Raw genomic sequence first — 122,952 nt, forward strand, 5'->3', positions numbered from 1 at the left:
GGAAAGAATGAATGGGGCCATGTATTGTGAGATTTTGAGTGAAAACCTCCTTCCATCAGCAAGGGCATTGAAGATGAAACATGGCTGAGTCTTTCAGCATGACAATGATCCCAAACACACCACCCGGGCAATGAAGGAGTGGCTTCGTAAGAAGCATTTCAAGGTCCTGGAGTGGCCTAGCCAGTCACCAGATCTCAACCCCATAGAAAATCTTTGAAGGGAGTTGAAAGTCCGTGTTGCCCAGCAACAGCCCCAAAACATCACTGCTCTAGAGGAGATCTGCATGGAGGAATGGGCCAAAATACCAGCAACAGTGTGTGAAAACCTCGTGAAGAGTTACAGAAAACGTTTGACATTTGTCATTGCCAACAAAGGGTATATAACAAAGTATTGAGATAAACTTTTGTTATTGACCAAATACTTATTTTCCACCATAATTTGCAAATAAATTCATTAAAAATCCTACAATGTGATTTTCTGGATTTTTTAAAATAATTTTGTCTGTTATAGTTGAAGTGTACCTATGATGAAAATGACAGGCCTCTCTCATCTTTTTAAGTGGGAGAACTTGCACAATTGGTGGCTGACTAAATACTTTTTTGCCCCACTGTATGTTTGTAAACTTACCATTAAGAATTACCATGATAATTGAGCAGGAATGGGATGATTTGATTAACCAACATCTAGTCCTAGCTGATGGAGCTCGTATACCTCTCTTTCCCCCAACATCCACACATGCTGGTCCCAGTTATGACAAAAGGAGCACCTCTGTGCAGTCAGACCGTTTGATTATTCTGTGCCGCCAGGGTCACAATAATATTCACCCTCTCTGATTGTCTGAGTGTGACTCACTCCCCATGGGTTATTGCAGAGTATCGCCAGCACTGCCACTACCTGGGTGAGGTACTCTACCGAAATCCCTACCGGCTAGGTAGGAGGTCTTCAAGGGTCTCATTAGCAGCTTTGAGAAAATCCTTGTATATTATGCTCACCCATTTGGGGGCTTTGACTTTTGGACCAATCCTGGCAGGCAGGCTCTATGTATATCCCATATCTTCGCAAAAGTGAAGACTCGCTCTGTCACAACTCCTGCTCGCAGACACACATGGGCTCTGGCATTTGTAACCATTTGCCTTACTGTTTTGATAATGTTACTTATTAACTGTACTGTGTCACTGACACTCCATCCCACCCATTTGTATCTTGGAATACAAAAATAGTTTTGTTATTCAGCTTATTTGTACATATCTCATTGTTCTCTCATTCCTGCATGCCTTTTCTTGTTGGTATTCCTCCTCGGGTTGCTGGTGAGTTGGCAATCTAGTCAGAGCCTGACACCACAGCCTATCTCTTCAGACTCCGGGGCCAAGTGGAACAGAGAAAGCTGCACATACATCAAGAGTACAGCAGGACGGGGATTAAACTCCTAAGCAGGCAACCTTGCACCAGGTAGAGCAATGTATTCACTCAGCTGGAGGGAGACTGGCCTTATTTCTGACACCTGTTTCTTCTTAAGTCCAAGTAGCGCAGTGAACAATATGTCCTCTCCACATACTCCATACTGGGAAGAGCACTAACTCTTGCACTAAATTTCTTTGATAAGTGTAACGTTAATGTTTTACCGTCAATCCCTGAACATAGGGTAAAGGTGACTGGAAATACCAACTTCTCATCGCACTGGTCTTTGCTTTTCTACATCATAAATCTCATGCTACAGGTGGATTTACACCTCACAAAAACAGCTAAATTATAGCCTGTTTCAGGTAGTAGTGTCTCGCTATTGTAAGGCCGCTATAGCTAACTATTAGTACTGGTAGCAGCAGTGAGACAGTGGTTTCAGTCTGATCTGGGATCTGTGCTGCTGATCCTCTCCAGCCTTCTCTCCTCAGCCAGTCGCTAACGAGCCACATGTGTGAGGATCTGTAAATTGGTCTGGAATGCCGTGCTGTACCTCCTATCCACCCCCCAACTCCACTGCTACAGATAAGGGAGCTAGCAACAGCTGGGGATGTCTCCCCCAGTAGATCCCTTCTGCAGATATGCAGGTTAGATTTTTCCCTCTCCTTCGCTCTCATCTCATCTCTCTCATCTCATCTCTCTCTTCCCCCCTCTCTTTCTCTCTCTCACTCACTCAATTCCCACCCTCTGAGTTCCTTACTTGCATTTCTTCACATCTGTCTGTGTGCCTTCCCCATCAGTTTTCCTTACTCTTCTCTAATTCACCTTTTACTTACATGTAACTCAAGCTGCATCACAAGTCTTCCATTGATATTGATGCATGGTTTACCTTGACTTCCTCAAGTTTCAATTCTGCCCTCAATCCTCAATCGTGTGTTATAGAAAGACCAGAAACATAGCCTAGTGGCTACTATGTTCAATCTGGACATGTGAGTGGTTGGGGTAAACAGAATTATTTAAAGATATTTTATTTATTTTAAATAAATATTTTATTTTAAAGATAATATTGCTAATTTCGGAGAGAACACATGCGTAGTTGGTTGCGGTGAACCTCCTTAGTGTGTCACTCAAACCATATTTGACATAAAGCCACACTATCAGATGTGCATACCATAAAGAGGAGTACCTTTTGTTTTGACACCGTATTGCTCCATAGGCAACAGTAAGGCTGTGTAACTAATTGGAACTAGATTAACCATTTCTGAGTGGTTGCACAATGGTGTGAAGAGAAAGTGTTCAGCTTGACAAGGTTCAAGGCCTTTGGAACTAAGGGGATGCTCTTATGAAGTTATTTACACACTCGGAAAAAGCTGGATTTTACATAGTGAAGATTTACGGAGAGTAAAAAATGTGTGTGGAATGTAGGAAGTAGCCCATAAAGACCTGGCTCAGCACCTGAAGATGGCTCACAAACAGGAGTTACTGGTTTAGTTATTCTAGACAGCTATATGTTGATTTAGACAGGGTTACGGCGAGGTTTAAATGTTTCCTATCATTCAATCTAAAGTAGTACCCCCCTCCCCCCATCTTTCAAGTCATGACCATTGGACTCAAGAGTCCCTGAAAGCTATGAAGCACTCATCTTAGATGTACAATTTAATTGCTTATACAATATCCAGAAGATTAACAGATATGCATTTGTCTTTCGTGATAGAATATCACATTTTAATTTCATTTTCAAGACCGTCTACAGTTTATTTTAGGAACTTACGCTGTGGCCAGTTTATTAGGTTGACCACCCCATTCACGAAAATGGTTCGCTCCTACAGACAAGACAGTGAGTCACGTGGCGGTGGCTTGCTATATAAAGCAGGCAGACAGGCATCGAGGCATTCAGTTACTGTTTGGTTGAACGTTAGAATAGGCAAAATGAGTGACGTAAGCGACTTTGAGCGTGGTATGATCATCGGTGCCAGGCATGTCAGATCTAGTATCTCAGAAACTGCTGCCCTCCTGGGCTTTTCACACACGATAGTGTCTAGTATTACAGAGAATTGATGCTTTTTGTTTGTCGCACCAGTCAGCGGCAGTCCTGCGGGCTAAAACAGCTCTTTGATGAGAGCGGTCGAATGAGAATGGCAAGAATCATGCAAGGCAACAGGCGGAACACAAACAGATAAATAACGGCATGGTATAACAGTGGTGTGAAGAACGGCATCTCAGAACACAACTCGTCGGTCCTTGTCACAGATGGGCTATAGCAGCAGACGACCACATTGGGTTCTACTCCTATCAGCTAAAAACAAGAAGAAGCGGCTCCAGTGGGAATGTGATCACCAACACTGGACAATTGAAGAGTGAAAAACATCGCCTAGTCCAATGAATCCCAGTTCCTGTTGCGTCCTGCTGATGGCAGATTCAGGATTTGGTGTAAGCAGGATGAGTCCATGGACCCATCCTGCCTGGTGCCAACGTTTCAGGCTGGTGGCGATGGTGTGGGGAATGTTCTCCTGGCACACGCTCGGTGACTTCATACCAATTGAGCAGCGTTTGAATGCCACAGCGCGTCTGAACATTTTTGCTGACCAAACCCATCTATGAGATGAGATTGAACGGCTGTTGGCAGCATGAATGTACCACCGTCCAATCTGCAGCAACTGCGTGACGCCATCCCATCAGCATGGACCAACATCCATGTGGAATGTTTCCGACACCCTGTAGAATTGATGCCCCGAAGAATTCATGCTGTTCTCGGGGTCCGACCTGGTACAGTTTACCTAAGACATTGGCCACTGAATTGTGTGTGCAGCACATTTTTTGAGATCCTTCAGGTTGTAGGGAGTCACACAGTTTTCACACAAATTTTGACACACATAAACACACTCGCACAATGCCTGCATTCACAAGGCCCTTCTCTCCTGTTGGCCATTCCTCTGCAGCATAAATCAGAGAGCTAAATGTGATCCTCTTGTTGCCATGACGCTGTTGAAACTTCACAGAATCTCTGGAAGATGTACAATCTGCCTTACAACCCTGAACTAAATCCTCCAAATGTAGGAAATTACCTCCGACTAAACAACCCAGTGATATATGAAAGAATCGCACCCTCTTTCCTGACTTGGACCTTTTGGTGTTTCACTCTCTCTGCCTCTTACCCTTGGCTTTTTGGGTGGAAATAGGGAAAGCATTCTTTCTCTCCTGCCCTGTGCCAGGTACAAAGCGTGTGAAAACACTCCAGATACACGGCGATACCGCTCACAGATTATGATTAACATACGCACGTTGAGGATGTGCAAACAGAGCATCGCTTCCTTCTCCTCAAAACAGCAAAAGATAAAAAAATTTGGAGCTAGATAAGGGGATCTGACTCCCACCCCACACGCACACACGCATGCATGCATGCACACTCAAACACACAGACACACACACACAAACCCCCCACTGCCAACACCTCATCCAGAAAAGGACCGTGGCAGTGAGGAGATATGCGTGAGTGACCACTCAGAGAGAACTTGGAAAGGAGGATATTTGTACAAGATATTAACAGTTTACTCCTTTGTATATTCCTCCCTATCCACCCACTGAGTACAGCCTAGTTACAGATTACTCTCACTGAACATTTCCTTGAATCATTGTGTTAAGCTGAAATAAGTTGAGGTGTGTGTGTGTGTGTGTGTGTGTGTGTGTGTGTGTGTGTGTGTGTGTGTGTGTGTGTGTGTGTGTGTGTGTGTGTGTGTGTGTGTGTGTGTGTGTGTGTGTGTGTGTGTGTGTGTGTGTGTGTGTGTGTGTGTGTGTGTGTGTGTGTGTGTAGGTTATGGAGTAGGTTCCCCTTTGCTGCTTTAACAGCCTCCACTCTTCTGGGAAAGCTTTACACTAGAGGTTGAAACATTGCTGCGGGGACTTGCTTCCATTCAGCCAAAAGAGGATTAGTGAGGTCGGACACTGATGTTAGGCCTGGTTCGCAGTCGGCGTTCCATTTCATTCCAAAGGTGTTCGATGGGGTTGAGGTCAGGGATCTGTGCAGGCCAGTCAAGTTTTACCACACTGATCTCAACAAACCATTTCTGTATGGACCTTGTTTTGTGCACAGGGGCATTTTCATGCTGAAACCGGTAAGGGCCTTCTCCAAACTGCTGCCACAGGTTGGAAGCACAGAATTGTCTAGAATGTCATTGTATGCTGTAGCATTAAGATTTCCTTCGCGGGAACTAAGGGGCCCATCTCAGAGCATGAAAAACAGCCCCAGACCATTATTCCTCCTCCCCAAAACTTTACAGTTGGCACTATACTTTCCTTGGGGCAGGTAGTGTTTTCCTGGCATCCGCCAAACCCAGATTTGTCTGCCAGATGGTGAAGCGTGATTCATCATTCCAGAGAACGCATTTCCACTGCTCCAGAGTCCAATGGCAGCGAGCTTTACACCACTCCAGCCGATGCTTGGCATTGTGCATGGTGATCTTAGGCTTGTGTGCAGCTGCTCGGCCATGGAAACCCATTTCCTGAAGCTCCCGGGGAACAGTTATTGTGCTGGCGTTTCTTCCAGAGGCAGTTTGGAACTCAGCACTGCTGTCCTGTGAGCTTGTGTGGCCTACTACTTCATGGCTGAGCCATTGTTGCTCCTAGATGTTTCCACTTCACAATAACAGCGCTTACGTTGACCAGGGCCGCTCTAGCAGGGCAGAAATTTGATGAAAGGTGCCATCCTATGACGGTGCCATGTTGAATGTCACTGAGCTCTTCAGTAAGGCCATTCTACTGTCAATGTTTGTTTATGGAGATTGCAGGGCTGTGTGCTCGATTTTATACACCTGTCAGCAACGGGTGTGGCTGACATAGTAGAACCCACTCATTTGAAGGGGTGTCCACATACTTTTATATATCTAGTGTATATTTTAAACCCAATACTTTTAGACTTTTAATCAAGTACTATTTTACTGGGTGACTTTTGCTTTTACCTGAGTCATTTTCTGTAAAGGTATCTTTACTTTTACTGTGTGTGTGTGTGTGTGTGTGTGTGTGTGTGTGTGTGTGTGTGTGTGTGTGTGTGTGTGTGTGTGTGTGTGTGTGTGTGTGTGTGTGTGTGTGTGTGTGTGTGTGTGTGTGTGTGTGTGTGTGTGTGTGTGTGTGTGTGTGTGTGTGTGTGTGTGTATGAGTTATGGACGGACTCTCAAACATCTGAAATAGCAGCAATATTTTCCAGTGAGTGCAGCTTGAAAGAAAATGGCCCTCAACTAATGTTTTTAATAAAAAATACATGCTGCTGAAAGGGAAATGTAATGGAACGTAGAATCAAAGGCATTGGGTTACGCTGCTCTCTGGGGAGGGGTTTCCCCTCTTTCACTCACATTTTTTTGCATGATCATTTCTGGTATCCAATAAGCCAGACATGTCCCGCCATTTATATTTTCCAGCTGTATAAGACGACTGAGATGGATAATTGGGGGTGACATTGAATATCTAATTTCTTAGTCATTGTACTCTTTCTTTTGAATTTCCTTTAAATGTTAAAACAATGATGTTACACACACCTGTGTGATACTACAAATGTATTTCATGCACAGTGTGACCTTGTTGGAATATAACTCAGTCTGAGAAATGTTACAGGGTGATTATAAACCATAAAACAAACAGTCTATGGTGGACAAATAGAGAGATGGACTGACATATTAGGAAAAGTTGTTGTTTGAAACACGGTGATAGAAGTTCCCCCAAGTGCCAGTCCTTCAACTTGTTTGTCCCTCTCTGACCCATTTAAACTAATGGAGGACCTGCATCATATCCTCCTACACACCATCCAGTTACCTATGGAGAGGTGTTGAGCTCCTGAGGGCTCTTGGCCCAATGCAGTGGAACACTTACAAAATGCAGTTAAGCGATGTCTCAGTTGATCCATTTTATTAGCCTCATAATTCTGCTGTTCAAATACCCTCACGTTTTAACGTTTCCTTGTCGGCAGATGTGAAGGTGTTATGGGTTACACTGTAGCTATAACATTCTCACACATATTCTCTTCCTCTTCCCCACTTTATCCTTATCCATTTTGTCATCAAGAATAATGAGAAGAATGTGTCTGCCTCTCGCTGCATGAGTGTATGTGTACTCTCTCCCTCTCTGTGAGACTAACCAGATCGGCAGTGGCGAGGCATCTGCACTGGTTGACAGTCTTTGAACTTCATCTTTTGTCCGTAAATAAGGTGATAGTACAAACTGTACTATGCACAGAAGAATTTGAATACGTGAATGAAATCCTTTAAATCTTGCAGTGAGAGGGACATTGTAGTGCGAAGTATATTCAAAGATGAAATGCTATGTTAGTTGTGGATGTTTTGTCATTTCTATGTTCAACTTGTGTTTTACTACGGAGCCTGTGACCACTGGTACCATGTGCAGTATCAACAGGAGACCAAGAGGGACTTTCCAAATGGAGACATCAGACTGTGTAGTCGAGGGATTCGTCACGCCTTAGTCCTGGACACAGGAAAGGAAGTGGCTGATATGATCGTTGAATGGATCCACGGCAATTTGCAAACATGGAGCTAGTTTCAAATACACTCTAGCCAAGTGGCATGACAGTGCGAATGTGATGTAATGAAATTGTAATCGAAATCTCAATTGGATAATGATATTATAGGTTTATGTTACCTAAATAAATTGAGTGACTACATCTGGATGTGAAATTAAAGCATTATGATATTTGTGCAAATCATTGTCAAAGCTCTTTCGTACTCACCAAACTAAACTAGTTCCCTATAACATGTGATTTTAACCACCACAGTACCATCACTGCCTTATAGTTACAGAGATATCAGGTAGGCCTCAACAACCAAGCTTTTATTTGGACATTGGGTTTATATCCCATTTCTATTTTAAGATGTGTTTGTATTTTAATATATAGCGAAGTGAAGTAAAATGAACAAAACTTTGATAAGATTATTAATCTAATTGTATTTATTTGTGTACCACCAATCATGTAAATATGTATTTGTTGGTGCCAAATTTTTTGGGGGGTTGGCAGGAAATTGTGATACTACACTTTGTAAAGTAATGGTATGTGTTTGTTTGCTGAAGAGGACCAAGCGAAATCAGCTGGAAACTATTGATACATTTGATTAGTTCAGACATTCTTAATTACACTGTAATGTAACATATGTCACTATAAAAACAGAACAGATCAAAAACAACATCCATTTTGCCATGGAAAAATGCACATTAGTGTCAAACAACCTCAAGGGCATATTAACTCAAACATGCTTTCCTGCTGCGTGGAGAGGAAAATGTTGTTTCTGAATTATCCCAGACTCCTGTAGAACATGTTTGATTGCACATGGCAAAATGTGTTGGCACTTCAACTCAGTTTTATTTTATTTAGACTTTTCTGTGTTCTGTCAACACAGTCTGATACAGATAGCTTGTTTCCATTTCCTGCCCTAAGGTGTAGTACCAGAACAATGTGTTTTTACAGCAGTGCATATTTATTGAATTCAGTCCTAAATCTGTGATGAAACAACGACAAGGCATGCTCATCATTCCAAAAGGTTAACTCCATCTAAAGTTGTATTTCCTATATTATGGAAATCTGAGAAACTCTATTTCTGACAGGAATCTGCAGACTTGGTGTTCATCTTTGACCTTCAACCTCTGGCAGAGTACTCCTTCCACTGTTGGCCACCAGCCACTGGTGATGTAACCATTTACAGGAAAGCTCTCTTCAAAAAGCCTTCCTTGGTATGTGTGTTTGACAGGGAGTCTCTAAACCTTGGTTTATTAGTTGGCTAGATATATTCCATATCTGCCATGTTGAACTGCAAATGAATATGGAAGGCTTAGTGTTATCTGAAGCTTAGGCTCCTGTTGAATACACACTGAGACTAATGTGTTTATACCATTGTGATGGATGAGGTCTGGGCTGAGAGGGTGAGAGAGTTACAGGCTTGGGTTTCGTTCATCCTTGTCATTTCAGAAACAGAGACTAAATTAGAATTCAGAAACAGAGACTAAATTAGAAATTCATTACACAAACCAATTGGTGGGGCAGTAAAGTTGTGTGTTTATTATACTGTTAATCCTCTACTGAACATATGTTTGCGAGTTGTGCTCGTGTAAATTTGGTTTTACATGACTTTTGATTATAAAAACTCAGCAAAAAAAGAAACATCCTCTCATTGTCAACTGTGTTTATTTTCAGCAAACTTAACATGTGTAACAATTTGTATGAACATAAGATTCAACAACTGAGACATAAACTGAACAAGTTCCACAGACATGTGACCAACAGAAATAGAATAACATATCCCTGAACAAAGGGGGGGGGGGATCAAAAGTAACAGTTAATATCTGGTGTGGCCACAAGCTGCATTAAGTACTGTAGTGCATCTCCTCCTCATGGACTGCACCAGATTTTCCAGTTGCTGTGAGATGTTACCCCATTCTTCCATCAAGGCACCTGCAAGGTCCCGGACATTTCTGGGGGGAATGGCCCTAGCCCTCACCCTCTGATCCAACAGGTCCCAGACGTGCTCAATGAGATTGAGATCCGTGCTCTTCACTGGCCATGGCAGAACACTGACATTCCTGTCTTGCAGGAAATCACTCCCAGACGAGCAGTATGGCTGGTGGCATTTTCATGCTGGAGGCTCATTTCAGGATGAGCCTGCAGGAAGGGTACCACATGAGGGAGGAGGATTGTGCCCATAGGCGACGTTGTTGCCGGTGATGTCTGGTGAGGACCTGCCTTACAACAGGCCTACAAGCCCTCAGTCCAGCCTCTCTCACCCTATTGCGGACTGATGGAGGAATTGTGCATTCTTGGTGTAACTCGGGCAGTTGTTGCAATCCTGTACCTGTCCCGCAGGTGTGATGTTTAGATGTACCGATCCTGTGCAGGTGTTGTTACACGTGGTCTGCCACTGCGAGGACGATCGACTCGTCCTCTTCAATCTCGTTAAATCCATTTCAATCAGTGTAGATGAAGGAGAGGAGAAAGGTTAAGGAATAATTTTTAAGCCTTGAGACATGGATTGTGTATGTGTGCCATTCAGAGGGTGAATGGGCAAGACAAAACATGTAAGTCCCTTTTGAACGGGGTATGGTAGTAGGTGCCAGGCACACCGGTTTGTTTCAAGAACTATAACGCTGCTGGGATTTTCACACTAGACAGTTTCCCGTGTGTATCAAGAATTGTCCACCACCCAAAGGACATCCAGCCAACTTGACACAACTGTGGGAAGCATTGGTGTCAACATGGGCCAGCATCCCTGTGGAACTCTCTCGACACCTTGTAGAGTCCATGCCCCAACGAATTGAGGATGTTCTAAGGGCAAAAGGGTGGGGTGCAACTCAATATTAGGAAGGTGTTCCTCATGTTTTGTACACTCGTTGTGTGTTCTTTCACATCCATTGACTTGCTTTGTGATTGCAGTCCCCTACCTCATTCACATTTCTCTTAACCCCCCCAAAATGGGGATCACTCCTAAGAAAGATTTTGTGTGACAAAAAAATGTATCATTGATGACAAACTATTGGGTTTTTAAATTCTATTTCCTACAAAGAAAAACAATGTAGTGTTGTCTGAGTTAATATTTTCTCTCATTCGCGCGTATCCATTTAAAGCAATGGCATGGTCCCTTTATCAAATTGCCCACAATTCAGAAAGTCCTGTGACTACTTTCCGTCTCTTTAGGAGGGGTTAAATAGTCTATTTCTTCCATAAAAGTACAACTAGATGGCAATAGAGACAGAAATATGCAGGCAAAACACACAAGAACTGATTCAGGACAATTATCACTATTCTAAAGATGTAGTGGCATTTCCCTCAGTTGGGTTGAACCGAGGCAGGGACCTAAAACAGACTCCAGGGCCCATATTCATAAAGAATCTGAGTGGGAGTTCTCATCTTGGATCAGTTTTGATTATATGGACAGGGGGGGCAGATCCTAGATCAGCACTCCTACTCATTTTAGTCAAAATATGAGCCAAAATACTTTGCAATTATTTCTGCCAGTGTATAAATGTCAAGCTGCCAGAATAGCAGTACATTAATTAATGTCATTTCTTTTTCAGAATCTGGCAAATTATTGGAATTCAACCATTTCTTGACCGCTTAAGTGAAGGTGATCTCTGTGTTTTGAATGCAATAACCAAGACTATTATTTGAGCAAAAAATGATATAATCTTAGAAGTAAGAGTTTGCTTTTGTCAGAGAAAGCATTTATAGCTTTAAGTTGTCAGCCCTTTTTGGGTCTGGAAGGATGTGTTGGGCTTGCTGGCAACTGCAGGATTGCAAATTCTAGGACTGTAAAAGGATAAGGTTCTTGAATTGCCTTTGGGCAAAGTAATCTAAGATAAAACATGTTTTTCGACAAGTTCCCATTTGGTTTTTGCTTGATTAAAATAAACTCAAGTTCAGGAATGACACCAGTGGATTAAACGAAACATTGAATTTAAGTCTTAACCACCCAGTCTTCAAACAGGTATTGGATTCACATTTCACCTCGCGGGCCTACATTTCAAACGGGCTGAGTGAAAATATGGATTCCAAGCCTGCCACTGGGGAAATGCAGTATCCCAAGTATATAATTTGTTGGCCAGTGGAAGGAGAAACTGACGTTAGTTATACAATACCGGCAACATTGTTATTCTGAGGACTACATCTTGGTTTAAGCATTGTCTACACATTGTTGCATGCTTCGTGGTCATAATGAATTTTTTTCTGTCAAGGAACTTGGTAGTGACCATGGACTGACAGCCGAGGCACCTGTGCATGCTCAAAGATCTGCTTCAGGTAAATATATCTTACCGTACCCAAACCCCAAGCTAGTTTTTACTTATGGAAAACAGAGGGAAACATGTCTGTAGAGAAAACCATCACCAGCTGCATTGTGGAGATATTGAAGGAAAGAATCCCTGTGTAAACCAAGCCTACTTTAATCTCCATTTTTGGCCCCCATTAAAGGGAATGACAAAAACCCTTAATTTGCTTATACTTGATTTAAACCATGAGACAATGGTATTTTGTGGAGGGAAATGTAGTAATCTTGCACTGGTGGATTGAATTGTGGCAAATCAAACAAGTATTACTGTTTAATGTCTCTTTAGTGGGGCAGGTCTCTTTCTGGTTCTTTCCTGTTCCACCATCGTCTGCAACAAATCAGAATTTTACCAAGACCCTATATTGTTTTCCTTTGTTATGTTTTGTTATGACATTAAGAGAGCTTATTTTCAGCCTCCCTCAAATTGTTATAATAAAATTACATCATGAAATATCCAAATCCCACAACATCAACTATGAGTTATTTTTGTCCCAAGGTCAAAAGCTCCTGTCTCCATTGATGTCTATGTTTCAAATGTAGCTAGTGCCATACAGGGAACACTGTGGTTATCACAGTTTGGCTCTTACCTGTATTACGAAGGCTCTCAATGGCACTTACAGTCAGGAGGACAGGAAGATTACACATTATTATCATCAATACAACATTTAATCAAATAATCTGTACAAAAAAAACAGATGAACAGAAAATGAGGATAAAGTGTGCTTACATATTATTTTTCAAATATATACTACTATAAGATATTTCCAAAAGAGAAAAGAGCTGTTTACAGTTAATTTACAATGACATTATTTACAGACCTTTATAACCCAGAGAATACATACATACACACAGTGCACTTTACATGAACACATGTAGAACTAATGGCCGTCTAACGGTTAAATCTCAAACATTTACCTTCTCAACAAAATAGCTTTTACTTGTACTATAATCCTCATACATGTCTTTCATACAATTTGTGAACTTCATATGGGTTTTTGCCAGAAAGCAAATGCTCTCTTGTTCAAAAAAATCCAAATCATAAATGTGGAAAGGAGGGGAAAGAAAGGGAAAGGCTACCTTTTTTTGAATTTAGGAGCAAAATGATGGGGAAGACTGCATATTTGAATAGATAGGAGCAAAATGATGGGGAAGACTGCATATTTGAATAGATAGGAGCAAAATGATGGGGAAGACTGCATATTTGAATAGATAGGAGCAAAATGATGGGGAAGACTGCATATTTGAATAGATAGGAGCAAAATGATGGGGAAATACACATTGCATAGACGTTAAGTACTGGGCATTTCATATCAGAATCTCACTTCAATAATGAATAAATGTGCTTACAAAGAAAAGATGTCAGTGTTAACAGATACTAACTTTAACATTGCTAGATCAAGCTGCAACTGATAATATGGTTAAATTAGAATTAAGCATGCAGATCTCGAGACAGAATGCAGTCATACATTCACAGCAACATGTTGTACTGATGAAGCATCCATGAGTCTCAAAAACAACCTCCACCCTAACCATTGCACAGCTTTTACCTTTTTTTTCCTTAGGCTTAGAGTCTGGGATTTTGAGGGATTTTCCCCCAAAGATTTCCACAACACTCCACACACTCAAAGCACATCCCAACATGTGTCATTTGTTCATGGCAAAATTGCTCAATCTTTGTCAAGTTGAATGGTGATCATTGATTTACAGCCACAGATTTTCAAGCAGATTAAAGTTTACTCAAAGTCACAAAATGTGCAACTATATGTGACAGTTGTGCAGGGTGTGAATACTATTTCAAGACAATGGACGTGCTAAGACAAGCTTGGTGAAGTAAACATGCAATGAAGTATGGAACAATCCAATCACTGCCTTGTCCTGACATTTTTATGAAAATGTGTTTGGCATGATGATTCACAAAGAAACAGACAAAAGCAATTGTACAAAGTAGTTGTAATAGGACACGGATACAAGCAAAGCAGACACATAGAAATGTTTCTGATATCAAGGCACTGCATACTAGAGGAGCTACTCTCTGGACTACATTAGCTTTGGGGATTTCTTTTCTGCCTGACACTTTTGTTTAATTATCCTTTGCCATATTTATGTCATTTTTAATCAAGAATCTTCTATGGTAACTGTTTTCCACTGAGTTTCAACTGCAGTGACATTCTGCTATCTTCAAAAAGGAGAGTCAGTTTTTTTTGAAAATGTGAACTGTGACTATCCAACAGGACTATCAGCGAAAATAGTGACCACTTTTCTTAGAAAATGTGTACAATAGAGGAGTTTACAGGAAGTTATATCATTACGCCCCCTTTTTATTTGACTAATGTTTAAATTGTATTAAACATTTATAGAAATCATGGCAAATTGATGGGAACTTTGCTATTGTTCAATGTCTGTTAGGTGATATCAATTATGTTGGGGGAGCTGTATTATCTGCCTCCTGGAGATTCTGCCACTGAATTTCCTCTGCTGTTTGAAAATAAACCACAAGCAGAGATTTTCTTGGGGTCGGTTTGTTTTTGAGCATAGTCCTTAGTTCAAAATGCCAGTATAGTCATTTTAGATGGATTTTGTTTAATTCACAAAGAACCAAATCGGTTGAACATAATCGTGAAAGAAAACCGTAAAAAATAAACAATCTCTGGTTTGGATGAAAAAATGTAGAACAAAATGCAAGAAAGCTGCTTTGGATTTTGGTTAGAAAGTAAATTAAATATTTTAACAAACATCATTTCAAACAAAAGCAGCAAACGCTCAAATATGATATTAGTACAAAGTATCACCTATTTGCCGTTTGTGCAAAAAGATGGAAATATATCTACTTCAAGAAAATAATCTATATATCTCAATACACCAGCCTAGGGTCACGCAGAAGGGTTCGCTAATCTCAAATTCAATTCAAGAAATTGAGTTTAACTTGGAATGACAGGAAATATAATTCAATTTAAACTGAGACTCAGTGATATGACGTTACCACAAACAGCGTTGCAACCAAAGTGTTCACGAGAGTTTAGAGCAAAAGGCTTTTACCAATACTATGAAACATCTGCGCAAGAGTTCTTCTCTCTTGGGGACATCACATATGACCTGTGCCTAGTTTACTCATTGCAAGTAGTTTTGTTTCCTTTGTCTTGAATGTGCATATTTATTTACCTTGTGTTAATGTGATTCATCTGGGATTTGTGAAATAATACAGTGGGGAGTTTACTCGTAATTACCACGTTAGAAAAGCAGGTGTTAATTTACGTCTTGCGGTGATAACTACGTTTAGAATGACAATGAACAAACACGGCAGCGAAGAGTTGGCTAAAGCACAAACATATCTGGACCACCAGGCTAATATGCAAGTAGAGTGAACTGTAAAATAAAACGCAATAAGTGAAAATGACATCCAAAGACCAACACACGTTTGTTTCATCAATATTATTTTGCAAAATCATGTGATCTTATCATTCTTATAATTCAGTACCCGGAGTGCGAAAAAGTGAATTTCAATATTCCATTTCACTGACTAACAAGGAATTTCTATGGACATTATAGCCATTTTTTTCTGTGCAGTTTACAGGGAGTTGAATCGCAATTTCAATCTCAAGTGATCATGGGATCCTGAAAAAAATCTAACTTTTCTCAGTTGCAAGAAATAATAAATCAGTCTTCGTGCCATAAAAATATATTTCAAATTCTCCATATTGCCTGTTAAATATTCCATATCATATACCTCGGATCTTTGCATAGTAATGATCTATGTAATGACGTAGAATGCATATAAGCAAATGCATGGTGACACAGCTACTGATGGAAGTTAGCTGTGTAAATGGGACCCTTACCATACCCCTAACTAAAGATCACTGTTCCTTCGGCTGATAGACAGAGGTTTCCTACAGCAGATAACTGTTAGCTTATCTGTTAGCTGTTTCAACTCTCAAGAGACAGCAGGAGCGGTAGAGAGACTCTCAATGACCAGCTATGAAAAGCCAACTGACATTTACTCCTGAGGTGCTGACCTGTTGCACCCTCTACAACCACTGTGATAATTATTATTTGACCCTGCTGGTCATCTATGAACATTTGAACATCTTTGCCATGTTCTGTTATAATCTCCACCCGGCACAGCCAGAAGAGGACTGGCCACCCCTCATAGCCTGGTTCCTCTCTAGGTTTCTTCCTAGCCACCGTGCTTCTACAGCAAATCAAATCAAATGTTATTTCACCTGCATTGCTTGCTGTTTGTGGTTTTAGACTGGGTTTCTGTACAGCACTTTGAGATATCAGCTGATGTAAGAAGGGCTATATAAATAAATTTGATTTGATAACTCCAGAAAATGGGTGATGTTCTCTGTCCTGCTCAAAAAATTAATAATAATATCCAGATTGCTCACAACACCAAGCGCAGCATTTATCTAAAAAACTCTATTTTAACCATGCCCAAGAGATGACGGTAGTGTCTGAAGTAAGACGTGTGTAGGCTATGTGCTGCATTTGCAAACTGCAATATACAAAAGTCCTTTTTGATTGTGTCCTCCCATACATTTGAAATGTTGTTTTTTGGTGAGAGAAAGCACAATGGGAGCAGTTTATTGGACAGATATCTTGTGAGATGTAATAATTGACTTAATGTTATTTTGAGTTTTCCATATAGGCACACAAATGTACTCTAACACTGTTATCATAACACTATAAATCTGGGCTTATTTTATTCATTCCAACAAATTCTGTCTGCTGCTCAGTAAATTCAAAGCTAGGGCTGATGTTTTATACACTACTAAAGCAGTGTTCTAGAACCAAAGTCAGAAGCACAGCAGACATTTACTGAAGTTGACAGCATCGAACAACATGCAGAGCCATGGGGACAGAGAGAGAGAGACGAGAGAGAGCCAGAGCATGTTATGAGTAAAAAAAATGCTAAAGAGCTCATGAAATAAAATGGCAGCTCAATGACATGTTTTAATAAATTAAGCAGCAAATAAGATTATGTTCCCCTTAAGCAGAGGCAGATCAGTAATGAGCATACTTGTCTGTACTTTTTTCAACAAATCACAAAATACAGCTGTTTAGGGGGAAGAGATAGGGGGAGGCGAGTGTTAAGAAGCGCTTTAAACCACCAACATATTTTCCCAAAAAACATTCAAACTCCGCTCTTTGCAAGCCCCAGTCCAAAATTCCAGAATGACGAGACTAGCGCCACGCAAGACTAGCACCACCACCCCTCTCTGTTGCTATGCTACCTGCAGCCACAGCTCTCCACCACCATGTCCTCATACTGCTTGTAGACCACATTGTTGCCAGAGTCAATGTAGAGGATGCTGATGGGGCTGAGTTTGGAGGGGACACAGCAGCTGGGCGGGCTGGATTCAGGGTCCATAGAGTTCATAAGTGTCTGAATGATGGCGTGATTCGTTGGCTCCAGGTGTGAGCGCAGCGGAAAGTCACACACGCCCTCACAGTGGTGCGCCTCGTAATCCAGCGGTGCGATGATCCAGTCGTCCCAGCCCAACTCCTTGAAGTTGACATGGAGCGGCCTACGACTGCAGCGAGTCTTCCTGCGCCCCCCGCCTCCACCTCCCCTTCCTCCTCCTCCTCCTCCACCACCACCTCCCCCTCCTCCCCCACCAGCTCCGCCTATAGATTGGCCGGTGAGGGCAGTTCGGCGTTGGCGTTGCCTGGGTAGGTGACCAATCATATCACCAGAGAGGTCCGAAGGGTCCAGAAAACCCAAGTCTCTTCGCACTGCCTTCATCTGCTCCCTGATCTCCTTGAACAGGTTCTCTTTCCTGCGGGTGCGAGAAAAAGCCACCAGCAAGGCCCTCTCCTGGGGCTGCCGAGACCGGCGTCCCAGCCCTACTGTAAGAGGGTTGGCTGCCTCTTTGGTCAACTCCGAAACAACCAGCAGGTCAAAGCAGGCCACGAGGAGGTCATTGCCCGTTGCTGTCCTGTGGCTCCTCCGCCGAGCCTTCACGCTGGCCCACACGTCAAATACATCCCATTTGGGAGGCTCGCGGTCCAGAACGTCGACTGTCCTGGAGTCCAGCAGCTGTCTCCCAGAGTTCCCATTAGAGGAACATGTGTAGAGGAGGAGGCGATAAAGGTTCCTGCCCCACGTCAGCATAGGGAGGCGATCCAGCGGTGGCTTTCTCAGGATCCTCAGTTCTGCCTCCACGATCTCATCTGTCCTGGACAGACTGGAGAGGTCGAAGAGATAGCGCTGGCCACTTCCCCAGGAGGAGGGATCTGTAGGTGAAGAAAACACAGGCTAGTCATTTGAATCTCACACCAACACATACACAGTTATTAAAACACAGTTACTCAAAAAGAGCGTGGTAAACAAAATCAAGCACTGGACGTCAGCCGACTTAAATCTCTTTGAGTGTCTGTGACCATATGTAAACAAGTGTTCAACGTTTGGCAGAAACGCCCCTTTGGTCAATTGCAGTGGCTTTCTAAGGTGGACAGAAAGCATGCGGCCATGAAGCGCTGTCTGTGTGTGTCCCCCTCGGTGGGAATACTGTTTGGGCCTGAATCGCCTGAGTCCACGTGCAAGCAACAGAGCTGACGAAAGCCGCAGGAGCAGGCCAGGAGGAAAGCACTTGGCTGACCTCTAGTCAGGCCCAAGCCCTTGGCAGAATGCACTAATTACACTGATTGAGTGAGCGGAGGGCTTGGCGAGACACTGGAGAAATTTAAACTGAAGTGGCCTCAACTCCCTCTCTTCCTCTGTCCATAGTTATACATTTCAGAGGAGTCGTGGCTTTCGAGATTTTAACACACCAAAGTGATGGTAATGTAAGTTTAGTGTAATGTTTGGATTTCATAACGTTCTGGGTGCACATACAGCTGTAATCCACAAACAGATAGCGACCTGGCACTCACCTCCTGATGAGGTATCACATACATGAAAAGGAAAGACAGTAGAATCTTTAAATCATTTATATGCATCTCTAATGTGTTCGTCAAGTCCATGTCCTCCTCTCCACTGATAATTTAAATAGGCACGTAACAGCTATTCACCGTATGTCAACCATACATACCACAGTTGCAACCATGAGATGTGGCAGAGGGGAAAGCTTTATAAGAGGGAACAGACTGTTTCAAAAGTTTTGATGTTGACATCCAGCCCAAGCATGAGGTCCTGGGATACAGTGCAACCTGAGGACAAAACCACAGTTCCATGGTAAAACATGAAGGGACTTTCTTCTCCAGTACAGATGAGTACCATAAGAATCCAAGGCCAGATTGTGGCATCATGTCATTGATGCATTATTGAAGGGACCTCAAAATAAAACATAATTGTGCACAGTGAGGCTCCTGCTGGAAAAGAACACACAAGGCTTTGGTGAATGCAGAGGATCTGTAACCGTTGTCCCCCCGTGAGAAAGACCAGCCAGGCAGGCTTAAGTGGAATACCCAGACAATGAAAGGTGAAGGGAGCAGCACTATCCTAGCAAATATCCGCTTGCTAGACAAAACAATGACATAACCCAGACAATGCTGTAGTCTCAGTTTATAAAAGATGATAAAAGATTACCTGGATTCTTTTCATCCCTTCTGTGTTTACATGTACCTGAGGTGAACTTGCCCTCAGAGTTTTATTGGGTCAAGTGAATAAGAAAATCATTGCAATACATTCAAAATCACATGAAGGTGCACATTGCCCCCCTCCCCCAAAATGTAAATAAATAAATAGATGGAACTAAATGACATCAATAAAAAAACTATAATATTGTTGTAATACTAGCTGCTGACTCTGAAACCAAAATGCAAGAAATTACTCTTCAGGGATATAAAATTATAGTTATTGTATAATTGATGAATTTAAATTATATTGCATCAAGACAGAAAAGATATTCATGCCTTTTATGGAATCTACCTGCACTTTTACCTCCTAATTTTGTTTGAAAATTAAAACAAGTTTGGAATCCCCAAAAAGACAATGTAAATGACTGAACTCCTTTGAAAAGAATAACACATTACTTAACACACCGTATAACATGTTTTAGAGAAAGAATAGAGAAAGAGTAGAGAAAGAATGATTTGCCACAGGTCCCTACAAACAAAAATTCTAATAATCGTTGTTGTTGTTAGTATTATATTTTTCATTATTGTTGTTGTTATCATTTATAGGTTTAAATTATCCTAAAACATTGTTATTTATATTACATACAAATGTATTCCGAGTCCTGACTAACAAATTGCACAATGCAAAAATTCACAATAGCCCAATAGAAAACAATAGTTTTGGATATACTGTAGTTAAGGGATATGTGTGTTTTGGACATAGCTAGTTTAGTGACTTGTTCTTGCAATAAAATGTTATGGAATAGGCCTACTGAAAGAGTATATTTATTAAAACTAATATTCTGTGACAATCTTTGAACACCAGTTTTAAATTACAAGTATCTTTTTTATCAGCAACACCTGGACTGGGGGAAAGCAGGCCTTTTCGAAGTGTGTAGCTCAAGGTGCCCGTGAGGTTTATACATCGCAGATGTTGGAAATCGGAGACATTTGCCTACATATTTAGTTCGAAATATTTCGAGTATTTAACAAATAAATGTGAAACAAATGTACTATACTTTCCCAAATAATGTTTCATTCGTAGCCTACATTACTTTCGACTTTTCAATAAGTCATTGTTGTCGGAATGTGTAGGCCTATAGGGGCGCATTTAAAATTAATGCATTCATAAATAATGGATGCTGAAGAAGGAAATTGTCAAGCAATTCGCTGTTAGGTTTTTTTTTAAAGATATTGCAATTTATGTTTTTTTAATGATGAGTTGCGATTTTAATGAATTAATATGGAGAAAAAAAGTTAATCCTATGACAGACATTTTTGTAAATATACCCAAAGCACTTGTTGCATGTTGCCTTTGCAGTCTCGTATTTACCATATCCTTTTCCAACGTGGGCTAGTCCACATAGGCTGAGCTATAATACAGCAAATGGCACTGTAGATATTTGGATAACTGATTGATTATAGGCTAACCAATTAATCACATAACTTATTAAATGCAGTATAAACAGCTACATGAATAGCCTTCATACCCAGAATAAATGACAACCACCATGGTTAACAGTCTACCTCGAGTAATAATACTAAGCCTAGGCTACTGATATGACTTTCACCCACCTTTTCCTTGATCCACGAAACTGGTCACGGTGTTGGCATGTCTTGCGGAGCGAGGAACACTGCTGTTAAGACCTCTTCTCTCTATTTCAGAGAGTGTCCTGTATAGCGATACCATATAGTCATGGGGGACGATAGTATCATTTATCGGGGGGTCTTTCCTGGACACCGCGATCGGCTTTCTCCGATTCTGCTCAACCAGATGTGAAACAAGCCCGTTATCATCTGCGCTAGAGGGGTACTGCAATGATCCAAGTACCGCTGCCTCCAGAATATTCCCAAAGCACAGGGAAAACCATAGCAAAGGAGCAGCAGCCCTAATAGGATCCATTTTCAGTGGTCTATAGCTGTAAATGAGAAAGTTGGACGGGTTTGATTACTTTGGAAACTCCCCTTTGCTCTTTAGATTGTGTTAATATCATGGATTTGGCTGACACTGAGTGGCTACATTGTCTTCTCTATTGCACTGTGTTCAAACAGCGCCCCTAGCGAGGATCAGCAATTGTAAGCTACCTTTTAAATCAAGATGCTTGTGTCTCCCCCGTTCTTTCCACAAAGTGATGAGCTACTCATATTTGGTAACACTTTATATTAATACGGTAGGTAGGTCTAGGATTTATTGAATCTATAAACTGTTAATACATCGTGTATATAAGGTTTATTCATAGTTTATGAACCTGTAATAAACAGTTAAAATACATTGGTAGATGTGTGTTGTTGTTGCCAAATAGCAGTAGGCTAGTGTTAAGTACTTAAGTAAAAAATACTTTAATGTACTGCTTAAGTATTTTGGGGGGGTATTTTTTAAAAACTATTTATATTTTCGATAACTTTTACTTCACTACATGCCTGAAGACAATCATGTACTTCTTACTCCATACATTTTCCCTGACACCCAAAAGTCCTCGTTAAATTTTTAATGTATAGCAGGACTGAAATTCACGCACTAATCAAGAGAACATACCTGGTCATCCCTACTGACTCTGATCTGGCGGACTCACGGGCTCATGCGACACAAATGTTTCATTTGTAAATTATGTCTGAGTGTTTGAGTGTGCCTCTGGCTATCCCTAAATTAAATAGATTTGCTTAATATAAGGAATTTGAAACGATTTATACGTTTGATACATAAGTATATTTTAGCAATTACATTTACTTTTGATACTTCAGTACATTTAAAACCAAATACTTTTAGACTTTTACTTAGTATTTTACTTGGTGACTTTCACTTTTACTTGAGTCGTTTTCTATTAAGGTATCTTTACTTTTACTCAAGTATGACAATTGTGTACTTTTTCCTCAACTGCCAAATAGTGAGCTTATGAATGCACTGTAGCCTATTGATTAATAACCTGTTATTATTTCCAGTGCACACAGCTAATGAACATGTATTAGTTTATTTATAGATGTATAAATATATAGACTTAACTAATAATTCACCATTAGGTCTATAGGCCTATACTGAAACTATTTCACATAAGCCTAATTTCAATGTAAATAGTTACCAATTTTCAGTTATTTATAAATGCTGCCATATGTATTGGAGTGAAAAATTACCCAAAAATATTCTGATATATTTTGCGCGAAATTCAGTAGGCATGTTAATAGAAATAGCTGCAGTTGACATACACAACAAATTACAACTTTGTAGGCCTTGTTACTGCCTTAGTTTTTACACATACAGTGCATTCTGGAAAGTATTCAGACCCCTTCCCTTTTTCAATATTTTGTTATATTACAGCCTTATTAAAACATTTATTATATTAATTTTGTTCTTCATTAATCTACACACAATACCCCGGAAACAGGTTTTAGAAATGTTTGCAAATGTATTAAAAATAAAAACAGAAATACCTTATTTACATAAGTATTCAGACCCTTTGCTATGAGATTCGAAATTGAGCTCAGGTACATCCTGTTGCCATTGATCATCCTTGAGCTGTTTCTACAACTTGATTGCAGTCCACCTGTGGTAAATTCAATTGATTGGACATGATTTGGAAAGGAATACACCTTTCTATATAAGGTCCCACAGTCGACAGTGCATGTCAGAGCAAAAACCAAGCCAGGAGGTCGAAGGAATTGTCCATAGAGCTCTGAGACAGGATTGTGTCGAGGTACAGATCTGGAGAAGGGTACCAAAACATTTCTGCAGCTTTGAAGGTCCCCAAGAACACAGTGACCTCCATCATTCTTAAATGAAAGAAGTGTGGAACCACCAAGACTCTTCTTAGAGCTGAGGAGTGGCTTCCATCTGGCCACTCCGCCATAAAGGCCTGATTGGTAGAGTGCTTCAGAGACGGTTGTCTTTCTGGAAGGTTCTCCCATCTCCACAGAGTGACCATCAGGTTCTTGGTCACCTCCCTGACCAAGGCCCTTCTCCCCCGATTGCTCAGAAACATGCGTGAATTGCACCATTTTTTAAACTGAGCAATTGAGGGAGAAGGGCCTTGGTCGGGGAGGTGACCAAGAACCCAATGGTCACTCTGACAGAGCTCTAGAGTTCCTCTGTGGAGATGGGAGAATCTTCCAGAAGGACAATCATCTCTGCAGCAATCCACCATTCAGGCCTTAATGGTAGAGTGGCCAGACGAAAGCCACTCCTCAGTAAAAGGCACATGACATGACTTGAAGTTTGGCAAAAGACCCCTAAAGGACTCTCAGACCATGAGAAACAAGATTCTCTGGTCTGATGAAACCAAGATTGAACTCTTTGGCCTGAATGCCAAGTGTCAAGTCTGGAGGAAACCTGACACCATCCCTACAGTGAAGCATGGTGGTGGCAGCATCATGCTGTGGGGATGTTTTTAAGCGGCAGAGATTGGGAGACTAGTCAGGATTAATCTATAAGTCTTTGCTAGGTATAGCTCCGCCTTATCTCAGCTCACTGGTCACCGACCCGTAGCACACGCTCCAGCAGGTATATTTCACTGGTCATCCCCAAAGCCAACACCTACTTTGGCTAACTTTCCTTCCAGTTCTCTGCTGCTAATGACTGGAACAAATTGCAAAAATCCAGCAAAAATCCAGTGAGACTTATATCTCCCTCACTAACTTTAAGCGTCAGCTGTCAGAGCAGTTTACCAATCACTGCAGCTGTACACAGCCCATCTGTAAATAGCACCACGCCCATCCAACCAACCAACTACCTACCTCATCCCCATATTTGTTTTTGTTTTTCTGCTCTTTTGCACACCAGTATTTCTACTTGCACATCCTCATCTGCACATATATCACTCCAGTGTAAATTGCTAAATTGTAATTATTTTGCCACTATTGGCCTATTTATTGCCTCACCTCCTTACTTCATTTGCACCCACTGTATACAGATTTTTCGATTGTGTTATTGACTGTAGGTTTGTTTGTCCCCTGTGTAACTCTGTGTTGTTGTTCTTGTCGCACTGCTTTGCTTTATCTTGGCCAGGTCGCAGTTGTAAATGAGAACTTGTTCTCAACTGGCCAACCTGGTTAAATAAAGGTGAAATAAAAAAAAATAATAATAAAAAGGATTGAGGGAAAGATGAACGGAGCAAATTACAGAGAGATCCTTGATGAGAACCTGCTCCGGAGCGCTCAGGACCTCAGACTGGGGCGAAGGTTCACCTTCCAACAGGACAACGACCCTAAGCACATAGCCAAGGCAACGCAGGAGTGGCTTTGGGACAAGTCTCTGAATGTCCTTGTGTGGTCCAGCCAGAGACCGGACTTGACGGTGCATCAACAAAGTACTGAGTAAAGGGTCTGAATACTTATGTAAATGTGATATTTCCATTTTTTATTTTTAATACACTTGCACAAATCAATAAACCTGTTTTTGCCCTGTCATTATGGGGTATTGTGTGTAGATTGATGAGGGGGGATTTAAAAAAAAAACAGTTTTAGAATAAGGCTGCAACATATCAAAATGTGGAAAAAGTGAAGTGATCTGAATACTTTCCGAATGCACTGTACATGTGCATACGATGCCATCTGCTGTTTCATTTAGGGTTTGCATTTCAGAACAATATTTTAACTTGCACTCAAGACATCTCTTTTTCAACATAGCCAACATAACAATTTCACCATGTCTTGCCCATATAAGTAGCTATATGCTTTTGCCTTTTTGTTTTCTTACACTTTTTTTCTGTGTTTTGTTGTGTTTATGTATGTTATGTACATCGTATTATTAGTAGGCTAGTATTAATAGGCGTAATTAGAATTAGTAGTATTGTTATAGGCTTGTATTAGTCATGTATTAGTCATGCTAATATTATTATTACTATTGAGTATTATTGTTAGGTTGTTATTCATATTATACAAAGGCATTATAACAGGTGTATGAGCCGACCTTATATGTTCAGGTTGACTACAAAATGCTCAGTGGACAGTGTGACTTCAGCATACCGACAGGGTCATGTTCCTCAATCTGAGTGAGGGAGAATTCAAACACTATTCTAAATAGATTGATTCTCTTGCAAGTTGCCGCTGGCATAAATGTTTTCTTGTTTGCGACATTTTTATCACAGCTCAGAATGGGTCATTTATTGGTCTGTTACCTGCATGTTTTGTTCGATGAAATGTTTGCCAGCAGATCTCTCGGCTGCTGCCTTGATGGGGTATAAAGGCTATGATTAGCAAATAAATCAAGATATTTGTGTGCAAATTAACAAAGGACACTGGATAGATACAAGCGACTATCTCAACGTCGGAGCAAGCTATTTAAGCGCAATTCGCAACTCCACGCCCTACTGCTAATCGGTACCACAATGTCCCCTCCAGCCTCCGCTGCGGCAGCGAGTGAGAGCAGTACAACCACCGTTTTCGAGGAAGACACCAGAGAAGAGGTACCACTCTCATATCATATTATGTTGCCATAAAATTGCCAGAAGCCTTGCTATAATAAAACATGTTCATAACCTCAGGCATAAAGCACCCAACCCCTTCCATGTTTTTGGCTGAATGTCACAGATGTTGCATAGCCGACATTATTTGATATTCATGACTATCGATCAGGGGGTATGACAATTATTTAGATCATTTGATGTTGGTTAATAGTATTTGCAAGATAAATAGCTATTTACCAAGTATTTTCCTATTAAGAGTTGGTAGGCTATATGTTTCAATTGCCTATAGGTTTAGACTGATTAATGTAAGAGCTGAGCTACCTTGCTGTGCATCAAATAGGAGCTTCATAGAAGAAGGGGGGGAAACATATAGTTAACAAAACGTCAGAAGCCCCCAAAGGAATCAAATGTTGAATGGTTAGAATTTTGTAATGATGTGTCCGTTTACATTAACCAACACTGTATCCACTCTTTTTTGCATGCTTTGAATTAACAGCAGAGGCCCTTGAAGCAATCCCTGAGCAAGTCCCTGTGTAGAGAGAGCTTCTGGAAATGCCTGCTGCTCTCAATGCTCATGTACGGCTGCATGGGAGCCATGGTGTGGTGTCATGTCACCAAGGTGACTCGCCTCACCTTTGACAGTGCCTTCAAAGGGAAGTCCATGATGTACCATGACAGCCCCTGTTCTGACGGATACATCTACATCCCTCTGGCCTTCCTGCTCATGCTCTACCTGGTCTACTTGGTGGAGTGCTGGCACTGCAATGCCAAGAGTGATCTGCAGCATAAAATGGATGTAGAGGGCATTTATGAACGTATCCAAAGGATGCAGCAAGCAAAACCCTGTATCTGGTGGAAGGCCATTAGCTACCATTATGTTAGACGGACTCGGCAGGTCACACGCTATCGTAATGGGGACGCCTACACCAGCACACAGGTCTACCACGAACGAGTCAACACCCACGTGGCTGAGGCTGATTATGACTATGGTCACTGTGGGATGAAGGACATCTCAAAACAACTGCTTGGTCTGGAGAAGGCCCCACTCACCAAACTGAGGTTCACCAAGTGCTTTAGTTTTGCTAATGTGGAGTCTGAGAACTCCTACCTCACCCAAAGAGCAAGGTTCTTCACTGACAATGAGGGGCTTGATGACTATATGGAGGCACGGGAGGGGATGCACCTGAAGGACATTAACTTAAAGGAGTGTGTGATTGTGTTTTCTGAACCTGACCACCACCCATGGTATGTGTCTCATCATGTGTTCTGGGCAGCATCCTTCCTCACCTTATCGTGGCCCCTGAGGGTTTTCACAGAGTACCGCACTGCCTACGTCCATTACCGTGTGGAGAAACTCTTTGGGGCGGATTACGTCCCTGTGACGCCTCTCGATGAACGCCCTTACAGCCACCGGATCCCCCGGGTCAACACCATCGACAGCACAGAGCTGGAGTGGCACATCCGTTCTAACCAGCAGTTAGTGCCTAGCTACTCTGAGGCCGGACTCATGGAACTGGCCCAGTGCTCTTCTGGTGGCTTTGGCGGTTTAAGACAGAACTGCGAGCGCTGTCACCGGGCAATGAGCAGCTCCTCTGTTTTCTCCAGGAGTGCCCTCAGCATATGTACCGGCAGTAGCCCGCGGGTCGGCCGGGTGCCCTACAGTAGCAGCCGCTTCTCCTTGGGCCGGCGCTACGGATCGCGACGCAGCTGTTTCTGGAGGAGTAGAAGCAGTTTGGATGAGCAATTGAGTCCCAGTGAGAACACCCGCTGCCTTTCCGGGCGCCTAACCACTGACGACGAGGACCCCCCAGATTACCAAGATGCTCTCTGCTTCCCAGTGCTAATTTTTCACTGTAGTGAGAACTGCCACAATCACAGGTCCTTTCATAGGAATGGCTCCTGTGTGGAGACCTCTCTATGACAATCCAATGTATTCACAGATAGCATGACTTTGCGTGTGAACAAAGATGTTTGCCCCGTGTGACACTAACAACTACAGAAAACCTCATGGCATAAGATTGTTAATGGGATTGGATAGATGTAAATCTTAGGTGCATATTCCCTCAATACCTTTTAACTAGTGATCACTAGGGGTTACATTTAGGCAGTGACAACACTAAAATATGGAGATGTTACCAAAAAAGAAATGTACACATTCAATGCAGTCAAGTAATTTTTTTTGTAAACTTTAGGCATAAACCAAGGCCGGTGGGGATGAATGCTGGAGTCTATGTTCTATATACGTTAATAAGTGTATTGAGTATAATTGTATTTGCATTCATTTCATAAATACTTTCATAAAGTCTTCCTCTTAATTATGAAATAACAATACACATTTATTCAACACATCAGTTGAGAGAAGTTTTTAAAATGAAAGTAATCTGGAAAAAATGACTTCGCCATTCTCTCATAATTGGAACCAACATGTTGAGATAACTGCCAAATGAAAACAAACATCAATGGCCCCGTTTCTATGACTTCCTTTTGTGTGTATCAGTTCTATTTGAACACTATATGATAGTCACATAGGATATTGAAATGTAACATTGCTTACTTAATCTGCAAGTGGTGCCCCAACACCTTTTTAACAAAGGCAAGTTATACAACTACACTTTTCAGAGGGGTTTTGGTTTCCCCATTGGTTTAATAATATGAAGCACATGAGACATACTTTCATATAAGAGTTAGAACATGGCTCAAATTCTTTCCAACAACTCACAAATATCTGTTAATAATCACTTAAGGTCACACTAGACATGATGAATTGTAGCTGTAAATGTTGAATTGTATATGAATGTTAATGTATATTTATTCTCAAACTTTGTAGCAAGTATGTGTTTAAATTGACAAATATGTATATTAACATGTCTGGAAAATAGATAAAATATGACAGTGATGGGAAAAGTAATTCCATAGTCTTGTGCAATGCAAATGAGATATTGCAACAAAATAATCACAAATAATAAATACACTGTCAACAGTTTGTAAGGCACATTGTATCCTTTGAATGATTGAAAAAATAAACCTCCCACTGGGCACAGACATCAATTCAATATCTATTCCACGTTGGTTACACGTCATTTCATGGAGATGACTTGGAAACAACGTTGATTCAACCAGTGTGTGCCCAGTGGGGTACTGATCACAAACCAACATTTAGGTTAAAAAATATATATATATATATATTTAAAAAAAGAGCATGAACAAATACTGATTAAAGTTTTTGATTGAAATATTGGAAAATATTCATTTAAATGTTATGGAAAAAACAAGAATGTCGCCCATACGCCTCTGATTTATTTGTGTAGTTTTCATGAGGTGTAAATACACCTGTACTAGGCTACACTCTCTTTCCAATAAAAAGCAACATACTGATACTCTTGCTTGTGCATATTGTATGTGCTTGATAATTGGTAGGATATGATGATAATGGTGCACATTTTCCATATTTTTTTGTCTTCACATTCATTTTCACCGTTTACAGGTCAGACTTTTAATTTGAAGGATCATCAAACTTGACGCGGAAGTGATTTGACTGTTGCGAGCATAACACGGGTCAAGTCGGAGATACTTTTGAGGAAATTGGCACTCCACTGAAAACGCCCATAGTCAATGTTACCCATGCGTGGTCAATGGGCACGGTGCATTCTGGGCTGGGCTATTCTGGACAAGGAAAACTCTCTTTTAAGGAGTGAATGGGAGACAACTGAGTGCGAGCTCAAAAACCGAAATTAGCATGATTTCGTGAACAAGAATATCTTCAGATATGTGAGATAATTAACTTGTTCACTGTAATATCGTATAGCTTAGAAATAGACACATTACGTACTTTCGAGGAAAATAGGCAGGTTTCTCGACCCATACCCTGACTTTGAGAAGGGATTGCGTGATGGCTGATGAAGAGCGAGGCCCAACTCTGCGGGAAATCTGTCTCCCTCCAGCAGGTGGCGTTTTTTCGTTGTTTTGCCCACCAAATTTTTATATGGACGTCAATGTGTATCGAATTTGGTCAACAACAAAACATTTATGGCTTATTTGCTACGTGAGGTTTATATAATCGAATATATGTTTCGTAATGCTCAAGGTGTCTGGAGTGTTATGATATAATTAGGATATGTGAAATGTCGGCAACTTTTAGAAAAAAACACTATTGGAGTTGTCTCGATAATGCCTATGGATATTCATAATAGTAGGATAGCCTCTCCCTCTCCATTGAATACAGGTGGTTGCCTTCAACAACCCTCATAGAATATTCAAAAAGGATTACAATAATGAGATGTATCCACCAATATAAAATAAAATAAAAAGGATAGGGGGGAGCTAGACAGCCAGTCATGACGCTTTGTGGACAATGACTCCTATTTCTAGGGCGGAGAGATGTATCTTGTCAGTACATCCATAATCTTTGGTGACGATTAGTTCAGCAACAGCGTGACGCAGCATGACAACACGATTGGTCGACAGACTGCTGGGTGGGGCCATTCATTAGCCAGTTAACGTGCTCTCATGGCCACACCCCCACTGTAATGTGAGCTCCATTAGCATTACCATAGAGTGGACCACCAACATAACTGTTAACAATGTTTCCCATCTATGACATTACATGTATATAGTTCTTGATTTCCCAAAGGCTTGTTCTACCAGAAAATCACAATCGACTGCCATTTGTAACTTTATTGTGTTGTAAATGTCTACTTTTTCAAAGAGCTACAGCATGCAGGGATTGTTTGTACAGGCACTTGCCCTGAGACAGTTGCTAAGGTGGAGTACCCACAAGCTGCTGAACCCTGGACACAGACTTTTACTGGACACTACACACTCGCCAGCTGTGTTCCTCCATGACCATTGGGACACACAAGCTCCCTACACGCTGGAGTTCAGCTAAGACCTGGTCAGGTCTTCATCAAGTGAGGTTCAAAAGCGGCAAAAAAGGAGGCGCCAAGGCTGTACAGGATGAGGAGGAAGATGATGAAAAGGATCCTGAGCACAGTGACTATGAGGATGAACGTGAGGATGACTCCCCAGTGTACCCAAAGACTACAAAGACATGGAGAAATATGTGCAGTCCTTTCATTATGTTATCATGAAAGTTGTCATTGATATAGCACCCAAGTGAGTGGTTACAGAGTTATGTCTAGATGTTCAATGGGATGCACTCAAGGAGAAAAACAATGGGTAATGGTATCAGTATTTGGCATCAATATCTGCAACAATTTGAGGGGATCCATATGGGTCGAATTTGAGCACCTCTCCTTAAAGCTTGGTCATTCAGGTCTTGAAATCACATTTATACAATTTCGCTCACGGGTGAATGAAGAGATGAGGTCAAATGAATTGATTGATATGGAATAGAATTGCCCTACTATTTAAAAGGCTCTAGGACTACCTGCAGTGGGTAACTGATTTTTTTTGTCTTTATTTCTGCAAAGTGGAGGATGAATTCTATGGCAACAAGCTTCGGCTAAATGGACAGAAACTCATCAACAAAAGTAAATTGGGGAGTTACTTTTGTGCCTAGTAATGACTTATATAATAGACATATTTCTGCCAACCTTCAACATCTTACAAGACTGTAAGGACCCAAATCCATCCCCCGTGCACTGAAGTGGTAGAGCAGTCCAATCAACACCCCACCATGCTCAAGTCTTAAGTTTCCTTCACTGTACTGATCTTTGGTTCTCTTTTCAGGTTAAAGTTGTAGACACATTGGACCTGGTATTGTCAGAGAAAGAAACGGACACTGTCACACTTTTGAGAGTCATCATTAATAAGGAATTGGGCAAATCCAAGGGTGGAGACCAGTACAACGTTGTTCTGAGGCCCTGGAAAAACTCAACTTCCAAAGCAGGATGCCTTCAAACAATGAGTTTTCAGCGGACAATACTGACTATACTTCTTGCCATTGACAAGGGAATTTTAATATCTACATTTTTGCATGATGTTACATCAAAGTGAATGGTTCAGTTTTTACAGTAGTCCTCTTGGTACAGTTGAAGTTGGAAGTTTACATACACCTTAGCCAAATACATTTAAACTCCGTTTTTCACAGTTCCTGACATTTAATTCAGCTTTAATTTATTTTATCACATTCCCAGTGGATCAGAAGTTTACATACACTCAATTAGTATTTAGTAGCATTGCCTTTAAAATGGTTTAACTTGGGTCAAACCTAGCCTTCCACAAGCTTCCCACAATAAGTTGGGTGAATTTTGGCCCATTCCTCCTGACCAGAGCTGGTGTAACTGAGTCAGGTTTGTTGGCCTTAATCACACATGCTTTTTCAGTTCTGCCCACAAATTTTCTATAGGATTGAGATCAGGGCTTTGTGATGGCCACTCCAATATCTTGACTTTGTTGTTCTTAAAGCTTGGTTACAAATGGGTTTTCCAAATGGACAATGACCACAAGGATACTTCCAAAGTTGTGGCAAAATGGCTTAACTTCCTGACTGCTGTCTTGAGATGTTGCTTCAATATATCCACATAATTTCCTTCTTCATGATACCATCTATTTTGTGAAGTGCACCAGTCCCTCCTGCAGCAAAGCACCCTCACGACATGATGCTGCCACCCCCGTGCTTCACGGTTGGGATGGTGTTCTTCGGCTTGCAAGCCTCCCTTTTTCCGCCAAACATAACGATGGTCATTATGGCCAAACAGTTGTATTTTTGTTTCATCAGACCAGAGGACATTTCTCCAGAAAGTATGATCTTTGTCCCCATGCACAGTTGCAAACCGTAGTCTTGACTTTTTTTATGGTGGTTTTGGAACAGTGGCTTGTTCCTTGCTGAGCGGCCTTTCAGGTTGTCGATATAGGACTCGTTTTACTGTGGATATAGATACTTTTGTACCTGTTTCCTCCAGCATCTTCACAAGGTCCTTTGCTGTTGATCTGGGATTGATTTGTAGTTTTCACACCAAAGTACGTTCATCTCTAGGAGACAGAATGTGTCTCCTTCCTGAACGCTATGACGGCTGCGTGGTCTCACGGTGTTTATACTTGCGTGCTATTGTTTGTACAGATGAATGTGGTACCTTCATGCATTTGGAAATTGTTCCCATGGATGAACCAGACTTTTTAGATTTTTTTTCCTGAGGTCTTGGCTGATTTCTTTTGATTTTCCCATGATGAGTTTTAATGGCTTGAACCTAAGTGTATGTAAACTTCCGACTTCAACTGACACTTGTCATCAATGGCTTATCTGGTTTCAAATGGCCGTGACACTATTTTGAATGAACTGTCTCCAAGTCATTCTACATAATTAAGCAATGGATAGTCATGGCTTGAATCAGATGCAAAGAAAATGTGTGGGATAAGTATTTAATTAGCTAAATGCTAATAAAGTGAAATGCTAAATTCAACAGATTTTATTACAAATGGGTTAACATGACCTGTTGCTATAGTTTAATACAGATTTATAGTACAAACTTCTATAAGAAGGTATAACATAACATTTTATAAAAGACCAGTGGAGCCATACTGCTACAACATGTGCGATGGAACAAAATAATATCACAATTTCTATCCATATTTGACTGATCTACTGTCTTTGTACTATATACATGTTTATTGTTTTTAAGGCTACAACAGCTTATCTACAGGGTAAGTTAGATGAGCTATTACAGTATTGTTTTTGTACATGGAAACAGTCTATCATCATGATATCGTCTATGAAAAATGACTAATGCTGTAGTTCAATATTACAAATACATCCATTAAGTACTAATGAAAAGCCTTTAAGAGTTGGCCTTATCCTACACAGGACTGTGTGCAAAGGCTTCACTATGCTATTCAGCTTATGTACTTGTGTAAATATTTAGAATTAAAAAATTAAGTGTTGCTTTCAGCTTTGACTAGGACACAGTATTTGATCTCTTGGCCTTCTTCAGTATGTCACACTTCTTACGGTTGGGCCGCCGGCATCGCTCATCTATGCTTGGCACGCATTCGTAATGCCAGACCTCCTCCATCTTCTCAACTGGGTACACGGCCTCTACATAGTGGCGGATGAGCCTGAGACGCACAGGATCCAGCTGCTTCTTATTACAGGCGCCTGAGTGGTTATACTGAAGTCGCAGGTTCTCCTGAGTAAAGAGCTCAGGGAAGAGGCGCACCAGTAGACGGGCAGAAAAGTTTCCAACAGAAAGGCTCTGCTGGACAATCTCTCGTACTTCAGCGTCGGAGAGCCAGTAGACCGAAGGCACCTGGAAGTCCGGGATCGACACCGTCAATTTCTCCAGGGGGATCTTGCAGAAGTCTTTACTACTTTTTTCAGGCGGTAGTGGAGGAATCTCGAAGTCCTTCAGGCGCTCTGTGTTGAGCTGGTTCACTTGGCAAGCAGCCACAAAGTCCACAGGCTCTTGCTCCAACTCAGGAGCATAGACTTTGCGTTGCTGCTGGTACGACCGCCGTTGTTCCGTGTCTCGTCGCCTGCACCGCTCGTCCAGTTTACCCACAAATTCTAGGGTCCACACTCTGTCATTCTTGGCCCGTGGATATAGGAGCTGTACGTAGTGGCGAATAAGGTCAACCCGCACAGGATCAAGCTGTTTCTTCCCGAGTGAGCCACTACAGTTGTAATGCTTCCGTGCGTTGTCGTAGGTGAAGAGCTCAGGGAACATAAGTACCAACAGGCGAGAGGCGAAGTTCCCAATTGACAAGCTACAGTCATAGTTGTTCCTCAGCTGCTCCCTGGAGAGCAGATACTCTTGAGGCACACTGAAATCCGGTGGGGGCATCTCAAGTTGTTCAAAATCGACTGGCACAAGCAAGGACTTTTTTGACCTACGACCTGGTCTCTCGTAGTCACACAAGTCACTGATCTTGATGATAGAGACATCGTCAGGGAGGCTTGTGGAGTCATAGCTTTCATCGTTCATGTTCTCAGGATCGCTTCCATTGCCGTTACTGTGAGAACCCTCTATTGCGTCTTCTATGCGCTGCACACACACCTGCAACCAACTATCCTCTGGGACATCAGGAAAATTAGCTTCCATGTATTTACGGATAATTTCTATCCTGTCAGAGTCCAGGATCATCTTTCCCACACTACCTTCTGGAAATCTCCCCTCCTCAAAAACCTCAGGGAAAAGTCGGTTTACAAGAAACATAAAGTCTTCAGGGGAAGAAAGCTCATCAAGATCCTCTCGGACCTCCTGAGTGTCAAACACAAGGTCTGGCACTACTTTGTTGTTGTTGGTGTGGTCACCATTGGAATCTAAGTCAAGGTACACTTCTTGCCCCTCCTCATTTATAAAATGGCAGGGCTGGTTCTGCTCAGCTTTGAAACCAAAGCTTGTAATAATCTGTTTCCCACATGACTGTTGCCCACTCTCCATATCCTTCTGGGCCCAGAAGCGGTTAAAGAAGTCATTCATCTGTAATAGGCATTCATCCTGCCAAATGTTGTTGTTCTTAACCAGAGGATAACACACCTCCACATAGTTGCGTATTAGCTGCAGATGTAAGGAATCCAACGTTCTCTTGTTGGCGATGCAACCACGAGTGCACTCCTTGGCTTTAAGAAGTTCTGGGAAGAGGTGTACCAGCAATCGACAACCCAACTCGCCAGCATTTGATGTCTGTTCCATCAGCTGACTCAGTTCCTCACTTGTCAACAGGTATTCTGGCGGAGGATGGAACTCAGTCGCCAGCTCAGATGGTTTGATCTGTTTCTTGATGCGAGTGACCTCTAGGGAAAGTAGATCAACCTTGCTGTGCAATTGGGTCATGCTTGAGTTGAGCGTATTGAGGATGAAAAACATCTTCTCAATGAGGGAGTATAGATTAGAGTCTGTTGAAGACATGGACCCTGCTGCCCCCAGGGCAGAGAGGGGTTCACTTCGGCTGTGCTCCCCTGTATTGACTAGTTGAGGAGATAAAAGGCTGCTGTAGCTTAGCCGCACTCCTCCCTCATGCTGAGCATGCTGGTCAAGGCTTGATGTGAGCTTCTTCTCTGTGATTCTGTGAGAGATGCTGTAGAGAGGCTTCCTGTAAGAGGCTATAGTATTCTCCTGGTCTCCAGATGTCAGGCAAAGGGGTTGAGGCCTCGTGGACTCTTCAGACAATCTCCTCAGTAAGCGTTGCCCGGCCTACACAGAGACAACAAAATTATTATCCATTTCTTATCTCAGGTGTATTTTCTAAGTCATATAAGAACTAGAATAAGCATGCTAAATAAATAGATGGACAAATGTCATCACATAGACAGGCCTATTTAGAAAGTTCAGTAAGACATGAGGTATACATTATGCCATTTCATTAATTTACCTCACTAGAGACCCTGACTCTCTTGCTGCTGGTAGACTGGCCCACTTCAGAATTGTGAGCGTCACAGCCCATGTCCATAACAGTACGTTTGCTGTTGGCCTCACTAGTTCCAAGAGACCATCTTCGTGGTCCCTCAGTTGTCTCACTAATAGCACAGTCATCCGTCTCCAACTTGATGTCTTGAATGGGTTCTCTCTCTGCAGAAAAACATTTAAAATCAATGTTATGTTATTTACAAGTTAATTTCATTTTCCCACTTTAGGTGTTGATCAATCCAAACCGTTTCAAAGTGGATAGTTGCATTATCACAGTGTAATTACATTTTTTATAGACTTACCTCGCTCAAGCTTTTCTCCATCCGAGTTTTCCCCATGGTCAGAGGAATTCATATCCTATAGTGAAAAAATATGATAAAAATAAATCAAACCTGTAACATCTGTTTATTCGTTTAAGAATTAAAATGTCACTGCACTGTTAAGTAATCTTAACTAAATAGACCCATTGCATTAATTCCATTGTCCAAATTGTGCTATATTGTTAGACTTAATCTTTCATAAGATATTTCAAAATTATTAAAAGTCCCATTCTATATTTAACAACATAACTGAGTGTTGTTCCATAGAAAGCAAAGCCTATGATGTTATTATTGTCGTAATCAAACAGGCCCTTGTTCACTTGCAAGTTCACTTTGTCTACTTCACCTGCTTGAACATGTTCATAGGCAATTAGGCCTATATGATGTCATACTGAACCCTGATCAGCTGCTTGGGAGCATGTTTACTAATCGAAAATGTTGGATTACATTCCAGCTACATTCATTTGACAAATAAATATAATACACTTGTGCTCTGCTGTTTAACTGCTAACAGTGGGTGACTTGTGTTCTCGTAGTGATGCAAGAGAGGACTCAACGTCTGTAACTAGAGGCTTTATGACTTCTCACTCGCCCCCTTTTACTTCTGTTTCTGTCCCATCCACTTCCTCATTCTTCCACTAGAAGCCCATGAACCAAAACATGAGTACACAGAGAGAGGAAGAGGCGAAACGAGAGGATGTACTCCGCCCAAGATCTGTCCACGTGAGATAAGCCCCTTTTTGTACGTCGGTCTTTGAGTGTTTAATAACGTGATGCTTATTGAATCGAATATAATGTTTAGGCTGTTACAAATACAATGATATAAGTGGATGCACGTGGCATTCGACAACTTTGAGAAAACGCACTTAGTTGTGCCTGACGTTCACACGCATATCTGCCCTCACACTGGCTAGAATGGACCCACCTGATCTCCCTTGCCTTCAATCATTAAGGACATGTTTTTCCATTGTTAGAGCGGTCACTCGGCTATCTTGCCAATATAATAGATACTCTTTGGACTACACACACACAGCTGTGTCATACTTTTCACGCTGTCAACTTGAGTCTTTCGTGGCAATTAAAAATGCAATGAGATTTATTTGAAAACACAGCAAATGTATATTTCTAGTTCGCATTAAAGCTAGCTAATCATTGTTTTTAGGGATTCTTCTTTAGTGACGAGGCAGTGTATATCCTCGGACGAGTTTTTCCCACTCGTCTTCGTGGAATTGTCTCAAAAACGCAGATGCTCGAGCTCACCTTTACGATTTCATGGAGTCCTTTGCAGTAATTGAAGGTTGGGTTAACATATTTGCCGAGAATGTCGTGGGAATTTCACACACGGATAACTGTTGTTCGTGTTTCTCCTCTTTTTTTTCTTCTCTGTGCCGTCTCGCGTGACGTGATTGGGCGCGCGCCTGCTGTGTCATTTCCGCACAGCTGTGGATGTGTTTTGTGTGACCGTGGGCCTTGTGCATGATGACCGATGATAAACGATGACCCAAATTTCACGAAAATGCAATGAATCGAAAGGTAAATTAGCTATATTATTTGTGGCTAATTTGCGAATCCCCATATGAGACTTGATAGCCTTGCAGGCTATTTCACGTGAGCTGGCCGACAGGCAGAATACGGCCCAACAGCAGATTTTCTCTGCATTTCAACAGGTAGCTGCAATTAATAGCGCTATCTGAAGATGTGCAGTACCTTCGCAGAGTGGGCCACGAACGAATAGTAAACCACGGAGAAAATTAATCCAGTGTCATTTTCACCTGCACAAAGTGAATTATAGTGTTCACTTACATTCCATGAGATTACATAGCCTACCTAAACATTTGTGATGGAAGACTTTATAAACAATGTATCCAATGACAATTAAAACATCGATCAAAGTGATTTATTAACCCCGTCCTTTAATTAATACACATTTCAATCAATTGACAACCCTTTTTAGCTCCACTTGTAACTTGAACATAAAAAGTTAAATTACTATGGTATATGTCTCCCTCCTGTGTTTTCATATGGAATTGCATTTACAACAGGGTGGCGGTGAATAAATGGCACTTTGGCCCACTATTATAAGTCCAAGTCAGATTCCCAGATAAAAACAAGTAAATCGTATTTCTCACAATTAAAACGCCTTCAATCCAACATCATCCCATTTTATCAGTGATGTAAAAAGTACTCAATTGTCATACTTGAGTAAAAGTAATACCTTAATAGAAAATGACAAGTAAAAGTGTCACCCAGTACAATACTACTTGAGTAAAAGTCTAAAAGTATTTGGTTTAAATATACTTAAGTATCAAAAGCACACTAGACATGCACACATAATTTACAAACAAAGCATTTGTGTTTAATGAGTCTGCCAGATCAGAGGCAGTAGGGATGACCAGGGATGTTCTCTTGATAAGTGTGTGAATTGGACCATTTTCCTGTCAAAATGTAACGAGTACTTTTGGGTGTCAGGGAAAATGTATGGAGTAAAAAGCACATTATTTTCTTCAGGAATGTAGTAAAAGTAAAAGTTGGCAAAAATGTAAATAGTAAAGTACAGATACCCCAAAAACTACTTAAGTAGTACTTGAAAGTAGTTTTACTTAAGTACTGCATTTGATGCAAAGAATGTCAGCATAAACACAAATCCAGTTTTGTAAGGGGTTAAATGCATGTGTGAGGATTAGAGGCTTTCTAAGATTTTATGTAGACAAAGGTATCTGCTATTCTACCCTTTTAAATGATTATATGCAGAATTCAATTAATCATATTTTTTTTATATGAATAAAGACTTGCTAAAGTGTCAAAATTCATCAATATGCCAATTCCCTCTGTGCCCCTCTCCAACTTCTAGGAAGATTTTAACCCACTTAACCCCAACATTTATCCACGTTTTAGGTATTTTGTGCAAGGTATTTTGTTGCTTTGACAGTCATTTCTGAAGAATACTCATTATTTAATGTGATTAGTGAGTCATTTACATATGTCCCTAAATTTAAGGTCAACCCTGTTATGTGGGTTGGACTGAATATGGTGAAACTATTACTAACTAAAATATGTTTTTCAAAAGAAACTGTCAAATCAGTCAAATAGTCCAATCATAATGTAAAGCATGAGAGCTGGTCCTACTCTTTTCTGGTGTTGTGGTGGAAAACAGAGGGTCTAGCATTATACATCAACCCTGTCAACCCATAGATAGGCAGACTAGAAATGTTTTAACAATTGCATTTGTTTTGTGAGGCTTGCATCCAATTGCCCCTCCCTGTTGCATGCAACAAGCTTCCATTCCCCCTGTCACAAGGATTTATGGCTGATTTAAGATGAAATCGTCAACCCTGTTTTGGTCAACTCTGCTGCTTTATTTGTATTTATTAGTGATCCCCATTAGCCACTGTCAAGACAGAAGCTACTCTTCCTGGAGTCCAAACACATTAAGGCACTTACATCACACATAAAACATCACTACATACAGTGCCTTGCGAAAGTATTCGGCCCCCTTGAACTTTGCGATCTTTTGCCACATTTCAGGCTTCAAACATAAATATATAAAACTGTATATTTTTGTGAAGAATCAACAACAAGTGGGACAATCATGAAGTGGAACGACATTTATTGGATATTTCAAACTTTTTTAACAAATGAAAAAACTGAAAAATTGGGCGTGCAAAATTATTCAGCCCCTTTACTTTCAGTCAAAGTCCAGACCTGAATCCAATCGAGAATCTGTGGAAAGAACTGAAAACTGCTGTTCACAAATGCTCTCCATCCAACCTCACTGAGCTCGAGCTGTTTTGCAAGGAGGAATGGGAAAAAATGTCAGTCTCTCGATGTGCAAAACTGATAGAGACATACCCCAAGCGACTTACAGCTGTAATCGCAGCAAAAGGTGGCGCTACAAAGTATTAACTTAAGGGGGCTGAATAATTTTGCACGCCCAATTTTTCAGTTTTTTCATTTGTTAAAAAAGTTTGAAATATCCAATAAATGTCGTTCCACTTCATGATTGTGTCCCACTTGTTGTTGATTCTTCACAAAAAAATACAGTTTTATATCTTTATGTTTGAAGCCTGAAATGTGGCAAAAGGTCGCAAAGTTCAAGGGGGCCGAATACTTTCGCAAGGCACTGTATCTACAATACAACATGTATAATACCACCAAACAACAATATTACAATGTGCATGTTGGTAGGTCCATCAGCTGTTATCTCAATATCAAATCATTTCTATGTAACAATTAAGTACCTTTTAAAATGATAAAAATTATACTTAGCAAAGGACAATTTCTCAAGCAAGAATTTTGCTGTCTGGAGTTGTCTGAGTCGGGAGGAACATTTTTAGAATTGGCTGTTATTGGCAGAGAGGTTTGGAACTCTCTTGCTTATTGGTCTTTTAACTAAAATGAACAAAAATATAAACGAAACATGCAACAATTTCAATATTTTAATGAGTTACAGTTCATACAAGGAAATCAGTCAATTGAAATAATTTCATTAGTCTCTAATCTATGGATTTCATATGACTGGACAGGGTCGCAGCCATAGGTGGGCATCGGCCCACCCACTTGGGAGCCAGACCCACCCATTGCAGAGCCAGGCCCACCCACTTGGGAGCCAGACCCACCCACTTGGGAGCCAGACCCACCCATTGCAGAGCCAGGCCCACCCACTTGGGAGCCAGACCCACCCATTGCAGAGCCAGGCCCACCCACTTGGGAGCCAAACCCACCCACTTGGGAGCCAGACCCACCCATTGCAGAGCCAGGCCCACCCACTTGGGAGCCAGACCCACCCATTGCAGAGCCAGGCCCACCCACTTGGGAGCCAGACCCACCCATTGCAGAGCCAGGCCAATCAGAGTATAAAAAAGCTGTCCTGCTAATCTCCTCGTTACCTAACCACCCCTCACAGTCCCTTCATTTTCCCTTAAGTCCCGTTAGTTTGGCTGCTCAGGCTAACTACAGTTGAAGTCAGAAATGTACATACACCTTAGCCAAATACATTTAAGGTCAGTTTTTCACAATTCCTGACATTTAATCCTAGTAAAAATTCCATGTCTTAGGTCAGTTAGGATCACCACTTTATTTTAAGAATGTGAAATGTCAGAATAATAGTAGAGAGAATTATTTATTTCAGCTTTTGGTAGCATTGCCTTTAAAAAGTTTCACTTGGGTCAAGCGTTTCAGGTAGCTTCCCACAATAAGTTGGGTGAATTTTGGCCCATTCCTCCTGACAGAGCTGGTGTAACTGAGTCATGTTTGTAGGCTTCCTTGCTCGCACACACTTTTCCAGTTCTGCCCACACATTTCCTATAGATTTGAGGTCAGGGCTTTGTGATGGCCACTCCAATACCTTGAATTTGTTGTCCTTAAGCCATTTTGCCAAATTTGGAAGTATGCTTGGAGTCATTGTCCATTTGGAAGACCCATTTGCGACCAAGCTTTAACTTCCCGCTTCAATATATCCACATCATTTTCCTTCCTCATGCTGCCATCTATTTTGGGAAGTGTTGTTGATATAGAACCCGTTTTACTGTGGATATAGATACTTTTGTACCCGTTTCCTCCAGCATCTTCACAAGGTACTATGCTCTTGTTCTGGGATTGATTTGCCCTTTTCGCACCAAAGTACGTTCATCTCTAGGAGACAGAACGCGTCTCCTTCCTGAGCGGTATGACTGCTGCGTGGTCCCATGGTGTTTATACTTGCGTACTATTGTTTATACAGATGAATGTGGTACCTTCTTGCGTTTGGGAATTGCTCCCAAGGATGAACCAGACTTGTGGAGGTCTACAATTTTTTTCTGAGGTCTTGGCTGATTTCTTTTGATTTTCCCATGATGTCAAGCAAAGAGGCACTGAGTTTGAAGGTAGGCCTTGAAATACATACACAGGTACACATCCAATTGAGTCAAATTATGTCAATTAGCCTATCAGAAGATTCTAAAGCCATGACATCATTTTCTGGAATTTTCCAAGCTGTTTAAAGGCACAGTCAACTTAATGTATGTAAACTTCTGACCCACTGGAATTGTGATACAGTTAATTATAAGTGAAATAATCTGTCTGTAAACAATTGTTGGAAAATTACTTTTGTCATGCACAAAGTAGATGTCCTAACCGACTTGCCAAAACTATAGTTTGTTAACAAGAAATTTGTGGAGTGGTTGAAAAACGAGTTTTAATGACTCCAACCTTAGTGTACGTAAACTTCCGACTTAAACTGTAAGTTATCCCTCACCCATCATAGCTCTGCCATTCCCAACGAATCAGAGAGCTTGGAAATGCGCATCTGGACACTATACCCGCCCATTCAGGTCGGAGTGTTATCGACATCCGAAGGGAGAAGACCCATGTTCCTAAGGAAGATGAGTTGCAAGGCCCTACACACCTCTCTCATCTAAGAGACTACCATCCCTGCTACATACAGGCCTCCTCAGTGGTCAGGGAGTGACCACACCCTCTGGGAGCTGATGAGAGAATATGAGTACCTGCATCACGAGCAGCAGGAGGGCATACTCTAGGCTCTCCCGGCCTGAGTCACCACCGCGGAGCACCAGCGCTACTCTCCTGACCACCACTGCTCTTGACCTCCCTGGCTAGAGCCATCATCGCCGCCACGGGAGCGATATCGCTGCCGGTCCTCCCAGATTCGGCCCGGCTACTCCCCTGAGAGACACTACTCCAGGCCCTCCCGACTTGAGTGTTCTCCACCTCCATGGGACCATTGGTCGTATTTGCCAGATTGTCGGGAGTGCCTCCAGCTGCTGTCTCGACCGATGTCCCTCTTGGCCTCCCCAACCAGAGGCACAGAATCGTCGGAACCGGCCTAGCTCCCAAGCAGATGAAGACAACTCCAGAGTGCACAGTCCATGACACTGAGGTCTGCACCCTCCTCAGCCAGCTCCTTGACCAGCCACAGTTAAGGAGACTCTTGCTCCAGTCGTGGAGCCACAGCCAGCCGCTGCCATGGGGCCTGTTCTGGTTGTGGAGTCGTCCTCTCCTCCCAATGGGGATCCGTGCTTCTACATCTGCATTGCTTACTGTTTGTGGTTTTAGCCTGGATTTCTGTATAGCACTTTGTGACATTGGCTGATGTAAAAAGGGCTTCATAAATACATTTGATTGATTGATCCCCTGATAGTTGAAGCAGACGCTCCGGTGACCACAACACACACACAGCTGTTTCCATTTGAAGATTCCAAGTCATTCAGATTACCAAAATCATATAAACATCTTCAAATGGAAACAGCTGTGTCTGCGTGTGTGTGTGTGTGCATGTAGTGGTGACCAAGTGTTCAGTATGGGCCTCAACATCATGTTCTAACCGCACAGCACTATAGACGACAGAACCAAACCAATCAGTTATAAGTATGTAGCGGGTGAAGGGCATTCATAGCCGACCGCTCAGACGGGTGAGGCATACCAGTCAACCGTTTTTACGTGGTCATTCTAGACAGATTTAGTGACCAATAGTTTACACAGAGTGAGTTTTTCCCCACAAAAGGGCTTTATTACAGACAGAAATACTCCTCAGTTTCATCAGCTGTCTGCGTGGCTGGTCACAGACGATCCCCGCAGGTGAAGAAGCCGGATGTGGAGGTCCTGGGCTGGCGTGGTTACACATGGTCTGCGGTTTTTAGTCCGGTTGGACGTAATGCCAAATTCTCTAAAACATTCAATTTTCTGGCAACTGCTCTGATGGACATTTCTGCAGTCAGCATTACAATTGCATGCTCCTTCAACTTGAAACATCTGTGGCATTGTGTTGTGTCACAAAACTACACTTTTTAGAGTAGCCTTTCATTGACCCTAGCATAAGGTGCACCTATGTAATTAATGATCATGCTGTTTAATCAGCTTCTTGATATGCAACACCTGTCAGGTGGATGGATTATCTTGGCAAAGGAGAAATGCTCACTAACAGGGATGTGCACAAAAATTGAGAGAAATATTTTTGTGCGTATGGAACATTTCTGGGATCTTTTATTTCAGCTCATGAAACGTGTTGCATTTATATTCTTGTTCAGTATAATTGTCACATGGAAGGCCAAAACTCCATCCCATTAAAACAGGTTGAAATATCAGGCTGTCTTTTCAAACAGCTCTTACACTAATAGGGCATTATCATAATTTTCACAATGTCACAGTATTATTTCAACCTCATATTGTGGAAATAAATATAACACAGGAAATTACGTTTTTGACTGCACTGGGCCTTTAATAGACACTTACTATAGTAAAACAAAAATTACCTCATGAGATGGGAAAACATTATGACAGAATTGTTTAATCATGTGAAATCATAAAGGCACCGAATTGGTGGGAGACCCATGAACTGCCCTTAAAAAGGCTATACAAAAAGAGGATATAATAACCTTTGGCTCCTGGATTGTTCTTTTGCCAAAAAGGGTCCCCTAAATAAACAGGAATAATTGTCCATAAATTACCATATTGGACAGGTTCCAAATCCCAGACCCAAATTCCATGGCATTACAAACGGATTCTGCAAATTAACAAAGATATTTCAGTGCCATCACAATGTAGGGAGCACAACTTGACCTTATTCTGTCGAGGACATACTGTATCATATCTAACATCCACGCACACCAGTTAGTACCCAATGTTCTAGCACTGACTGGTCACAAATGTGTCCATGTAGGGCTGATATAACAAGACAATGCACTGCAGCTGAGACGGTGCGACAGTCATTATTTGTGTAATGAGCTGTCTCAGTGGCAGTGTGTGGCGTGGCAGTCTGATCTGTCGAGACCTGTGCTGGAAAGTCGGAGGTCACTGAAGCAAAGGCTTGCACCAAAGGGGCTGGGATTCAGCACTTAACACTTTGAAGTGCTCGTTAAAATGTAATTTTTGGACAATATGCTCGTTTCTGTTGAAGAGAGAACAGCATATTGTTCCTAATGCACTGAGTGGTTTCATCCATCACGGTCAGCCATGTGATGGTATTAACAGGTGTTCGCGGAAAGGTAATTTGTGAAAAGACTAATTGAAACTCTATCATGGCACTATTATTGATTAGAGATCTTTCAAATTCACACAAGATACACTAAACACAAATATGAATGCAACATGTAAAGTGTTAGTCCCCTGTTTCATGAGATGAAATAAAAGATCCCAGAAATGTTCCATAGACCACAGAGTACTCACGTCTTCTTTTGAGTGTCATGTAGAGATTATGCCCTCTTAAAAAATCTTTAACTAGGCAGGTCAGTTAAGAACAAATTCTTATTTACAATGACGGCCTGCCCCTGAACGACAGATTTTTACCTTGTCAGCTGGAGGATTCGATCTAGCAACCTTTGGGTTACAGACCCAATGCTCTAACCACAAGGCTCCCTGCCGCCCCTTGAAGACACTCGTTGAAGTCTGAAGTCTCTGTTTGTGAACTTTGAAGTGGCATTGTCCTCTGTCTGTAAGAGCATGATGTGGGGATGCTGTAATGGAATCTGTTTTGCTGTGCTGGCTGGCTCTCCACTGCGCCCCATCTGTAATTACACCACACAGACACCCACTCACAGGGGGTAGCTGCTGCCTGCTGCCCCCTCCAATGTTATTTGTGTAAACTCAGCCATCTTGTCAACCTAGCAGTCTGGGTGCGACGGATAGCAAACCACAAAAATCATCTCTATGAGCAATAACAGTGTTGGGTTGCAGATGTATGATACTGTACATGGCGCGGTCACTCTGTATGGAGACTTCTAAACTGCAACCTTCCTTCCTCCCTCCCTGCCTTGAAGTGTAAGGACCGAATTCTAACTAGAGATCCACACCTGTAATTCTGGGCCTGTAGCAAGGATCTCAAGAAAGACCGGTAAATGTTCTCAGGAAAAAAAATCCCAGTTAAGAAAAACTTTTATTTTAGTTATTTTGAAGGCCCAAATCGGTTCCCCTCTAGTCTCCTCTTTATGTTTGGTCCCTTTAACTTCCTGTTTTTTTCCTCCTGTCTGCTCACGGCATGGATTAATATTACATCAATGGCCAGAGGCTTGCTCTTGTACACAATGTTCCTACTAAATGGAGGCAACACTGCAGCTAACCTAACAGAGCCAAAAACATAGGAGTGGACTCAAACTACTACCCACATCCCATCGACTGAGATGCACATTTTTATTTAAATGCCCTCTGCATTACTGGATCAGCCTTGCAGTCCTAGTCTTTTCCCCTTCCTCTGTACCACATGCCCTTCGGGCCAGGCCGCATGTAACAGACAGACACTGATGGTAGTGGTGACTCTTCTCCACCAATATTCCCTCTATTTTTTGGCACTGAGCAAATTTCAGATCTGTTGAGTGCAAACTTGAATTTACATTTAAGTCATTTAGCAGACGCTCTTATCCAGAGCGACTTACAAATCTTGTGAAATTTCTGCAACTTCCGGTGTGCGTTTATTGTACCCGCTTTAATTTACTGTTTTAGGCTACTGTGGCTATTTGATACTGTGGCTATTTGATACTGTGGCTATTTGATACTGTGGCTATTTGATACTGTGGCTATTTGATACTGTGGCTATTTGATACTGTGGCTATTTGATACTGTGGCTATTTAATGTAGGCCTACCAGTGGCCTATTATGAAAAAAACAATGGAGAAAATGCATCCCATAACATGGAAATAGCTGTTCTATCATTCAGCCTACAGCAGCAGCCAATGTGTGGTGTTCAATGAAGGCCTACACTCCATGAGACTTTTGACATAAACATGCAGGGCTTGACATTAACCTGTTCATCCACTTGTCCTTCAGACAAGGTGACTGAAAATTAGGTGTTTGATGCAAAACCCACTTTGTAAAAATAATACATTTTATTTTGTAGTCTCTCTACCATTATTACAGAGAATCAGACAAATGATGCTACCCTCTGCCTATTGGTTACTTAGCTTATTCAAGTCTGTCTCAAAATACAATAGTGCCCCTTTAGGACAAAAAAAGCTCTTTACCTGACTTGCTTTTCAAAGATGTCTAGAAATGTACAGGTTTTGTGCTCTTGTACGATGCAATCACTACCACATTGCTGACTACAAATTAAGTATAACTGGGCCAATAACTCACTAACTAGCAAAGAATATGAACAAATGTGCACACGTGGCTACATGCAGCTCTTGCTTTGATCTCAAAACAAGCGCATAATAATCCTTACCGCTCATGCTGTAAAACTTCAGTTCAAAGTGAATGGCACAAATCCATATGATAAATGGTCTGCTTTGCAATACTGCAGCTGTTTGTATAGTTTGTTTTGTTTTCGGTATGTTGCATTGAAAGTGGCTAATATTGTGTTGATTCGATCACAATTCCCACAGTAAAGGGAAATGTTGACAGTGTTAACTAACGGGGAAAACTCTAGAAAGTTGAGTGAAGTTCAATCTCATGCTTAGAGGGAACATTGTTCTCTACCCAGTTTCACACCTTGGCTATCCCCTGCCGAGTGCCAGGGAAACCACAGGCCACCACCCTGGCGCCAACCCACAGCGCACATCGCCCCAATCAATACCCTTGCATTTCCTGTCCATTTGCTGCAGGTCACGGGAATGGGACTCATTAATAATTACTGCTGGCGGAGCTTCAAGTGTGCTCCTCGTGGCACGGCCAACGAAAGTTGACATTTTCCCATCCTAGATTTTTGTTCTATGTTGCACAGTGACAGAGCAAAATCATAATAGCAGTAAAGTAGTAAACACAAAATAACTCAGATGACTGGATGTGAATTGTTTTAATAGCAAACAGTTAAATGGAGTTTTAAAGGTGTGATCTGTAGTTTCATTTCCAGTAAACGCCGGTCGGACTTAGGGGGTCGTGAGTATTCTGCTCACTGATTGGCTTAAATGGAACCAAGATTGTTTTTCTAGCATCGATTGATTGTGCACGTTGTCCTGAGGCCACAGGAGAGTAGGGGGGTCAGAACTTTGTGACAGCTCGAGCGATGTTCTCCAAGGCTGAACGTGCCTCAGAGGAAGGGAAACACTGGATGGACTCCAGAGCCTTGTTGCCGTGGTAACGGCACAGATCTATTGTCGAGGTGACACCTTTCTCCAATTTGGTCGTGGACCGCAGCTGTTACAGGAAGAGACCATAGGACATGACTTCAGCATTTTTTTATGTAAGCAAATGTTGAAATGAGCATCCTATTGTGAACACTGAGGATGGGAATGTGCAGTGGTCTATATAAAACTACATTGGTCATGAGACTCCCTCTTCCCCAGACACACTGAGTAGTCTTGGGTGTCTTTCCCCCCTTCTGCTCCGGCTCAGTCAGGAGATCTTTTTGCCTAGGGCGTTCTACCTAATGAATTCTGGGACTGAAAAGACCCTGTGGGCTTTCGCTTAAAAAACAGCAGGCAGGGAGCATTGCTCCACTGCACTAATGTGGGTGCACGCTCCTCAGTTTGGAAACGGGGACACAGCAAACTCCAAGTCTCCTCCACACTCCATTAGTCCCCAGAAAGTCCTGTCCATCACTTTCTCTTCTTATGTTGAACAACAGGTGGCCAAGATATCCAAAATATGGTCTGACTGAGACCATTTCCATGGTTGTTCAGACTGCATTACATTTAAGACTAACAGGAGCAGCGCACAGGGCACACCTAGTGTTTGACACAATATGTATTTCAGCGTAAAAGCCCAGGCAAGCAGGACACATGTATTATATTGTAAATACTAATCTATATGAAAATGATCGTAGCTACAATGACTGTGGTGCAGTTTGGAGGATACATTCTCCCCATATCCCCCTCGTGTCCTCATGAAGGAGATTCTCTGACAATGCAACTGTCTCGGTCTCTCTGTCTCCTCCACAAATAGTCTTGGGTACCTAATCCCCCACGATCTGGTTTCAGACGTGACCAGAGACCCCCCCCGTTGTCTCTTCCTGCACCCCCATCTGTCCCCTCCTTTCCTCTCTAACTGACTTTGGGAAGGAAATGTCAAACTTGAGATTGGTTACAGTGGATATCAACACTATCTAAGCATCTTTGACAGTCTTGCAACACACCTTGCTACCATACCACAATAAAAAACATCCACTGTATGTACATTCACCCTGCTGACCTTTGTATAGTCCATTTGTCTTCCAATAGTTTTTGCCTGTTTACAGAGAAAATGATGGGAAAGAAAATTCAAGAAGTATTCATATTTACCTTGTAGCTATATAAACAATTAAAATGTCAGAAAAAGTCATAGCACAGGATAAGTGGTTCAGTACCCGTTGCAGAGCTGATGACACCATCTCTCCTGCCCCACAATGGTGGAAAACCACAGGGGCCGAGTTAAAACTGAAGGTTACTGGGTCTGCTGAGCTGCTGCTCTTTACAAATAGCTGCAGGTCAGAATTCAACTAAAGAGGGGGGAATGACAGCATTAGTCTATAATCATGACAGCCTAATCACGATCCTTACATTTTACATTTCACCATCTCTCAGTATATTGCAAATACACGCTGTGTCCTTTTCACTCACATTTTCACATTTTTAGGAAAGACAAGGGAAGCAGCATGAATCTATACTTTTCAGCAAAGCCAATCTTTCAGATTTTGTGCAATACTTGCCTTGTGGCCCAATGATAGATGCTTGCCATATTTGTAAGGCAGTCCTTGTGCATCTTTGTCATGTTTGGCAAGCTCCATCGCTGCCTGACAGCTTTTTGCCAGCAAGACACCATGGGACAAGAATGTCTGCTCCTCCCACATGACCATGTTGATTTCATCAGTCAGGCTATTGTCCTGAGAAGAGCAGTTTACATTAAATGTTATGTATTCAGTTATGACTGTTTCCATTATGTAGAAGTACATTTTTTCCAAATATCTATATTTCCAATAACAGCTCCAACCATAGAATATATAGTACATAAGAGCATGGAAAAATATAAACTGTAGACTAAAACTATTTATTTTGTTATAAAATTGTGATTTATAAACACAGTATAAAGCTCCAAGGAGAGAAGAGCCCAGGTTGAAACTGGAACCTCCTCTGAGGTAGAACACAACACTGAGTTCTGCTGGGAAAGCTCTTCTTCAAAGGGTGAGGTGTAAACCGTATCTCTCTACCCGCACAAATAATCAGGTACGTCCAGTAGCATCCAGTACATAATAATAGCAGATACCTGATAGAACAGTGTTATTCATTTAAACCCACTAAATAGTTTGTCCAATTTAATAATTTAGTAAAATGCATGTTTTAGTTTTTTTTTATATTTGAGTTATTATGACCATAACTGTATTAGGGGATGCCTTGACAGATTTTTTTAGGAATGTTCTCAGTTTGTATGATATCATGTAACTACAGGTAACTGCCAAAATAAAGGAAACACAAGTAAATAAGGGATACAAAATATATTGAAAGCATGTGCTTCCACACAGGTATGGTTTTCTGAGTTATTTAAGCAATTAACATCCCATCATGCTTAGGGTCATGTATTCAACAATGCCTAGTTACCCATTATTTTGGCTACCATGGCTAGAAGAGATCTCAGTGGCTTTGAAAGGGGGGTCTCAAAAGGAGCACAGGTGGTTTAAAAGGGTGTGTGTGTGTCTCAGTCATCAGATCTCAACCCAATTGAACACTTATGGGAGATTCTGGAGCAGCGTCTGAGACAGTGTTTTCTAGCACCATCAACAAAACACTAAATTAACTGAATATTTTATGGAAAGAAGGGTGTCACAACCCTCCTGTGGAGTTCAAGCCACCTGTAGAATCTGTGCCAAGGTGCATTGAGGTTGTTCCCTAACACTTTATGTTGGCGTTTCCTTTATTTTGGCAGTTACCTGTAACTTTAGCTGGCTAGGGTGACCCTGGTAGTGGTATTGTAATTGTCTTACCTCCAAACTGTTGTGGATCTCATGGTAGATTCCCTGCACCAAGTCACCAATGGCACTCGATATCAACTCCACAACCTGTCAAACGCAAAAGAAAAAAAGCTTTGCTTAACCACCATTGAAAGTATTTTACGTAGTATTGAAATTGCTCTAAAGAGAGATGGGGATGGGGTTTAGACTAAGAGGGTGTCTGGGTTGTAAATTGACCAGCTCTAACTCCTCACATTGCCAGCTCATTAGCAGACCAGTGTGGACTGACTGAGGACTGCCTGCTGTTTTTATTAAGCACACCCAGACTGAGCTTTATCAATTTGAATCTTATTTATAGCGATCCCCAGTTTAAACTGTATTATGAGGCTTTATCAGGTATCCAGTCTGAGAAGCTGAAAGGCAGATGGCAAGGCAGAAATCAGGAAATGTCATGAGGGCTGAGGGGTTGATGAGGCTCTGGAGCAGTGGTCTGACATCTGGTGCTGGGGCTCTTGTCATCAACAACCCAACTCAGAATTGATTATCAATTTGATACCTTCTTGTTTTTAGATATAACTTCACTCTGCTCAACAGGGTGTGGCTGGGCGGTATTGTATATTCATAATTTTTATTGATATGTTTTACACTAGCTCCCTTCCACGCCTTTGAGGAATTCTCACAAGTCTACAGAGTTTAAATAATCACAAACACGATGTTTATCAGGTTTGTCTTCTTTCACAATCAATTGCTCCTAAAGAACAGCGTATGGGCACACAGATTTACAGTTCTAGGTAGATAAGACAATCCATATGTTGTACTCTCTTACAGTCAAGAGGTTTTTTCATGATTTGAGAGCGTGTCTCTATCAGAGTCTTCATAGTGCGCTCGGGGTAACCAGATCCTTTAGGAAATATTAAAGAAACTCAAGCCTCACAAAAGGCCCAAAAGGACAATACCCCTACAGTGTTCCCAGATGTGCTGTCTTTGCTAGGCTGTGAATGAGGAAAATGAAGGGGGAGTCTTTTTTTGGAAAGTATCAGATAAGCCACGGCCTCCCCCTTACTCTACTCCCAAATCCAGACAGATCGTGTTTTGCCGACAGGTCTGTGAGGGAGAGAAACCGGAGCTGGGCTCCGAGATCACTTTACCATTTATACCGGCCTAGGATTCCTCTCAAGGCCGGAACACATAATCCAGATCAATTGCTCCCCTAAAAAAATTCCCTGGTTTATGTGAAATGCTTATACACCTCTAAGCGCTTATGCTACAACTGCTACTACAGTCATGTCTGTCTTGGTAACCCACAACAATCCTTGAAAAATGTAAAATATCAAGCAATTGGTGAGTGTGAACATTTTAGTGTGAACATTCATCTCTATCAAGTATTGAATAGGGGTCTCTATTTGTGACTGTCCGTTTATTTAAGAGACAGTGTCATGACCATAGTTTAGACATGCGAGTACTAGGCTGTTTCACAACTCTTGTGAACATTTTACTGTTAGGGGGAGAGTGGGGGGCACATGTATATATGTCCAACAGGGGGAGCTCTAGAATGTAATTACATTATTGAAAAGATGACAATATGAATTATACTGCAAAACAAATGAGTGTCATGATGTTCATGTAAGGTGTTAAAAATGCCTATGTATATCAATTTGACAATGCCCAAATTTAAAGAAACAGTTATCAGAATTGTCATTTTAAATGCCTGTTTGTCTGTCTGAGCATGAACAATCTGAGCTGAGGGGAGAATTTGGAAGATTGCAAAGCAGAGAGAAAATAGGTTATTATGATCCTCTTGTGCAGCCATATTCTGACCGTGGAGGTTGGTGACACATTCTGACAGTAGAGGTTGGTGACCACATTTTGACCGTAGAGGTTGCTGACACATTCTGACAGTTGGTGACACATTCTGACAGTTGGTGACACATTCTGACAGTTGGTGACACATTCTGACAGTTGAGGACACATTCTGACAGTTGAGTACACATTCTGACAGTTGAGGACACATTCTGACAGTTGAGGACACATTCTGACAGTTGAGGACACATTCTGACAGTTGAGGACACATTCTGACAGTTGGTGACACTTTCTGACAGTTGGTGACACATTCTGACAGTTGGTGACACATTCTGACAGTTGGTGACACATTCTGACAGTTGGTGACACATTCTGACAGTTGAGGTTGGTGACACATTCTGACAGTTGAGGTTGGTGACACATTCTGTCAGCAAAGGATTGCCAGTGTATGCACTGGAAGTGAACTGTGACCCCCATGCCCACACACGCACACTGCAGAAGTGCTTGGTAAGAATGAGTAGAAGAGCGTAAGAGAATGTAACCGGTGTAAATGGGGGTGCATTATTCCCACCCAAGCATATTTTGTGTGTGTGAGTATCAGTCTGCCTGCCAGTCGCCTAAGTGAGAAAATAGATTTGTTGATTCGATCAATCCACAACGGCCATGAAAACTTGACACAGCAAGCTGATGTAAGTGGTGTTTAAACTCTACTCGGCTTATACAGTTTGTATTCTCATCAATTTCCTTATCTGTATTGTAGTCATCTCAACATTGTCAAGTATCATCTTCATCTCACTGGCAATCTATTGAAACCTCAAAGGTAAAAGGCTGAAATCAGATTGCATTTTGGAAGACATTTAAAGGCAGAACGAAAAAGCTAGGCAAGAAATGTGTCCATCTCCAACAGAATGTTATATGATGACTATTTCATACCTTAGTATTGTTTAGCTGGGCCAGTCCAGTGCAAGCATTGGCAAGCAAGAAGTCCCCACTGAGAACGGACATCTTGTTTCCAAACTGCATATCCTTCAGGGGACCGTCAGAGTTGGTCCACTCCTTTAGGTTGATGATCCCACGATGCACCAGGAAGGCCGTGTGGATGAGCTCTGTGACTTCAGCCAGGTTCCTCTGACTACAGAGGAAATATATACATTGTCGAATTGTCATCAGTAAAGCATACACTGAACAAAAATATAAAATGCAACAATTCCAAAGATTTTATTGAGTTACAGTTCATTAGGAAATCAGTCAATTTAAATAAATAAATTAGGGCCAAATCTATGGATTATGCTGAAACATGAGGTGATTGCGGTGGATAAATATCACTTATTATTGATATCTACATAGCGCATTGATGTGAATCACACTGCTGCTCTCTCATTTAGCTATTTGTGCTTTGCGGAATGGGTTGTTGTGGATGGCTGTTCACAAATCTAAATCAAATCAAATCAAATGTTATTTGTCACATACACATGGTTAGCAGATGTTAATGCGAGTGTAGCGAAATGCTTGTGCTTCTAGTTCCGACAGTTTAGCCAACAAGTAATCTAACTAACAATTCCAAAACTACTGTCTTATACCCAGTGTAAGGGGATAAAGAATATGTACATAAGGATATATGAATGAGTGATGGTACAGAGCAGCATAGGCAAGATACAGTAGATGTTATCGAGTACAGTATATACAGTATATACATATGAGATGAGTATGTAAACAAAGTGGCATAGTTAAAGTGGCTAGTGATACATGTATTACATAAGGATGCAGTCGATGATATAGAGTACAGTATATACGTATGCATATCAGATGAATAATGTAGGGTAAGTAACATTATATAAGGTAGCATTGTTTAAAGTGGCTAGTGATATATTTACATCATTTCCCATCAATTCCCATTATTAAAGTGGCTGGAGTTGAGTCAGTGTCAGTGTCAGTGTGTTGGCAGCAGCCACTCAATGTTAGTGGTGGCTGTTTAACAGTCTGATGGCCTTGAGATAGAAGCTGCTTTTCAGTCTCTCGGTCCCAGCTTTGATGCACCTGTACTGACCTCGCCTTCTGGATGATAGCAGGGTGAACAGGCAGTGGCTCGGGTGGTTGATGTCCTTGATGATCTTTATGCCCTTCCTGTAACATCGGGTGGTGTAGGTGTCCTGGAGGGCAGGTAGTTTGCCCCCGGTGATGCGTTGTGCAGGCCTCACTACCCTCTGGAGAACCTTACGGTTGTGGGCGGAGCAGTTGCCGTACCAGGCGGTGATACAGCCCGACAGGATGCTCTCGATTGTGCATCTGTAGAAGTTTGTGAGTGCTTTTGGTGACAAGCCGGATTTCTTCAGCCTCCTCAGGTTGAAAAGGCGCTGCTGCGCCTTCTTCACGATGCTGTCTGTGTGAGTGGACCAATTCAGTTTGTCTGTGATGTGTATGCCGAGGAACTTAAAACTTGCTACCCTCTCCACTACTGTTCCATCGATGTGGATAGAGGGGTGTTCCCTCTGCTGTTTCCTGAAGTCTACAATCATCTCCTTAGTTTTGTTGACGTTGAGTGTGAGGTTATTTTCCTGACACCACACTCAGAGGGCCCTCACCTCCTCCCTGTAGGCCGTCTCATCGTTGTTGGTAATCAAGCCTACCATTGTTGTGTCGTCCGCAAACTTGATGATTGAGTTGGAGGCGTGCGTGGCTACGCAGTCGTGGGTGAACAGGGAGTACAGGAGAGGGCTCAGAACGCACCCTTGTGGGGCCCCAGTGTTGAGGATCAGCGGGGTGGAGATGTTGTTGCCCCTCACCCTCACCACCTGGGGGGTCGGCCCAGGGTCTCGAGGAAGTCCAGTACCCAGTTGCACAGGGCTGTAGTCGATGAACAGCATTCTCACAGACCCAGGGTGTAGTGTGGTTGAGATTGCATCGTCTGTGGACCTATTTGGGTGGTAAACAAATTGGAGTGGGTCTAGGGTGTCAGGTAGGGTGGAGGTGATATGGTCCTTGACTAGTCTCTCAAAGCACTTCATGATGACGGAAGTGAGTGCTACGGGGCGGTAGTCGTTTAGCTCAGTTACCTTAGCTTTCTTGGGAACGGGAATAATGGTGGCCCTCTTGAAGCATGTGGGAACAGCAGACTGGTATAGGGATTGATTGAATATGTCCGTAAACACACCGGCCAGCTGGTCTGCGCATGCTCTGAGGGCGCGGCTGGGGATGCCGTCTGGGCCTGCAGCCTTGAGAGGGTTAACACGTTTAAATGTCTTACTCACCTCGGCTGCAGTGAAGGAGAGTCCGCATGTTTTCGTTGCAGGCCGTGTCAGTGGCACTGTATTGTCCTCAAAGCGGGCAAAAAAGTTATTTAGTCTGCCTGGGAGCAAGACATCCTGGTCCGTGACTGGGCTGGATTTCTTCTTGTAGTCCGTGATTGACTGTCGACCCTGCCACATGCCTCTTGTGTCTGAGCCGTTGAATTGAGATTCTACTTTGTCTCTGTACTGACGCTTAGCTTGTTTGATAGCCTTGCGGAGGGAATAGCTGCACTGTTTGTATTCGGTCATGTTACCAGTCACCTTGCCCTGATTAAAAGCAGTGGTTCGCGCTTTCAGTTTCACGCGAATGCTGCCATCAATCCACGGTTTCTGGTTAGGGAATGTTTTAATCGTTGCTATGGGAACGACATCTTCAACGCACGTTCTAATGAACTCGCACACCGAATCAGCGTATTCGTCAATATTGTTATCTGACGCAATACGAAACATATCTCAGTCCACGTGATGGAAGCAGTCTTGGAGTGTGGAGTCAGCTTGGTCGGACCAGCGTTGGACAGACCTCAGCGTGGGAGCCTCTTGTTTTAGTTTCTGTCTGTAGGCAGGGATCAACAAAATCGAGTCGTGGTCAGCTTTTCCGAAAGGAGGGCGGGGCAGGGCCTTATATGCGTCGCGGAAATTAGAGTAACAATGATCCAAGGTTTTTCCACCCCTGGTTGCGCAATCAATATGCTGATCAAATTTAGGGAGTCTTGTTTTCAGATTAGCCTTGTTAAAATCCCCAGCTACAATGAATGCAGCCTCCGGATAAATGGATTCCAGTTTGCAAAGAGTCAAATAAAGTTTGTTCAGAGCCATCGATGTGTCTGCTTGGGGGGGGATATATACGGCTGTGATTATAATCGAAGAGAATTCTCTTGGTAGATAATGCGGTCTACATTTGATTGTGAGGAATTCTAAATCAGGTGAACAGAAGGATTTGAGTTCCTGTATGTTTCTTTCATCACACCATGTCTCGTTAGCCATGAGGCATACGCCCCCGCCCCTCTTCTTACCAGAAAGATGTTTGTTTCTGTCGGCGCGATGCGTGGAGAAACCCGCTGGCTGCACCGATTCCGATAGCGTCTCTCCAGTGAGCCATGTTTCCGTGAAGCAAAGAACGTTACAGTCTCTGATGTCCCTCTGGAATGCTACCCTTGCTCGGATTTCATCAACCTTGTTGTCAAGAGACTGGACATTGGCGAGAAGAATGCTAGGGAGTGGTGCACGATGTGCCCGTCTCCGGAGTCTGACCAGAAGACCGCCTCGTTTCCCTCTTTTTCGGAGTCGTTTTTTTGGGTCGCTGCATGGGATCCATTCCATTGTCCTGTTTGAAAGGCAGAACACAGGATCCGCGTCGCAGAAAAACATATTCTTGGTCGTACTGATGGTGAGTTGACGCTGATCTTATATTCAGTAGTTCTTTTCGACTGTATGTAATGAAACCTAAGATGACCTGGGGTACTAATGTAAGAAATGTGTATTTGAACCCAATAATGGTTGAATTCAAGAAGTTTAAGCTGCCTATCAATCATTGTTTTGGAAACCAGTGGACAGCCAGTGAAAAATGCGCTCTTGCAAATGCTGCGAAGTGCATCCATTGGCCTAATGGACACATGCTCAAACTCGCACACTTTTGATAAGACTTACAGGGGCAATCTGTAGTTGCTACAACCATTTTTTCAAAGGTTTGGACACACCTTTTTACTATTTTCTACATTGTAGAATAATAGTGAAGACATCAAAACTATGAAATAACAGATATGCAATCATGTAGTAACCAACAACAAAAAAGTGCATATTTTAAATATATTTTACATTCTTCAAAGTAGCCATGCTTTGCCTTGATGACAGCTCTTGGCATTCTCTCATCCAGCTTCACCTGGAATGCTTTTCCAACAGTCTTGAAGGAGTTCCCACATATGCTGAGCACTTGTTGGCTGCTTTTCCTTCACTCTGTGGTCCAACTCATCCCAAGCCATCTCAATTGGATTGAGGTCGGGTGATTGTGGAGGCCAGGTCATCTGATGCAGCCCTCCTTCACTCTCCTTGGTCAAATAGCCCTTATACAGCCTGGAGGTGTGTTGGGTCATTGTCCTGTTGAAACCAGATGTGATGGCGTATCGCTGCAGAATGCTGTGGTAGCCATGCTGGTAAGGTGTGCCTCGAATTCTAAATAAATCACTGAGAGTGTCACCAGCAAAGCACCTCCCAACACCATCACACCTCCCCCTCCATGCTTCATGGTGGGAACCACACATGCAGAGATGATCTGTTCCCCTACTCTGTGTCTCACAAAGACATAGCGTTTGGAACCCAAAATCTCACATTTGGACTCATCAGATTAAAGGACATATTTCCACCAGTCTAATGTTCATTGCTCGTGTTTCTTGGCCCAAGCAAATCTGTTCTTCTTATTGGTGTCCTCTAGTAGTTGTTTCTTTGCAGCAATTCAACCAAACAGTTGATTTTGAGATGTGTCGGTTACTTGAACTCTGTGAAGCATTTATTTGGGCTGCAATTTTCGAGGATCTAATTCTAATGAACTTATCCTCTGCAGCAGAGGTAACTCTGGGTCTTCCTTTCCTGTGGATGTCCTCATGAGAGCTAGTTTCATCATAGCGCTTGATGGTTTTTGCGACTGCACTTGAAGACACTTTAAAAGTCCTTGAAATTTTCCAGATTGACTGACCTTCAGGTCTTAAAGTAATGATGGACTGTCATTTCGCTTTGCTTATTTGAGCTGTTCTTGCCATAAGATGGACTTGGTCTTTTACCAAATAGGGCTATCTTCTGTTTACCACCCCTATCTTGTCACAATACAACTGATTGGCTCAAACGCATTGAGAAGGAAAGAAATTCCACAAATGAACTTTTAACAAGGCTGTTGATTGAATAATTGAAATGCATTCCATGTGACTACCTCATGAAGCTGGTTGAGAGAATGCCAAGAGTGTGCAAAGCTGTCATCAAGGCAAAGGGTGGCTACTTTGAAGAATGTCAAATATATTTTCATTTGTTCAACTGGCAGCGTCATTAAACAGTACCCACAAAACACCAGTCTCAACGGTAACAGTGAAAAGGCGTCTCCGGCATGCTAGCCTTCTAGGCAGTGTTGCAAAGAAAAAGCCATATATCTCAGACTGGCCAAAAAATATATATTAAGATGGGCAAAAGAACACAGACACTGGACAGAGGAACTCTGCCTAGAAGGCCAGCATCCCAGAGTCGCCTCTTCACTGTTGACGTTGAGACTGGTGTTTTTTGGGTATTATTTAATGAATCTGCCAGTTGAGGACTTGTGAGGCGTCTGTTTCTCAAACTAGACACTAATGTACTTGTCCTCTTGCTCAGTTGTGCACCGGGGCCTCCCACTCCTCTTTCTATTCTGGTTAGTGCCGGTTTGCTCTGTTCTCTGAAGGCAGTGTGCACAGCGTTGTACAAGATCTTCAGTTTATTGGCAAATTCTCGCATGGAATAGCCTTCATTTCTCAGAGCAAGAATAGACTGATGAGTTATTTGTTTCTGGCCATTTTGAGCCTGTAATCGATCCCACAAATGCTGATGCTCCAGATACTCAACTAGTCTAAAGATAGACAGTTGTATTGCTTCTTTAATCAGAACAACAGTTTACAGCTGTGCTAACATAATTGCAAAAGGGTTTTCTAGCGATCAATTAGCTAATCCAAGTTGATCATTTTAAAAGGCTAACACAACGTGCCAAAATAAAAGATTGTTTTTCTCCAATGTTTGTAAACATTGTAAATTAACACTTCATAGATTCATAACATGGTTAAAACAATAATTTTGATATTGTGGATGGTCAGTCCTTGCATCCATAGCTCTGTCTATTAATCTGAGAGTGGTTACATTTCTCCAGGCACATCTCTCAGCTGTGGATTTGCCCTTTAAACAGCTGCATATTATCAAGATATCAAAGTGTCACCAACAAAAAGGTAAACAATAGTCCTATAGCAAATGCAGTATATGGTAGTATATGGTATACTTCTCAGTCGTGCTCCAAAGCATGTCATTCCATGAGCACAGCATTTATTTTTCAACTCGAATCAATGAGCCCAATCAGTCCTCCATGACAACAAAATCATAAACAGAGTAGGGCTGGCTAATAAATAAGTCCTTAGTTTTGAGGTTATGCTCAGGTAAAACACTTTTGCTAATCTATACTTCCATATTTCCAAGTCCTATTCTTGAAGATCAAGGGGTATAACATTTATTGGAATTACTGGAATTCTAATAGACTTTGGTTTTTAATGTAAAGTTATAATTGAATCATATTATTATATGTAGTAGAAAGTGATGGGTTAGAAGACACCTACATAACCAACCCATAAAGTAAAATGTAAAATCAATATATGCCAGCTATGTAAACTTTTACATTGATTTATCCTGCAATAGATGTTTTTCAATTGGTAAAATACATTTTTGTCTTATTCTAATGCCCCTTAAGGGGAATGTAATCTAAAAGTAACTGAATGTAATCAGATTACATTGCTGAGTTTGGGCAATCCAAAAGTTACATTACTGATTAGAATTTGACAGGTAACTAATAACGGATTACATTTAGAAAGTAACCTACCCAAACCCGCCCTTAAGCATGGTTGTGGCTAATTCCCATTGCTGTACAGACTAGTATGGTAAGCAATCTATTGTGATAATGTCATTTATACAATGGAAAAGTTATAACCTACTTTCAATATGTTTGCTTCGAATGACTTACTACTTCAAAGTCATGTTGTGATAATATATAGCCTTAGTGTCTACCTGATTAATGATGATCGCTGGCAATCAACTGCAATGATTTGATTTATCTCTAGAGAAACGGTGTGTTGGGCTCACTAAAATCAATCAATCAATCAAATTTTATGTATATAGCCCTTCGTACATCAGCTGATATCTCAAAGTGCTGTACAGAAACCCAGCCTAAAACCCCAAACAGCAAGCAATGCAGGTGTAGAAGCACGGTGGCTAGGAAAAACTCCCTAGAAAGGCCAAAACCTAGGAAGAAACCTAGAGAGGAACCAGGCTATGTGGGGTGGCGAGTCCTCTTCTGGCTGTGCCGGGTGGAGATTATGACAGAACATGGCCAAGATGTTCAAATGTTCATAAATGACCAGCATGGTCGAATAATAACAAGGCAGAACAGTTGAAACTGGAGCAGCAGCACAGTCAGGTGGACTGGGGACAGTAAGGAGTCATCATGTCAGGTTGTCCTGGGGCACGGTCCTTGGGCTCAGGTCCTCAGAGAGAGAGAGAGAAAGAAAGAGAGAATTAGAGAGAGCATATGTGGGGTGGCCAGTCCTCTTCTGGCTGTGCCGGGTAGAGATTATAACAGAACATGGCCAAGATGTTCAAATGTTCATAAATGACCAGCATGGTCAAATAATAGTAAGGCAGAACAGTTGAAACTGGAGCAGCAGCATGGCCAGGTGGACTGGGGACAGCAAGGAGTCATCATGTCAGGTAGTCCTGGGGCATGGTCCTAGGGCTCAGGTCCTCCGAGAGAGAGAAAGAAAGAAGGAGAGAATTAGAGAATAGGACAGGAGAAGTACTCCAGATATAACACGAACTAAAACTAACTAAATGGAATTCAAAATCGGTAATTTAGTTGATTAATAACCGAAAAAACACATACAATTCGGTTAATCGCTCAACACTATTCCAGAGAAATGGAGTCTTTTGAAAGAGAGAAATTAAACTACAACCGAGGTCTAACAGATCTAACTTCAAATTTTGAAACTTACTACTACAGGACATGAACGAGCGCGTATCTCGTGCACTAAATGATGCCAGGTAATAAGAATGTACTGGGATAGGACTGCAGATGGTTCATTATGCATGTATGAGCCATGCATTGACACGTCGAGTCCAAAACGGCAGGTTTAAAAAACAACGAGCTAATGTTCCATCTTCCTGAACGCATTTTTAAAATACATTTTTAAAATAAAAAGTTCTCCATTATTGAGGAAAAAGCAATAAGCCTTTACTAAATTCCATTATAGTCATTAGAAATAACAGCTATTCTTGATTACCAGAGAAAAGACATGCAAATTGTTTTTGAATGGAGCCTTTGTACATAGTCTGAGGGAGGCTATAATCAAACGTTGATTCAGTCTTTGCTGGGGGATAATTAAATCCCCTCTCCATATGGGCTGAGCCTGCCAGGGCAAGACAGACATACCGACCGGGGGGATCAGTCTGAGGAGGAAGCCAGGGATGGGTGCGCTGATGGACACTTTAGGGCCATCTTTCAGATGGTGTGAAACAGTCCCGATAAGACATTTCAAATCCAGTCATCTGTCAATTCCAGTTGTTCCTGCCCATAATACACCGTACACATGTATGCCTTGTCTGGCAGCAGGTAATTGCATGTTCTACAGTTGTTCAGAGAGAGTTGTTAGTAAAATGCTATAATGTCATTTATTTCGCTGCTCAATCATACCCATTGTCCCCCAGCTGTGAAGAGTAGTACATTTGGCCTCTCTTTGACAATGTCTTTCATTTCAATCCCTGCCACTGCATTGATGTTATTAACACACAGGATTCAAATGTGTCGATGTAGACATTTTAACAGACGACAAGTTAGGGATGAAAATTACATAGATAAATTGTTCTCAACATTTAGGCTAGTTTAACATTTGATTCATGGATTCAACATTCAATGCAGTTGATTAATTTATCTGGTCCCACTACTTACATCAAATCTTAACCTGGGTACAAATCTTAGACAAATACTGAGCGTATTGCTACTGCAGCAAAAGTATAAAGCAGGCTATTGAGTACACCCTGTACAAATGCAGCTAAACAATAATAATAATGTTGGCACTGGTAGCTATTCCGACAGACACCCTTCCCACCACCACCACTCCTCCAACAGACACCCTTCCCACCACCACCACTCTCCTAACAAACACACTTCCCACCACCACTCCTCCAACAGACACACTTCCCACCACCACCACCACCCCTCCAACAGACACACTTCCCACCACCACTCCTCCAACAGACACACTTCCCACCACCACTCCTCCAACAGACACCCTTCCCACCACCACTCCTCCAACAGACACACTTACCGCCACCACCACTCCAACAGACACCCTTCCCACCACCACCACTCCTCCAACAGACACCCTTCCCACCACCACCACTCCTCCAACAGACACCCTTCCCACCACCACCACTCCTCCAACAGACACCCTTCCCACCACCACCACTTCTCCAACAGACACCCTTCCCACCACCACCACTCCTCCAACAGACACCCTTCCCACCACCACCACTCCTCCAACAGACACACTTCCCACCACCACCACTCCTCCAACAGACACACTTCCCACCACCACTCCTCCAACAGACACCCTTCCCACCACCACTCCTCCAACAGACACCCTTCCCACCACCACCACTCCTCCAACAGACACCCTTCCCACCACCACCACTCCTCCAACAGACACCCTTCCCACCACCACCACTCCTCCAACAGACACACTTCCCACCACCACCACTCTTCCAACAAACACACTTCCCACCACCACTCCTCCAACAAACACACTTCCCACCACCACTCCTCCAACAGACACACTTCCCACCACCACCACTCCTCCAACAGACACACTTCCCACCACCACCACCCTTCCAACAAACACACTTCCCACCACCACCACCCTCCAACAGACACACTTCCAACCACCACCACTCCTCCAACAGACACACTTCCCACCACCACCACTCCTCCAACAGACACCATTCCCACCACCACTCCAACAGACACCCTTCCCACCACCACTCCAACAGACACCCTTCCCACCACCACCACTCCTCCAACAGACACACTTCCCACCACCACCACTCCTCCAACAGACACACTTCCCACCACCACTCCTCCAACAGACACACTTCCCACCACCACCACTCCTCCAACAGACACACTTCCCACCACCACTCCTCCAACAGACACCCTTCCCCACCACCACTCCTCCAACAGACACACTTCCCCACCACCACTCAACAGACACTTCCCACCACCACCACTCCTCCAACAGACACCCTTCCCACCACCACCACTCCTCCAACAGACACCCTTCCCACCACCACCACTCCTCCAACAGACACCCTTCCCACCACCACCACTTCTCCAACAGACACCCTTCCCACCACCACCACTCCTCCAACAGACACCCTTCCCACCACCACCACTCCTCCAACAGACACACTTCCCACCACCACTCCTCCAACAGACACACTTCCTACCACCACTCCTCCAACAGACACCCTTCCCACCACCACTCCTCCAACAGACACCCTTCCCACCACCACCACTCCTCCAACAGACACCCTTCCCACCACCACCACTCCTCCAACAGACACCCTTCCCACCACCACCACTCCTCCAACAGACACACTTCCCACCACCACCACTCTTCCAACAAACACACTTCCCACCACCACTCCTCCAACAAACACACTTCCCACCACCACTCCTCCAACAGACACACTTCCCACCACCACCACTCCTCCTCCAACAGACACACTTCCCACCACCACCACCCTTCCAACAAACACACTTCCCACCACCACTCCTCCAACAGACACACTTCCCCCACCACCACCACTCCTCCAACAGACACCATTCCCACCACCACTCCAACAGACACCCTCCCCACCACCACTCCAACAGACACCCTTCCCACCACCACCACTCCTCCAACAGACACACTTCCCACCACCACCACTCCTCCAACAGACACACTTCCCACCACCACTCCTCCAACAGACACACTTCCCACCACCACTCCTCCAACAGACACCCTTCCCACCACCACTCCTCCAACAGACACCCTTCCCACCACCACCACTCCTCCAACAGACACCCTTCCCACCACCACCACTCCTCCAACAGACACCCTTCCCACCACCACCACTCCTCCAACAGACACCCTTCCCACCACCACCACTCCTCCAACAGACACACTTCCCACCACCACCACTCTTCCAACAAACACCTTCCCACCACCACTCCTCCAACAAACACACTTCCCACCACCACTCACTCCAACAGACACACTTCCCACCACCACCACTCCTCCAACAGACACACTTCCCACCACCACCACCCTTCCAACAAACACACTTCCCACCACCACTCCTCCAACAGACACACTTCCCACCACCACCACCACTCCTCCTCCAACAGACACACTTCCCACCACCACCACTCCTCCAACAGACACACTTCCCACCACCACCACTCCTCCAACAGACACCCTTCCCACCACCACTCCAACAGACACCCTTCCCACCACCACCACTCCTCCAACAGACACACTTCCCACCACCACCACTCCTCCAACAGACACACTTCCCACCACCACCACTCCTCCAACAGACACCCTTCCCACCACCAATCCTCCAACAGACACACTTCCCACCACCACCACCACCAACACCACTCCAACAAACACCCTTCCCACCACCACTCCTCCAACAGACACACTTCCCACCACCACCACTCCTCCAACAAACACCCTTCCCACCACCACCACTCCTCCAACAGACACCCTTCCCACCACCACCACTCCTCAACAGACACCCTTCCTCTCCAACAGAAACCCTTCCCACCACCACCACTCCTCAACAGACACCCTTCCCACCACCACTCCAACAGACACCCTTCCCACCACCACCACTCCTCCAACAGACACACTTCCCACCACCACCACTCCTCCCAACAGACACACTTCCCACCACCACCACTCCTCCAACAGACACCCTTCCCACCACCACCACTCCTCAACAGACACCCTTCCCACCACCACCACTCCTCCAACAGACACCCTTCCCACCACCACCACTCCTCCAACAGACACCCTTCCCACCACCACCACTCCTCCAACAGACACCCTTCCCACCACCACCACTCCTCCAACAGACACCCTTCCCACCACCACCACTCCTCCAACAGACACCCTTCCCACCACCACCACTCCTCCAACAGACACCCTTCCACCACCACAACTCCTCCAACAGACACACTTCCCACCACCACTCCTTCAACAGACACACTTCCCACCACCACCACCACTCCTCCAACAGACACCTTCCCACCACCACCACTCCTCCAACAGACACCCTTCCCACCACCACCACTCCTCCAACAGACACACTTCCCACCACCACCACTCCTCCAACAAACACACTTCCCACCACCACTCCTCCAACAAACACACTTCCCACCACCACTCCTCCAACAGACACACTTCCCACCACCACTCCTCCAACAGACACACTTCCCACCACCACCACTCCTCCAACAGACGTCCTTCCCACCACCACTCCAACAGACACACTTCCCACCACCACCACTCCTCCAACAGACACCCTTCCCACCACCACCACTCCTCCAACAGACACCCTTCCCACCACCACCACTCCTCCAACAGACACCCTTCCCACCACCACCACTCCTCCAACAGACACACTTCCCACCACCACCACTCCTCCAACAAACACCCTTCCCACCACCACCACTCCTCCAACAGACACCTTCCCCACCACCACTCCTCAACAGACACCCTTCCCACCACCACCACTCTCCAACAGACACCCTTCCCACCACCACCACTCCTCCAACAGACACCCTTCCCACCACCACCACTCCTCCAACATACACCCTTCCCACCACCACCACTCCTCCAACAGACACACTTCCCACCACCACTCCTCCAACAGACACACTTCCCACCACCACTCCTCCAACAGACACCCTTCCCACCACCACTCCTCCAACAGACACCCTTCCCACCACCACCACTCCTCCAACAGACACCCTTCCCACCACCACCACTCCTCCAACAGACACCTTCCCACCACCACCACTCCTCCAACAGACACCCTTCCCACCACCACCACTCCTCCAACAGACACACTTCCCACCACCACCACTCCTCCAACAAACACACTTCCCACCACCACTCCTCCAACAAACACACTTCCCACCACCACCCCTCCAACAGACACACTTCCCACCACCACCACTCCTCCTCCAACAGACACACTTCCCACCACCACCACCCTTCCAACAAACACACTTCCCACCACCACTCCTCCAACAGACACACTTCCCACCACCACCACCACTCCTCCAACAGACACACTTCCCACCACCACCACTCCTCCAACAGACACACTTCCCACCACCACCACCTCCAACAGACACCCTTCCCACCACCACTCCAACAGACACCCTTCCCACCACCACCACTCCAACAGACACACTTCCCACCACCACCACTCCTCCTCCAACAGACACACTTCCCACCACCACCACTCCTCCAACAGACACCCTTCCCACCACCAATCCTCCAACAGACACACTTCCCACCACCACCACCACCAACACCACTCCAACAAACACCCTTCCCACCACCACTCCTCCAACAGACACACTTCCCCACCACCACCACTCCTCCAACAAACACCCTTCCCACCACCACCACTCCTCCAACAGACACCCTTCCCACCACCACCACTCCTCAACAGACACCCTTCCCACCACCAACACTCCTCCAACAGACACCCTTCCCACCACCACCACTCCTCAACAGACACCCTTCCCACCACCACTCCAACAGACACCCTTCCCACCACCACCACTCCAACAGACACACTTCCCACCACCACCACTCTCCTCCAACAGACACACTTCCGACCACCACCACTCCTCCAACAGACACCCTTCCCACCACCACCACTCCTCAACAGACACCCTTCCCACCACCACCACTCCTCCAACAGACACCCTTCCCACCACCACCACTCCTCCAACAGACACCCTTCCCACCACCACCACTCCTCAACAGACACCCTTCCCACCACCACCACTCCTCCAACAGACACCCTTCCCACCACCACCACTCGTCCAACAGACACCCTTCCCACCACCACCACTCCTCCAACAGACACCCTTTCCACCACCACAACTCCTCCAACAGACACACTTCCCACCACCACTCCTTCAACAGACACACTTCCCACCACCACCACCACCCTCCAACAGACACCCTTCCCACCACCACCACTCCTCCAACAGACACCCTTCCCACCACCACCACTCCTCCAACAGACACCCTTCCCACCACCACCACTCCTCCAACAGACACCCTTCCCACCACCACCACTCCTCCAACAGACACCCTTCCCACCACCACCACTCCTCCAACAGACACCCTTCCCACCACCACTCCAACAGACACACTTCCCACCACCACCACTCTCCAACAGACACCCTTCCCACCACCACCACTCCTCCAACAGACACCCTTCCCACCACCACCACTCCTCCTCCAACAGACACACATCCCACCACCACCACTCCTCCTCCAACAGACACACTTCCCACCACCACCACTCCTCCAACAGACACCCTTCCCACCACCACTCCAACAGACACCCTTCCCACCACCACCACTCCTCCTCCGACAGACACACTTCCCACCACCACCACTCCTCCAACAGACACCCTTCCCACCACCACTCCTCTAACAGACACACTTCCCACCACCACCACTCCTCCTCCGACAGACACACTTCCCACCACCACCACTCCTCCAACAGACACCCTTCCCACCACCACTCCTCCAACAGACACACTTCCACCACCACTCCAACAAACACACTTCCCACCACCACTCTTCCAACAGACACCCTTCCCACCACCACCACCTCCTCCGACAGACACACTTCCCACCACCACCACCTCCAACAGACACCCTTCCCACCACCACCACTCCAACAGACACCCTTCCCACCACCACCACTCCTCCAACAGACACACTTCCCACCACCACTCTCCAACAGACACACTTCCCACCACTACTCATTCAACAGACACACTTCCCACCACCACCACTCCTCCAACAGACACCCTTCCCACCACCACCACTCCTCCAACAGACACACTCACCACCACTCCCTTCAACAGACACACTTCCCACCACCACTCTCCTACAACAGACACACTTCCCACCACCACCACTCCTCCAACAGACACCCTTCCCACCACCACTCCTCTAACAGACACCCTTTCCCACCACCACCACTCCTCCAACAGACACCCTTCCCACCACCACCACTCCTCCAACAGACACCCTTCCCACCACCACCACTCCTCCAACAGACACCCTTCCCACCACCACAACTCCTCCAACAAACACACTTCCCACCACCACTCCTTCAACAGACACACTTCCCACCACCACGACCACTCTCCAACAGACACCCTTCCCACCACCACCACTCCTCCAACAGACACCCTTCCCACCACCACCACTCCTCTAACAGACACCCTTCCCACCACCACTCCAACAGACACCCTTCCCACCACCACCACTCCTCCAACAGACACCCTTCCCACCACCACCACTCATCCAACAGACACACTTCCCACCACCACCGCTCCTCCAACAAACACACTTCCCAACACCACACCTCCAACAGACACACTTCCCACCACCACCACCTCCAACAGACACACTTCCCACCACCACCACCCCCCAACAGATGTCCTTCCCACCACCACTCCAACAGACACACTTCCCACCACCACCACTCCTCCAACAGACACCCTTCCCACCACCACCACTCCTCCAACAGACACCCTTCCCACCACCACCACTCCTCCAACAGACACCCTTCCCACCACCACCACTCCTCCAACAGACACCCTTCCCACCACCACCACTCCTCCAACAGACACCTTCCCACCACCACCACTCCTCCAACAGACACACTTGCCACCACCACCACCCTGTAACAAACACACTTCCCACCACCACCACCCTCCAACAGACACACTTCCCACCACCACTCCTCCAACAGACACCCTTCCCACCACCACCACTCTCCAACAAACACACTTCCCACCACCACCACTCCTCCTCCAACAGACACACTTCCCACCACCACCACTCCTCCAACAGACACCCTTCCCACCACCACTCCAACAGACACACCTTCCCACCACCACCACCTCCAACAGACACCCTTCCCACCACCACCACTCCTCCAACAGACACCCTTCCCACCACCACCACTCCTCCTCCAACAGACACACTTCCCACCACCACCACTCCTCCAACAGACACCCTTCCCACCACCACTCCAACAGACACACTTCCCACCACCACCACCCTCCAACAGACACCTTCCCACCACCACCACTCCTCCAACAGACACCCTTCCCAAACCACCACCACCACTCCTCCAACAGACACACTTCCCACCACCACCACTCCTCCTCCGACAGACACACTTCCCACCACCACCACCTCCAACAGACACCCTTCCCACCACCACTCCTCTAACAGACACACTTCCCACCACCACCACTCCTCCTCCGACAGACACACTTCCCACCACCACCACTCCTCCAACAGACACCCTTCCCCACCACCACTCTTCCAACAGACACACTTCCCCACCACCACTCAACAAACACACTTCCCACCACCACCTTCCAACAGACACCCTTCCCCACCACCACCACTCCTCCTCAACAGACACACTTCCCACCACCACCACTCCTCCAACAGACACACTTCCCACCACCACCACCTCCTCCAACAGACACCCTTCCCACCACCACCACCTCCAACAGACACACTTCCCACCACCACTCCTCCAACAGACACACTTCCCACCACTACTCCAACAGACACACTACCCACCACCACCACTCTCCAACAGACACCCTTCCCACCACCACCACTCCTCCAACAGACACACACTTCCCACCACCACTCCTCCTACAACCACCACCACCACCCTTCAACAGACACACTTCCCACCACCACTCCTCTAACAGACACACTTCCCCACCACCACCACTCCTCCAACAGACACACTTCCCACCACCACCACTCCTCCAACAGACACCCTTCCCACCACCACTCCTCCAACAGACACACTTCCCACCACCACCCTCCAACAGACACACTTCCCACCACCACCTCAAACATTCCAACAGACACCCTTCCCACCACCACCACTCCTCTCCAACAGACACACTTCCCCACCACCACCACTCCTCCAACAGACACCCTTCCCACCACCACCACTCCTCCAACAGACACCCTTCCCACCACCACCACTCCTCCTCCGAACAGACACACTTCCCACCACCACCACTCCTCCAACAGACACCCTTCCCACCACCACTCCAACAGACACACTTCCCACCACCACCACCAACAAAGACACACTTCCCACCACCACTCTTCCAACAGACACCCTTCCCACCACCACCACTCCTCCAACAGACACACTTCCCACCACCACCACTCCTCCAACAGACACCCTTCCCACCACCACCACTCCTCCAACAGACACCTTCCCACCACCACCACTCCTCCAACAGACACCACTTCCCACCACCACCACTCCTCAACAGACACACTTCCCACCACCACCACTCCTCCAACAGACACCCTTCCCACCACCACCACTCCTCCAACAGACACCCTTCCCACCACCACCACTTCCAACAGACACACTTCCCACCACCACCCTCCTCCAACAGACACACTTCCCACCACCACCACTCCTCCAAGACAGACACACTTCCCACCACCACCACTCCTCCAACAGACACCCTTCCCACCACCACCACTCCTCCAACAGACACCCTTCCCACCACCACCACTCCTCCAACAGACACCCTTCCCACCACCACCACTCCTCCAACAGACACCCTTCCCACCACCACCACTCCTCCAACAGACACCTTCCCACCACCACCACTCCTGTAACAAACACACTTCACCCACCACCACCTCCAACAGACACCCTTCCCACCACCACCACTTTCCAACAGACACCCTTCCCACCACCACTCCTCCAACAAACACACTTCCCACCACCACCACTCCTCCAACAGACACACTTCCCACCACCACCACTCCTCCCACCACCACTCAACAGACACACTTCCCACCACCACTCCAACAGACTCCCACCACCAGACCACTCCAACAAACACACCCCCCACCACTCCTCCAACAGACACCCTTCCCACCACCACCACTCCTCCAACAGACACCCTTCCCACCACCACCACTCAACAGACACACTTCCCACCACCACCACTCTCCAACAGACACACTTCCCACCACCACTCCTCCAACAGACACCCTTCCCACCACCACTCCTCCAACAAACACACTTCCCACCACCACTCCTCCAACAGACACACTTCCCACCACCACCACTCCTCCAACAGACACACTTCCCACCACCACCACTCCTCCAACAGACACCCTTCCCACCACCACCACTCCAACAGACACCCTTCCCACCACCACCACTCCTCCAACAGACACCCTTCCCACCACCACCACACCTCCAACAGACACACTTCCCACCACCACTCCTTCAACAGACACACTTCCCACCACCACCACCACTTCCAACAGACACCCTTCCCACCACCACCACTCCTCCAACAGACACCCTTCCCACCACCACCACTCCTCCAACAGACACACTTCCCACCACCACCACTCCTCCAACAGACACACTTCCCACCACCACCACTCCTCCAACAGACACCCTTCCCACCACCACTCCTCCAACAAACACACTTCCCACCACCACTCCTCCAACAGACACACTTCCCACCACCACCACTCCTCCAACAGACACACTTCCCACCACCACCACTCCTCCAACAGACACACTTCCCACCACCACCACCACCTCCAACAGACACCCTTCCCACCACCACCACTCCTCCAACAGACACCCTTCCCACCACCACCACCACTCCTCCAACAGACACACTTCCCACCACCACCACTCCTCCAACAAACACACTTCCCACCACCACCACCTCCAACAGACACACTTCCCACCACCACTCCTCCAACAGACACACTTCCCACCACCACCACCTCCAACAGACACACTTCCCACCACCACCACCCTCCAACAGACACCCTTCCCACCACCACTCCAACAGACACACTTCCCACCACCACCACTCCTCCAACAGACACCCTTCCCACCACCACCACACCTCCAACAGACACACTCCCACCACAGACACACTTCCCACCACCACCACTCCTCCAACAGACACCCTTCCCACCACCACCACTCCTCCAACAGACACCCTTCCCACCACCACCACTCCTCCAACAGACACACTTCCCACCACCACCACAGACACCCTCACCACCACCTCCAACAGACACACTTCCCACCACCACCACTCCTCCAACAGACACACTTCCCACCACCACTCCTCCAACAGACACACTTCCCACCACCACCACTCCTCCAACAGACACACTTCCCACCACCACCACTCCTCCAACAGACACCCTTCCCACCACCACCAACAGACACACTTCCCACCACCACCACCTCCAACAGACACCCTTCCCACCACCACTCCTCCAACAGACACCCTTCCCACCACCACTCCAAACAGACACCCTTCCCACCACCACCACTCCTCCAACAGACACCACCACCACTCCTCCTCCAACAGACACTTCCCACCACCACCACTCCTCCAACAGACACCCTTCCACCACCACTCCTCCAACAGACACACCACCACCACCCACCACCACCACCCTCCAACAGACACACTTCCCACCACCACCACTCCTCCAACAGACACACTTCCCACCACCACCACTCCTCCAACAGACACCCTTCCCACCACCACCACTCCTCCAACAGACACCCTTCCCACCACCACCACTCCTCCAACAGACACCCTTCCCACCACCACCACTCCTCCAACAGACACCCTTCCCACCACCACCACTCCTCCAACAGACACCCTTCCCACCACCACCCTCCAACAGACACACTTCCCACCACCACTCCTCCAACAGACACACTTCCCACCACCACCACTCCTCCTCCAACAGACACACTTCCCACCACCACCACTCCTCCAACAGACACCCTTCCCACCACCACTCCAACAGACACACTTCCCACCACCACCACTCCTCCAACAGACACCCTTCCCACCACCACCACTCCTCCAACAGACACCCTTCCCACCACCACCACTCCTCCAACAGACACACTTCCCACCACCACCACTCCTCCAACAGACACCCTTCCCACCACCACTCCAACAGACACCCTTCCCACCACCACCACTCCTTCAACAGACACACTTCCCACCACCACCACTCCTCCAACAGACACACTTCCCACCACCACCACTCCTCCTCCAACAGACACACTTTCCCCACCACCACCACTCCTCCAACAGACACCCTTCCCACCACCACCCAACAGACACACTTCCCACCACCACCACTCCTCCAACAGACACCCTTCCCACCACCACTCCAACAGACACACTTCCCACCACCATCACTCCTCCAACAGACACCCTTCCCACCACCACCACTCCTCCAACAGACACCCTTCCCACCACCACCACTCCTCCAACAGACACCCTTCCCACCACCACCACTCCTCCAACAGACACCCTTCCCACCACCACCACTCCTCCAACAAACACACTTCCCACCACCACCACTCCTCCAACAAACACACTTCCCACCACCACCTCCTCCAACAGACACACTTCCCACCACCACCACTTCCCTCCAACAGACACACTTCCCACCACCACCACTCCTCCAACAGACACCCTTCCCACCACCACTCCAACAGACACCCTTCCCACCACCACCACTCCTCCAACAGACACCCTTCCCACCACCACCACTCCTCCAACAGACACACTTCCCACCACCACCACTCCTCCAACAAACACACTTCCCACCACCACCCTCCAACAGACACACTTCCCACCACCACTCCTCCAACAGACACACTTCCCACCACCACCACTCCTCCAACAGACACACTTCCCACCACCACCACTCCTCCAACAGACACCCTTCCCACCACCACAACTCCTCCAACAGACACACTTCCCACCACCACCACTCCTCCAACAGACACCCTTCCCACCACCACCACTCCTCCAACAGACACACTTCCCACCACCACCACTCCTCCAACAGACACCCTTCCCACCACCACTCCAACAGACACCCTTCCCACCACCACCACTCCTCCAACAGACACACTTCCCACTACCACCACTTCTCCTCCAACAGACACACTTCCCACCACCACCACTCCTCCAACAGACACCCTTCCCACCACCACTCCTCCAACAGACACACTTCCCACCACCACCACCACCCCTCCAACAGACACACTTCCCACCACCACTCCTCCAACAGACACACTTCCCACCACCCCCACCCCTTCAACAGACACCCTTCCCACCACCACTCCAACAGACACCCTTCCCACCACCACCACTCCTCCTCCAACAGACACACTTCCCACCACCACCACTCCTCCAACAGACACCCTTCCCACCACCACTCCAACAGACACCCTTCCCACCACCACCACTCCTCCAACAGACACCCTTCCCACCACCACCACTCCTCCAACAGACACACTTCCCACCACCACCACTCCTCCAACAAACACACTTCCCACCACCACTCCTCCAACAGACACACTTCCCACCACCACTCCTCCAACAGACACACTTCCCACCACCACCACTCCTCCTCCAACAGACACACTTCCCACCACCACCACTCCTCCAACAGACACCCTTCCCACCACCACTCCAACAGACACCCTTCCCACCACCACCACTCCTCCAACAGACACCCTTCCCACCACCACCACTCCTCCAACAGACACCCTTCCCACCACCACCACTCCTCCAACAGACACACTTCCCACCACCACCACTCCTCCAACAGACACCCTTCCCACCACCACTCCAACAGACACCCTTCCCACCACCACCACTCCTCCAACAGACACACTTCCCACCACCACCACTTCTCCTCCAACAGACACACTTCCCACCACCACCACTCCTCCAACAGACACCCTTCCCACCACCACTCCTCCAACAGACACACTTCCCACCACCACCACCACCCCTCCAACAGACACACTTCCCACCACCACTCCTCCAACAGACACACTTCCCACCACCCCCACCCCTTCAACAGACACCCTTCCCACCCCACACTAGGACCCCTAAAGAAGCCTCGCAGTCTCTGCCTCAGATGTTCAACTCATGATAAACAGCGTTGGAGCCAGGGGAGGAAAAAGGGGAGAAGGGGACTTGTGTATAAATAGCTTCGGCAGCCGGTTGCATAGCAACTCATGCCATCTTGCTGAGGCGTTCCCGCCCCTAACACGCCCCTTGTCCTGAGTGTTCTGTTCCATTTTCCTCCCTCTACAGGGTCCGCGATACCCTGCAATACAGCTGTGCATCTGTCTGTTTTGTCTCTGGGTATCTGGCTGTTTTGTCTTTTGTGTCTGTCTGTTTATGTCTGTCTCCCTTTCTGTCTGTCCATCTCTCTGATTCCATACAGCTCTGGCCCTCTCTCTATGCTGAGATCCCTGGTGAGCCATCAGTACTGGGCACTGGAGTGGGAGACATTTTACAAATGCTGTCTGTCAGGAGGGAGGAGAAAATTCCCCTGGAGGTATAAATCAATCCCCCCATCAGTGCTCTGGCCCAGGTGCTAATGAGCCCACATTCCTTCAACAGAGGAGAGGGGGCGAGACAAAGTGAGAGCGAGAGGGGCAGAGAGGGGCAGGGGGAAGAGAGAAAGAAGGGTGAGAGAAAGTGTCAAAGAGAGGGAGTCGACAGGAATACAAAGGACAGGGAGTATGATGTAATATAGTTAATCATCATGACACATCACTGACTCCGTTGCACCGGCTCTATGCACACTCACTGGACTTTACCCCCACTCACACATACTACACTGACATTCCAACAGACTACATACGCTCACACACACACATGCATGCATTTTGACGCAAAACACACATACACTCTTCACATACGCTGCTGAAACTCTGTTTATTATCTATCCTGATTGCCTAGTCACTTTGACCCCTACCTACATGTACATATTACCTCAACTACCCCGTACCCCTGCACATTGACTCGGTACTGGGACTCCTTGTATAGTCTCGTTACTGTTATTTTATTGTGTTACCATCTCCATTTTTGCTCATTTTTCATACTTTTTAACTCTGCATTGTTGGGAAAGGGATCGTAAGTAAGCATTTCACAGTAAAGTCTACGCACGTGACAAATAACATTTTATTTGAGTAGAAGACACAATCCTCATGAAACTGGATGCAACATTTTGCAGTATGGGGATCCTGAAGTAGCGGATGTATTGCTTTTGTTTACTTTTAATTGTTGGTCATTTCAATAGGTGGAGTCCTAATTGTATGGATGGTCGATAACTTGATAAGTCAGAATGTAAGCATATTCATTACAGCCATTCCACACTAGCCCCCCTCCCGTCCTGCTTGACAGACTTCTCCACTGAAGCTATAGTTGAGGCAGTGCTGCTTGCCAGCTAGGAGCAAGAAAAAGGCCATTCAGACACCCAGTGTACCACCTGCCAAACACAACAGCGACTTCTGGTAACCACTTGGCATGGTTGTAGAGTAATCTCCACACAAAATTCCATGTTCTGGGCAACATTCTGTATGTGTGCGGTGTGCTTGCGTGTGAGTAAGTGAATGTTGTCATCGGAAAAATGACAAATTGGAGCTGGTGTGTGTGGGTGCTGTCAGATCAGGAGCAATGAAAAGTTTGTTCCTGTCTTTTCACCAAGTCAGTGGTAATGAAGGAAAGGAGACTAGGAAAGAAAGCTATGGAGGAACATGAGGCGTGTTTACCTGGGGTAGATGCCGCTGACCATGTCCTGGGGCAGGTGGTCTGAGGCTGTGTGCTGGCTGGGACCAGCTGCCTTGGACATCAACAGGACCACCAGACCCCTCATCTGAAGGTTGTTTCTGCTGTCATAGATGAGGCCCCTGAGAAGAGGGCCAGGCATCAATCAGGCATTTATTGTTGGGTAAGGCTTTATACATTTGTGGAGATATGCTCTTTTCATACACAGAAAAGACATTTGAATGAAGACAGAAAAATGAATTGTAGGTGAGATCGACACAAATCAGGCATCCCTTGGGCCACATCTTGAATTTGCCAAAATGTTCCCTTTCATGTATGATATGTCATCTATCCCACACATTTAAATAAAATGTCCTTCAGGAGTAAAAAAACAAAACAAAACAATACGTATTTTCATCATCCCAAAATCTATTATGGCAAGCAGGGAATTGGCGTGGAATTGCGGGCTAAGTAAGCAGCCTCTTAACAATGACAAAGACAATTCCCAGTAATTGTATGGAAATGAGAGGTGGTGCGACACTATATTAATGAGGTTGTGTGTAGCTTTCAACGCCTCTCTCCAGGGGCGCCCCAAAAATCCCTTTATTCCCTCGCATCAATGCTAAGCAAAGAAAATGGCTAATTGCTGCTTCATGGGGGTGACACATAGAGAAAGGTCAACACACTCATGGAGACAACTGCCTTTCAAAATCATAATTAATTCAACTGCATTGTCAAAGAAGTGGTGGAGGGCTTTATATTCAATGAGCATACCTTCAAGACATCAACTCAAGAGTTGAGAGTTTGATAAACATTTTCAGTAGCTGGATTGCCAGACAGCAATTAAAAAAAGGTTAGGGGAAGTGTCAACCTGAGAGCACAGCTATGAAGGAAGGTGAGGGCAAAACCAAAAATGTTCTGTTTGTGAAAATTCATGTCATGGAATGCACCTTGGAATATTTCTCCATTGCTTGCATTTTTGTTGGTGGAACCCACCCTTTTATAGTAGAATAATAAATACATCTCAGAGTGTAGCTTTAAACAAGCAAGCTTAGACAAGAGACTAATGATTAATTAATGACCGAACCATATTGATCAGCTGTGGCACAACACATAGTTTGCCAGCAGAAAGGAGCCCCAAACACAATTCAAGCAGAGCTGCAAGGCTCTAGTGGTGGGCTGGCCACTGTGAAGATAAAATAACTGTGGTCCCGAGGGAGCGGTTCGACAGAGAACATCTAATCCTGTCCCCAGGGAGCCCCCTGTGCCATGAATCACACTCTCGTTAGAGCCCTGAGTAGACACCGAGCACCACCCACTCCGCCTGCGCCCAGACACTAACCGGGGAGAGAAAGAGGCAAAGGAGAGGACGAAAGAGACAGACAGAGAATGAAGGGAAAGTGCGAGAGGCAGAGGAAGAAAGAGTAGGAGAAAGAGAGGCGGAGGAACAGAACAAGAGAAAAGGATGGGGAGAGATGGGCAGGGAGAGGGGAATAGAGAGATTTTAAAAGGGAAGATGGGAGATACGGTAAGTGCAACAGATAAGTTCGGAAACTGACAGGTCTAATTTTATCTGTTAAATCCCTATCTCAGTGGAACCTAAGGAAAACCATCACATGAAACAAGTTGTCATCTGATTCTTTCCTGTCTTCATAATTGTAACAAAAATAACAGCATGTAGCCTAGGTTAACCTCAACCAAATTCAGTACACTTTTGCCAGGTTTCAAACATTTCTCCTACATCAAGCCCTAGGTAAACAAAAAATATTTATTGAGAGGTAAAAACTGACATTATGAGGCGTGAAATTACACTGAAATTCCTATAGCTTTCAATTGAAAGAACAGCAACCACACCAAAAATGTTCTCTGCCTGTGGCGAGACTGGCCAAGTCTGCAGCCTGAAGATGGCAGTTGATTAATATTTATGCCAGTCGCCACACCATGGCACATCAATCAATCATAACCCCCTTCCTGCAAAGAGGTGGGGCTGGGATGAGTGCTGGGAAAGAGGGAGACAGAAAGAGAGATGGGTCAATGTCATTTTAATGGGTAGCACTACTACAGCGCTCTCTGAATCTTATCTGTTGGTCTAGTACATGGCCTAGTACTGCACAGCTCTTAAAATGTATCACATGTAGTGCCACAATTTTTGGAGCAAAGCATCAATACCCATTTTCTTAATTGAGAACACAATCACTTGAGGGTAGCAATTGGATAAACTCCTTAGTGTACAAAATAGGATTTGGCATCTACCTCTAAATATTTCCTGAACTCCTACATGTGATGACAAAAACTCAGTTGAAAACAATGGAAGCCACTTGCAGAGAAAAGTCAAACTGGGTCACGGTCTTTCCCTGCAAAAAAGTGAAAGTTCCTCTGTTCTGCATTGCCACACTCCGTAACTCCAGACTGAACTGAATTTTTTAAGAATGAAAGGACAAACCAAAGTCAAATGTTTAGATGAGTTCATGTCACGCTGCCTACTCATGTTACACACTCATTTGGGGTTGAGCATTTAAATGAACAAAGCAGCTCAATATCAAATAATATCTGGGTAACAATTAAATAGCTTTGATTGTATTCAATTAAAAAGGACAACAATAAACAAAAATGGCTTCTTAGCAAAGAGAAATTTCTCAAGCAAGACTTTGCTTGGACTGTCTGGGAGTGGTCTGAGTGGGGAGTGGAAAAACGAAAATGATCTGTTATTGGCAGACAGGTTCGGAAGTCTTTCTTATTGGTCTAATAACAAATTTACCGCCTGGTGATTTACCACCTGTCTTTTCAAAAAGCTCTTACACTAAAAGGGCATTGTCATAATTTTTTACAATTTCACAGTATTACTCCAACCTCAGTTTGGAAATATATACACAGAGTATACAAAACTTTAGAAACACCTTTCTAATTTTGAGCTGCACCCCCTTTACCGCTCAGAACAGCCTTAATTCGTCAGGGCATGGACTCTACAAGGTGTCAAAAGCATTCCACAGGGATGCTGGCCCATGTTGGCTCCAATGCTTCCCACAGTTGTGTCAAGTTGGCTGGATGTCCTTTGGGTGGTGGACCATTCTTGATACACACAGGAAAATGTTGAGTGTGAAAAACCCAGCAGTGTTGAGGTTCTTAACACACTCAAACCGGTGCGCCTGGCACCTACTACCATACCCCATTCAAAGGCACTTAAACCTTTTGTCTTCCCATTCACCCTCTAAATGGTACGCACACAATTCACATCTCAATGACATGGCTTAAAAATCCTTCTTTAACCTGTCTTCTCCACCAATTTAAGTGGATTTAACAGGTGACATCAATAAGGGATCATAGCTTTCACCTGGTCAGTCGAAATCACGGAAAGAGCAGGTGTTCCTAATGTTTTGTACACTCATTGTATCAAACACAGGAAAATCAAGTTTGACAGCACTTGGCCCTTACATAATCTACACAGCACAGATTCCATGGAACTTATCATTGAAATTAGACACATTTTCAGTGTGTTTATTTTGCTTCAACCTTTTAGTAGGCTAGAACTCTCTGAAGGAAAATCACACTAATTGTATTATTTTGGTTTCCATTGCATCATCTGAGACACTCTTATTTTCTTATGTCAATCCTCCATTTGATTTAGTGTAGGCTGTTTTTTTCCCAGGCTTTTCTTTTGCTTACATTTACTGGATGACTATTTGTCTGAGGTCACTAGTCTACACATAACTTTGTTGACAATACCAGTAGGCACTGCTCAAGGAGAGGAGACAATTGAATTGCCAATACAAGCCACAAGAGGGTAGACACTCTACCCAGCTCAGTCCTCTACAGCTAAAAAACCCCAAGAGAAGACAACAGCATCTTTCTCAGGGAGCGGTACAAATCATGAAGCAGCTTACAAAATAACAACTAATTAAAACTTGTCTGAGACATAAGGACGGTTAATTATGGGGCTTAAGCTGTGACTACCATCCAGTCATCACACTTGCTCTCAATAACAGCATCTTTAACACACCAGCGGTCAAAACAACAACAAAAATCCCATGGCAAACTGTTGCACAGCTGCTCCTAAACCCTGCTTGAAATTCAGGTTGTAAAACTGCATTTGTAAAATGATTCCACACAATTGAAGGAGTAGAGAAATAAACATGGTAACAACATAAAACCAGGATCCCGCTCTTTTTTAAACAAAAGGCCCAAACTGCTTTCAAAATATATTTGCCGAAATTTATTTTCCTGCAATTGAATCAAAGGTATTTTCCTGCAATTGCATTAAAGAGCCACTGACCACTCCAATCGGCACATTAGTTTTTCTGTTGTTCATTAGAAAAACTAGAATTCAATCTCGGGGGTGTGTTTCCTGATGGACCCCCATGAAACACTGTTGATGCGGAATCCTATTTCACTTCACAAAATCTCCCGAATGAATCTATGATAAAACTTTAAACTTATTACATATTTCATGGGTTATGTTTTTGCCAAGGATGTTTAGTTTGGCAATTTTACATCTAACTAAGGTGTTTAGAGCAGTATTTCTCAAGTTAAAAAATGTGTGACGTCTTGTGTAAACAAAGTCTACTGGGCAGGTCGGTCTCATGGTCTATTGGATAGAGAGCAATTACCGCAGCTGTTCACCCCATGTTAGTGGGCTAATGTATATCGTCAAATCAAAACCCAACCTTCATTTACCCGTTGTGACGCACGGATGTTCCAAACTCCCTGTTAGACCAGACTGACTTTATGACCAACATGATCCTATTTACACTTCGTAGTACATTTTGACACTAGAATAACTGTTTCTGACTCATATCGATGCCACATAGGCCATTTTCAAAGGGATTCGTTACTTTTTAAAGGCAGTAGCGCTTTAAGAATTGTTGTGCATTGACTGCTTGTCAGAATACGTTTCCCTCCTATGGCACTCGGAATGTTTATTTCACATAGAACACACAACAACAAGCCGACTAGGTAAATAGGTAAACTGCTCTACTATGGGTCTGTTTTAATAACAACATTCCATGGCAAAAATAGTACCACTGGAAAGTATCATCCTGAGTGATATATTATAGGCTTTGAATTACTTTGCCAACAGCTACAGGAGCCTACACACCACTGTCTGGGTTGAGCGCTACTGTGGTGTGCATTATAGACTATTTCATTCCCTTCATCTGAACAACAGAGTGTCATCAACAATCATGCATCTTAGTTCAGTGCACACAGCGTAAAAGAGAAAATAAATATTTTAGAATAAATGTATTTGTAACTGTATAAAGCTGTCATCTTCAAGCCAGCCCCCCTCTACACTGATCTTAAAACTTACCTCTCCAGAATCCATGACGGAGAACTTTAACCCTTGCACATAGCCTATAGTGTAGCCTGTACTGAGGGGCCAGAAACCCAGGGTATTCCTCAGTAAATCAATTAATAGGATTGTGCACTCTAAATACAACCTCATTTGACCTACAGTAGGTGCACCCAATGTGGATGGGTCTATTTTCTTCTCACATTGCAAACTGAGGCATAGCCTGGTACCAGATCTGTTTGTGCCATCATGTCAACTCCCATGGCATGGAGTGTCATGATGGCACAAACAGACTGATACCCTGGTTAACTGCAGCATGGCTTGAGTCACTTAAAGGGAACTGAACTGGCCTGATGGCATATGGTGCCAGCTGCTATAAGCATATGTGAAAAGAAAACAGGCCCTTTACTGTTCCTACATTTTGGGGCGTTGCTGTGGGGGTGACCTGGTCAGTTGAGGAGGCAGAAGTTGGTTGGATCAGCTTGATCAGAAGTTATGGTTGGGAAGATGGTGATTGACATCACTGTCATAACTGACAGAATCAAGTCTTCTAAAACCACAGATAGCCAACATAGAGTTACATTGTTTGTGTATGATAAAATTGTGTATGTAAATACTTGCATTACAAACATGAGGTAATATAATTTGCAATACTATATGTTTGTGTTTGAACCATACCTCGCAGTGCTGAGTAACGGGTGTTTTGTTCCAACCAGTTTCCTCACGTGCATTGCTACATTACTAAGTTCATCACTCAGCAAGCAGCGCAGGCTCACGAAGGAGGTCGGATAACCCACAATTTTCTCTGCATCCGAGACCACTTTATTCAAATTAGAAGGCGTTGCGTTGGAGAAAATACTTATGTTCCTCTGTCCACGGTTTAACAAACTGATGCACGAGAGTCGAAACCAAATTACTGTCATCTTTACAGCTGAAGGTTTTTTACTAATTTAATTTGAAACAAGGGTAAAGCAAACCCTTGAGTTTTCGATCAAAGCTTAGCACAAGCTAGAATAAGTCGACTAAACAAATAAACTAAACGATGGCAGGAAATTAAATGAACTTACTAAATTAGATATCTAGCTAGCTAGTTAGCTATCCATATCTACAATATATCATGTTAGCAACACCTGTAACGTTATGATGGGTGTCATCCTCGCTGGCGACAGTCATATTCATTTGAAGTACTTTACATTACGGCGCCACGTATGTCCTGAGTATAATGCTGGGTTATCACTCTACTTAATTTGATACTTATTCCCTTTGAGATATCCTATAAAGTATTGTAAATATTCCGTAACACAGGACCTAAAAAGGTAAGCATTGACACAGGAGGCCACCATCTTGACGAAACGCCCTACGGTATGTCGCAAAACGTTTACAACAGTACTTTATGCCCATAGAAATAGAATCCATGGATTCTATTTCCATGTTTGTGCCCCATTTATCAGCATTTGGAATTAGTTTTCAAATAGGCTACAAGTGAACGCTGTCTTGTGGTTAGTATCACCAAAAAGATTAGATGTGCATGTATCTTGTAAAATTAGTTATAAAGTCCACTCTATAAAGATTTGGGTTGCCTGTGGATTTAAAATGGACAAAACATTGTTTAATTTTGATTAACTGTGAAGTATTCAACATTAATAGTGAAATAATGACAAAAATTAAAAGAAAAACATGCATTTTTCGTATTTTCTTTCGATTTTGGATTGAATTGTTCTTCTCAAGTAGCATCATTGACATCAAATCAAAGTTTATTTGTCACGTGCGCCGAATACAACAGGTGTAGTAGACCTTACAGTGAAATGCTTACTTACAGACTCTAACCAATAGTGCAAAAAAATGTATTAGGTGAACAATAGGTAGGTAAAGAAATAAAACAACAGTAGAAAGACAGGCTATATACAGTAGCGAGGCTATAAAAGTAGTGAGGCTACATACAGACACCGGTTAGTCAGGCTGATTGAGGTAGTATATACATGTAGATATGGTTAACGTGACTATGCATATATGATGAACAGAGAGTAGCAGTAGAGTAAAAGAGGGGTTGGCGGGTAGTGGGTGGGACACAATGCACATAGCCCGGTTAGCCAATGTGCAGGAGCACTGGTTGGTCGGCCCAATTGAGGTAGAATGTACATGAATGTACAGTTAAAGTGATTATGCATATATGATAAACAGAGTGTAGCAGCAGCGTAAAAAAGGGGGGGTTGGGGGGGAACACAATGCAAATAGTCCGGGTAGCCATTTGATTACCTGTTCAGGAGTCTTATGGCTTGGGGGTAAAAACTGTTGAGAAGCCTTTTGTCCTAGACTTGGCACTCCGGTACCGCTTGACATGCGGTAGCAGAGAGAACAGTCTATGACTGGGGTGGCTGGGGTCTTTGACAATTTTTAGGGCCTTCCTCTGACACCGCCTGGTGTAGAGGTTCTGGATGGCAGGCAGGCAACTTAGCCCCAGCGATGTACTGGGCCGTACGCACTACCCTCTGTAGTGCCTTGTGGTCAGAGGCCGAGCAATTGCCGTACCAGGCAGTGATACAACCAGTCAGGATGCTCTCGATGATGCAGCTGTAGAACCTCTTGAGGATATCAGGACCCATACCAAATCTTTTTAATTTCCTGAGGGAGAATAGGCTTTGTCGTGCCCTCTTCACGACTGTCTTGGTGTGTTTGGACCATTCTAGTTAGTTGTTGATGTGGACACCAAGAAACTTGAAGCTCTCATCCTGCTCCACTACAGCCCCGTCGATGAGAATGGGGGCGTGCTCGGTCCTCTTTTTCCTGTAGTCCATAATCATCTCCTTATTCTTGGTTACGATGAGGGATAGGTTGTTATTCTGGCACCACCCAGCCAGGTCTCTGACCTCCTCCCTATAGGCTGTCTCGTCGTTGTTGGTGATCAGGCCTACACTGTTGTGTCATCTGCAAACTTAATGATGGTGTCGTGCCTGGCCATGCAGTCGTGGGTGAACAGGGAGTACAGGAGGGGACTGAGCACGCACCCCTGGGGAGCTCCAGTGTTGAGGTTCAGCGTGGCAGATGTGTTGTTACTTAATCTCACCACCTGGGGGCGGCCCGTCAGGAAGTCCAGGATCCAGTTACAGAGGGAGGTGTTTAGTCCCAGGATCCTTAGCTTAGTGATGAGCTTTGAGGGTTCTATGGTGTTGAACGCTGAGCTGTAGTCAATGAATAGCATTCTCACATAAGTGTTCCTTCTGTCCAGGTGGGAAAGTGCAATAGAGATTGCATCATCTGTGGATCTGTTTGGGCGGTATGCAAATAGAGTGGGTCTAGGGTTTCTGGGATAATGGTGTTGATGTGAGCCATTACCAGCCTTTCAAAGCACTTCATGGCTACGGATGTGAGTGCTACGGGTCTGTAGTCATTTAGGCAGGTTGCTTTTTTGTTCTTGGGCACAGGGACTTTGGTGGTCTGCTTGAAACATGTTGTTATTACAGACTCAATCAGGGACATGTTGAAAATATCAGTGAAGACACCTGCCAGTTGGTCAGCACATGCCCGGAGCACACGTCCTGGTAATCCGTCTGGCCCCGCAGCCTTGTGTATGTTGACCTGTTTAAAGGTCTTACTCACGTCGGCTACGGAGAGCGTGATCACACTGTCGTCCGGAATAGCACTATGCTCTCATGCATGCCTCAGTGTTGCTTGCCTCAAAGCGATCATAGAAGTGATTTAGCTCGTCTGGTAGGCTCGTGTCACTGGGCAGCTCGCGGCTGTGCTTCCCTTTGTAGTCTGTAATAGTTTGCAAGTGCTGCCACATAAGATGAACGTCAGAGCCGGTGTAGTATGATTCAATCTTAGTCCTGATTTGACGCTTTGCCTGTTTGATGGTTTGTCGTGTGGGAGATAGAATAATGGTCAAAGATAAAAAAAAAAAAAATTAAATGTTTAAATAAAAATAAAACATAATAAAAAGTACATTTGAATGACACTGAGGGGCAGTGTTTTTACAACTAATGCCGGTTTGCCTGAGGCTGATGCCGTGCAGGTGTTTGTACACATGCATATATATACACACACTCTCATTCAAATAAACACATACAAGAACACACACATTACATGTGATAGTGCCAGACATGCACACAAACATATACAGTTGACATTGCTGTTATGATTTTAGTTGTCCTTGATGTCCTTTGTTGTAAATGTATTATTTTGTTTTATTATTATTTTTTGCATTGTTGTTTGCTGTTTTCTTCTGTCTTTTCCTTTTTTCTCTTTAGTTCATTCTCTTGGTTGTTGGTGCATTGGGGGGTTCTTGGGGGTGGGGAATGCAATTAATTGTATTTTTTATTTTTCTTCTTGGGGGGCTGTGGGGTCTTGAATGGTTGAGGGACAGCTATTGGGGAAATGTGGGGGATCTTGGAGGGTTCGGGTTCACGTTTTTTGGCCTGGTGGTAGATCGGTCAACACGCCCTTGAACAGAGAATTGACACTGGATGCTTCTGTGTGTCGCTCTGAATGGGAATCTGTTGGATGACTGGTATGATGTAGTTATTGAGCGGCTTCCCTGCAAGTATATTGTATGTTTCGAATATTCAATGATTCAATTATTATGATATTTTTTAAATAACTAATTATTTTTAACAATGACGGCCAAACCCGGACAACGCTGGGCCAATTGTGTGCCACCCTATGGGACTCCCAATCACGCCCAGATGTGACACAGCCTGGATTCAAACCAGGGACTGAAGTGACACCTCTTGCACTGAGATGCAGTGCCTTAGACCGCTGCGCCACTTAGGAGCCCTAACCCTAACTCTTTTCCTAACCTAATTATCCTAACCAGCTATGTTAAATATCCTAACCTGATACTTGAATTATCCTAACACACTACGTTAATTGTTCTAATCTGCCAAGTCAATTTTCCATCTATCCACAACTGTAGAAACCATCTGATAAACCATCAGTGTCACATATGGGTGTCACATATGGAGTGATTTCAGTGCCAACGGAAATTGTATTTGAATTACATGATTTAGAATTTGAATTAGGATATTGAATATAAATGTCATACTTTTGAAATTGCAATGCACAAATTGAATCATTGAATTCATAAATTTAACTTGTATTTAATTATTTGAAACTAAATTCAATTAATATTGCATTTGGTTTTAAAATACAATTAAAATGAAATTGAAAATTAAAATTCAATATTTAAATATTCAGTTTTAATATGGTAGATATTGCATTCAATTGTCTGTGAATCAAGTTTACAAACTATAATTTCAAGTTTATCCAAGTTTCAAATGTTCAACTTCTCAGATGCATTCAGATTCAGTTTTCAAATTCAGTTCTCCAAATTGAGGTTCTTAACCAGAGACAACATCCTGGTACTTTTCCAGCCAGGAAAGGTTGAGGATACAGATACAATCGAACGCTCTCTGTGGTTTCTGGCAGTTTCTGAAGCCAATGTGGTATGTTGAATGTATTTTCTTCCTATGAATTTGGCTCTAGCATTTGAACAGTTTGGGCTATAAGCTATTATGACCCCATTCCTAAAAGCTAAGACTCTGGAACATGGACGTCCCTTCTATTCCCCTCTATGATGATCACAGGCCACACAGGACAAGTTAAAGAGTGTGATCAAAACTGCAATTTGCCCCCCATAAGACTATAGTTGAATTGCACTGTCATAGCCCTTCTAAGGATAGCCTTTCCACACATTAGGAATATTTTAAAACTTTAATAAGTTGATTTTTAAAAAACTTTAATAAGCTGGAAATTATTGTTTATTAACTTGATTCACAGACAATGAATGCAATATCTACTATATTAAAACGGAATATACATATTGAATTTGAATATTCCATTAAATGTACATTTAATTTTTAAACTGAATGCAATATTCATTCAATTTAGTTTCAAATCTTTAAATAAATACAAGTTACATTTATGAATTCAATGATTCAATTTGTGCATTACAAATTCAAAAACCTTGCATTAAAATTCGGGCTGTTGTTACATTTGTATCAGTGGCGCAAAGTCGATACATTGTATCATTTCACCTCACCTGTGAGAGTGAAGAAGGAATGCAGCAAATCTTGGAGAACAGTGGAAGTTGATGAAAGTTCTTATTTATTGTTAAACTAAAACCAATGCAGTTCTGCTCTATTTTTGGGTGATAAAAAAACAACCTTGTCCAGTCATGTTACCTACTGTAGCTGGCTAAAAATCTGGTAATTGGCCAATATGGCCTGGATACCTCCAGGAGATGTGCTTCAAGGGTAAGATTCATATAGGACTAATCTCTTTTTCTGGTGCTCCTAAATATTGTTTGGTGCTCCTCCATTTGTTGGGAGCACCATTGCTAGTTAAAAGTGAACTTATAAGCACATAATATTTCCAGAGTGGGATCTTCACGATGGGGCACATTTGTAAGTACACTGTTTTTCAAAGTACTTTGCACATAATTGACCAGTGAATCTATGGATTTACAAACAATCTATCAATTGAATATGACGGATAGCCATGAGTTCATAAAATATGTGTTCACGTCCATTTAACATTTTGGTAACATTTTATATTAAGTTCAAATCAAATCAAATGTATTGGTCACATGCACTCCCAAGCCCTTAACTAACAATGCATTTTTTAAGAAAAAATAAAAAGTTGCTGGTATAGCTGTGTAATTACACTAACATTGTGGTATAACCAATTGCAGATATCTGGAGGATCTGGTGGAGTGGAAAGAGCTGTGTTACATAACATTTGGTTTGGACTATTCTACAGTAAAAACAAGTTTTAAATGATTTTGTTTCAGTTAATGTAACATGTTACAAAGGAACAATATTCAACTGCCAGCTGTGTGTGTGTGTGTGTGTGTGTGTGTGTGTGTGTGTGTGTGTGTGTGTGTGTGTGTGTGTGTGTGTGTGTGTGTGTGTGTGTGTGTGTGTGTGTGTGTGTGTGTGTGTGTGTGTGTGTGTGTGTGTGTGTGTGTGTGTGTGAGAGAGAGACAGAATATTTCAAGAACGTTTATTTAGAACAAGGAGCTCCCCTTTTTGGGACTCCTCTGTGGATTGATGATGATGCTTCTCCTTTTCTTCATCTGCATTGAGGATAGTAAAATATATTATAGCCTACTGGAGGAGAAGTCAGCCACCTTACAGTAGATACACCAAGTGGAAAGTCATGTAGCTAATATGTGAAATAGGAGGGTATTGGCCTCGTCTTACCATAGAAAGATCATGGTGAGCATGCAAGTGTGTTTGGACTTTGCCAGTGCTGTAACTGAGTTCTACCCAAACTCCTTGATTCTATCATATTGAAGAGCTCAATAACTTGACTGGGACCACCTCACCTGTCAGAGGCGTGCACAATTTATATTGTAAATCTGTAATGGCAACAGATATATAAGAAACATCTGTCCAGCAGTGGCAGACAGGATGGGGCACAAATACCTCCATGATACTTCCACGATATGGCAGGGCTGGCAAACTATCACAAATTACAAAGGGAAACCCAGCTGCGAGCTGCAGAGTGAGGCGAGCCTGCAAAATGAGCTAAATGCCTTCTATGCTCGCTTCTAGGCAAGCAACACTGAACCATGAATGAAAGCACGAGCTGTTCCGGACGACTGTGATCTTGCTCTCGCTCACCGATGTGAGTAAGACCTTTAAACAGGTTAACATTTACAAGGCCCCGGGTCAGATGGACCAAGGGGCAAGTGTCTTCATTGACATTTTTAACCTCTCCCTGACTCAGTCTGTAATACCGACCTATTTCAAGCAAACCACCATAGTCCCTGTGCCCAAGAACACCAAGGTAACCTGTCTAAATGACTATGTCCCATAGCACTCAAATCTCTAGCCATGAATTTCTTGTAAAGGCTGGTCATGGCTCACATCAACACCATCATCCCAGACACCCTGGACCCACTCCAATTTGCATACCACCCCAACAGATCCACAGACGATGCAATCTCTATTGCACGCCACACTGCCCTCTCCCACCTAGACACTTGTGTGAGAATGCTCTTCATTGAATACAGCTCAGCGTTCAACACCAGAGGTGAGGTGAGGAGGGCCCAAAGTGAAAATGTTGTGGAAAATCGAGAGTTAATATTATGCATTCAAGTGCTAGTCAGAGCTAGGAAACTCTGAAACTTCCGACTTTGTAGGTTGAATGCAGCATGTGTAAAACTACACAGCTTGGTCTCATACACTAGAGGTTACATAGTAAACGTAAATCCAGGGCACTCAAATGAATACCATATGTTAAATTTGATATGGTTACATAAGACAGAAGGAAAAGGAAAGGCAGGTGGTTGGTTGTTTGATTTGGTCAGATGGGTGTATGACATGAACATCTAGCAACCCAAACGCTGTGTGTTTGAATCTCATCACGAACAACATTAGCATTTTAGCTAATTAGTAACTTTTCAACTACTTGCTACTTTGCAACTACTTAGCATGTTAGCTAACCCTTCTCCTTCCCCTAACATTAACCCATTAACCTAACTCCTAACCGTAACCCTAACCCCTAGCCTAGCTAACGTTAGCCAGCTAGCTATTGTAAGCCTTAGCCACCTAGCTCATGTTAGCCACAACAAATTAGAATTCATAACATACCATACGTTTAGCAAATTGATAACACATTGTACATTTAGCAAATTCATGACATATCATGTGAATTGTAATTAGTAACATATCATACGAAATGAATGATGGTCATCCACAAATGAATACATAGGCTACCATACAAAAGGTAACATATTATACGAAATGGATTGCCTCGAATTTAATACAGAATAATACGAAATGCTCTGAGACCAGGTTGAAATACAACCTATTAGCAAGTCGGACATTTCCGAGTTTTCTAATTCCGACTAGCACGTGAACATGGCAATAGCCAGCCTCTGATCAGCAACGTCATATTATGTACAGTGGACGCTCCTCCCCCTGTCTAGATATTTTTTTTCACTCAACCTCTCATTTGACTCAGAGGCAGTCACACACCAATTTGCGCACAGACGGTGGAAAAATAGGGGCAGAAGATGGCTGACTTTACCGGGCATCGCGAGCCCTCAACAGCATCATCAACATCACCCGGGCTGTTCCCAAGCTTGACATTCGCGGTTAGGCAACTTTAAATCAGCCCCGCCTTATCCAACCATCCACCACCGCAAATATTGACAGAGCTATTATAAACAATGGCAGAGATGGAAAAAGAGGGCAGACCCCCCGAAAATAAAAGAAGCAGAAAACCGGCTCACCCCGTGAAAAGGGAAATCAACGAAGAAATGAAGGTAAGTGATCGATATTAGACCACTTGCCTAGGATTACTCATGGAAACAGAACGCTCATTAAAGCGCGTGATTTTCTGTGGATGCGTAAAGCGCGCATCCTCTTTAAACATTTGGATTAATTGAACTGCAATTTGTGAAAAGCCAACTAGTTCAATTGTCATATTCATTTTTGGCAATGACTTAAACCCACTCATAACCTAGTCCCATGTCCACCGCATTTTGAAGACAAATCGATAGGGTCGATTTTCTTGCCATGCTTTATACATTATAGCCTATAGGCTACACCGTCTTTGTTGTTCCACATACCAGTAGGCTACATGTACTTTTTGTCAATGAATGGGGAAACATATTATCGATAATTAGGACCCCATTTATTGTAATTTGTGGAGTTTTCTTTAGATTATTCCATTGGAGTAAGCTAAATGGAAAATCCAGTGCATCAGTCAAGGCGTCAACAGTGCCACTACTACTATTACTACCTCTGCTCCCGCTGAAACAACACTGACCGTAGGCGACGCAATTAAAATAAAATCGTATGGGGAGGCTGTTTAGATATATGAAAGGAAATAAACTTAATTCAAATTCTTAACGCAAGCCAAACGATGTGTATTGTCCTGCTGTGGACGACCCGAAACGTGTACTCCAGATGTGTCTACAGGTGCGGGATAAGAGCCCATTGTTTATCGTGCGTTGTACTGTTCTGTATAAGCGTAACGGCGTACCCGATGGTACAACCATGCATGTCATGTATTAATATAAATATTTTGCAGAGAGAAATATATTTTCCAGCTGTGTTGGAATAAATTGCGGAGAAAAGAGGGTATGGCATGCAGGGAACCTAACGATATCGCTGCTTTGTCTCGGGGTTTCATCATGTGTTCACTGTTTGTACACATTATATGCCTGGGTTGAGAAAAATAATTCCCAATACAGAATAACTACCAGAGCAAAGTCATATATGGTCCTGTTATTAGAGCTTGGTTTTTATTTTGATGTATTAATTCGGAGGAATTATGAACAAATATATTCAGGAAAGCCTAACACCGTGTGCATCATGTCTATTCTCGTCCAAGAGGTATGTGTACTGGCCTTGGGTTTCGAATAAACCCTTTTTTTTCTCTTGAAGAATGCTAAATATTAGCATTTTAACATTTTATTAATCGTTGCATTGGGACCCATAAAGGGGACAGATATAGCCCCATCGGGACATTGGTCACATTGTGCTACATTCAGCCCTTAATGCTTGCCATTTATTTATTGGTTTATTTGCATTTGTTAAAAATGAGTGGCATATCTGTAGGCAGTTGCATGTGCAAAATAAAGATAAACAGCAGTTATTTAAATTGAAAGAACACAGGCTATACTACAGACAAAAAGCATTTGAATTGGGAATTATTTTGACTAGCACATAATGGTATTCTGTGTATGTAATGTTGTTTCGTTGTCTCCATCAATCAAATTATGTGTCAGACAGACAGACAAAAGTTTTCTGCACTGTTTGGAAAATGACTCAATCATTATTTTCATTCTCTGAAGCTGCCAAATCTTCTGCTCCATCTCCTTAATGAGCTTAGTTTAAAATGTGGAAGGTTACACATCTATAATTATCACCATATGTAGAGCATCCTGGATGTCTCCTGTACAACCAATATGATTCATCTTCAACATTGAAGAACACAGCTCCAATTTAGATATGTTGGCAGCCAGACAACAGCAAAAGTCAGAGGTGCTGCTACAGTTGAAGTCGGATGTTTACATACACCTTAGCCAAATATATTTAAACTCAGTTTTTCACAATTCCTGACTTTTAATCCTAGTAAAAATTCCCTGTCTTTGGTCAGTGAGGATCACCCAATTTTTATGAATGTGAAATAATAGTAGAGATTTATTTCAGCTTTTTTCTTTCATCACATTCCAGGTGGGTCAGAAGTTTACATACACTCAATTAGTATTTGGTAGCATTGTCTTTAAATTGTATAACTTCCCACAATAAGCTGGGTGAATTTTGGACTATTCCTCCTGATAGAGATGGTGTAACAGAGTCAGGTTTTTAGGCTTCCTTGCTCGCACATGCTTTTTCAGTTCTGCCCACACATTTTCTATAGGTGTGTGGTCAGGGCTTTGTGATGGCCACTCCAATACCTTGACTTTGTTGTCCTTAAGCTATTTTGCCACAACTTTGGAAGTATGCTTGGAGTCATTGTCCAATTGAAAGACCCATTTGCGACCAAGCTTTAACTTCCTGACTGATGTCTTGAGATGTTGCTTCAATATATCCACATAAATCCTCATGATGCTATCTATTTTGTGAAGTGCACCTGTCCCTCCTGCAGCAAAGCACCCCCACAACATGATGCTGCCACCCCCGTGCTTCACGGTTGGGATGGTGTTCTTTGGCTTGCAAGCCTCCCCCTTTTTCCTCCAAACATAACGATGGTCATTTCAGCCAAACATTTGGATTTTTTTCATCAGACCAGAGGACATTTCTCCAAAAAGTACAATCTTTGTCTCCATGTACAAACCGTAGTCTGGCTTTTTTCTGGCAGTTTTGGAGCGGTGGCTTCTTCCTTGCTGAGCGGCCTTTCAGGTTATGTCGATATAGGACTCGTTTTACTGTGGATACAGATACTTTTGTACCTGTTTCCTCCAGCATCTTCACAAGGTCCTTTGCTCTTGTTCTGGGATTGATTTGCCCTTTTCGCACCAAAGTACGTTCATCTCTAGGAGACAGAACGCGTCTCCTTCCTGAGCGGTATGACGGCTGCATGGTTCCATGGTGTTTATACTTGCGTACTATTGTTTGTACAGATGAACGTGGTACCTTGAGGCGTTTGGAAATTTCTCCCGAGGATGAACGAGACTTGTGGAGGTCTACAATTTTCTTCTGAGGTCTTGGCTGATTTCTTTAGATTTTCCTATGATGTCAAGCAAAGAGGCACTGAGTTTGAAGGTAGGCCTTGATATACATCCACGGGTACACCTCCAATTGACTCAAATGATGTCAATTAGCCTATCAGAAGCTTCTAAAGCCATGATTTTCTGGAATCTTCCAAGTTGTTTAAAGGCACTGTCAACTTAGTGTATGTAAACTTCTGACCCACTGGAGTTGTGATATAGTGCATTATAATTGAAATAATCTGTCTGTAAACAACTGTTGGAAAAATTACTTGTGGTATGCACAAAGTAGATGTCCTAACCGACTTGCCAAAACTGTTAACAAGAAATGTAATGACTCCAACCTAAGTGTATGTAAACTTCCGACTTCAACTGTATACATCCAGGCATACAGGTGCTTTCTTCTACATTAAACACACTGTATATCTTTCAATTACTTCTGTGAGTTCAAGTTCTATGTCAGCCTATCCAGACAAGTGATTATGAAGGAGGTGGTAATGGTATTAGAGACTAGTAGCGTTCCTAAACAGTTTGTGGCCATAGAATGTGCTGTCGTGTCAACAAACTGTTCTAAAACAAGACTCATATGGGCACACAATTACAATTGACTTTATTTGTCTGAGATGCAGTAATTTCCCCCTAGAAAAACAAGGTTCAAACTTTGCACCTGGTACTAAATCAAATCTGGCCCTGAATGTGTTCATGGATTTGATGAACACTGATTTATTATGTAGGTATCCCATTTATGTCAGTGTGACAAAATTGTTACTGCTTGAACAAAGACCAATAAGACTAGCGGATACAGATGACAAAGTAGCCCTAGTTTAATGTTCAGATTAAGATACAGTATTTATCTCAAAGCCCACTATCTTCAACATTCTCTGCCAAACATGCTACAGTATAACGCTCTCCCTAAACCAGAGACTGAAGGCCTGTTCGCTACTTTAAACCGTTTGATACTTTTATTTATTTATTTTCTCCCTTGTCTGTTCGAAAAAACAGTCAAACAAACCCACCACACAATGTGCCCTTGTGAGAGATCATACCTCAGAAAAACCAAACAGTCTGACAATGTTTCCTTCATCTTGTGCCGCTTTAATGTGCACCATGGTAAAATAAGCCACAGTAAGTAATGGAGGAGAGGGGGGCTGTACTTGGTGGGATAGGGGATAGTGGAGGTTAAGAGCAGGGGAGAAAGGAATGTATACAGCAATAGGCTGCCTAAGCTGTAAAAACTGAAACCTGAGCGTCTGCACAGGATCAGATGTCAAGGAAGGTAGAGGAAATGGAAGCGGAGCAGTGGGAGAGAGAGGAGAGCATGAACAAGGGAATGGAAAAGTGTGGGCCAGGAGAGTCTGAAGGAGGGCCCACTCAAGGAAACTTGGCATGCGGATTAGGGAATTTTATCATGGTGTATTGTGACCTACTCTGGTTTCTGCACACAAGGTATCGGATTCCCCCTGTTCACCCTTACCAGCAGCACCTCTTGCTAACTGAAGGAAATAAGGGAACTACTGCTTTTGATTTAATCAAAATAATATGATTATTCTAAACTGCTAAAGTTTAGACTGTTCCAGGGTTGAACAGTGGCAGCAAGTTGGTGTTTTTCAGAGCTGATATTAGGTTTGAATGGTGGTATTTTGTATAAATTGAGTTTTCTCATACATTGGTAACTTTTGATCTCTGTTGATGATTCGTTGAATCGGGTGTATTAGTCTTGAGCAGAAGAAACAAAATCCTACACACCCTGATAAATTATAAATTGGATAACCATAGAGGAGATTTAGTCCAGTCCAGAGAGTTTGCACATCTGCAGTGGACAGTTGACACTCTGCTCCAAGACTGCACCATAGCGCTGCCTCCCACCTCACCCTGAGTCAAGCCTGTGTGCTGCTTTCATGACCTGCCATACAGATTGGGTTCCACTCTCTTTACCACTCCCTCTTTCTGGAAGTGGCAGGGTGACAGAGGGAACAGGGAGCAAAGACGAGGGCAAACGTTCTTGAAGATAGAGACAGATGACTGTTGCTGGCTTCACACCTTTTCATTTTGTTTGAGTAATGGGATGCAGTCACATTTGAGTCAAGCAAGCACTTACTGATTGAGTCAATGTTCTTCTGTAACATGTCAAAACCCCAGCAGTTGTTGAATTAAGCAGTGCGGCAGAATCCACCCTAGACAATAGTTGTGACTATAAACTTTGTATAAATTAGGTATATGTGGTCCTTCTGTGGCTCAGTTGGTAGAGCATGGCGCTTGTAACGCCAGGGTAGTGGGTTCGATTCCCGGGACCACCCATACGTAGAATGTATGCACACATGACTGTAAGTCGCTTTGGATAAAAGCGTCAGCTAAATGGCATATATTATTATTATTATTATTATATTGTATACAGTACATGAACAGCAGTGTAGCAGGTAGCCTAGTATTGTTTCAGTCTGGTCTTGGTTTAAGATATAAGTATATTAGTGTTTGTGTTTCTTAAAGATTGCCTTTTTCCTGTTTCTGAATTGTACTTGTATCTCATGCCTTCTGATTCCATGTCTGCAGTTCTTGATTCAGAGCTGATGTTATAACTAACGTTGATTATGCTTTCATGTAAAGAAATTACTTCCCCGATACAATGGTATTGACAGGGCAACCCGTAATTGACAATTAAATGCTTGATTGAGTATTATTTGATTGACAGTTCAATGCCAGAATGTAATGAAATGACTAATGTCTCATCAGGTTCGGGCTGAGCGGGCCCACCCATGGGCAGGCATGGCGGGTGATCTCCATGGCAACCCACCCTACTCCATGGTGAGCCCCTTTGTCCGTGCGAGACAATAGTGCTACTCTGAGCCATATATAGAGAGATTTCAGCCAAACATCTGTATTTATTCCATTTACATAACATCACATCATTCTATGGCAGCCATGTTAATGTTTCCTTTACAGCCTAACATTCACTAATAGCATATAATCTTGTGAATTTGAAACACAGATAGCTAATTGAACTGTTAGAATTACAACATGAACATACAGTAGCACCTCCAAAGATGACCAAACTCTCTTACATACGATTCTGCTGCTACTGAGATTTTCAGGTTTAATGAATGATAGGCTGATAGTTTTGTCTCAATAGAAGAACATTATTGTGCACCTTACACGTAAGGAGGTGGGGTTGGTTGGATGTTACTGCGTGTGTAGATTTGCAGTGGAAGTGTAGTAAAAATAAATCTGTGGTAGTTCTCCTGGTTTGATGGGTTGGGAATTCTGCATAAGACAATGTGGAATTTTTGTAATGTGATCAGTATAGACTATTTGCGGAAAGTTACATGCAACTCATGTGGATTGCTTTTGGAATTGAACTGTAAGAAGCTCTGAAAGAAAACTTAGATTATGTGCTGGTAAAAACATAATTCACTGAGGCCTTGACCAAACCAGTCTGGGATAAGTCAACTGTCATGTTGTCCTGATACGTTTGCACATATCTCTGGTAAGGGTTCTGCCACTAGTGAATAGTTTGCTGCTGTGAACATATTACACATTATTGCATTATGGTTCAGGAAATTGGGCAGACCCATTTAAAAAAAAACATGCAGCTTGGTTTCATATAGCAAACATATAATACTGCATTTCCTTTGTGTGTTTTGGGGGGGGGGCATCTTCATATTATCATATGCTACCAAACCCTTTTATCCCTTATTGCCCCCCTCATAGCACTGTGACGTAATAGTGAAACAGGGTTCATGCTTGTTAAATCCTAATGGCCAATATGGTGTCTCTTGTCTTGCAGAGTTTTGCAGAGAACACTATGAACGAGCTGCTGGGCTGGTACGGCTATGACAAGGTAGACCTGAGAGACCAGGACAACATCGACATACGGAACTACCCAGATGGAGAGGTACAACACATCTCTGTCCTGAAAGGTGAGCATAACCATGGAGATAAATATGTTATTATCTGGACATTGCAGTTGTTGATTCTTTGAAGAGGCTAAAAAAAAGTAAGTTTCACAAGTGGTAATACAAATTATGTTGTGATGAAAAGGCTGAGGAAGATACTGCTGCAACTTCCCACTGGGCAAAGATATCATTTCAAGGTCTAGTTTTGATTTACATTTGGTTGAGTTGTCAAATAACGTGAATCCATCGTGAAATGTCATTGGATTTAGGTGAAAGTTGGGTGAAAAAAATCAGAAATTCCCTAACGCAGATTACTTTTTGCAAATCCAAGCTTTCCACATTGATTCAATGTCATCACATACATTTTTTTGTTGTTGAAATGACATGGAAACATTGATTCTGTCACGGGCGTCATGGTGGAAATGACCGGACCAAGGTGCAGCGTGGTGGGCGTACATTTTCCTTTATTATGTAAATGTCACCAACAAAACAAGAAACAAAGAAACGACCGTGAAGCTTACTAGGGCTATAGTGCCACTAACAAAGATAGCTACCCACAAAATACAAAGGCAAAAAGGCTGCCTAAGTATGATTCCAAATCAGAAACAACGATAGACAGCTGTCCCTGATTGGGAACCATACCTGGCCAAAACATAGAAACAGAAAACATAGAAATAAAGAAACTAGAATGCCCACCCTAGTCACACCCTGGCCTACCCAAAATAGAGAATAAAAGCCTCTCTATGGCCAGGGCGTGATATGGCCAGGGCGTGACATGGCCAGGGCGTGACAGATTCAACCAGTTTGTTCCAGTGGGTTGGCAGTAGTTCATCAGGATTGATGAGGCAATTCAGTCAGGCTATCCAGATTAAAACATGTTCTAGATGTTTCATCCAGTCATTATGGTGTAGTTGTTTTCAGCAGGAAACTGCACTTTGCTTTTCTATTGATGATTAGACAGGTGTTTCTGAAATCTCTACGTGGTGACTCCTGATTGTAATGCTGGATAAAATTTGAGAAATTCACGTCAGTAATTGAACAAACATAGGGCCTTATCCAAAGCTGCTAACCTGGTTTCCAGGGTAACAAAAAGGATACCCATCTTGCGTTAAAAGCATATTTGTTTGGATTCATGTACACACCAAAACAATGTTTACAGTTTGAAACAAACTATTCAGAGCTGTACTGCTGGAGTGAACAAGGATGTCAATTTATATTGCTTTACATACAATAAGTCAAGAAAGACTTTTGTCTCCCTCAGAAAAATCTTTGCCAAAAATCCCAGGAGGATCGGGGGAGAACAGCGATGTCTCCCCAAACCAAGTCAATAGCTCCCACTCTACATCAACATCAAGAAATGGAGTGACAGAGTCCTCCACCACCCCATCCACCTCCACACCCAGCACCAGGGAGCATGGGAACATGCCGATCATAGTCCCACTGATCCCACCCTCCATGATCAAGCCACCAGCAGGTAAAACACCTCTCTCACACACACACACACACCTAACAATAAGACATTTGTTTAAGCTTGCACTTTAAGGACCAATTGAATGTAACCAACAATCTGGTACAAAATATACAAAACGGCATTATACAAATGTAACAAATCACTTCCATTTCAGTGCTCAAATCCTTGGTCAGTTTTACAATCACCTGATGAGGGCCCACGTTCCATAAAGACTTGCACACACAAACCTGCTTCCCCTCCTCCAGCTGTTTAAGTGTCAGTATCACCCAGTCAACTCTCAGTGGAAATGTACATGGCCTGCTGGCCAGACAGAGGGCTTCATTGAACCACAAGTGTGCCGTGAGACTCCAGAGGCTCATCAGCCTGCATAGGGAGAGGAGAGTGACTTGGCATCACTCTAGAGGAGTACCCACAGCTTCGCACAACCTCGCAATGCACAGCGGGAAAAACAGATGGTATAGTCCCTTTTTAACAGCTCAACACCCGACTTGTACCCCTTTTGAATTATTCATATGCCCTGCTAGAGCAACAGAGGGTCCTTTGAGGTGCAGGTACACTGGATGATGGAGGTATTTAATATGGGCGCTGCATAATTACAGTACCAGGCTCTCTCCCAGCAGACGTGAGCTGTTTGAGAGAACGCATAACGAGAGATGAGAAAAAGGCCAGAAAATCTGAATGCAAACAAACCACCTCAAGTGACCTTTTTGTATGAAATAATGAGATACTTCCAAATGAACACTTCAACTTGTGTGTTGTTGCCATACATTTTATTTCAATACTGCAAGGTTGCGATTGGACTTTTTAACTTTTCTAAAATGATATTTGCTTGAAAGGAAAAAATCTATCTTTTTCACTGGAAAAGATGAACCATGCAGCAGGAGCATATAATATGCATGCTGTGGCCATGGTGCTAACTTTGGGCCTCCTGGGAGCTATTCCCCTTAATTGATAATTAGTCTTTACTTTGAAAAGGATTTGCACTATAGATCCATTAAGCTTAACAAGAGGGAAAAAGCCTTTCCAGCACCCAACACAGTGTGATAAAAGGGTGAGCGAAGGTGAAACACTAATGGCCACATTGTTTTTCACCTTTGCACACACATAGTCATAATGTGATAATTGTAAGTTATTGGAAGTCTCACAGGAAGAACTCTCTCCACATAGTACTACAGTAAGCGGCTAAAAACCAATGGCAATTACCCAGCAGCCGTTGTTTAAGATGACAGACCCATTTGATGTCATGGAGGGCTGAATAGTGTTTAGTTTCTATTTTCGAATGAATTTCCAATGAAGCCCTCTGCAATTTAATTAGGTAAACTTCAGCTAAAACATTTTCGTAAAATCGGCAACCAATTTCTGTCCACAGACATGCTTTCGGGTATCTCTGTCTGGTTAGAATGTCTCGTACTGCCTTCATGACTGCAGCAAAAAACCCTTGGGGTAGGAAGCACTGTCCTATTTTGCCTGGAAGGGGAATACGGTCAGGATGCATTGTTGGTGGGATCATTCACATGATGAGATTTGACAGGTGGCTGTCAGATTGTTGGGGGGGGGTTGGGGAAGGGGGGAGGAGGCGGAGTTTATGGGGTGGGGGCCAACGGTTGGACTATCATTATGCTTTGTCCCAGTTCCAGCAAATTTGTCTGGGGTGTTCCAGATCATGTGTTTGTGGTCCCCCAGACGAGGATGTGTCTAACGTCCAGATCATGTGTTTGTGGTCCCCCAGACGAGGATGTGTCTAACGTCCAGATCATGTGTTTGTGGTCCCCCAGACAAGGATGTGTCTAACGTCCAGATCATGTGTTTGTGGTCCCCAGACAAGGATGTGTCTAACGTCCAGATCATGTGTTTGTGGTCCCCAGACAAGGATGTGTCTAACGTCCAGATCATGTGTTTGTGGTCCCCAGACAAGGATGTGTCTAACGTCCAGATCATGTGTTTGTGGTCCCCCAGACGAGGATGTGTCTAACGTCCAGATCATGTGTTTGTGGTCCCCCAGACGAGGATGTGTCTAACGTCCAGATCATGTGTTTGTGGTCCCCCAGACGAGGATGTGTCTAACGTCCAGATCATGTGTTTGTGGTCCCCCAGACGAGGATGTGTCTAACGTCCAGATCATGTGTTTGTGGTCCCCCAGACGAGGATGTGTCTAACGTCCAGATCATGTGTTTGTGGTCCCCCAGACGAGGATGTGTCTAACGTCCAGATCATGTGTTTGTGGTCCCCAGACGAGGATGTGTCTAACGTCCAGATCATGTGTTTGTGGTCCCCAGACGAGGATGTGTCTAACGTCCAGATCATGTGTTTGTGGTCCCCAGACGAGGATGTGTCTAACGTCCAGATCATGTGTTTGTGGTCCCCCAGACGAGGATGTGTCTAACGTCCAGATCATGTGTTTGTGGTCCCCCAGACGAGGATGTGTCTAACGTCCAGGTCATGTGTTTGTGGTCCCCCAGACGAGGATGTGTCTAACGTCCAGGTCATGTGTTTGTGGTCCCCCAGACGAGGATGTGTCTAACGTCCAGATCATGTGTTTGTGGTCCCCAGACGAGGATGTGTCTAACGTCCAGATCATGTGTTTGTGGTCCCCAGACGAGGATGTGTCTAACGTCCAGATCATGTGTTTGTGGTCCCCAGACGAGGATGTGTCTAACGTCCAGGTCATGTGTTTGTGGTCCCCCAGACGAGGATGTGTCTAACGTCCAGATCATGTGTTTGTGGTCCCCCAGACGAGGATGTGTCTAACGTCCAGGTCATGTGTTTGTGGTCCCCAGACGAGGATGTGTCTAACGTCCAGGTCATGTGTTTGTGGTCCCCAGACGAGGATGTGTCTAACGTCCAGATCATGTGTTTGTGGTCCCCCAGACGAGGATGTGTCTAACGTCCAGATCATGTGTTTGTGGTCCCCAGACGAGGATGTGTCTAACGTCCAGATCATGTGTTTGTGGTCCCCCAGACGAGGATGTGTCTAACGTCCAGATCATGTGTTTGTGGTCCCCAGACGAGGATGTGTCTAAAGTCCAGGTCATGTGTTTGTGGTCCCCCAGACGAGGATGTGTCTAACGTCCAGATCATGTGTTTGTGGTCCCCCAGACGAGGATGTGTCTAACGTCCAGATCATGTGTTTGTGGTCCCCCAGACGAGGATGTGTCTAACGTCCAGATCATGTGTTTGTGGTCCCCCAGACGAGGATGTGTCTAACGTCCAGGTCATGTGTTTGTGGTCCCCCAGACGAGGATGTGTCTAACGTCCAGGTCATGTGTTTGTGGTCCCCCAGACGAGGATGTGTCTAACGTCCAGGTCATGTGTTTGTGGTCCCCCAGACGAGGATGTGTCTAACGTCCAGGTCATGTGTTTGTGGTCCCCCAGACGAGGATGTGTCTAACGTCCAGGTCATGTGTTTGTGGTCCCCCAGACGAGGATGTGTCTAACGTCCAGATCATGTGTTTGTGGTCCCCCAGACGAGGATGTGTCTAACGTCCAGATCATGTGTTTGTGGTCCCCCAGACGAGGATGTGTCTAACGTCCAGATCATGTGTTTGTGGTCCCCCAGACGAGGATGTGTCTAACGTCCAGGTCATGTGTTTGTGGTCCCCCAGACGAGGATGTGTCTAACGTCCAGATCATGTGTTTGTGGTCCCCCAGACGAGGATGTGTCTAACGTCCAGGTCATGTGTTTGTGGTCCCCCAGACGAGGATGTGTCTAACGTCCAGATCATGTGCGCATGGTGTCAGAAGGTTGGCGTCAAACGCTACTCCCTCAACATGGGCACTGAGCTAAAGAGCTTCTGCAGTGAGAAGTGCTTTGCTGCCTGCCGCAGAGCCTACTTCAAGAGAAACAAGGTAAGCTCCTTCTCAACACTCCTGCCTTATTACTTAACCAATTATGAAAGTGCACACAAGACCATGTGATAAATACATGTGTACTGACATACATCACTTCCTCCCTACATCCACTCTTCCTGATATCTCAGATTAAGACACTTGTCAAACCTTAGGAATTGTAGTGACCAACTTTCAGCTTTGTACAGTAGTTGGCTGGGTAAGGTGCCCACAAGTTCTTTGGATATTTCACTCATGAGTTTTTGACCTTTCGCTTCTGAGTACCCATTGTAGTAGATTAACATGAAACCAATATCCAGCCTTGGCCTGTGGTTTCATCATTGGATATCCAGAAACACAGTTTCAGTAATTTAAACCCTCATGGCCTATGCAGATCAGTTTACCTTCAAACATGCATTGGTTCCAATGATCAGTATATATTGTCTTTCCAAAGACAGACAGTCATTAAGTTAAATAGTGTTTGTCCTGATTCCTGAAGTTAAACATTCTGCTTTCTTTCTTATACCTAAGCTTGGATATTTAAGGAATTACAGGGTAAGTATGATATGTCTTTATTCTTTTCCCTTGTTTGTCTAAAGGACATTTTTCACCCAAACATAATCACTTAGCATAGCTCTGTATGCTACTAGCTGTTGAAATGGAAGTACACATATGTATGATATTGTTTTCAAGATACGTGAACCCATTTTTTTCCTGTTCAAACTATCTATTTTCACAGCATGAGTTGCCTTGTGCCTGCTGTGCTTCTTCACACGTTTGCTAAGCATTGCTAGTCTTAAAGTGATAGTTCACTATAAAATCTAAGTTCCTTACTCACTACTTTATGTATGTATATATAAACAAAAGCACAACAGAAGATATATTGTATTTCAGTGAGTAAGGAACAAAGTCAAGTGTTATCCAGGGACAAGAATTCCCACATTAGGAAAACAGACATGGCTAGAGCACAGAAAGTCCTTGTCTGCTGAGGAGGTGCAGATTCTATATTACGTCTCACACTCTCACATTCATGCAGGCCATTTGTGTAAGTGATATCCACATGTTTCCTTTTTCATGCACCCACAAGGTTGGCCACAACAACAAACCCTCCAATTTTTCCAACAACAAAAAATTGCATGGCTGAAAATGTGTCTTGTGTCTGTGTGTGTCTGAAAGGGGAGCTAGGACAGTAGGATGGAAAAGTGTCTTGTGTCTGTGTGTGTCTGAAAGGGGAGCTAGGACAGGAGGATGGCAAAGTGTCTTGTGTCTGTGTGTGTCTGAAAGGGGAGCTAGGACAGGAGGATGGCAAAGTGTCTTGTGTCTGTGTGTGTCTGAAAGGGGAGCTAGGACAGTAGGATGGCAAAGTGTCTTGTGTCTGTGTGTGTCTGAAAGGGGAGCTAGGACAGTAGGATGGCAAAGTGTCTTGTGTCTGTGTGTGTCTGAAAGGGGAGCTAGGACAGTAGGATGGCAAAGTGTCTTGTGTCTGTGTGTGTCTGAAAGGGGAGCTAGGACAGTAGGATGGCAAAGTGTCTTGTGTCTGTGTGTGTCTGAAAGGGGAGCTAGGACAGTAGGATGGCAAAGTGTCTTGTGTCTGTGTGTGTCTGAAAGGGAGCTAGGACAGTAGGATGGCAAAGTGTCTTGTGTCTGTGTGTGTCTGAAAGGGGAGCTAGGACAGTAGGATGGCAAAGTGTCTTGTGTCTGTGTGTGTCTGAAAGGGGAGCTAGGACAGTAGGATGGCAAAGTGTCTTGTGTCTGTGTGTGTCTGAAAGGGGAGCTAGGACAGTAGGATGGCAAAGTGTCTTGTGTCTGAAAGGGGAGCTAGGACAGTAGGATGGCAAAGTGTCTTGTGTCTGTGTGTGTCTGAAAGGGGAGCTAGGACAGTAGGATGGCAAAGTGTCTTGTGTCTGTGTGTGTCTGAAAGGGGAGCTAGGACAGTAGGATGGCAAAGTGTCTTGTGTCTGTGTGTGTCTGAAAGGGGAGCTAGGACAGTAGGATGGCAAAGTGTCTTGTGTCTGTGTGTGTCTGAAAGGGGAGCTAGGACAGTAGGGTGGCAAAGTGTCTTGTGTCTGTGTGTGTCTGAAAGGGGAGCTAGGACAGTAGGATGGCAAAGTGTCTTGTGTCTGTGTGTGTCTGAAAGGGGAGCTAGGACAGTAGGATGGCAAAGTGTCTTGTGTCTGTGTGTGTCTGAAAGGGGAGCTAGGACAGGAGGATGGCAAAGTGTCTTGTGTCTGTGTGTGTCTGAAAGGGGAGCTAGGACAGTAGGATGGCAAAGTGTCTTGTGTCTGTGTGTGTCTGAAAGGGCAGCTAGGACAGTAGGATGGCAAAGTGTCTTGTGTCTGTGTGTGTCTGAAAGGGCAGCTAGGACAGTAGGATGGCAAAGTGTCTTGTGTCTGTGTGTGTCTGAAAGGGGAGCTAGGACAGTAGGATGGCAAAGTGTCTTGTGTCTGTGTGTGTCTGAAAGGGGAGCTAGGACAGTAGGATGGCAAAGTGTCTTGTGTCTGTGTGTGTCTGAAAGGGGAGCTAGGACAGTAGGATGGCAAAGTGTCTTGTGTCTGTGTGTGTCTGAAAGGGGAGCTAGGACAGTAGGATGGCAAAGTGTCTTGTGTCTGTGTGTGTCTGAAAGGGGAGCTAGGACAGTAGGATGGCAAAGTGTCTTGTGTCTGTGTGTGTCTGAAAGGGGAGCTAGGACAGTAGGATGGCAAAGTGTCTTGTGTCTGTGTGTGTCTGAAAGGGGAGCTAGGACAGTAGGATGGCAAAGTGTCTTGTGTCTGTGTGTGTCTGAAAGGGGAGCTAGGACAGTAGGATGGCAAAGTGTCTTGTGTCTGTGTGTGTCTGAAAGGGAGCTAGGACAGTAGGATGGCAAAGTGTCTTGTGTCTGTGTGTGTCTGAAAGGGGAGCTAGGACAGTAGGATGGCAAAGTGTCTGTGTGTGTCTGAAAGGGAGCTAGGACAGTAGGATGGCAAAGTGTCTTGTGTCTGTGTGTGTCTGAAAGGGGAGCTAGGACAGTAGGATGGCAAAGTGTCTTGTGTCTGTGTGTGTCTGAAAGGGAGCTAGGACAGTAGGATGGCAAAGTGTCTTGTGTCTGTGTGTGTCTGAAAGGGGAGCTAGGACAGTAGGATGGCAAAGTGTCTTGTGTCTGTGTGTGTCTGAAAGGGAGCTAGGACAGTAGGATGGCAAAGTGTCTTGTGTCTGTGTGTGTCTGAAAGGGGAGCTAGGACAGTAGGATGGCAAAGTGTCTTGTGTCTGTGTGTGTCTGAAAGGGGAGCTAGGACAGTAGGATGGCAAAGTGTCTTGTGTCTGTGTGTGTCTGAAAGGGGAGCTAGGACAGTAGGATGGCAAAGTGTCTTGTGTCTGTGTGTGTCTGAAAGGGGAGCTAGGACAGTAGGATGGCAAAGTGTCTTGTGTCTGTGTGTGTCTGAAAGGGGAGCTAGGACAGTAGGATGGCAAAGTGTCTTGTGTCTGTGTGTGTCTGAAAGGGGAGCTAGGACAGTAGGATGGCAAAGTGTCTTGTGTCTGTGTGTGTCTGAAAGGGGAGCTAGGACAGTAGGATGGCAAAGTGTCTTGTGTCTGTGTGTGTCTGAAAGGGGAGCTAGGACAGTAGGATGGCAAAGGGGTGGGCAGTGGAGACGCATTGAGTTTCGCTAAATATCTACAGCTGCCTCGTCCGCGTAACCCAATCTCCTCTTATGGCGAGCGGGTGGGGAGGTTTCAGTTTCTACCATTGCCACTGCACAACACCATCCATCTAGTGCACCAGGAATAATACCAACATTTAGACATATGATAGGGTGGCTTGGGGTAGAAGAGTTTTGATCCAGTTTTGAGCTCAGCTAATGACTAGTCTGGTTTATTTCACATAGACGTTCAAGAATACAGAATAATAAAACTGATGTTGTGAAAAATGTTTTACACACACACACACACACACACACACACACACACACACACACACACACACACACACACACACACACACACACACACACACACACACACACACACACACACACACACTCTCACATCATGTAAAAGCACTAGAGAGGGAGGTTAAAGTCCAAGTGAAGAGACCCTAGCTTGTAATTTACATCTCATTTCCGCTGCAATACGCCTCTTTTTTTCATGGCTCAGGAATCTTTCCATACACCTCAAGAGACTTTGTGTCTTTCTCTCTGAGGTCCCTCCAGGCAAGAGGGGGCAGAGTGCTTCTTTACGTCACTACAGTATTGTCACATCACTTCAAACAGACACAAATCTTTACACACCGGCTAGCGGTTGCCTGCACTGCTCTGACACACTCTGCAATTTATTTTAGCTTCTGGATCCAGTGTCAAAGAAGACACACTGGATAATAGAGGTGTGTGTGTAAACTGTCAGCATTGTGACTCAGTCTAGGCCCCCTTGTCGCAGCAGGAGAACCTAGTGAGGGAGGGGATTATTTCATAGCTGACAGTGATTTAATACAAATAAAGGGAAAGGGTAACTTTGAGAGGAGTTTTTCTACAGAGAAACTGGAGCTTGAACTTGCATTACACTGAGATGGTCATGTCATGCTCTTTCCCCTTCTGAAAGTCTAACTAGCCCAGCTAGAGTAAAGGTGGATGATCTTTACAAATCGTGGCTTGGACGGAACAATCAGCTTCATAAACACTGACTTCCGAGGAACATTGTACTATGTATGATATGAGGACCCCTTTTAGAATGGCATTACAGTACATAAGTTACTTGACTAACGTAAACAAGCTTGTTATCCCACAACCAAATGGGAACAAGAAGAGAATGTTCAAGGAACATTTCCTGTTAGCTGGGTAATCTAATGAGAGGACAGAAGGAGGGGCCTGGCCCAAAGATGTGTGTTGTCCCAGGTGGGTGAAAAATGTTCCATTTGTGTTAGATGTGTGTGAGGATTTGTGCGATGGGGACATCTCCGTGAATGTCTGTTTCTTGTTGTGGGTATGTGTGTGTACAATTGTGAGGGTATACCCGTCAGTATCTTTTGTAAAACACCTCTTGGCAGGTGAAACGCACACACACACACACACCTGGGCAGGCACAGATGCCCAGATGGAGCTTTTCACAGTGACAGCTGTTGTACCACTCCTTCTGGGCATTGGAGTCACCATTGAGCACACATACCAGTGGCGTGGAACTGTGATGCCATGTTTACACCAGACCATTTAGCCGGACTGCGGCTGTATTTAGCTGACATGGTGTGACCATCAATAAGACATGTCACTGAATATTTCAGAGGAACCAACTGTGGTAATATTTGCGTAAAGTAAATGTCTAATAGCCAAGAAGTAATTTGAGGAAGAGTAACTTTTGAAAGTGGACAGTGGGACATCTCCCATAATCCCTGCAACAGTAACTGATGGTTAGAAAATTATTTTGGGATGGGAAGTTGTTTCAAAAGGTGGATTGAGATCTCCGGAGGACTCGTTTTTAACCCATGGTGGGTAGATACTTTCTTAGCCCGTGTCTGTGTTTGTCTCCAGGTAGTCTGTTTTCCTTCATGCTCTCAGTCTCTTCATACAACAGTGGTGGGCCTGATTCACAGTAAAAGACATGGTGTCCCCATTGTATGACTGAACTTTCATGCTGGGTAATTTCTCTCTCCCTTGCTGTCTCTCATTCTCTCTCCCTTGCTGTCTCTCACTCTCTCTCCCTTGCTGTCTCTCACTCTCTCCCCCTTGCTGTCTCTCTCTCTCCCTCCCTCGCTGTCTCTCTCTCTACCTTGCTGTCTCACTCTCTCTGTTTGTGTGTGTGTAACCCTCATGCCTCATCCACTGTGCCAGCACCTCATTAGCACTATATGTAAATGAATTGGCACAGGGCCAGAGGGTCACAGCACAAAATGGAGACTGGGTAATGACACAATGGTGTGTGTGTGTGGAGGGGGGTACTTTTAAATTATTATCAGTGTGCATCTACACGGTGCCGAAATAGTGCTGGTGGATTTTAAATCCCTTATCCTGTTTCCTTTAACCTTGATTTTTGTGACATTGTTAAATAATTGTTTCTCCATGGAAGTCTTTAAATCTGATTAATGTAGCCTTTTAACCAACCTCCCTGGTTACATTAGATTAGAATTCCCCTCTTTCACAGTTCATAATGATAAGGCCAATATAACATCTCTTCAGCTGTCAATGTGAACATTTAACCATAGTCACACACACACACACACACACACACACACACACACACACACACACACACTTTTCCACATGGCTTTCATTTATGATAATGAGAACTTGCTTATGATTCCACAACCCAAAGCATGCTCACCTTTTCACCTTTGTCGGTGTCTTTCCATTCATACGTTTGATGTTGTTTTCCTTTCTTTTCTGTCCACCTGTTTATTTTGTCAGTTCGTAAAAAGAGGCCGTTATTTCTCCCCTCAGGCGAGAGACGAAGACGGCCATGGTGAGAAATTACCCCAGCACAGCTATTCTAAGGATACGCCCAGGCTTGTCTTCAAAACAAACAGCGATGTGCTTGTAAGGACTAAAACATTTAACAACAAGATAGTTTTTGATGGCTAACTGTAGAAATGTAATGGCATATTTTGATATTCATGACTGTTTGATGTGTTGAATAATGTAGAGATGTTTGTTTTTAGAGAATGTGCTGTTAAGTCAATTTTTTTCAAACATTTTTTAAAATGATTGATTTAATGTGAATAACATACTTTTTTTCATTCAAATAGTTTTATTTTCTCATTTTCATTCTGCACTGTGTTAGATTCAGATGTTATGTTCACTCCAAAGAAAATTTTAGGGAATTTTCTTCCAATTTGATCATTACCATTTTGGGCTTGGTGACATCAATACATTTCAATCCAGTAACTGAATTGGACATACGATTCGCATGTAAATATTAGCTCTACAATAATGGCCATTTTATATTTGAATTGTATCTCGTTCAATTCATTAATTTAAGTGATTTGTGATGGAATAGACTCATGCTTTTTTTTGCAGGCTTCATAAGCTCATCATGATCAAAATTGTTCCCCCATAATATACTGTCCAGGATAATACTGTCCTCCCATCAGATATTGTTCCTCCAATGCGTACTATCACACACAGTATCTCACTCTGTTCCCTTGCTGATCAGTTTGCTTAGTGTTTAACCAGACGGTTTGCGAGATGGATGGATTTTCAAAACTAAATTCATTAGACAAATGAGAAATCAGTATTACAAGTACTTTAAACAATGTCATGTCAAAGTGATTACAACATAATAATGATCTATTAATTACTCTTTAATTAATCATACCATATTATTAATAATTGTAAATTCCAGTTCAAGAGCACTAGAAACAAGGTCCTTGAAAGATAATCAAGGAATAAATGGCCCCATGATGTCCGTGTGTACTTGGTAGGTAGGTAGGTAAATGCCTACAGCAATGCAAATGGTTAAACGGAGCCGGAGCGACCGCTATTACAATGGCCACGGTTGAAATAAATGACCATAATTATATTCAACTGCAAACATCTGTGTGCGATAGAGGGAGAGACTAGAGAGAGAGAGAAATAACTCCATCAGGGTAATGCACAGTGAAATTTCACTCACGGTGCAGAAACTCGTTAAGTGCTCTCCATCTGTCTTCTTTTTAGCCCAGGAAAATTTCAACACTTATAATTTAAAATATCCGGGCTTACAATCATTGAACCCAACTCTCAGAGCACTTTTCAGACTTTTATTTTGCTGTGGCTCATTGCGTTCCAGTGGGATCGAATAGACTGTTTTAAAAAGAAGACTACAGATATCAACGCTCGCTGAAAGGTGACTATGGATCACTCACCTGTAACAGTACCAACACAGTACATGAAACATTAACCCTGTAATGCTGGCCACTATGACAGAGCATTGCAGAGATGGTCTGATCGTCATGTCTACATCATGACAACCTCTCCCACAGTGGACGTTTGACTGACATCTGCTGATGGAGGAGATCTCTGTTTAACATTAAAATTCCATTATGGACAAGATTGTTATTGACTGATTTGTCCATGGAAAAGAGAGATAAAAGAGGAGAGTGAATGAATCAGGGCATCCTATCAACAGAGATCTGAGTCGGTACGTCAGTAGGTCTTAAACTACTAGAGTGACAAATGAAGAACAAATCAATGAAACAGGTCAGGGTTCAGTGCCACGTTACTGTGAAAGCCAAATGATGGGGGTTTCCAAAGCTGATGTTGATTTTGGGTAGATTTCATGACCATTCCAAGTCTGAAGTTGTCATGACGTGCGTGTGTCTGCGTGCTTGTGTGCGTGTTCTAATCAACATGTGACTCAAGTGCAGCAGGCATATACGTGAATCTCTGAAAGATTGAATGCGTAGGATCATAGTCGTCTTCCAGTAGCATCCCACAACGTATTAGCATTCAGCAAAGGGGATTAGGGTGTGTGTGATGGATGGACGTCGTTGAGGGGTCTGACAGCTGATTAATGCCTTAATTATCTCCAGTGAGTCGCTGCCATGTCCCTCTGAGCTGGTAGAGTGAGTTGTGTGCCCCATCTCCCTGGCCCACCCATTGCCTTCCACTCACTAGGGTCACGTTCATTATTTCAGGTACTCTAATGAGAACGGCCACGTGATGATTGGATGTTCAGTGTTTTTGAGCATTTTGGAAATGTTTGTAGCCAATAAAAAATATCCTGACATCCCACAGAGTATTGAAAAGTTGTGCTAGGTTGCTCCCCTGCACTGCCCAATGTGTGTAATGGCCCGCGGTAGGGTTGGATGATCCCATTCCATTTTAATGCTGTCAATTCCACTTTAATGCTGTAAATTATATTTTAATGCTGTCAATTCATGAATCAAATAGGCTTTTTTATGTAATGAAAATATACCAAACACTCATACTAAAGTTGCACATCCGTAGTGAATAGCGACGCATTATAGCACCTTCCTAGGTGTGGTGCTCAGCAGCCAACTGAACATGTAGAACTCCACCCAGCTGTCAGTCTCTCTTCTGTGCCCCCTACTGGCAGCTTGTTCACTGTCTCAATCTGTCCATCTCACCCACCACAATCACGTACCCCCACTCATGATCATACCTTGGGGAAAACCTTTTACTTGAGGCTGGTATGTGCTGTGCCTGTGGCCACTGTCACACACGGCTCAGTGGCTAAATGTGTATCTGAGTGGTTCCTCCTTATGGAGGACGTTTAAGAGGTGACAACCCCATGGCAAGTGCAAATGGGAATTACATGTCTGGAGAAAGTGTTGCCCTTTTAAAAGCTTTACGTACACCCATCCAGATTTGCACTCACTTAAGCCAGTTTAAAGCTGGATTTTCCTCAGGTTGTATTTATCAAGGTGTTACCATGTGTAGGACAGTATTTGCACCTCAAGGGTCATAGCAGTATGAAGTTGCTATGAAAATCTCTGTCTCACTCACACACACTCGATCATATTTTGGGGGTTTTGGGTAGAGTATGCAGCGTTATGCAGTGGAAGAAAAATACAGATGGGTTTGCACAAAAATATAGAAGGGTTTGCACAAAGATACAGATGGGTTTTCCTAACGAGGATACAAACATGCACAGGTGCAGTGCAGGTGGACTTTTATTTACTTGGTGTAACGAAACAGAATTTGACCAAGTAATTTCATTACGATCCAAAACTGAACTCTGCGTATCCATACCCCCTCACCTCACGAGCAAAACATTTAATTGGTCCCCCCTCATGACGGCGAAGATTTAAATTGTTTTTTTTTAAGCAAATCTACACTTTTTGACATAGGGTGGAGGCAAATGTTTGCCATTTTTAATATGATAACTGATGATCAATGCCCCCCATTTTGTATTGAATTTTAATTTAATCTAATTGGTCCGTGGACCTACAAAAGGGGGCATGAGCCCACTGGCCACCAGTTGCCCATCCCAGTTATAGAGTAACAACATGGCAAAAGGGCAAACACCTTTCTAATATTGAGCTCCACCCCCTTTTGCCCTCAACAGCCTCAATAAGTCGGGGATGGACTCTACAAGGTGTCGAAAGGTGTTCCACAGGGATGCTGGCCCATGTTGCCCTCAGAACAGCCTCAATTAGTCGGGGATGGACTCTACAAGGTGTCGAAAGTGTTCCACAGGGATGCTGGCCCATGTTGACTCCAATGCGTCCCACAGTTGTGTCGAATTTGGCTGAATTTCAATTGGGTGGTGGACCATTCTTGATACAGTACACACAGGAAACTGTTGAGCGTGAAAACCCAGCAGCGTTGCAGCTCTTGACACACTCAAACCGGTGCGCCTGGAGAAATTACCATACCCTGTTTAAAGGCACTTAAATCTTTTGTCTTGCCCATTCACCATCTGAATGGCACAATTACGCAATGCATGTCTTGATTGTCTCAAGGCTTAAAAATTCCCTCGTTAATCTTTCTCCTTCCCTTCATCTACACTGATTGAAGTTTATTTAACAAGTGACATCAATAAGGGATCATTGCTTTCACCTAGAGTCACCTGGTCAGTCTGTCATGGAAAGAGCAGGTGTTCCTAATGTTTTGTACACTCAGTGTATAATTTTTCTGACTTTTTAACTGCTTATGTGTGGTGTCTGTAGTGCATTGTACCTGATGATGTCTTTGGTCTTGTGTTTTTTTGTGTGTTACAGGTGTGTGACTGGTGCAAACACATCCGCCACACCAAGGAGTACCTGGACTTTGGTGCCGGTGAACGGAGGTTGCAGTTCTGCAGTGCCAAATGCCTGAACCAGTACAAGATGGACATCTTCTACAAAGAGACTCAGGCGGCGCTGCCAGGGGGCCTGTGTAACCCAGGACACGGCCCTGTGGAGGGCAAGTCAGAGAGCAGCACTGGGTTGCAGCTTTTAACACCCGATTCCTGGGGCACACCTTTGGGTGACTTACGTCGCAAAGCACCTTCTCCTGGGGCAAACCCCTCTGTGCCAGTCCCCTCCAGCTCCACCGCTGCCTCTCCCTCTGAGACAGGCACCGTCTGCTCTCCTTCTTTCTCGTCCGCCAAAAACTCCACACCCAGACCCCACGAGAGTCCCACCTTACCCCCTCACCCACACCCCTCTCTGCACCCTCCCATGGGAGTCCCCTCGGGCAGCCCCCCCATGGTGATGACGCCCCGGGGGCCCGTGCCCCTGCCCTTCTTCATGGAACATCAGATGATGCAGCAGATGCGCCCTTCGTTCCTCCACCCACCTCCCCACCGCCCAGGCCCCAACAGCCCTCTGTCCAACCCAATGATCCCTGGCATCGGGCCACCACCCCCACCACCCAGAACCATGGCTCCACCATCCAGCCCTATGCACAGGCCCCAGTTCTCACCCCACCACCACCCCACCAACAACCCCAACCTTGGAGGGAACCCTCCAGGGATGATGCCACCCTATCCAGGCCTACACATACCTGGTTTTCCTTTCACCTCCAACATGATGCCAAACGGGCCCATGCATATGCCGCACATGATGAACTTCGGTATACCTTCCCTTGCCCCCCTGGTGCCCCCACCAACCCTGCTGGTCCCTTACCCTGTAATCGTGCCCCTGCCCGTGCCCATCCCTATACCCATACCCTTCCCCTTCAACCCCAAGACCTCCAAGGACAACCCCAGCAGCAACAACGACCCCATTCCGAGTGTGTCGGGGGAGAACACTGATCTGACGGAGCCCAAGCCTTTCTACTCTGGTTCCTCCAAAGGGGAACTGAAGTTGGGGCCCTCCAGTTCTGGGGTGCACTCCTTGGGCTTTTCTGGCTATACTCTGGACCGCTTTGGCTCTGAGAGAAGTAGGATTGGTGTGGTGGACCTGACCGTGAAGACTGAGAGTACGGAGAGTGCCACCACCTTGGGACTCTCGCTCCCTGGTGGCCCCGCAGCCTCCCTCTCCGAGGGAGTGATCGACCTGACTCTGGGCCAGCGGTCGCGGCTGCAGCAGGTCACCCAGCGGGTGGTGCCCAGTGTCCAGGTGAAGGTGGAACCGGAAGGGGACTCATCCAGCCCCCCACCCTCTGGACCATCCTCTCTTGATGTATCTGGGAAGGGGGACAGCAGCCTAGAGGACATGAGCCAGGAGGTCAGGGAGGCCATTAGTGTCTCTCTGAAGCCAAACTCTCTATCTTGTTGCCAGGCCACATCACCATCCCCCCAGCCAAACGAAAACTCCTACCTCACCCAGCTCACAAACCACCCTGGCACCACACAGACCCAGCCCTGCAACCTCGCTGCCCCCTTTAATGTCATAGTAAACGGCAGCAGTCAATCCACAGACAGCCCCGGCAGGAGCACGCTACCCACACCTCAGCCTGACCCTGGTCGGAGAGGAGGAGGTGGTGAACCGGCCAACTGCGAGCTGGAGCGGGATGCCCTGAAGGAGAACAGCTGCACAGTGGCGGAGTGGGAACCAGGTAAGAGAGGCCCGAGTGACGAGGCAGCACAGGGGGGCACTGATGAAGGCAAGCTAGAAGCTTTCTGCGACCTTATGGATCTAGACGATGATGACGACCACGCCTATGCACTGCTGCTGCCCAAGGCTGGCTGTGTTATTCAGCCCGGGCCAAAGCCCAGCGACAAGACAGCCATTGTGTCCTATAGCATCAGCGCTCCTCTGGCGGCAGGGAGCCCCGAGCTGGAGCCGCCGTTAAAGAGGAGGTGCCTGCGAATACGCAATCAGAACAAATGAGGCAGAAAAGGTTGGTCTCATGGAGCCCCCTACTGAGGATCCAAAGAGGTCCCCCTCTCATAATCTCTGCCTTGTACCTGTCCCTACTACAGGTGGTGTGGAAATGACAGCTTTTTTGTGTAAATGTCACACAAAAAGGTCTTCATAACATTAAGATGTCTGATTGAACTATGTGGAGAGTGTTTGTGCTGCTTTGCAGCATATGTTTATGTATATAATTGCACTGATGTTTGATCATATTGTTTAAAGATATATAAAAGTTTCCTCATCAAGCATAAACTGACCTTAGATGACCATAGATGTATTGCAAAGTATTGCAAAGTTTCCCTCTCACTACTGCCCTCGCTGTAGCTTTCGACCTGATCTGAGAGGGGTGCTGACAGAAATGTACCAGCATCAGGGAAGATATACTCTGAAGTCAGGGTTGATAAAAAGCTAATGCTATTTTAGTCAAGCATGCAGCAGTAAAATCAACTGGATCTGAGCGAGAGATGCGTCTGGTTGAAAAATAGACCTGTAGAATGGGGATTCCCTTCGTCTGATCTAATATGTCTAATTCTGGATCCTCTTTCTTGTTTCACATTTCAGCTCAGAAAGGTGGCAGTATTTCCCCAACAGAATGAGGGACGCTTTTGAAGCTGTTGACTACACTAGCCTTCAACTATCCGCTCCTCCACTCCACAAACCTCTCTCCCAGCCAACCAGCCACGTAACCCTAATCTTGACCACTCAGACCACCCACACTGCCCATCTCCCTTCCAAAGCAAATGCTCTGTCAGATCTCTGCTCTCCGACCCGAGAAGCCACAATGCTAACCCAATAGATTTACCAGCAGTTGTATGTTCACTGGAAGAGTCCTAAGGTAGCATTTTTAGCCAGTCTGTCCCACAGTGAAAGGGGGAGTTTTCTTGTGGCAAGAAATTCAGGCTAAAGTCATCCCACCCCACCTCCATTTGCATGATCACAACCAGTACAAAATGCTAACCTCCAACCCCCATCCCACCATTGACAGTAACACCAAAAAGAGACATCTCATGATGGAAGGTAACAATCAGAAGGAGACATTTTCTGAGCCTCGTTGGTTCAGGAATAAGAAGGAAAAAGAGGAGCGGTGAAATCCTTGTGTTCTGACTGTAGCGCTCTCCATCCCTGGAGATACCAAGGCCCCCTGCCACCACAGAGCCGTTCTCTTGTAAAGCAATGGGGATATCTCCACAATAAAAGGAGACCTTGGCACTATTGATCTGCTCCTCTTCAGTGAGTTTTATGGTCATAAAAGACAAGGATTTTCATGTATATCCTCACTCACTGATTTGTGGACAACAGGGTAGCGATCTCACCAGCAAATGATGGTGGGCAATTGTGGACTATGTGCAATCTCTGCCATCGTGGAGGCCATTTTGCATCTCTGCAAGCCCCTGGTCAGACCGGATCAGATGTGTAATTCTAATTCTTATCATAATTTATATATTTACATTTTTCACATCCTAATGCTATTGATGATAATGATGTACTGTATCTTCAGCCACATCTCTGATGTTATGGTAATGGAGTGACTTCCATCATGGAAGCAAAAACAGGACTGCTGCTCATCACACCGCTAAGGGATTGCGTCAATCAGGAGTTGAGACCACACCCATTAGCATTGTTTCATCACTAGTGTTCAGGGTTGTAATGCTGCACTAGGATTTACCATTGACAAGTGATGCCGACTCTCTCTTACAATCAAATTTGCTTGTCATTCTTGGATAATTTTCTGGAAACAATGGTCCAAACTATTTGTCAAGCCAAACTACTGAAAAAAATGTAACAATTCTTTAATCAGTCACACATGTTGTCATAGATAGTCATATTTACATTCAAACATTTTTTTTAACAGTTATTTAATATTTTATTTAACTAGGCAAGCCAGTTAAGAACTAATTCTTATTTACAATGATGGCCTACCCCGGCAAAACCTGGACGATGTTGGGCCAATTGTGCGTCCTATGGGACTCCCAATCACAGCCGGATGTGATGCAGCCTAGACTTTTATTATGATATGGGGAATCATCTCACTTCCCTGTCCTTCATCCTGTTCTACATTTTGTAATTTTCCAGTGTTAATCTGTCTGGATTATAACATTTTGTCAGTTTATTTTGCTTCATCAGAGTTTATGCTGCCGGTAGACAGTAACATTTTTGCCATCTATTTATTTACTATGTTTTGGTGTCATTACGTTTGCTATGGCTTCATGGAGGAATTGTTTGCTCAATTATCTTGTATATCTAGTATGTCTTCAAATCTTTTGGTGCAAAGATTAAACGATTTCTCCCCCATAGACTTCTTTCAACATCAAATTAGCTTTTTCGATTTTCATGTGTAATCTTTCCTGCCAAATCCTCCACCTTCTTGCCAACTTCTTTTTCCATCTCTCCATTTCCCTTTGAATCTGAACCTTTTTTCTCTTCCACTGAACACCAATGGGAAATGTCATGTCACACCCACTCCAGCGCTATGGGTTGCATGTTTTATTACAGAAATAGGAGAGTTACACACAAACACATACACATGCGTGCATTTACACACACACACACACACACACACACACACACACACACACACACACACACACACACACACACACACACACACACACACACACACACACACACACACACACAGGTGTCAAAAGCAACAACTCGCCACACTCTATGATGTACTCTCTCTTTCACACGCACATACACTAACTAAAATTAAGTTTAGATATTCATTCTCTTTCCATCCATGTATTGTTCTAACTCCTCTCTCTTGACTCCCTTCATGATGACAGTAGTGTTTGCCAATGTTCATATTAGAGTCGGTTGACTCTGAGTATGCACTGCAACACAATCTGCCATGTGTTGATAGTCAGGCATTTAGGCATTGCCTGTCCCGTGCCAAGACTGAGATTCTGTGTCACAGTAATCATTGCCTTGAATTTCAGTCTCTCACTTATTATTATTTTTTATATATATATATTTTTAATGTGTCTTATATTTCCAGACTCGGCCACCTAGCCTTTGTAGTCATTATAGTGCACACTCCAAGAGTAGCAATTAATTTTCAAACAATTCAATTTTGTACAGACTAATTCTAAATGATTCCAACCAAAATCAGAGATCACATAAGAAACAGAAATTCTGAGGAATAATTTCAATTTCTTCATTCACTTTCACCACCATATGTAATGTGAACCAGAGATACTTCGACAAATATAGCCTTGAAACTGTGAACGTGTAGTGTCTACGGTTCTTGACAGATGTGGGAGACAGTTGAAACTGAGACAATGAAACAGGTCGGGTTTCTGTCTGATTGCAACAATGTGTTTTCCGGTCTGTGCATGCACGTGTTGAATTGATATCATCTGACCATTGCTGTCTTTGTCTGGGTGCATCTCAGTTAAAAATAAACATATGTGATGCTTAGAATTACCACTAGGTGTCAGGGTAGATATCCTTTGCTGCCAACACAGTGGGCCTGAAAATACAACCATGATCATTTTTAATTTTTTTAGCAGAGCCCCCTTCTAACACTTCCACATACCTTTGAGTGGCCCTGACGCATAGACCTACTCACCCGAACACAACGGCAACAACACACACACACCTTAATATCACCTTCATCGTTGTGACCGAAAAGACAATTCAACCCTCCAGTGCCAGCATCATCAGTCTTGCTAATGCTTACAGGAATGAAGTGGAAAGCCAATTGTATTTGGTTAAAGTCATCTGCCTATTTTATGGCGGAGAGATTAAGAATAAAAGAGAACATTCAGCACCCATGTAATGAAATTAAATAGGCTAGGTCAACAGCCTAAGATATGCAATGACAACTTCATATTCAAAATCTTTATGAAAGAGTAGAAATACAAAACAAAAACATGACATTTTTCATGTCACTTTTCAAACGTGAACAGAAAAGCTGCCTTAACTCTTGCTTGTGTACTACTCCACAGTGCATATGATGATGCTCGCTAGTAAGACTCCCTACTTTGTACAAAAGAAAATAGACAAAAAAACAACGTTGTTGTGTTGATGTATAGCTGATCAACTTTTTTTTGTGACTTGTAAACCCAACCCTAACATTTTGCTAAAAGACCCTTCTTCCTACAGCACCAACAACTGCAACTTGTCCCACGCATCCCCCTACACCTTCTATATTTTATCTTATGGTGAATTCTCAACCTTTTTGTGTAAATTTTATAGTATTATTTATTATTGACAAAATTACATTATTTGGACTGGGCATTTTATTTACATGTCAATGCTTGGTGAAGAGTAAATTGTTTCTTTTATAATTAAAGTGAGAAAAAAACTGCAAGAAATGGAAATAACCCTTGTCTTTTTATTATGAAGTTGTTACTATAACTTGTTGCCAATATTGCTTTGAAAATAATAATGTTGTTCTGTAACAGTATTTGCTTTATTCAGTGAATTGCTTATGGAGACTAATAAATAGAGGCACACACCAACTTGTTTCATCTTTGTCAATATCCGTTCATGTAAACTGCAGACACGCGCTCACACACGTTATTTCCCCTTTTCTTACCATGGCGCAAAACACTCAAATATTATTTGGACACATTGTGTCTTATTCTTCTCTGCGCATCACAGAACACTTGGGGTGGCAATTAGCAAAAAGTCTGCACCAGCCGATACAGCATAATGAACAAAGGAGAGACTGGTGCACCCACAGTGACATACTGATACTCTACTGAAGGTACAGTATGTAGTTCTACTGTAGGTATCAATACATCAAAACAACACCACAAATGGATTATAATTACTGGGAGCAATATCATCAACATCGAAGGACAGCCATACAGTATGTCTACTGCTAGCCTGGGCAGCTGCTAATAGACTATGGATCTCCACCACAGGAGGTTGGTGGCACCTTAATTGGGGAGGACGGGTATGTGGTAATGGCTGGAGCGGAATAAGTAGAATGGTATCAAATACATCAAACACATGGTTTCCAGGTGTTTGATGCCATTCCTCTAACTCCTTTCCAGATATTATTATGAGCCGTCCTCCTCTCAGCAGCCTCCTGTGATCTCCACTAGGGTCTGGGCTTGATGTGCACAGCTGGTAATACACTGGAGTCCCCCGGCGACCAGTTCCTACATGAAACTTTCTCCATTCAGGCTGCAAAGGCTTCGATTTCCTCTTTAACTAGATTTAAAGAGA

At 44.1% G+C, this 122,952-nt stretch overlaps 5 protein-coding genes and 1 long non-coding RNA gene across 9 annotated transcripts; 3 read left to right on the forward strand and 3 right to left on the reverse strand.

Annotated features, from left to right (window-relative positions):
* Positions 1-12,856: 12,856 nt before the first annotated feature.
* On the reverse strand, positions 12,857-21,795 carry LOC118369224 (growth/differentiation factor 6-A-like). Its single transcript, XM_035753686.2, has 3 exons — positions 21,339-21,795; positions 17,802-18,440; positions 12,857-17,771 (listed from the first exon to the last, which is right to left on the reverse strand). The coding sequence occupies exons 1-3, from the start codon at positions 21,664-21,666 to the stop codon at positions 17,434-17,436; spliced, it is 1,305 nt and encodes a 434-aa protein (XP_035609579.1). The 5' UTR covers positions 21,667-21,795; the 3' UTR covers positions 12,857-17,433.
* A 3,940-nt stretch (positions 21,796-25,735) lies between these two features.
* On the forward strand, positions 25,736-29,442 carry LOC118369225 (transmembrane protein 151B-like). The gene is made up of 2 exons (XM_035753687.2): positions 25,736-26,158; positions 26,655-29,442. The coding sequence occupies exons 1-2, from the start codon at positions 26,081-26,083 to the stop codon at positions 28,077-28,079; spliced, it is 1,503 nt and encodes a 500-aa protein (XP_035609580.1). The 5' UTR covers positions 25,736-26,080; the 3' UTR covers positions 28,080-29,442.
* A 288-nt stretch (positions 29,443-29,730) lies between these two features.
* Positions 29,731-33,514, forward strand: LOC127915919 (uncharacterized). Its single transcript, XR_008092935.1, has 2 exons — positions 29,731-30,102; positions 31,847-33,514. It is a non-coding gene; the product is annotated as an uncharacterized LOC127915919 (long non-coding RNA).
* Positions 33,463-38,461, reverse strand: bend3 (BEN domain containing 3). Its single transcript, XM_035752019.2, has 4 exons — positions 38,043-38,461; positions 36,765-36,819; positions 36,428-36,624; positions 33,463-36,249 (listed from the first exon to the last, which is right to left on the reverse strand). Exons 2-4 carry the CDS (start codon positions 36,814-36,816, stop codon positions 34,012-34,014), a joined length of 2,487 nt encoding a protein of 828 aa, XP_035607912.1. The 5' UTR covers positions 36,817-36,819; positions 38,043-38,461; the 3' UTR covers positions 33,463-34,011.
* Positions 37,430-120,404, forward strand: LOC118368173 (sine oculis-binding protein homolog A-like). 4 transcript variants are annotated; one of them, XM_035752016.2, is made up of 9 exons: positions 37,430-37,524; positions 98,631-98,702; positions 99,682-99,814; positions 101,052-101,264; positions 104,956-105,107; positions 105,618-105,641; positions 111,485-111,580; positions 115,708-117,754; positions 118,333-120,404. In XM_035752016.2, the coding sequence occupies exons 2-8, from the start codon at positions 98,664-98,666 to the stop codon at positions 117,742-117,744; spliced, it is 2,694 nt and encodes an 897-aa protein (XP_035607909.1). In that variant the 5' UTR covers positions 37,430-37,524; positions 98,631-98,663; the 3' UTR covers positions 117,745-117,754; positions 118,333-120,404. The 4 variants fall into 4 exon arrangements, with proteins under 4 accessions (XP_035607909.1, XP_035607910.1, XP_035607907.1 ...); XM_035752017.2 differs by lacking the exon at positions 37,430-37,524 and adding an exon at positions 92,671-93,005 and having other exon boundaries at positions 115,708-117,469; XM_035752014.2 differs by lacking the exon at positions 37,430-37,524 and adding an exon at positions 92,672-93,005.
* LOC118369070 (all trans-polyprenyl-diphosphate synthase PDSS2-like) lies at positions 48,539-84,657 on the reverse strand. The gene is given in 9 exon segments (XM_035753565.1): positions 48,539-48,839; positions 49,833-49,875; positions 49,996-50,028; positions 50,030-50,118; positions 50,329-50,502; positions 51,598-51,672; positions 54,298-54,496; positions 78,456-78,593; positions 84,413-84,657. Coding segments are annotated over 9 exon segments (1,152 nt in total). The 3' UTR covers positions 48,539-48,683.
* Positions 120,405-122,952: the final 2,548 nt, after the last annotated feature.

This window comes from Oncorhynchus keta, chromosome 35 (genome assembly GCF_023373465.1).
Source record: "Oncorhynchus keta strain PuntledgeMale-10-30-2019 chromosome 35, Oket_V2, whole genome shotgun sequence".
NCBI lineage: Eukaryota > Metazoa > Chordata > Actinopteri > Salmoniformes > Salmonidae > Oncorhynchus > Oncorhynchus keta.

Bases quoted from the DNA above. Each gene is read 5' to 3' on its own strand.
- LOC118369225 (XM_035753687.2), top strand. From the start codon at position 26,081: ATGTCCCCTCCAGCCTCCGCTGCGGCAGCGAGTGAGAGCAGTACAACC. The intron at 26,159-26,654 runs GTACCACTCTCA...TTGAATTAACAG, and splicing joins AGGAAGACACCAGAGAAGAG to CAGAGGCCCTTGAAGCAATC.
- LOC118369224 (XM_035753686.2), bottom strand. From the start codon at position 21,666: ATGGATCCTATTAGGGCTGCTGCTCCTTTGCTATGGTTTTCCCTGTGC. The intron at 18,441-21,338 runs GTGGGTGAAAGT...CTTCACCTACAG, and splicing joins TTTCGTGGATCAAGGAAAAG to ATCCCTCCTCCTGGGGAAGT. The intron at 17,772-17,801 runs GTGGTGGAGGAG...GAGGAAGGGGAG, and splicing joins TGGGGGAGGAGGGGGAGGTG to GTGGAGGCGGGGGGCGCAGG.
- bend3 (XM_035752019.2), bottom strand. From the start codon at position 36,816: ATGAATTCCTCTGACCATGGGGAAAACTCGGATGGAGAAAAGCTTGAG. The intron at 36,625-36,764 runs GTAAGTCTATAA...GTTTTTCTGCAG, and splicing joins TGGAGAAAAGCTTGAGCGAG to AGAGAGAACCCATTCAAGAC. The intron at 36,250-36,427 runs GTAAATTAATGA...GTCTCTGTGTAG, and splicing joins GAGTCAGGGTCTCTAGTGAG to GCCGGGCAACGCTTACTGAG.
- LOC118368173 (XM_035752014.2), top strand. From the start codon at position 92,910: ATGGCAGAGATGGAAAAAGAGGGCAGACCCCCCGAAAATAAAAGAAGC. The intron at 98,703-99,681 runs GTGAGCCCCTTT...CTTGTCTTGCAG, and splicing joins GCAACCCACCCTACTCCATG to AGTTTTGCAGAGAACACTAT. The intron at 101,265-104,955 runs GTAAAACACCTC...GTGGTCCCCCAG, and splicing joins CATGATCAAGCCACCAGCAG to ACGAGGATGTGTCTAACGTC.